We start from the raw sequence: 144,179 nt of genomic DNA, 5'->3' as shown, positions 1-144,179 counted from the left end.
TTGAAACATGAAAACCTCCAAGGTTTTATAAGCTGCTATAGAAATATATGTGTGCATCTTACATTCCTAGACATATGCTCATTTGGATTCAAAAATTTAAGATTATTTAATGTCTACAGAGCTTATGCTCTGAGAGTTTGAGAGTCAAAGTGACTGTGGATTTTTCTGCTTAGGTCAGCAAGGTATTTCAGAAGCTTATCACAAAATTCTTTATCAGATAAGAGTGTTTTCAGCAGTAAGCAACAGAAAACCCATCTGAGTCACTTAAACAAACAGAAGGGTATTTTTCTTACAAGACTAAGAAGTAGGTAGCCCAGTGCTGATGCAGCAATCAGTGATGTCAACAAGAAGTTAGGACCTGTTTTTTGTTCTCTCCTGACATCCCTACCCTGTGGCTTATTGCACTATGGCTACAGTATGGCTGCCTCTGCTCCAGGCATCAGGTCCACATTCAAGGCAGGAGGAAAGAAAGGGTAGCACTAGCCATGTCTCTATCAGGGAAGAAGATCTTGCTCACATCGCTTTGATCAGAACTGTGTCTTACAGCAATCTTGGGCTGCCAGGGAGGTTGGAAAAGTGACAATTTAGCTTTTCTGGCCTCCAGAGTGAAAAGACAAGGAGGAAAGAGGGTTAAGAATGCCAGTCAGCACTGACTGTCATATTTTGTATATCCATATGCCTAGTCCATTAGCTTCCCTGACATCAGAGAAAGTGTCTTAATACACCTCTCTGAATCCTGCAGGTTTTTTTAATGTCATCAATTTTATTAAAAATGGCAATAGCAGCTGCAACTATCATTTATTGACTACTTACATGTGCCAGGCATTGTGCTAGCAGATTCTTCTTTCTCACCTCTAATCCAGTTATTAATACAAGAATCTGCCCTGCAAGGTGAAAACCATTATTTCACAGATAAGTAAACAGCCTCTCTGAGACTCAGAGAAGGTAAATAGTTTGCCCAGGGATACATTCTAGGAACTGAAGGAGGTGGGATTTAAACTGCAGTCTCTATGGCTCCAAAGCGTATGCTCCTTCCCTGGGCAGGCAGGGCCTCTACACTTGGCTCAGAATTAGTCTTTAGTGATTCATACACACACACATACACACACAAAGAAATATAGATTTGTCATAATCACTACACATTTTTTTACAGCAGGCTCCATCTAGTACTCACATGGTGTCTCTTACAACTCCTTGAAGTCATTCAAGGAAACAAAGTCATCCTGATGTTAAAGATGTCTCCCAAGTGCTGTGGTCACTAGTCAGGGCAGCCAACTGCCTGGGACTCATCCTACTCTCCCTCCCTGTGGCCCCACATGTACTTTCCCTCTGCTCTTGCATTCTTGCTGCAGGAAGCCCCTCTTGGCAGCTTTGTGTTGCCAGTCTTTCCAGGAATTCAGCAAGGTCTCTGGGAAATGCTGGGACAAGCAATTTGAAGAGGAAGTGCTATGGCTGTGTTACTTTCTGGCATAGAAACAGATTTTGCACTGCCAAGGTCAAGTCATTATTCCTGGGGCAGACTCAACCCAGCAATGGTGCTTGGTGATGATGAGCAGAGTGCTCCACAAGACCATTCTGCAACCCTTGGGTCCCAGCCTCCAGGAGGCTGGACCAAGGAGTGGACCCACCTTAGGTAGAAGGCCCTTTCTTATTTAAGTCTGATTTACAGGAAATGTGACAAGATGCAGCAGAGAAACTGACCTCCAGACAGCTCCTTAGATTGAACTTTGGATATAAAGAGGAATCTTTGGATTTGTGAAGCTTTCCTTCAGCTCTAGATAACCTCAGAAACACTTCTTTGCCAGGTTAATAAAGCTAAGATTCTCAGGTCTTAGAAACCAGCTTCTGATCACAGTAAAATTCTCCAAAAGACATTTTTGAGGTCCCCGTTGTGTGGTCTCTTGAATAGTCAGAGGTAGGGTTAGAGAGAGAGTTCCTGAGGGATCTATTTCAAACCATGGAAGCCCAGGTAAGTATAATAACAACTTGTATTTGCTGGCTGCTGCTGCTGCTGCTAAGTCACGTCAGTCGTGTCCGACTCTGTGCGACCTCATAGACGGCAGCCCACAAGGATCCCCCATCCCTGGGATTCTCCAAGCAAGAACACTGGAGTGGGTTGCCATTTCCTTCTCCAATGCATGCAAGTGAAAAGTGAAAGTGAAGTTGCTCAGTCGTGTCTGACTCTTAGAGACCCCATGGACTGTAGCTTACGAGGCTCCTCCATCCATGGGATTTTCCAGGCAAGAGTACCGGAGTGCCTTCTCCGATTTGCTAGCTAGTCAGTGCTTAAAATTCTCTTGAGACTCAGAAGCGAATCAGAAAACATCTTCTTGATTTTGACTCTTGCAGATACTTAGTTTTGCTTGTGGTGGTGTGTTCACTGCTTACTCTGAGGAGGCAGGTGACCAAAGCTAACCCAGTCTCAAAGCCTCTTCTGTCTTCCAAGGAGCTCCTAGGAGCCTCTGACTCTTGGATTGGTGCAAGACAGACTCTGGACCTGCTTTTTCCGTGCCGATCATGGATGGTTTCTGCAGTCAGCCCCATATAAAGCCCCCGGGGCTGACAGCCCACATAAAGACTTATCCTTCTTTTGGTCGTGGCAAACTAGGACAATCTTTTGATTCTGCCATCTCTCTACCTTACCTTTGGCATCTTCATCCACATTTGAGGATCTCATTCTCTACTGCCTGCAAACACTGGTGCAGTGAGGGTGTGATGGGGGACAATCTATGTTCAATGGTCAGCCAGGAGCTCTGCTGTGACCTCACAGCGTGAGATGACCTACATTTTGGGTTTAAACTTGACTAGTGTCTTACATTCCTTGGTTTTCGTAATGGGGCTTGAGGCCTCTAAATTCGTAAATTTATAAATACTACCTGTCTCCTTTTCAAAGGCTGACAATTCACATGAGTCTATAAACATCTGAGGAGGGTCCTCTGAGCTAATCCTCCAGGCTCAAAATTCTCTCAGGCATTTCTTGCAAAGCAGCAGATGACTTGGGGTTTATAAAATTTTCCATTGCTATTTTTGGCTCCCTCAGTAGGAAATAACATGAGTGTCATGGTTTCTGCCATTCTATCATCCAGTATGTCCATGCCTTATTCCTTCCTGCTCCCTTAATTCTTTGTGACTTTTGCACTTTTGGGAAAATAATCCTGAGGGTAGAGATGATAATCAGGTCTGCTTATGCTAAAAATGGGCAACCTTTCCCAAGGAGGCAGAAACAAGCCCAACAGTTGGAGAAATGGTACATTATTTTCTGAGTCAGTTCACATTCAGCAAGGTTCTTGGTGATTTCACCATCTCTGTCCACTTGTCTCGGGCAACTTGGATAGCACAATGCCTTCCCGTAAATGTGGCAGGATCGGGGGACTGGTTTACCACAAACCTCCAGCAAGTGAGGTCACACGAACAACTCAACTGGATTGGGACTTTATTTTTTTAACCTCTAAAGTCAACACTGGTGCTCCAGTGGCACAAACAGAATGTTCCCAACTCTCTCCAGGGGCAGATCCATTTGGCCATGTCTTTCCGGCTCAAGATAATTCCCCCTCCTCTGGGAATGCCTTTCCCCCTCCCGTCTCATCCACAGGAGGGGCTTCCAGAAACGAGGCCTGCTTTTGCGACCCTGCCTTTCTGTCCTAGTGATTGGACAGGTGGACACCTGGTCTAAGCCGGATCCATTGGATTTCTCTTCTGTGGATTTAGCAGTGAGTTTCTGAGCCACGTTGTATGGTGATCAGAAATCTTTCTTCAAACCTTACTTTCCTCCTGGGGTCTTCTCTGACCCATGTTTAAAACTGTACCCAGGATGCCTTACCCCATGGGCCAGGTCCCCCACCTCCTGACTCTGCTTCGTTTTTCTTTCTCCATCTTCTCATCTAATGTGCTATATATAATATAGTCTCTGCTCATCGATTATGTTTGCATCCCTCTATTGCACTAGAATGTAAACTCCATGAAGGCAGGACTCCACTTTGTTCACTGAGGTGCCCTGAGCACTTAGGCCAGTGCCTGGTATATCCTATACCCGGTTGACTTGATGCATGAAAACTGGGGGGCCATATTTTGTTCTATGGTCTAGAGAAGCAGAAGAGTCAGGATGCGCATAGAGGCGAAAGAAGCAGATCTCCAAAGAGTGGAGCAAGAGCTGTCTCTTGGTCCCAGTTCCCTCCTTGAGTCCAGCCTTCCCTTTTGCCCATGGGTTTCATGAGTCCTTGGGATAAATGGCCTCCCTTCCCCCTTAAGCTGCAGTGGTTCCATGACTTGTGAGAAAAGATTTTCACTAATTATGTGAGCAGACAAAACCCCAGGCTTCCTAGATCTTGCATTCTAGTGGAGGGAGATAGACAAGGAAAGTGAGTGGAATACGTGGTGTGTCCGGAAGTGATCAAGGCTTGGGAGAGTCAATTCAGGAAGGAGGGAGCAGAGATTTCTAGAAGGAAATCGTCTAAAATCCTGACTAGGGACCCCAAATTCAAATGCTCTGGGAAAGCCCCACTGAAAATGTGATGTTTGAGCAGAAACCCAAAGCATGTGACAATGCAATCCAGGATGGTGTGTGGGGAAGAGCACTCCAGGCAGAGGGACCAGCAAGTGCCATGGCTCTGAGGCAAGTGTGAGAAAGACCGAGGAGGCAGGTGTGGCAGGAGCCCAGAAAGGTGGGGAGGAACGTAGGAGGACAGAGAGAGGCAGATGGGCGGGGATGGAAGGGCCCCGTGGACACTGTAAAAACTTTGGTCTTTAACCACAGTAAGGTTGAATGCAGCTTTGGAGCACTTTAACATTTTAAAAGGAGCCCACCAGCTGTTGTGGGGCTTCCCAGGTGGTGCACTGGCAGGAGACCCAAGAGACCCCGGTTCAACCCCTAGCTCTGGAAGATCTCCTGGAGAAGGGAATGGCAACCCATTCCAGTATTCCTACCTGCAGAATTCCATGGACAGAGGATCCTGGCAGGCTACGGTTCACAGGGTCTAGAAGAGTTGGACATGACAGAAGCGACTCAGCATGCACTAGCTGTTGTAGGCAATCATTGTGGGGGTGGTGGTGGTCAACAGAAAGCTGAAATCCCAGTGGGGAGCTCCTGCCATAATCCAGGGGAAGAAGGTGAGGCTGAAGGGGCAGCAGAGGAGGAGGTTGTGAGAAGTGGCCCAGTGCTGCGTCTAGAAGGCAGAGCTGCACCTCCGACAGGTGAAGACCCTGGAATGGTAGGAGTCTCCCCTAGGCTCCGTGAGAGTGGCTAGACTCTGAATTCCCTGTACCCCGCCCAGTCCCCTGATTCACGCTCTCCAGCCATGGCCTCTACTGGGTGAGGCTTAGCAGCCTCCACTAATCCTGGGGAGGCCGCACCCCTTTCCCACCTTGAGGCTTCTCAAAGGCTGTTTGCTGAAAGGAAAGCTTTTTCACACTTGTGGCTGTGGTGTGGGGTAAACAGACCAGGCCTGGTCAATGTGGGTCCAGTCCTGCGTTTGGCTGTGGCTCAGGCCTCAGTGAAACACGTTTGATTTGCACAATCTCAGGCTATCAGTTTGCAGGTTTGAGGATGCAGTGATTCTGTCATTGAACCCAGGTCAAAACCAAAGGCTTCATCTTAAGTCAAAAAATAAACAATACACCCCTTGGGCGGGAGGGGGTTCCTGGAGTAATGTAAGGGGCTTAGCACTGTCTCAGGCCCACAGCGACAAGTGGTAAAAGTGATCTGGGATGTATTACCAACTGGAAAGAAAACAGGTCACAAAACTGAATTCTTAAATTCCATTTCCATTGGAAACAAAGATGAATGAAACACACTATAGCGTCAGCAATGATTCTCTCTAGGAGGCAAAGTTATAGATTATTTTTCCCTGGAACTAGTCTATGTTTTCTGATTCTTTCAAGACCTTTTGATATAATTTAATCATGCATACGTATATAAATGTATATGCTTTCAGAAGTGTGGTCTTCATACTTCTTTCCCTATTTTGATTGGTCCCTTCCTCCCCACCTTTCCTGTCCCCATGGTCACTGTCTTGGCACATGGCCTCACAGCCCAGAAAGCCATTTATTTATCCAGTGAACACCAGTATTACCTCAGTGGTCACATAGCTGTCGATCATCCATCCATTCCTTTGGGAAAAAACAAGACTCCAAGGCACAGCCTGGACGCTCCCACCCACCATGGGCGTCATCTTGAAACTCTCACCTGTTTCTGATGAGCCAGAAAAAGGGGTGGGTAACAAAAAAAAGGGTTGAGAGAAAAGAGACCAGGAGACTTTTTCCTGAATGAGTGTCCTTAGGACTAATAGGACTGTTTGTAGGGTAATCAGTCAGCTTTGACAGCAGAATTGCTCTAGACTCTCCCACTATATTTGAACTCAGGGCAACTTTCCACTGGGGAGACAAGTTGCCAGCATGTGGTTCTTATAACAGGAGTGAGTGGGGAGGTTGCATGCATGGGACTGGACCAGTGGCATGGCAGGTCCTGAGCTAAACTGTCCTCTAACTTGATTCAGAAATTGCCGTTAAAAGCACCCCACTTGGCCATCCAGCCTAGAAAGCAAGGCTGTGGCAGAGGAGCCAGCCCAGCCAGGAACAGGATGTGTGATGGGCCCCCGAGACAGAGCAGGATGTTGACGGGTCACTTCCTGCCGAGAAGAGTCACCTGGTGAGGCTCAGAGCACTGAGCTCTGGGTGACCGTGGGCTTCCCTGAAACACATGGTTTTATAGATGCATATATTTACATATATGCGTCTGTGTATATTTTTTCCTTCTTCATTTTCACACCTCTGACTTAGATGGTGGTGTGAAGAAAGGCTGTGTGAATCAGAGTGTATGAACAATGCATGTGAGAGATGCCTGGTTCCTGGAGAAAGAAAGGGTTCCAGAGAGGGTCAGGACAGCTGGGGCAGACATACAGAAAATCATGGAATTCCACAGTCCAGACCCGGAGGAAGCAGAAACACAGATTATAGCCACGGTAGAGCCTGGAGGCTATTCATTCCTACCCACTCTCTCAGCAGGCGAGGAAACCAATGCCCAGAAACATTAAAGAGGAAGAATCTTGTTCTTTAGCAGTTCAGGGACAGCAGATCAGACCCAAGTTCATTCACCTGCCTAAGTCTCCAAGTGACAGATTTCAAGGCATATAGAGGCTCAGTTGGACACGACTGATCGACTAAGCACAGCACAGCACAGAGGTAGGAATATTTTATCCTTGTTTTGTCATAATAAAACAGATAGTTGTTGATTCCTCCAACGCAAACTCCAACTGGGAGGACTCTCTTTACGCTTTCTGAACTGAAGAGGTGTGTGTGTGTTCAGTCATGTCTGACTCTTTGCAACCCCATGGGCTATAGCCCGCCAGGTTCCTCTATCCATGGGATTTTCCAGGCAAGAATATTGGAGAAGGTTGCCATTTCCTCCTCCAGGAGATCTTCCTACACCAGGGATCAAACCTGCGTCTCTTGCATCTCCTGCACTGACAGGTGGATCCTTTACCACTGAGCCGCCAGGGAAGCTGCTTCTTTCGCTTTGTGTGGGAATGGTCGGCAGTGTTTGCCCACAGGCTATTTATGATAAATCGCCTGTGAATTTTATCCTTAAGGCCTTGGGGACGGACTTAGAACCTTGAATGTTTCATTTTTGGTGACTTTGCATTATTTTGGGAAACGCTGAGGGAGTGGATTGGCCTTAAGTACAATCTCTCAAAATGGCTTGGAGGACTGGTTTGGGGACGTCCAGGCCACAGAGCTGGGGCCTGCAGGATTATGTATACAACTGTGAGTGTCTATCCTTGAAGGTTATAAAATGCACCAGAGCATTTCTTCCTATTTTACAAGCCCACTGGGTCAAGAGCTTCTGTGTTGAAAATATATGTAAATATGGGACCCATATGTGTATATGGAAATCGTCTTAATTTGGGCTAATATCAAGGAAAATTGGCCTAAATTAGGAACAGAACTAATTGAAAGGAAGAGTTGAAATAGAAAGAATTTAAAAAACAAAACAAAACCCCACTACTCTGTTCTCTGTAGCTACCCTTTTGTTTTGGTTTGGCTTGTTCACACTGTAGCATATGCAAAAGTAGAAATACAGTGTTGTACACAAGAAATTTAATGTCATGTTATAAACCAATGTTATTACCTCAATAAAAAATAAAAAAACTTTGTAAGCGTGGTCTCTGCAAAGTGTAATAAAGCAAAGTACAACAAAACAAACAAAAGAGAATACCATATACATGTTCATACATTTTTTTAAAAGGCAGATGCCTAAATCTTGAAAGCCATATTCTCAACTCCCAGTGCACCTACTATTCAGCAGGGCTTCACCACGATATTGGTATTAGCTGTTTGAAGTACAGGTGTTCCGAAATGCTGAAAAGCCAGTGTTCTCAAATAGTGATAAAATACCCCTTCACTCTTGTTAATTAAAGGAGAAACTACCATTGCTACTGAGTGATTTTTATCTCTATAGATGGGCCTATGAAATAGAATATCACAAACTCCAGATCCTTCTCATGGTGTTGGAGAGGGTATGCACATGACCCCTTTGCTTCTCACATGACATAGGAAACATATCTCTTTTGTTTGTTTGTTTTAAAGGGAAAAACAACTTACAGATCCTCTTGGAACATAAATAATGGATGGAATAATAAAGGAAACCACACTTTTGAGCTAACCTTGGGTCTTAGTTTTTACCTAGATGTAGAAACACATTGAAGACAGTATGCTCCCATAAGGAGTCAGACTGAAAAATGGAAAATCTGGAAAGCGTCTAATGCAAAAATAACGCCTCGATTGTTGCATCAGCAAAGGAGAGTCACTGGATTTCTCCCGCCCTGCATGATCCTCCCACCTCCACTTCTGATTTCCCCTGTGACCCACGACATCCACCGACCGGAAGGAGAGCAGGTAGACCAGCACTGCTCAGCCTTCCTTATCTCAGCTGAATGTTCCTGGGAGGCATCATCTCCCCAGCGCTGTCTGCATCATTGGCTTTGTCTGAAACCTGTGTGTTTTGTTTGAATATTGTTTTAAAAATAGTTGGGTCTAGAAGAGATACTGGTCTTTTTAGAAAACTGCTTCTGGCATGAACCAGATATTCTGTGACTTTAAGCTCTTCGAGAAAGCTGTGTGTATTGGAAAGCCGGCAGCAAAAGCGATGGTTGCTAAGGGAACAATTGAATTGCTGACACAGAGACACATGGTGGGACTGAAAACTCTTTTTTTCTTCTCCTGCCACACAAAAAAGAAAGCACATGAGTCAGAGGGAACGGTGGACGGTCCTTTCTGCTTGTTAAGAAAGCTAAAAGGCTAAAATTGCCTATTATCTTAAAGGGAGAGAGTCTAGTGGTGGTTCAGGCTGAGAAAAGCTGAGAGCAGCTGGAAAGTTGGGGATAAGTCGGTGAAGGCAGAGGCTGAAACTGTGACTCAGAGCGAGCTGAAAAGAAAAAAGCCACCGACTAATGAGACTCACGTAAGGCTGTAGCTGATGACAGTGTGCAACGGAAGGAGCTTAATCATATGTAGATAGGTTTCTTTGAACACCAGCTCCTAAATACTTTGAAATGTTTTTTGATTGATTCATTCACTCCTGTACCCTTCAATTGCCATTTCTGAGAGTCTGTTGTTTGCTTAAACACCTTTTTTGAGGTATAAATCATATATCTTAAAACTCCACCATTGTGACTTTGTAGCTTAATGATTTTTTAGTAACTTTACAGAGTTCTGTAGTCATTCCTCCCATCCAGTTTTAGAATATTTCCATCTTGACATAAAGTTCCCTTTTGTCTCTTCAAAGTCAATCCAGCTCCCAGCCCCAGGCAACAACTGATCTGTTTTATATCTCTATAGATTTGTCTTTTCTAGAAATTTTATCTAAATGGAATTATGTGATCTGTGGTCTTTTGTGTCTGGCTTATTTTATGTGATGTTTTTGAGATTCATCCATGTTGTGCCATATATAAGCAGCTCATTCTTTTTCTAAAACACTGAACAATGTTCCACTGTATAACTATATTACATTTTGTTTATCTGTTCATCAGTAGGTGGACATTTGGGTTGTTTCTAATTTAGGGCAATTATGAATAAACCTACCATGAACATTCATGCACAAGTCTTTGTGTGGACATATGTTTTCATTTGTCTTGGGCACATACCTAGGAGAAGAATTATTAGATCATATGGTAAATACATGTTTAACCTCTTAAGAAACTGCCACATTCTTTTCCAAGTGGCGTTATCATTTTATGCTCTGATCAGCAGTATGTCAGGTTTCCAGTTTCTCCACATCCTCTGTCTCCATTTGGTACTGTCTTTTTGATTGCAGCCTTTCTAATGGGTGTGCTGCAGTATCTCATTGGGATTTTCCATTGCATTTCCCCAATGACTAATGGGGCTTCCCTGGTGACTCAGAGGTAAGGCGTTTGCCCTACAACACAGGAGACCTGAGTTCGATCCCTGGGTTGGAAAGGTCCCCTGGAGAAGGAATGGCAACCCACTCCAGCATTCTTGCCTAGGAAATCCCATGGACAGAAGAGCTTGGCAGGCTACAGTCCATGAGATCACACAGAGTCAGATATGACTTAGCAACTAAACCACCACCACCAATGACTAATGACCCTACATGTCTTTTCTTGTCCTAAGTGTTTGCCCATTAGGAAAAACATTGAAATGATAGAATTTTGAGTGGAAAATATGAAAACAAACAAAAAAACAATGAATTAAGGCACATGTTGGAATATGCTTCATCCCAGTTTATAGGACAGTGCTTCTTACTGCAAACTACTTGCATCAGAAGCACGCAGAATATTTGTTAAAAATGCACATGCCCCCTAGCCTGCAGAATTGATACTTGGGTAGGGGTTCCAGAGCCCACATTTTTAAAATTCCCCATTCCCAATGCTGGGTGATTTTTATGCACACTGGAGTTTGAGAGCCCCTACCCCGAACCTAAGGCACCTTTGCTCACCTGGTGACCATCATGAACTGCAGGTCCAGGAGTCAGTACTGCCTGAGGTCCCCAAGAAACAAGGAGCCCTGGAAGAGACCTTGGCCCCAAGTGTCATGCTGCTGCTGCTGCTAAGTTACATCTGTCGTGTCCGACTCTGTGCGACCCCATAGAAAGCAGCCCACCAGGCTCCCGTCCCTGGGATTCTCCAGGCAAGAGTACTGGAGTGGGTTGCCATTTCCTTCTCCAGTGCATGAAAGTGAAAAGTGAAAGTGAAGTTGCTCAGTTGTGTCCAACTCTTCGAGACCCCATGGACTATAGCCTACCAGGATCCTCCGTCCATGGGATTTTCTAGGCAAGAGTACTGGAGTGGGTTGCCATTGCCTTCTCCACAAGCGTCATGAACTCTGTGTAAACCTGCAGGAAAATCAGCCTTCTGACCCTAGATTTCTTCTGCTGGAAATGGAAAAATTAGAATTCATTACACACAGCATAATCCTTGTGTGTTATTACTAAGCAAGGAATTGCAAGAACCTGGTTCCCTCCTCCTTTACAAGGCAGATTGAAAGACCACAAGAACGTATGTGGGTTAAGTGCATAGAGTTAAATATGATAGCAGTCGCCCCCAAATTCATGAAAACCTTAGTTGTTTTTGACAAGGATAACTCTGTTTTAATGTCAGTTCCAAAAAAAAAGGCTTTAACTTAGTCATCAGGTCAACTGAAGACTTCTCAGCGGTTGGCTTGCATCCTTCCTCTCAGGATTGTGAGTCTAGTGGTCTAGGATGGATGCAAGTGTCTTTATCAATGATACTCACCTATTAAGGCTGACTTACCAAAAGGGCTTAAGTACCGCCCATGAACTCAGGGTTCATTACATCACTAGGTCATGCTCTAATGCATAATTTATAAACACCATTGCTTTTACCCCAAAAATAAGAACAAAAATCCAAAAGGCCATGGCCAGGCTTTGGGAGGATATTACCCTTGAGAAGGAAGATGTAAGACTCAAAGGGACACATTCTTTGTACACTATGAGGATGTCATTAAGCAGAAAATGTTAATAAAACCAGTTGAAAAGAGGTCAACATGGAGGTGGGGCTGATGGTCTGGAATCTTACCAAGAAGCTGCTTTTTCTTTCCGTAAAGGAAAGGCTAGAAAGGGACTCTTCCCACTTGAACTTCAAACTAGTTTTAAATATTTAGGGAAAAATATCTACACATACACCAAACTTCCCACTCAGACACCCTCCCACTGGCTGGTGATTCTCTCCGTATGACCCATGGGAGGCCCTGGGCTGTCAATACTCTCCGTGGTTTTGGGGACAGTCAGAATACACAAGTGTGACAGCAGGATGGGTCTTTGGGGGATCCTTTCCCTCCAAATGAGACCTAGAAGCATGGTGAAGTGGAATTGCTTTGTAAGAAACCAGTAATACAAACATTTATGGAATTACTAGGCACAAATTACTTGGCACTGCAAATTGGAACAATTAGCTAACCTTTGTGAGAAAGGAATGTTGAACGTGAAACAACTTGAGAATGGAATAAAAATGGACCTATTATTCTTTGACTCAATTAAGGGCACACAATATATTCAATATGCATTTGCCAAACCATACACTTATCTATGCTGTTTGAGGCCGAAGGTGGGGCTACCTCTAAGCAAGACTCATTCACATCAGCCCTGCCACTCACCCACCTTGGAACGGCAGGAAATAATGGCTCCTGTAAACGGATGAGAACTAGCCCGGTTACACAATATATTGAACAAAAATGATGCCAATAACACTGTTATTTTTCATAATAGGCACAGATTTTTATAGGAATTAGTGCTAGAGAAAGGGACCATCTGAAATAATGCCATTTAGTAATTTGACTCTTTTCCCTTCCAGATAAGCCCAAATTGTGGACATACCCTTCCCTGTATTCGCCCACATGGTAAACTAGATGTGTTGGTTGGAAGTGAGCTTTAAAACTGGCACATTAGGATTTCTGTTCTACTAAAATAAAAATATCAAGTGGCCCATCAATGTTAGTTTAATTTCAATAAACTAGAAATTCTTTTCTAGTTTGTCTATCCATATTATTTTAAAAATATAAAATATAATAACCCACATACGTGGGATTTCCCTGGTGGTTTAGTGCCTAAAACTCCATGGTCCTAATGCAAGAGGGCAGGGTTTGATCCCTGGTCAAGGGACTAGATCCCACATGCCGCAACTAAGACCTGGCACAGCCAAATGTATAAATAAAAGTAAATACTTTAAAACATGTAACCTGGATAGTTATTATTGATGACCATCCGCTGGGGAACGGGGGCTTCCCCTAGTGGTAAAGACCCCACCTGCTGATGCAGGAGACAGAAGAGATGTGGGTTTGATCCCTGGGTCGGGAAAATCCCCTGGGAGAAGGAAATGGCAACCCATTCCAGTATTCCTGCCTGGAGAATTCCATGGACAGAGGAGCCTAGTGGGCTACAGTCCATGGGGTCACAAAGAGTTGGACATGACTGAAGCCACGCAACGCACACTACTACTCTGGGGAACTAGTAAGCAGTGACTCAAAGCTGCCATCAGAAGGGACTGTGAAGAGACAGACACATAGCTCCCTGGCAGGTTGGGCAAAGTCTCATCTTCTGACTCCATCACTATTTATCAGCCATGTGCCAAAAACGACCTTGGCGAGCTGGGGTGGGCTGCACGGCTGTGCGAGCCCCACAGCAATAATTCCACAGGAACTTCTTTTTACAACTTTCTATCACCTGATACTCTATCTCTGCCTTTTTTTTCCCTTTGGAGAGTCATCTTTGCTGTAATGCACATACTTGCTTATAATCCACAAATAAACTTTTCTGATTCTTAGAGTACTCTAGTTGGCCATGTCCTGGCATTTATGTTTATAAAGTTGTTTCTGTTTCAAGTTTGAATGTCTTCCATGTTAGGACTCTTTTTTGGGGGGTAGGGGCAACTTTTACATTTTGAAATAATTTCAGAATTTCTAAAAAGCTGTAAGAACAATACAAAGAATTCCTATCTACCCTTTATCCAAATTCTCAATGATTAACATTTTCCCACATTTGCTTAATCACTTTCTCTCTGTGTAGATACATATTTATTAGTTTTTTTTTGTCTGAACTATTTGAGTGCAAGTTGTAGCGTGATGCCCCTTCATTCCTACATCATTCCATGTGCATCTTACTATGAAAAGTATCGCTTTTGATGCTGAAAAAGGAAAAAGCAGATAAGCAAAAAGAAGGAAATTAAAATCCATCTGGATTCTTGCTATCCAGAAATAAACATTTCACCATATATTCTTCCAGTTCTTTTCTATGCATATATTCAAATTTTTTACCCAAATGTGATGTTAAATATACCATGTGAAGCCCGGCTGTGGGATGCTACATAGCACAGAGGGCGAGCTCTGGTTCTGGAGTCAGCCTGGGTTCAAATCCTCTGTGTACTACTCTCTTCATCTTTATTCATTTCCTGTGGCTGCCATAACAATTTACCACAAACTGGGTGGCTTAAAACAACAGACATGTATTCTCTCATAGTTCAGGAGGCGAGAAGTCTGAAATCAAAGTGTCAGCAGGGCCGGTTGTTCCTGGAGCTCTCAGAGAGAATCTGCTCCATGTGTCTCTCTCTCCAAGCTCCAGGAGGCTGCCAGCAACCCTTGGCGTTCCTTGCCTTGTAGACACATCACTTCAGTCTCTGCCTCCACCCTCACGTAGACTTCTGTCTGTGTCTCTGTGGGACTCAAATCACTCTCTCTCTTCTCATGTTAAGGCTGCCAGTCAGAGATGGGCCCAGGGAGATTTTGTTTTTAGCAATTACCTCCGCAAAGATCCTATTTCTAAATAAGGTCATGTTCTCAGGTTCCAGGTGGCCATGAATTTGGTGGGGTGTTAGGGGGTTACTATTTATCTCACTGTATTAGTATCGTGCTCATGGATGAGGAATTTTACCTCTCTGAGTGTAAGTTCTTGGGTTTTTTTAAGTGTGATAACACCCATAAAGCTAATACATAACCTCCAGGACACAGTAACTATTCAACAAATGCTGGTTACAGATGATGACCAAAAAATATGATTATACCGTAATGTGATCGATCAATAACTTATTAGCCATTTAGGTTTTTTCCCATTTTTTGTTAGCATAGGTGAACTCCTAATAAATATCCCCGTACCTTTAGTTTTGAAAATGTTTTACATATTCATGTTTATTTCCTTAGCATAAATGAGTCGTGGTTCCCAAAATTCTAAGGCTTTTGAAGTCCCAGTTCCATTCTTGGACTTCACGGGGTTACAATTGATTTCCATCGTCTGTTTCGGGAAATCACAGTCTGAATTCTTTGGCACAGCAGTCTGGAGACCTGTCTCAGTTTTCCCCAAAGTACCATTCCTGGAAATATACACTGAAGATCTGACAGTGTGTTTTCTCATGCCTGTTTTCTCACGATTCTTCTCCGGATGGGAATGCAGTGGGGCCTAGGAGGAGATGCACCCTGGGGTTGTTGTCCCGGGGGGCCACCGGTGGGTGGGGAAGGAGCCGTACCCATCTGGAGCTCAGCCACTGGATTCTGCAAAGCAGTTTTGAACACTCAGGTAGACGGTGAACCACACCAACCGTGGCAGGAAAACAGCCCACCACAAATAAAAGCCTACAGCTCCAGCTGACACTTGGGTGCTCACGTCTTAATACGAAATTGCTCAGCAGTTCAAACGTCCTGGCTCAAAGCCCTCACCGCACGTTGAGGAGCCAAGGGGCCATCTTTCCGGGGCAACCCTCAGGCCCCAGGTGATCCCAGCCCCTGCTGTCTGCCTCCTCCTGGGCACAGAGGTGAGACCAGAGGAACAGGAAAAGGAAAAAGCCATGTGCACGGCCCCTGCTGCAGCCAGAGTACTTTGGTTTCCAATTTGAATTACGCTGTTTACAATGGCAGAACGCAGAGGGGGCTCTCACAGATGCACCCAAGAACTAGGTGAGAAATAACATGACGGAAGGCCATCCACTAAGGCCCTGACTTTTGACAGTTTCCCCCTGGAGCGAACACACAAATATTTAGTCAGCTTCTTTTGACCACAATTAGAAAATATTACCAGGGCAGGTGACCACAAATGGTATTTAAAAACAGCTTGATGGTTTTGCAGGGGGAGCTAAGTCAGAGAAATGCTCTCCCATCACACATACAAGCCCAGCCTCACCCTCCCTCCCCCGCGAAACTATTTTTCTTTAGATTGACATTCTTTTTTAAAATAAGGTTTGAAATAGTTCTCAAAAGTCATGAATTTGAAGGTGAGTGGGGTCCATCTGAAAAAAAAAAAATCTATATTTAGCTTCGCAACGGGCTTGTGAAAACTTGTTTTTATTTTGATTGTTGTGGGTTTGCACCCCTGGAGTTTCGTTTTGACTTTTTGGGTTAAATGAGTTTCAAAGTGAAACTCATCCAATTGTCACATTTTCCCCCTAGTTTTAATGTAAAAACTGGAGGCTTTCTTATTCCAGAGGTCCTGACTACTGGTGTTTCTCTGGAGTTCCTCTCCTCTCCCTGTAGCAAGCTGTCAACCCCAGCCCTCCGCGTGTTTAAAGCCTCTTTTAGAGCTGAGACTGGGGGAACGCCCTTGGTTGAGGTGTCAGAAGAGCTGAGTTCATATTCTTGCTCGTGGGCGGTGAAGCAACTTGGTCAGATCTGTGCTTGTTTCCTCCTTGGAGAAATGAGAGGCAAAGATCTCCTCCCTGTTTCTTAGGGTGCTGTGATGAAAAATCCAAGTTGAACCTGATTGTCAATTAAGGAACAATATTTGTCCTAAAGTAAAAGTTGTTATCTAGGGAAGGATTTATCATCAAAATGTTTCTCTCTTTTTTATATATATATAAGCATTTGGAGATTCAGAATCTGATGTTGGAAGCTGTAAAGTGAATTTCTGCTACCCCAGAAAGGTACAGCCTCAAAAAGATCCTCTGACTGGTAAACAGAAGAATGAATTATTAAGCCCACCTGTGAAGAGAACATCATTCTATACTGTCTCTATCATGATGATGTATTGGGGCTACTTTTTTAACGTCTGTTATACTTTATGTTGCTGTTGTTTAGTCATTCGGTTGGGTCCGACTCTTTTGCGACCCCATGGACTGTAGCCCACCATGCTCCTCTGTCCATGGGATAGCCATTTTCTTCTCCAGGGCATCTTCCTGGCCCAGGGATCGAACCCACATCTCCTGCACTGGCAGGCAGATTCTTTACCACTGAACCACCAGGGAAGCCTGTTATACTTTATACAAAATAGCTAATAAGTTATAACGATATTCGGTTTATATTCATGTCCTATTGCTGCTGTAACACATTACTGTAAATGGTGTGCCTTTCAACACAAATCCAAACTTCTTACCTGCCAGATCTGAAGATCAGAAGCCTGAAAGCAGTTTTCCAGAGCTAAATTCAAGGTGTTGTTACCAAGTCTAAGCTCACTCTGCTCACTGTACGATGGGTCAACGAATCCGCGAGGTGAGGGGGTGAGGCAAAGAGACTTTAAGTGGGGAGCCTGCTGACCAAGAAGATGGTAGGTTAGCACCTCAAAATAATCATCTTATTGGGGCCTGGTTGCCAGGTTCTTTTATAGATCAGAGAGGGGGAAGGTGAGGGAACAAAGTAAAAAGACCATTAATCTAGAAAACATCTCCTAAAATGGCAAGCCTCAGGCGGGGGATGTGTCAATTTCTCCCTTCCTGCTATCTACAGGTGGACAGGGTCCTGAACAAAGGCACGTTTAACAGTCAGACAGAGGGGCAGGATTCTCTGAGGCAGGCCATGCTGTGTTTTTATAATAACAAAAACAACGAAAAGCAAGTCAAAGAAACAGTTCCAATATGGAGTCAGAATTGGCGTCTTCTCTGCAACAGTGTCAGCAGGGCTGTGGTCTTTCTTGAGGATCCAGGGGAGAATCTGTTTCCCACCTTTTCCAGCTTCTCAAGGCCGCTTATATTCCTTGGCTTGTGGGCCTGCATCACTGTGACCTCTCATAAGAACCTTGGTAAGTCCATTGGGCCCACCTGGATAATCCAAGATCCTCTCTCCATCTCAGGATCCTTGACTTCGCCATGTCTGAAAATCCCTTTTTCCATGTTATGTCCATAACAACATACTTAAGGTTCCAGGGATTAGTATGCTGTCACTTTGGTGAGCCATTATTCAACCTGCCACAAGATACAAAAGTAGGGACCCAACTTCCCAGTCCACTGTTGATCCGGTACTTAGAATACACACACATCATAGCAAATAGCTGATTACTATGTATAAAGTGAATGCAAGAAATTATGCCTGCTTTTGGCAGCTCCACTCATCTGACACTTATTGAGCACCTACTATGAGCCAGAACTAAGGGGTGCAGAGCTGTCCTGGAGCACACAGACAGCTGATGAGAAGACTCAAAGGAGCACAAGTGAGCCCTGGGTATCCAGAGCCCAGGGAGGCAGGGCACCCATTTGTACCCTTGCACTTTCTTCCTGTAATTATTGACTGCTGCTATCTTATCTAAGAATTCTTTGAACACATCCTCTTGGCAAGTGTGATTAATTGCATTCAGATTTATTTCTTTATTTCTAGTTTTACCCCCCTGGATATTCTTCTGATGTGTTAAGGAGTTTCTCCTGAGAATTATTAAAAGAATCAATGATTAAGGCTCTGCAGAACCTCCCTCTCCCCCTCCCCACAGAGCGCCCCACTCAGAGAAAGCACAGGTGACCTAAAGAAGGTCGCAGCACAGCTCAGATGCAGAGAAAAACTGGATTTCCCAAGCCGGCCTGGGAACCTAAGCACTGTAGCTCATTGGTTTTATGTGTAAATGTATTTCGAATTTCAAATGGGACTAATATACGTGTATGTGCCTGTGTGCTCACTCACAAAGTCACGTCTGACTCTTTCTGACCCCCTCCAGGCTCCCCTGTCCTTGGGATTTTCCGAGCAAGAATATAGGAGTGGGTTGCCATTTCCTCCTCCAGGGGATCTTCCCAGCCCAGGGATCGAACCCAGGTTCTCTGCCTTGGCAGGTTGGATTCTTTATCAATGAGCCACCAGGGAAGCCCAAGATACACGTAACCTTTCAGAATACAGTCAGTTAGCAACTTAGAGACTATTGGCTTCTGCACTAGTGTCCAGAGCCTGAATTAGCTGACTCAGTTCAGGACCACTTGGGAGAGCCACAGAACACCATGTAGTTTAAGACTCTTCTACACAGTCTTCTGGGGTTGAGAAGGGGTTTTCAGGCCTTTTCAGGAAGCACCTCTGTCTCCCCTCTACCCTAGACATGGTTTCTTTGCATTTCTCCCTGTCCCCCTTTCACTCTCTCTAGCAGTATGAAAGGAGGATGAGCAGCCAGCTTGGAGGAGGGGGTTGGCAGGAGGCTGAAGATGCAGAAGCCCAGAGGCTGCAGCAACAGTGAAGGACAGAGGTGGGAAGTACCGGCTGCTAGTGGGAGCCATCTTCAAAGGTCAGGCTGCCTGCTATTTGCAAATCCATTCTCTGCTGTGCTCCCAGCTGCACCAGGCACTTGCAGAAATCTACACTCACCCATTTTGGAAAGGTTGAGGGGTCCTCCCAGAGTTGGAAGTGATACCTCTGTTATTCAAAGGGTATGAGTTACACCGTGAACACATTTGGTTCAAGTTTCGTCTTGAAACCTTCTTCTCTACACCATCTCACGTCCCATTAGCTGATTGCGCTCCTGAGCATGAACGATTCTGTGCGGCTGCCCTTTGGGTGGTGGATGTTGGAAAAAATACAGCGTGCTAATCCCACACACCTGCTTTCAATTCTGCCCACATGGATTTGGAGTAGGAGGTCTGTTCACTCTGCTTCTTTCAACACAGTTTTCAAAACCTGCATTTTTCCATGCTAACACATCTCTGCTTGTTGGCACCTGAGTTTACACACACACACACACACACACACACACCCCTTGTGTTCCCACACACTATTTATTTTCTCAGTCAGCGAGTGTGACAGAGGGTGACCACTAGATGGCAGTATATGAAATACTCCTAACTTGCTCAGGGGAGGAAAAGTTTGAGGACCACCCAGAGATGGAGTTCTAGATTTTATAATCTGTAACTTTTTTATAAAGAAGAAGAAAAGTGGAGTTCTCTGTAGGTATGCCAAGTTTTTATTTTTCCAGGGAACATAATTAAGATATAAATCAACTTCCATGTCTTCCTAAGAGAAACATTTTAACCATAAACAGGAAGGGCAGAATCTCAAAATTAGGGGTTATCTTCTCTGTAATAAATGTTGATTAAAAAAAAAAACTCACCACATTGTCCTTGAGTGCTCATTTTCATGCAAACCAATGAAAGAGTCATCATGATCAAGACTTTAGGAAATAAACCTAGAGGAAAACGTGCCATTTCTGAGTGAAATCAGGATTTTGCCCTGTCTTATCTCCAGACAGACACGCTAGGAAGCTCATGTACTTGCACCGGTGCTGGCTTAATCGCTGTTGAGCCATTTGCCTGATAGTCTAGACCACCTCTGTCTTTGCCTGTACCAGGCCAATCTCACCTTAGGGGTGGGCCTGTCCAGCTGAACCTCAGCTAAGCCAGGCCTGTGCGGACTTCCTGCCCATCCCAGCTGGTGGGCATCTTGGCGTCTTGCTCTACCTCCAAAGAATCTGCACTAGAACATGGGGGCTCATCTGTGAGTCCGCTTGTGTGACAGATGTGAAGTGAGACCCTATACATAGTTCAAGGACATGATAAGCACTCACATCTGTTTATTGTTGGTTGTTTAGTCGCTAAGTTGTGTACGACTCTTTTGCAACTCCATGGACTGCAGCCTGTCAGGTTCCTCTGTCCATGGGATTCTCCAGGCAAGAATACTAGAGTAGGTTGTCATTTCCTTCTCCAGGAGATCTTCCTGACCCAGGGATCAAACCCATAGCTCCTGCTGCTGCTGCTGCTGCTAAGTCACTTCAGTCGTGTCCGACTCTGTGACCCCATAGACGGCAGCCCACCAGGCTCCCCCGTCCCTGGGATTCTCCAGGCAAGAACATTGACCTCTGAGCTACCAGAGGTAGCTAACTACTACTTAGCTACTGCTAAGTCACTTCAGTCGTGTTCGACTCTGTGTGACCCCATAGATGGCAGCCCCCCAGGCTCCCCCGTCCCTGGGATTCTCCAGGCAAGAACACTGGAGTGGGTTGCCATTTCCTTCTCCAATGCATGAAAATGAAAAGTGAAAGTGAAGTCGCTCAGTCGTGTCCAACTCTTAGCGACCCCATGGACTGCAGCCTTCCAGGCTCCTCTGTCCATGGGATTTTCCAGGCAAGAGTACTGGCGTGGGGTGCCATTGCCTTCTCCCATATGCAGTAACTAATTTTTTTTTTTTAGATTTGATATGGACAATTTTTAAAGTCTTTACTGAATTTGTTACAATATTGCTTTTGTTTTATGTTTTGGTTTCTTGGACACCAGGCATGTGGGATCTTAGCTCCCCAACCAGGAATTGAACCTGAACTCCTTTCCTTGGAAGGCAAAGTCTTAACCACTGGAGCACCAGGGAAGTCCCTATTAACTAACATTAATAGCATAATTAATTTTTGTGCAGGATGCTCCTTTCTAGAAGCAGGCAGGCTGGGTCACCCCCCCCCCCCCAAAGATACCTTTCTTTGCAATGAGAATATTTACTGTATTTTGGGAGAAATAAGCTCAGCACCTCCGAATCTCCAATTTCCTATTATTAATGGCACTTACTCTGTAACCAGTCGCAACGGAAAGCGACCAAGATGCTACATAGCCTGAGAATTGGTTTCGGGACATAGAGAAGGAGACCTGGAATTTTCCTTCTAGGATCCTAGGCAGCCCTGCTTACTCAGAAGGATGACAATTACTTGGCATTCAAAGGGCGGACAGCCCCGTTAAGCATCTCCCTCATTCACTAATTCTACATAATTCAGTAGAAGGTCCCACAGCAGGTATCTCTACGCAAACAGAGCAGCCTCTGGTGAGACTGGAGAGCACAGAGAAAACTCCAGATAATCACACCCACTAAAACCGATACCACGACCCTAGAGCTGCGGAATGATTCACCCTAGACTGGCGTAGGAAACTTCGCTTGTCACCACCCTGGGTCGTCCATGGTAAGAAGGCCCTGGAAGGCTGTGCTTGCACTGCCACCTCGTGGTTATCAAAAGCAAGACAGTCTGGGAAGGAATAGGGACCTCACAGTCAGACAGACCCACCTGTGCCATGATTACCGAGACCCAACATCCTCCTCACAGAAATTTTATAATATGAACATTTTATTCACAGATTTACAACCTAGTTACATAATTCAGTTTGATTTGATTTGATCACTCCCCTAAAGCAATGAAATGCTGTGAGATTCACGGTAGGGACAAAAACCCCAGCCTAGGAGTCTAAAGGCTCGCTCGAGTCACTAGCTCACTGTTCCACTTAGGGGAAATGCCTAAAATCTCCCATTTTCTCTTGGAAAAATGGAAGCTAACAATATGCAGGGTTTAGGTGACTGAGGTTTGAGTATGAAGCTCTTTTATAAACTGTATGGTTTTCTTCCCTTTCTATTAATAGCATCTTGTTCTCTCTTCCCCAGGATTCTGCTTCTAGCCCTCAAAGCCCACGCTTGTTGTTCATTCGTTCAGTCCTATCAGACTCTTTGTGACCCCATGGACTGCAGAACGCCAGACTTCCCCGTCCTTCACCATCTGCCGGAGTTAGCTCAAACTCACGTCAGTCGAATCAATGATGCCATCCAACCATCTTCAAGTGTTTAGTGCTCATAGGGAATATTTAGAAATATGCAAATATGTTTTAAAAATCTAAGCTTGTTTGTAAACTTTCCATAATAGCTTGTTGTCTTTAACCAGTAGTCCAGGACAGTGAATTCTCACTCATTCCCTGGATAGTCCTTGCCTGAAGGTCACAGGCTAGATTTCACACCTATCTTATGTTTTGTGTTTCTGCAGCCCAGGTTCCATCCCTGTTTGCTGAATGGATTTTAGTAAAGAAGTTTAGTCTGTTCAAACATCTTTAATATGAATAGAAGGTCATTCCCCAGCAGCGCTAAGACATGTTTCCGGGTAATGTGTTTCTCATAGTTGGGCAGAAGATCTTTACTGATAGGCCGCAGGAGGAAGGAGCAAGTGTACCATGAGCCTCTGCCGGCAAAGGGTTCTGCAGACTCGTCCCTGCTTACCTGTTAGTATTTTAGCAGATGCTCACACCACACCAGCTCTGTGTATAGGAACTATCTACATAGGAACGTTTAACTGGCTTCCCTGGCCCAAACTCCACTGGCAATAGAGAAAGTCCCTTCTTACACAATCCTCCACCTTAAAAGCAAAGATTCATTCTGTATTTAATCTCTGGGAGCTTGTGGTTTTCCATGTGGCTGGATATAAGGGTTATTACTAGGTCCCATCTACTCCCCCATCTTTCTCACCACTCTACTACCATACAAGCTAGAGATTGCCAGGTTTAGATTTTATTTTATATAGAGCTTTAATGTGGAGAAGGCGATGGCACCCCACTCCAGCACTCTTGCCTGGAAAATCCCATGGACGGAGGAGCCTGGTAGGCTGCAGTCCATGGGGTCGCTAAGAGTCGGACACGACTGAGTGACTTCACTTTCGCTTTTCACTTTCATGCATTGGAGAAGGAAATGGCAACCCATTCCAGTGTCCTTGCCTGGAGAATCCCAGGGACGGGGGATCCTAGTGGGCTGCCGTCTGTGGGGTCGCACAGAGTTGGACACGACTGAATCGACTTAGCAGCAGTAGCAGCAGAGCTTTAATGATGGAACAGAATGAAGAGATCATTGACCTTCTTTGCCCAGCACAGCAGCCACTGGCCACATGTGGCTATCTAAATTGAAACTAATTAAAATTAAATAATAAATTTAAAAAGATCATTTCTCACAGGAACTAGCCATATTTCAAGGGCTTAATGGCCACTTTTCGAGCTTAGTTGCTCAGTCATGTCTGATTCTTGCAAGACCCTTGGGCTTTAGCCTGTCAGGCTTCTCTGTCCATGGGATTTTTCAGGCAAGAATACTGGAGTGGGTTGCCATTACCTCCTCCAGGGGATCTTCTTGATGGGATCAAACCCACATCTCCTGTGTCTGCTGCATTACCTAGAGGATTCTTTACCAGCTGAGGCATCGGGGAAGCCCTCCCAGGTGGTGCTACAAGTAAAGAAATTGCTTGCCAATGCAGAAGACACAGGAGATGTGGGTTTGATCCTTGGGTCAGGAAGATCTTCTGGAGAAGGAAATGGTAACCCACTCCAGTATTCTTGCCTGGAAAATTCCATGGACCGAGGAGGCTGGGGGGCTGCAGTCCATGGGACTGCAGTGAGTCGGACAGGACTGAGAGAACACATGAGCACACAATGGTCCCTTGTGGCTAATGGCTACCATGTTTAAAGCTCAGAAGTAGAAGTTTCCATTATCATAGAGTTTCTATCAGGTAGTGCTGATAGACAAAAGCACTGATTTTGAAGAAATTACACCCTTCACTCAAGGGCTGGATGAAACCCAGTTTTCTATACTCGAAAGCTGCTAGTCCTCTTTGGAAGAAACCAGGTCAGGCAGTGTGCAGAGCCAGGGAGGATGAGTCACAGGAGATGAGGCTCTATCATGACTCAGGGCACGGGTCAGGCAAGCCCAGAGGCGGGATGTGCGTCATCCTTGTCTGTATCTCCATGCCAGGACCAGAGACTTCATTGTGCCAAAGGAAATAAGAGGAGCCAGGGGTAGCCTGAGTAGCTGGGTATGAAGCTGAAGGACAATTAGGGAAGACCGAATAACTTGAATCAAGATCTCCAGTAAGAAGAGGGTGTCCCTTGCCAGCTTTGCACTCTGTGTCGTCCTAGCCCTCCAGACTGATGCTCTGCCTACTGAGATGTACAACACCATTCTGAAATTGTTAAACTTTGCCTTAGTTCATATCCTAGGAACCTAGGTAATGAATTTCAACCCACTGAGTAAACACAGGCAACCTATAGGTTAAAAGTTTACTTCAGTTTTGTTTTTAGTAGCTACAGAGCTGAGCCATGGAAGGAGTATAGGATGGGAACTCAGAAGCCCTGGGTTAACCTCCATCATTCCTTGATCCTGGAATGATCACTTAACCTCAGTACTCTCATCTGTAAAATGGGACAACAGCAAAGATCTCTTGTCAGGATTGTTGAAGCGATCAAAGGAGGTAATCAATATTCAAGACGATTCTGGGCAAAAACAGAATTGTACAGGTGGGGATTATTTATTATCTTTCTTATTGTTCCCTCATTTGGCACCTCTTTCACAGCAGTCATGGTTCTGAATTCTTGGTGGCCACATTACCTTAGTTTTACAGGATGTACGGATTTCCCTCCAAGACGTACCGTGTTTAAACCATCCATTGTTGTTTGGTCGCTCAGTTGTACCCGACTCTTTGCGATCCCAGGGACTGCAGCATGCCAGACTTCTGTGCTCTTCACCATCTCCTGGAGTTTGCTCAAACTCAAGTCTATTGAGTTGATGATGCCATCCAACCATCTCATCCTCTGTCGTCCCCTTCTCCTCCTTTCTTCAATCTTTTCCTGCATTAACAATCGATGGATCTAACTAATGTCCTTATTGGAAGATGATGCCGTCACAGCTATGTGGTTTTGTGATCCCGCAAAGAAGAGTTGAATGGTTCAATTAGCTCCTTGAGGAGATACATGGTGCTTGAGATATGCCAAATAAGCAGCAGGCGACCTCCGTGAGGAGAAGAGGAGTCGGTCGACTTCTCGCGAAGACACGGCTTCCTGCAGAGCCAGTTGCAGAGCGCGTTTTCCTCTTGCTCTTTCCCAACAGCAGTGCTCAGGGGGGATAAACTTTACTTAACCTAATTAATTTTAATCACAGCTTTCAAATCTCATACTGTGAAAAGAATTACAAATTGGAATACATTAATAGAAGCCATAGTTTATGCTGTAAGCTAATCATGAAATGTTCATTTACATTTTCTGCATGAGTTTGCAATTACCATTAAAATAAAATTCCGTATGTCCTTTTAAATTACCAAAATGTGAAGAGCAGATTGAGTCAGACCCATTTTTGTGCTAAATTACGAGAAGTATGTCTAAATTTCCAAGAATTAGACAGCTTCCTCCATGTGAGTTGCAGTGAGGAATGATTTCCAGTCATCTGCTCCAAGCTATTTCCATTTTTAAATAATAATCTTTTAAACGAATTGTGGAAACGTCTCACCTGCTTTAGTGAGTAGTCCTTTGAGTTTAGTACACGGGAAAAATCAAATATATATATATATATGCCTCTGTGTGTGTATATATTGGTGTACACACACACACACACACACACACATCTGTATACATACATTGTTGTTTAGTCACTAATTTGTGTCCGCCTCTTTTGCGACTCCAGGGACTGTAGCCTGCCAGTTTTCTCTGTCCATGAATTTTTGGAATTGATTGCCATTACCTCCTTGTAGGGATCTTCCCAATCCAGGGATCAAACCTGCGTCTCCTGCACTGCAGGCAGATTCTTTACCTCTGAGCCAACAAGAAATTCCTGTATATATGCATACATGTCTAAATATATATTTGGTGTATTTAGATCTATACATGGAAGTTTGCTTTTAGGTTCCATGTAGACTTTTATTTTATGGATGTATGAATGTAAGTGAATGCCGTCTGGTTCTTCAAAGGATGGAGGCAGTTTAGAGAAAACATAGAGGATATAAGAATAATAATAACATTAATAAAGAGAATAGAATAGAATGGCAAGACTTGGGCAGGGTAATATCAGGGCTTCTCTGCATGGAGGACAGCAGTCTTTACCTCCTTCCACTTGCTGCACCTGGCTTGGTCCCGAGGCAGGCAGCATAGATGCTCTTGTCTCCCTTCCCAAGGTGAGAAGACGGAGAGAGTGTCAGTGAGGAGCAGAGTGGTTCTTTAAACTCCAGTCTGAGGCTCTTTTTATAGGAAGGCTCCTGGCATTTAGAAATACAATTTTTGAACCATGATAGCCCAACCAGGAGGAACCAGTGGCTGTGAGCAGTGACCACGGGCAAGCAGCATTCTGATAACTAAATATTTGTGACTGTAAAATGTTGGAGCGGGGTGAATGCTTCTCCATCACGCTGTATGAAGCTTCAGCTCACTCATTTAGCAACCTGGCGGGACTCCCGTAGACTTTGGTTTCCTGAGAATGAAATATCTCATTATGCCCGAGCATGTTCCTAGTCTATCACTCACTGGTTCCATAGCAATGCACAGAAACAACACCCCAAAACAATAATAATAATAGCAACAGCAACTCCCAATTCCTGACTGCACGCTATGTTCAGACACTTTGTCAGATGGCAGTTCTTCCCATTTAGCACTCTGTCTTCTTTTTTCTCAGGTACGTATTCCATTTCTGCCAAGATTTCTACTCAAGATGGCTTTAAGGTGTCTACTAACCGGTGTGTCTACCTCTGCACCCACCAAGATGGCGAGGGCCGTGTTGGACACCTGGCTGGCCCACATGGAGGCAGATCTCCTTTAGGACCAAGAGGGCTGGGCCACTCTGTCCAAGAGCAGTCCCGTTCCTGATACCAGCTCTTCAGATGCTGGCTTCTCTTGACTGGCTTCCTCCTGGCCTGGCACTCATGGCTGACATCACTGGTTTTGGATTCAGATAATCGAAAGACCATACCCTGGGGCACAGAGCCTGGACCTCATTCATCATTAAAAGGACCCCGGACAGTGTATGGTCCCCAAAAGACTTGGGCTTTCAGATCCTGCACACTGGGGTGTGAACTGCGGCTCCCCTGTGCATCCGCTGGGAAGTTGAGTGATCCCCTGAACTGCTCTGCACTTTCCCAGCCTCATCTGTTAGCAGGGATTTACGGTCGGCTTTGCAATGGCTTTGGGTGAAGATGATTGTGATATCTGCATAGAGCAAAGAGCCACTGAGCAGATGGTCTGTGTGCAGTGTCTGAGGCTCTGCCTGGGCCCTTGCCTAAGCTCCTGCTTCCTTTACTTGTGCCCTTAGTGTCTTACTTAGCTCCTGTTAGGAGCTCTCTGGGCCTATTTTCTGAGCAAGTGCCAGTTCTAGCCCTCCGTTTCTGCCTCCTTCCTCCCAACTTTGACTTTTTGATTCTAGGTCTGTGGAGCCAGCAGCCCTTTTAGACCAGAGGGTCTGGACTCCTGCCAGATGGGGCCCTGTACCTGGTTGCAGTGAGGGACTGAACATAGTCCTCTGGAGATCTCTGCCCTGAGTTGACGTCAGTGGCTCCCCAGTGGAGTCTAGGTTGGCATCAAGACTGGGCAACAAGTGCATTTGATCTCGCTACTCAAAGTGTGCTCTGTGGACCTGCAGCACTGACATCACCTGGGAGCTGGTTAGAAATGCAGAATCCTGGGCCACTGAGTCAGAATCTGCATCTTGACAAGATCTCCAGGGATTCAAATGGACATCCAGGCTTGAGAAGCCCTGAACTGGATCCTCATGTCACCTCTACAGGAGAACTTGGGTTCTTCTTTCCAGGGTCACTGCTGGTGTCTGACTGATTTAGTCAGTCAAAATTAAAGTCAAATTTACCCATGCTGGAGTATTTTCATTCTTCTTTCCAGGATCTCTAAAGCAAATTTTTGATTCTCTTTCCCTGACACCCACAGATAATAAAGCGTGTGTTATTCACTCCGTCGTGTCTGGCTCTTTTGGGACCCATGGCCTGCCAGGCTCCTCTATCCATGGAATTCTCCAGGCAAGAATACTTGATTGGGTCTCCATTCCCTTTTCCAGGGAATTTTCCTAACCTAGGGATTAAACCCAGGTCACCTGCATTGCAGGCAGATTCTTTACTGTCTGAGTCACCAGGGAAGCTCCACAGATAATAGAAGATCCTGGCAACTTGCTTCAAGTTAACTTGCCTGTCCCCATGCCATCAGTGGAGTCTCTGGATGACACTCTAGGTCTTTCCTATTATGGAGACAATTGCACACACACAGAGAGAGGCATGCACACATACATAGGTGCATATATCTACACATACATGGACATATCTTGTCATGTACATACGTGCACGCACACCAGAGCCCATGTGATTTTCCACCCCTAGGCTTCTGCTATCTCTTCTGCCTCAGTTATCCTTCATGTCCTCTTTTGATTTCATTTCATTCATCCTTTAAGTTTCATTGAAAGTGTCAACTCAGCCAGGGCCACCATTTGGCTCCTACAAGGCCCTGCAGAAGATGACTACGTGATGCTGTTTCTACTGTCTCCCCATTGCATTACAAAGTTTGTTTGTGGCTTGCTCAGGTCCTGGAAACACTGAATGCAGTGAGGGCGAGGGCCAAATTGTATGTATTCATTTTTGTATTTCCAGCTCTCAGCACAACGTCAGGCACGTTGTAGATGCCCCCGAAATGCCTACCCAATAAATGAAGTGGAAAAAAAGCTTAGCTTGTTCTGGTGGCTTGGTGTTTTCTCCTTTGAAGTTTAATCAGAATGAAATAAAATTACTGCAGACTCCAAGCGTTTGGGGAAAATTCTGTAAAACCTTGCAACCCAAGTGGAAAAAAACAGATCAAAGGGAAATTAGACGGCAATTTGTTCTTTAAAAATTTTCTGTGGCGGCATTTTAATTAAAGAATATTCTTTCTCATTGAAATTAGGAAACTCCCAGGGAAATACTTGGGATGGTAGAAAGTCCCTTCTTGAGTTTTTCACCAGCTATTACAGGACCCGCTCAGCTGCCTTGGTGAGGGAAAGCTTCGAGGGTGCAGCCCCAGGACACTCGGCACTTACCCAGTTCTCTGCACTTCCCACAGATAAGCCTTTAGCCCCGACTCACGTGATGGTTGAGGAGACTCAGTATAAATGACATGGCCAAGGCCACACAACTTGACCATCCTGAGCAGTCGAGTTTTGCAACCTTCTCCCATGGCAAGCAGTTTTTTTCCCCCAACAACCTCAGAGTGTAATCCCTTTTGACAAATACTGTACCTCAAACTCAAAGACTCTTCAAAAGGCGACTGGATCAGTGTTTCCATTTGTCTTGGTGGCTCAGCAGTTAAGAATCTGCCTACCAATGCAGGGAACGCAGGTTCAGTCCCTGAGTTGGGAACACCCCCTGGAGGAGGAAATGACAACCCGCTCCAGTATTCTTGCCTGGAAAATCATATGGACAGAGGAGCCTGGTGGGCTTCAGTCTGTGGGGTCGCAAGAGTTGGACATAACTCGGCGACTAAGCAACACAAATCAGGCAAGTGACTGAAACTCAGTTTAGACTTGCCAGCTTTTTACTTTGCTACTTAGGAATGCTAAGAAAATCTATGATCTGAATAATGTTATAAATTTTGACATTTTTAGTTTTATTATTTGTAGCTATTTTTTGGCTTGTGGGATCATAGTTCCCCAACCAGGGACTGAACCTGTGTCATGGCAGCGAAAGCACGGAGTCCTAACCACTGGGCCAGCAAGGAACTCCCGATATTGACATTTTCATCACCTCTGAATAAAGCCTAGCTTTCAAAAAATTAAATCCATTTAGCTTCATGAAACACCCACCCCATGGTCATTTTTCTCATTTCACAGCAGACCAATGAAAACCAGTAACAGTTTGGAGTCATGTTTGGGAGACATGGGCTCTGCCAAACTTTATTTGCTAGATCCACGCATTTTCTCGAAACCCCAATGCCAAGTCAGGGTGGCAGAAAACTGAGTAAAAAGCCACCAGCTGGCTTTCCACACCAGGTCAGTCGTCACCTTAGATGAGTGTGACAGAAGGCACAGCTCACTCAGGACATTACTTTTCTGGAGTCAGTGTGTCTGCCTTATGCTCCTGGGAATGAAGATGGAAACCTTGAAAGCCCTGAAGTGATTTTCCCTGATAGCTGTCAGTAGGATTAGACAAGCAAGAACCTACCTGAGGTCTTAATTTCCTGGTGTACCCTCCTCTTATTTTTGCTTTGTCTACACAAGAAAAATAAAGATGATAATGTTTAGATGTGAATTTGGGGGATTATGTGGTAAGGGGAAATTTTAAAAAATAAACATAAACTCTATGTACATTATGAGAAAATTATGGAATAAAAAGTCTTTAAATGATTACTGTGATTGGTTGAAGAAGGGGAATTGCAGATAGTTTTTTTCTTTTATGTTTTCCAAGTTTTTTTGCTGTACTTATATCACTTTTAGAATTTAAAGTAATTTTGTAATTATAAAGAAATGAGAAAAACTGAAGAATTATGTCTTTACTGACTTAAAGGGATATCAATGAAATATCCTAAAAGCAAGCAGCAAACTAATCAATGTGCTATAACAGGTTGTATTTTCCAAAGGTTATATTGGCATCACCTCTCTGAAACCAGTTGCAGATAGCCAAGGACACTTTGATGTTCCATTGTAAATATGCCACATGCTATGCTCTCTTCTCTTGGAACGCTGCCCATAGAATTTAGCTGCCATGCTGTGAGGAAGCTCGAAGGCACAACCCATGTGGAGAGCCCACATGTAGATATTCTGGTCGACAGCCCAAGTAAGGATCCAACATCAACTGCCAGACAGTTAAGTGAAGAAGCTTCCTTCCAGATGATTCCTGCTCCAGGCTTCGAGTCTTCCCAGACGAGGCCTCAGACACCATGGAGATGAGTCAACTGTCCCTTCTCTTCCTAGGTAAAGTTCCTGACTCATAGATTCCCTAGTTCTAAGCATAGGTTTTTTTAAAGAATTTTTTTGGGGGCCACACTGCACATGGTGAAGGGGATCTCAGTTCCCTGACCAGGGATCAAATCCGCATGCACTGAGATATATGGTGACTTCCCTTCTCTGCCAGGGAAGTCTCATCTAAGCATAATTACATGGTTACTTTATACCAGTAAGGTTTGGGGTTTGTTTCATAAGGAGTAAGTGTGTAGTATAATTCTTTTAGTAAAAGCGAACAGTCAAGAGCAAAAACAAAATCTCTATACATCTATACATGCAAAACATCCATATATACAAAATACTCCTGTACATAAATATATATTGAACTAAAATTTTTTTGTGCTCAAATATGCATATTTGCATAAACATGCAAAAACATACCACTTTAGCATGTACATTTTCATGGCATTAAGTGTGTTCACATTGTTGTATAATCATCACCACCATGTATCTCTGGAACTTTTTTCTCTTCCCAAACTGAAATTTTGTACCCAGTTAACACTAACAGCTTCCCATGCCTGCCTCCTCTCAATCACCCTGCTATTAATACCTTCTCTTTTCATGAGGTAATCTAGGTACCTCATAGAAGTGGAATTATACATTATTATGGCTGGCTTCGATCACTTAGCATAATGTCTTAATTGTGTCACAGTTTCCTTCCTTTTTAAGGCCGAATAATATTCCATTGTATGTATATACCACACTGGTTTATCCATTCATCCTTTGATGGATATTACTGTTGCTTCCATCTTTTAGCTATTGTAAATACAGTTGCTATGAACACAGGTATGCAAACATCTTTTCAGGTCTGTTTCCAACTGTTTTGGGGATATACTCAGAAGTGGAATTGTTGGATCATGTGGTAATTCTGTTTGAGGAAGTATCATACTATCATTTTCATGATGGCTGCACCATCAGTGTTTAAAGTTCCCAATTTCTTCACATCTTCAGTAATACTAATTAAAAAAAAAAAATAATATCTATTCTTGACCTGAATTTCCCTAATGATTAGTGATGGTGAGCATCATTTCATGTGCTTATCATTTCATGTGGTCATTTGTATACATTTTTTTAGACAAATAGCTATTTAAGTCCTTTGCCCAATTTTTAGTTTCTTTTTGTTTGTATATATTGCTTGTATATATATGTATATATACAAACATATGAAGAGGCTAAAGGCAGAGAAAAGCAATCAATGGCCTGTTACTTCAATGGGTATTTGTTGCTGATAGAAGACCAGGAAAAGTGAGTCCTCTTTGCCTTTTATGTCATGTACTGAGGGTTTCACTTGTCATAGCACGTGTCACTATTTGAATAAAGAAAAAAAAGAAACTACCAATAAAATGTCATTTTGCCCAAATGTCTCAAAATCTCTGACTTAAGGTTTAATAGTACAGCCAAGAAAACAAGTCCTGAGCTGACCCTCCAAGCTTATTTCATTGGGAAGATTTTAATGAGAAGAAAACTTCCCTTCATTGTTCCAGTCGCAAATGCTTGGCCCGCATTTTCCCTCCCCTCCCACCTCCTCCCTTCTGGAACATGCTTAGATCAGGAGAGGAGGCCGTCTCTCTTTAAAGAGACTATTTGTTTCCATGGTAACTTGCCTTCTTCAATTTCAGAGTTGTAAACTGGGAAATTCTATTAAAGGCTTATCCAGGCAGTTGCTTTTGAAATGGTGTCTGATATTAGCTGTTTGCTTCATTCACCTTTGCTGCCCAGTAATCTTTTGAATTTGGTGATTCTATCAAATGGAGGAAGTAAAATGAAACAATATGAAGCTGATTATAATCGGTGTGACTGGCCCCGCTGTGCACACTCATCAGGACCTGTGAGCTGCCTGGGCATCTGGGGTCTGTGTGATCCAGGCACACCTCTGCACTGGTGTCCGGCATCGGAGCCTGGCACGCGAGAAGAGGTGCTGGAAGAGACCCCGTGAGGTCAGCTGAAGAAATGGGAAGCAGCTCTGTTATCAAAAATGACTTTGATTGTTAACTTCAAGTCTTATCTCTGAGATTCTGATATGGGCACGTGGAATTGATTATACCCCTTCTGTGAAAGCAGCTGCAGTTCAAATAGGTGCAATAAAGCAAGTAACCAAATTACCTGAGGCTGATGATTTAAATTTTTCCAGTAGCATCTATGCTTATAAAGCTTCATTTATTGTCTCTGGGAATAGAAGGTGTTTGGGTTTTGTTGACCAGTGTGATTGATATACATGAAATCTATATGGTTTTTAATCTCTTTAGCTACTCAAATAAATGACATTTAAAACAGTTTACAAGTATAGAAAATTCTTCAATAGCTCTTTCCCTTCTCAGGAAATCCAGCTATTTTACTCCTTTTGAAAGCAATTTCATTTGATTATAGGAAAAACAACATTCTATTGGTTTTACTTTGTTAAAAAGCTAATTGGTGATTAATAGTTTAGCTCTAGCTTTTGAACAAATTTGTTAGATAAAATATTAATATTAAAAATAATATTTAGATTGGGATGATGAAAAATCTTTGGAGATGGGTAATGGTGAGGTTGTATAATAATGTGAATAGACTGAATGGTACTGAACTATACATTTAGAAATGGTTAAAAATGGTAAACTTTGTAATGTATGTTTTACCCCAATGAAAATAATATTGAAAATTTCCAATTTTCAAAACTGGAAAATTTTCCAATTGGAAATATCTCTGTCATTGCTAAAGAAATGCACATTAAGCAAAACAATCATACCTCAGGATCCTAGCTTTCCCCCCCAACTTACTTAAAAAACACTAAAATTTGTATACATTTAAGGTATACCACTTGATGTCTTTTCCTATAGGAAAATAGGAAAAGGAAATACAAATTTTAGTTTTTTTTTAAGTAAGTTGGGGTTGGGGGGAAAGCTAGGATCCTGAGGTATGATTGTTTTGCTTAATGTGCACTTCTTTAGCAATTACAGAGATATTTCCAATTGGGAAATTTTCCAATTTTGAAAATTGGAAATTTTCAATATTATTTTCATTGTGGTAAAATATACATTACAAAGTTTGCCATTTTAAACCATTTCTAAGTGTACAGTTCAGTACCATTCAGTCTATTCACTTTATTATACAACCTCACCACTACCCATCTCCAAAGATTTTTCATCATCCTAATCTGTGGCAAATAGATGGAGAAACAGTGGAAACGGTGAGAGACTTTATTTGGGGGGGCTCCAAAATCACTGCAGATGGTGACTTCAGCCCTGAAATAAAAAGACGCTTAACTTGGAAGAAAAGTTATGCCCAACCTAGACAGCATATTAAAAAGCAGAGACATTACTTTGCCAACAAAGGTTCATCTAGTCAAGGCCATTGTTTTTCCAGTAGTCATGTATGGATGTGAGAGTTGGACTATAAAGAAAGCTGAGCGCCAAAGAATTGATGGTTTTGAACTGTGGTGTTGGAGAAGACTCTTGAGAGTCCTTTGGACTACAAGGAGATCCAACCAGTCCATCAGGAAATCAGTCCTGAATGTTCATTGGAAGGACTCATGTTGATGCTGAAACTCCAATACTTTGGCCACCTGATGCAAAGAGCTGACTCATTGGAAAAGACCCTGATGCTGAGAAAGACTGAAGGTGAGAGGAGGAGGGGACGACAGAGAAGGCAAGAGGAGAAGGGAACAACAGAGGATGAGATGGTTAGATGGCATCACCGACTCAATGGACATGAGTTTGAGTAAACTCCAGGAGTTGGTGATGGACAGGGAGGCCTGGTGTGCTGCAGTCCATGGGGTCACAAAGAGTGGGACACGACTGAGTGACTGAACTGAACTGAACTTGATTTCTTACTGTAAGTATATACTGTGAAATGATGATTATAATAAAGCTAACACATTCGTCACCTCACATAGTTACCGTTTTCTTTTTTCGTGGTGAGAACTCTTAAGATCTATCCTCTTAGTGAATTTCAAGTAGACAATACAATATTATTTATAGTCACCATTCTATACATGCCATCTTCATATCTTACTCATCTTAACCGGAAAGTCTGTATCCTTTGACCAACATCTCCTGATCCCCCTCCCAGCTTACCCTAAGGCCCTGGCAACCACCATCCTACCCTTGCTTCTATGAGTTTGACTATTTTATATTCCACATATAAGAGAGTATTTGTGGTATTTTCCTGTGTCTGGCTTATTTATGGGCTTCTCAGGTGGCTCAGATGTAAAGAATCCACCTGCAGTGCAGGAGACACAAGTTTGATTCCTGGGTTGGAAAGATCCCCTGGAGAAGGGAATGGCTACCCACTCCAGTATTCTTGCCTGGAGAATTCCATGGACAGTTGCTTAGTATAATGTCCTCTGGGTTCACCTAAGGTTCAACCTATCCATCCTAAAGGAGATCAGTCCTGGGTGTTCATTGGAAGGACTGATGCTAAAGCTGAAACTCCAATACTTTGGCCACCCCATGAGAGGAGCTGACTCATTGGAAAAAGACCCTAGTGCTGGGAGGGATTGGGGGCAGGAGGAGAAGGGGACGACAGAGGATGAGATGGCTGGATGGCATCACTGACTCGATGGACATGAGTTTGAGTAGACTCCAGGAGTTGGTGATGGACAGGGAGGCCTGGCGTGCTGTGATTCGTGGGGTCGCAAAGAGTTGGACACGACTGAACTGAACTGAACTGATGCTATTGCAAGTGGCAGAGTCTCTTTTTTTTCCAAGCCTGAATAATATTACCTTACACACACACACACACACACACACCCCTTATCCATTTGTTGATAGGTGCACACTTAGCTTGCTTCTGTGTTTTGGATACTGTGAATAATGCTGCCATGAACGTGTGAGTCTAAGTATCTTCTTGAGACTCAGGCTCCTCATTTCCTATGATTTCCTTCATCTTTAGACTACTGAGAAAATGCCAAATTTCACTCTATCATCTTCAGTTTTGAGGCATTTTGAATGCTTTCCTTTTCTCATGAAAGATAATTAAAGTACTATGTTTGGTAGCCCTTATCTCTAGAGATATTTTTTGATTTCTTTATTGCCAACTCTTGCCCTGGAAGAATTTGCTGTCTTGCCAGGGTCATCAAAGAACATGAACCACCCAGAATTATAAAGGATCTCTGCAGTCAACACATCTGTCCTACCAGAGCAGGCTTCCCTATCCCTCCATCTCAGGCAAGTGAACATTCAGTGTTGGCCTGATCACTCCCAGCGATGAGTGGCTTTTGACCCCAGGTTGCCCATTCCACATTTGTCAGTCTCACTTACTACACATTCAGTCAACAGTGTGTTCTCACTTTGTGCTGAGCACTGGGTATACCCAAGGAAACAACATGGACATGGTCCTGCTCTAGCTTACGTTAGAATGTTCTTTTAGGCTGAATCCTGTCCCCTCACCTTGGGCCCATTTGTTCTAGTTATGTCTGCAGAGTCACAAGGAGTGTTCTGGCATCACTTCCTGGGTGACTGCCATGGGCAGCCTGGTGCTAAGATCCCTGGCAGCTTTGTTTCTTTTAGCCATCAAAGGAATCCTTTGAGGCAGGAACCACTTTATCACTGAAGGAACTAAGACTTAAAAGGTTAAGTATCTTACCTAAGATCATGCAGCTATTATGTTTCTCCATTCAGATCCACTCATTCATTCATTCATCAAACACTGGTTAAGAATCTACTGTGCAACTGGCAATATGAAAAAAACCTGGAGGCTGTCCTTACAGAACTCAGCCCAGTGGGGGAAGATAAACAGACAGCTACAATGCAGCTGCTGGGCTGTGTGAGACAGCTGCGTGGGCTCCCGGGGTAATGTGAGCATGCAGCGAAGCATCTTACCTGGTCCACGGCTCCAGATGAACACAGCTCCTGTTGCTCTCTGCCACATCCTTCGCCCCTCTGATCCATCCACCACCTGCATCCACAGTGGTCTGTTTAAATTGTGAATCAGTTTTCTCACACTCACTCACTTCTTTGTTGTCAACAAGTATGTTTGAGGGCCTACTTCATTAGTATTTGGGGACACAGTGTGTAGTGATATGATCAGGACATTTACAGAGCTTGCATGATAGGTAAGAAACAGATACAAGGAGATGCATAGGATGATTTTTAAAAAACATGACTGCCAAGGAAAATACTTTTGATATTTCCTCAAAAAGTCAAGCAGAGAATTCCCAGATGAGCCAGCCATTCCACTCCAAGGTATACACCCCCAAAAGCTGAAAACAGGCAGTCAAACACTTATACATGAAAGTTCATAGCAGCATTATTTGCACTAGTCAAGAGGTAGGAACAACTCCAGTGCCCATCAATCGATGAACAGCAGTGTGTCACTCAGTTGAGTCTGACTCTTTGCGACCCCACTGATTGTAGCCCACTAGGTTCCTCTGTCCATGGGATTCTCCAGGTAAGAATACTGGAGTGGTTTGCCATTCCCTTCTCCAAGGGGTCTTCCTGACACAGGGATTGAAATTGGGTTTCCTGCGTTGCAGGTAGATTCTTTACCATCTGAGCTACAAGGAAGTCCTTAATAGATGAATGGAGAAACAAAATACAGGGTATCTATGACATCACATTATATATTTACTCATGTAAAAGAATGAAATGCTGATAGATGCTGCAACATGGGTGAAACTCAAAAACATGCAAAGCGAAAGAAGTGAGACACAAAAGGTTACATATTGTGATTCCTTTTATATGAAATATACAGATGTGTAAATCCATAGAGATAGAAAACAGATTGTGGTTGCCAGGGGCTGGGAGCAGGGAAGAACAGGAAGTGACTGCCTCATGGGTGCACGGCTCTTTTGAGGTGATGGAAATGTGTTGGAATTAGAGATGGCGATTGCACAACACTGTGAGTGCCACTGAATTGTAAAGCCAAGATGGTTAATTTTCATTATGTGAATCTCACTTCAAAAAAAAAAAAGAAGGCACAGCAAAGGAGTCTACTTTAGACTGAGACTAAGGATTCACCAAGGAAGTATGGGACATTCACTGCTGCTGTCCGGGGACTGTGATCTCAGGGTTGGTGGGGTAAACCGTCCAGGTAACTCCCATCCTCATCTCCATCATCCTGACGTGTGGGACCTCTAGCACAGTTTTCACATGATGCTTCCACGTTAGGTCCTCACACAGGGTCCTATGCAGGAAGGACGGAAGGAACAAAGGCTGCTTCCTTCCGAGCCTCTGTCTGGAAAAGAGAAAGCCTTTTCAGGAGCTCCTCAGCAGTCTCCCTGCCACTGCCCCTTGGTCTCAGGTAGGCCACTCAGCCACTCCAAGTGGTAAATGGAGCTTGAAATGCAAGTCTTGTGTTTCCAGCTTTTATGCAAAGAGACAGGCAAGGGAGAAGAACGGTGGAGACAGCGGTTGCTGCACATCTTTTTCATATATATTTCCTTTTTACATAAACCTTTTCCCCCTTTGCTTTTCCCTTAATTTGAGCAACATCCTAGAAGCCCTTTCCCTCTTCCTTCTCAGGTGTAACTTAAATTGCTTTGGCTCTTTTAGGAAAAAAAAAAAAATGGTATTGATGTTCTCAGAGGTCTACAGCTCACTCCTTTGAGATTGGCTAATCTGGACTCTTTTAAGGTCAGGTGTTTTGCCCATGAGCTGCATCACAACTCGTGGCGTGGATGGGCAAGTGGCAGCCTGACACAAGACTAACCTACATGCCCCTCCCCTTGTCTTGGAAAACTGTGAAGTCCTCAGAGGCCAAGGAGGGTCAATTTCAGGCAGTTGAGTTCTTTACTTATGCCTTCTCCCTCCTCTCCCCAATCCATGTTCTTGGACAGAAAAAGTCCAAGGATACAATAAAGAAGTATGTAACTACGGCAGGGAGAATTTTCTTATATGCTAGGGAGGAGGAGTCTGGAATGCTAAAAGGATAAGTTCTCCCTCCTACTCTAAAAGAGAGCTTCCTGGTGGCTCAGACAGTAGAGAATCCACCTCCAATGCAGGAGACTTGGGTTCAACCCCTGTGTCGAGAAGACCCCCTGGAGAAGGGAATGGCAACCCACTCCAGTACTCTGACCTGGAGAATACTATGGACAGAGGAGCCTGTGGGCTACAGTCCAATGGGGTAGCAAAGAGTCAGACACGACTGAGTGACTAACACAAAAACAGTAACACAAAAACAGTCTAAAATGGTCCAGAAAACAGCTGAGCAAGAGGGACATTTTAGAGTCCTCTGACCTGGAGGTCCTGTCTTCAGGGGATGCAGAAATATAGACCAGTGTGCACCTCGGGGCAAAATATAAGGGCCATTGGGCATTTTCAGCAACAAGTGTTGTATGTCAGTCGCTCAGCTGTGTCTGACTCTTTGTGACCGCGTGGACTATAGCCAGCCAGTCTCCTCTATCCATGGAATTCTCAAATCAAGAATACTGGAGTGGGTTGCCATTCTCTTCTCCAGGGGATCTTTCAGATCCAGTTTGTAGGATCAAACTGTCTCCTACATTGCAGGGAGATTTTTTTTTTTTTAAACCATCTGAGCCACCAGGGAAGCCCATCTTTCAGCCACATAATGAATCAAAAAGTTTGTTTCTGCCCTTTCTGAAGAAGCTATTGGATAACATACGTTAGCAAAATGAGGGTGTGAACCATAAAACAGACAGCCATGAAGTCCAGGAAAGTGATCTAGCCCAGTAAAGTAGTGACGGAGGGGACCAAGGATGACAGCTGAGCAGCAGCTTGGAGAGCACCAAGCCGGTCAGGAGCTGGTCCTGAACTCAGAGGGAGCCTGGTGGCTCTACAGGGGACATGGACCTGGCCACTGTGCTTGAGAATATGAAAGATTACTGATGGCTGACATACCTATTTGAACAGGTGACATACCTGTTCGAAGTATGTAAACGTGATAAACCTGTAAGGCAAAAGAAAAATAGTACTAGGAGAAACATGGTTTGCAGAGAAAGGCAACATAGTTATAGTCATACTTTACTTGGCTCAACAGTGAGTTCTAGTTACATGGTCACAATAATGTAATAGTGGCAGATTTAAAATTGAGATCGACTATTTTTGGAAGAAGTAGAGGAGACTGAGATGTGCCTGTGTTAGCTGAATCCCGGCTACTGTGAGATGAAGCCAGAATTTTGGAATGCAAATTTGATAAATCAAGAAATAGTAGTATATTACTTACAAATGTGGGGCAGAGAAAAGGGGTCGAGAGTGGGGGTGGGGCAGCAGCTGCTCATTTTGTAGAAGATAAATGTGATGTAAAGCTATGTGGACTTTCAAGGATTACATCAAAAAATAAAAAATTCATCTTTAAAAATGCATTTTAAAAGTCAGGCAAATGGTAGATTTACTTGCTGTGGTGCGTTCTGCTTCTTAGCTCTGAGGATTCTTGCCCTCTGACCTGTAGCCCTGACACCTCGGATGTGCTCTCCAGTAATGACCCTTAATGGGTAGAAGTAGAGGAGGTGTCAGCGTTTAAAGGACTGGCTTTGCCCGCTTGTTAAGCAGAGCAGTTCTGAGGAATTTTAATTAGGCTCAAATTGGGAAAGAAGGGGAGGGGTTGGGAGAAGAGACGAAAATCCATTCCTTGTTATAGCATCCTTCTCATATGTTACTACTTACAAAGGAGTGAGCTGCCCTACTCCGCTACCATGGGGGTAATTACCCTATGTAAATACAATCCTCGGATTACAAGAGGTCCCCAAATGCTCCCAGTGATTAGTGTTCAACTTCATTTTTAGGGATTAGTATTTATGCCAAGTTAATAACTGAAAGGATATTCTGTAAATGATTCATTTAGTCATAGTGTACATTTATGGTTTTACACAAATAATCACTACAATTTATGGTGACTAGAGTATTAAGTTCAATTTCCACTTATGTTCGGAGGCAGTTTTTTTTCCCTCAGCATCCCTCGGGTGTAATACAGCGAGACTTACAGTTGGTTGCACATTGTTATGTGGCAACGCTGCCTTGCCATTTGATCTGAGACTCTTCCTGTTGTGCTGAGCTTGCAAACACATCCTGAGAACAGAGCAGCAGTAATCTGCCCTCAGTCCAGGGTCTCCCTACAGTCCTGGAGATCTTCCACGTGGAATCTGACTTTTACTTTCGTTCCCAGGATGTGTTATTGCTGTTTAGTCGTTAAGTCAGTCATAGCTTAGTCGTGTCCGACTCTGTGACTCCACGGACTGTATCCCGCCAGGCTTCTCTGTCCATTGAATTTTCCAGGCAAGAATACTGGAGTGGGTTGCCATTTCCTTCTCCACGGGTCTTCCCGACCCAGGGATCAAACCTGCATCTCCTGCGTTGCAGGCGGGTTCTCTCCCACTGAGCCACCAGGGAAGCCCTCCCAGGATATTTAATGATTCCTAATCAAGGTAACATTTTTTTAAAGGACTGTGGAGAATTTATGGAAACAATGGTACAACTGTAAATGAGAGGATTTAGAATATTTTTCTGAAAGAAGGAATCCACAAATACACATTCAATTCCATTTCCCCCCCAACATTTGAGATCATTCTCTTATCAGCACCTGAGGTATATAATGTGATGGACGCTATGAATTTAGTCCTAGCAGAGAATGGGAAAGGTAATACTAAATACAGAGATGACAGGCATTTAGAATTGGACCCAGGCCATTCCTGTGTTTATGAATGAAGAAACTTGGGGCTCAGTCTCCTCTCTCCCAAGAGTCTCCCAACAGAAGGGTGGCCAGGACCAGAGGCAGTCTGCCTCCCAGGTCTCCGTCATCCCCTCCCAGTCAGCTACACCCCTCCCATTTTCAGGTTCCAAGGCAAAGCTCATTTGATGACTATAGTGCCTTTCCCTGAATCCAGAGGCAATCAGATGAATGCTGATAAAAGAGAAAGCAGAAATGCACTTATCATATCACACCATCTATAGCTGGCATGCCTATCTTGGAATTATGAATAACACAAACTGGAGATTATTATGTCAATAGTCTGATCTTGTCCCTGTTACTTCAGCTTTCTTTTTCCTCCTTTTCTTTACACACACACACACACACACACACACACACACACACACACAAAATAGATGGCTTGGGACTTCCCTGGAGGTCCAGTGGTTTAGACTCTCTGCTTCCAATGCAGGGAATACCGGTTCAATCCCTGGTTGGGTAACTAAGATTCCACATGTCATGCAGCACAGCCAAAACATTAAAAACAAAACAAAACAAAAAAACAGATGGCTAGTCACCAAGGAAAAGTAAAAAGAAGCATACCTACGTGCTTTTGAAGTCAGTTTGTAGAGGGCAGTCCTACGGGATGAGATGTTATTTTTAGACGATAATAAAATGTCTCTTCCCTAACAGCCAGCAGAATAAAAGAATTTGGGACAAGAGTGGTTAAGGAAATCTTTTAAGTAACAAGCAGCAGTCTGGCTATTTTTAAGTGTAAAACAAGACCTTTTCTTCCTTAAAGAGCCAAAGCAGTGTGTGTGCGGGGGAGGTGGGGGCACATTTGACTGTTCCGTGTTAGTGACCGTGCCTCTTGCTCTCATATGGAACAGTTTGCTGAGATGCAGCCTGCTCACACTGTAGACCAACCACCTCCACATCTGTCACAGGATGGCATTTAAGGGAAAGGCAGGTTTTTTGGATCCTAAAATGAAGTTCCAGGGGACAGTTACAGGAATGTGTAAACATTTCATGTGGCAAAACTGGCTCAGTTTGTCCAGTAAGAATGGAAAATAAATGCCGAATTCTTGTACTTTTTGATTTACAGATCTGGCCAAAGACTGCAGCATTTCCCCCTTACCCACAGTTTTGCTTTCTGGTTACCCAAAGTCAACCACGGCCCCAAAGAATTAAATAGGAAACTTTAGAAATAAACAATTCATTAGTTTTACACTTCAAGCTATTCTGAGTACTGTGAAGAAATTTTGTGATGTCGTGCCAGGGACTGGATCATCTACCCTTATGGTGTTCCCATGGTGACACTGGTCACTTAATAGTCAGAGCCTTTGTTGGACTGACAGTTGTGGTATCACAGTACTTGTGTTCAAGGAACCTTTATTTTACTTAATAATCGCCCCCACATGCAAGAATAGTGATGCTGGCAATTTGGATATGTCAAAGAGAAACTGTAAACTGCTTCTTTTAAGTGAAAGGGTGAAAGCTCTTGACTTAATAAGGAAAAATATATATGCTGAGATGGCTAAGATCTATGGAAGAAATAAATCTTCTACCTGTGAAACTATAAAGAAGGAAAAAAAGTTGAACTAGCATGGTAAAGTGCATAGTTAAGATGGAAGAGCAACAAATTTGTAAAATAAGGTGTTTTGAAAGAAACCACATTCAATGAACTTTTATTATTACAGTATATTGTAATAACTGTACTATTTTATTATTAGTGCCAATATTCTGTGTATTAACAGACAAAGTAAACTTTGTGAAAGGGTCCAGTACCATCTGCAGTTTCAGGCATCTACTGGGGAACTTGGAACATCCCCTGCACATGATCTCTTGGATTTTAATATAGTCACGGAAGTTAGTATCACGTAGTTTTAACTGTGATAGCTGGCATGGCCAATACTGGAAAATGCAGACTCATCTGAAGTCTTGGAAATGGGGAGACTATCCTGAAGGATCATTAAAACTAAGGGATCTCTCATGCTCATCATATTTTAAACTATTTTTGTAGGAAACATTGAAAGTCAGAAGGGGTCTAGTGTGTGTGTGACGAAGAAATATCACCATTTTCTCTTCAACCATAAAGTTATGTCCATTTCCAGGTTTCTTCAGTCTCTAATTTGGTCAATGTATCAACCAATGATTAATACAGCCATTCCTATAACTAAAGAAAAGTCAGGTATCCACAGAGAGAAAATAAGCAATAAATGTAACTTCATTCTGTGAACTGCTGTTGACTTCCAGAAGATAAATAGTCAGCATTTGCTCAGTAATTTCTGGTGCTTTCAAGGCAATTATCCTGCTGCCTTATGGCATCTATAAGATATTGCTGACCATTAAATTACAGGATGAAGAATGCTTTTCACTACTTGGAAATGTAAAAGCACCATGAAAATCAGATAACATTAATTGTTTCTCAGAAAAATTTCACTGAAAAAAGTGCCATGAAGGGACTTCCCTGGTGGTCCAGTGGCCAAGACTGTGCTCCCAGTGCAGGGGGCCTGGGTTCTATCCCTAGTGTGGGAACTAGATCCCACAGGCCACAACTGGAGATCTCATGTGCTCTAACTGACATTTGGCACAGTCAAACAATTAAACAAAAAAATATTTCAAAAAAAAAAACTGACATGAAGGGTAGCTCATTTAAACAGAAGTCTAAATTTCAGTGGGACCTCATGGCAGGGGCATAAGATGCTCTGAGAACCAAGGATTAGTCATCGATGAACAGAGTATAGGTCCTGCTGGTAAGCAGTTTACACTCTGCCAAAGCAACAGATAGGACGACTGATAGCACCTGTATGAGATATCATACCTAACAATTTTTAAAGAAGATTGTTTTGTTATTTAAAATGTTGTTCTTCATATTATTCTGCAGTGTAACCAACCTAGTCTTTCCTTTTTTGATCAAGAAAAAAGCAGCTACAATGTAAAAAAACCCAAAAATCTGAGAAGAAATTACATTTTTCAATCATATTTGCTGAAAATCACCAAGGACTGAATATTTACTGTTTCTCGCCATGACCATTCACATTTCTAACACCTGAAGTAATACAGATACAAATAAGCTTAAAACAAACAGATGCAAGGGATTTTGTGAGTTAAGTATTAAAGTTCTATAAAAATATAAAGTGATCCTAAATGTTTCAGAAGACGGTAACACTGTACAATCAAATAGGCCATACTGGACATACCTACAACCTCTTAAAACCTACATTTTCCCTCAAAAACTGATACTGAAAGGTTTTCAAGCATCACTAAAAATGATTAAAATCAGAAATTCCTCTCAAAGGAATAAAAACAACTCAAGAGGAGGAAAAAGCATAAAAAGAGTACATATTGAATCATTTCATGTATGTAAAATTCTAGAAAATGTTAAACTATTTTATATTGCTGGAGAGGAGAACACTGGGGCTTGGAGAGAAGGGAGGGATAGATTGTAAGAGATGAGAGAAGCTTTGCAGGGGATGGAAATGTTTGGGATCTTGGTTGCTGGCATGATTTTACAAGTGTATTTAGTTGCAAAGTCATGTCAGACTCTTTTAATGACCCCAGGGACTGTCGCCTGCCAGGTTCCTCTGTCCATGGGGTTTCCCAGGCAAGAATATTGCAGTGGGTTGCCATTTCCTTCTCCAGGGGATCTTCCTGACCTAGGGATTGAACCTGTGTCTCCTGCATTGCAGGTGGATTCTTTACCACTGAGCCACCTGGGATAGTCCCTTTACAAGTATGTACATATGTCAAAACTCAATAAATTGCACACTTTAAACAGATACAGTTTACTGTATTAAAAATTACACTCCTATTATTCTTTAATGAGACCCCCTGCCCCCGCCACAACTGAAGTGACTTAGCACACACCAAAAAGGGCAAAAAAGAAAACAAGAACAAACCCAAAGTGAAAAAACCCTGGGTAAAGTCTCATTGTTTTTGAAGAACGGAGGAGTCTAAAGACCAGGTCTTACAAGCCCATGGCCTGTTTTCCCATTTTTAGCACATTCTTCAGGTGTGGGGGTTGGGGATGGGGCAGAAGACTGAAGACACCGTACCCGTCAAATAAGTGAATGAAAAAGCTGCCGCATCTCTGTACTCAGCGAGCATTTTAAACTACAGCACAGCAAAGTGGTTTAGAACACAGACTTAGGCTTAAAAGAGATACACGTGGGTCTCAATGTTGGCACTGTTGCTATCTGTAGAGTGCTCACTAAGTCCCTGGGACTGCAAGTTCAAAGTTACCTCATTTTCCCTTCCTTGGTTTGCCATTCAATTTTCCTTCACATGGGCTGGCAGTGGCCACAATCTCCAGGCATGTGATTCTGCTGAAAACAGATGATGATGGAAAAGCAGACTCAGGCACCAGTCTTAACCTTTAGGAGCCTAATGTTCCGTCTGTGAAATGGGAATATCATCTGACTACCATGTGACTGAAATGGACATGTCACTTGGCAGTAGCCACAGCAGCTTGGCTTATCACAGGTGCCCAATAAATATTTGTTGAGGAATGGTGAATAAGCAGATGTATTTACTAAAGTGAAGGCAGAGTTTATAAGGATGTGTATGCATAGATGTGTAGGTTAGAAGGCTAACAGGTTAATAAAGAAATGAAATAATGTAATTTAGATAGACTACAAGAAATCAGGTTGCTAATGCACATAAGTGTAATGATGTACACTGTGTTATACTTCATATAAATCAGGGTTCATTGAAATTGTGAAGAGAATCCAATTAACCAAAAATCTGAATTCGAGGAAAGCTTCTCAAAAATCATTTAAAAATTTTACGATGGCATTAAGTATTAGGAGTCTGACTTTTCAGTTTTTATTCTATTTTGTATAAGCCAAACAGGCTGCTGGAGCTGAACACCTCATGACTCTTTTGCTGATATAAATCATTCACCAGTTTTATGACCAAGTTTAGAGTAACAATCTGAATTTTATTACAAACAAAAATAAATCTAAAAAGCTTCCTTCAATTACATAGTATGCACAAGGATTTCTGCATTACATCATTTTACATAAAATGTTCTGAATGACAGAAGTAGAACTTCCTACCATTTGAAGAGAGGAGCTGACCGCTGAAAACCACACACATTTACAGAAAGAAACAAGAGTTTCACAGGCAAGGCCTGTGATCTCTGGCTACAGGCAGGAGCTGAAACTAGGAACACAAAAGAAACTTGGAGAAACAGAAAAGACATTCAATGCTCTAAAATACTTCAGCAAAAATAGTCAAACATTTGTAAACAACTTTTAAACAGATCTCTCCAATATACTATGTGGCTATAAGGTAAATATTCTCAACTGATTTTTATTTGACTCAAAAAGTCTATTTTAACTGCTGAGGAGCATTTCCCTGTAAGTTATATAAATGCTTTGTTTTCTTCCCCTGGAGGCAAAAATAAAATGTAATTAGTGCTCATTCAAGGACTGCTTGAGAATTTTTCAGACTAGGACCTTTTAGATACTTCCATGTCTGTTAGCTATTTCCATCCCCCCAAAATACATGAGTTAGAAGAAATGGTAAAACCAGAATTAATAACAAATTTGGTTCCTTGTTAACATCTCTGAAGGGCTGACGGGTAAGAACACTGGTTAAACTGGCTACAGATTTTAACTAACCCTGCTATCTTTTTTTTCCCTTCATCAAGAATAATAAGGACTTAAAAACATGAGCTTGGCAATGCAAGAACTTAGAAACAAAGTAAGGCTGAATTGTACTCAGTGCGCAGGACAATTGCAGTACTGGAAACCCCAGGAACATACTGTGAATAGACACATGAGGGTTTAACAGCCTTTTCTGCATTTGGCACCATGACTTAAAACTACTATTTTCTTCCATTTACCCATTTGGGATATTTTTATGAAGTGACTGCATATGATAATAATAATAAACTTTCCCTTTAACTTTGTAATGTATAACAAAAACACATTAATGACCAGAAATAAAATCTGCAATCTGCTAAATGCTAATGGAAAAGTTCCATCTTAGCATCCACGCTTGGCTATCTCATGCTCTGAGATGATTAGAAAAGTCTCTAAACACTGGCTAGGTCCCTTTTGGTGGAGTGACAGATGTACAAACAAGTGCAATACTATGAAAGAGTGAAGCTTTTCCTTAAAGTTATTCTCCATGTCAATTTTATTTGACTACTGATACATTGAGCCTAGTATCACCTTTGGCTAGGTAATTAAATTATTTGGGAATGAAAACCTTCTGTTTATTTAAATGAAGTAATAGTCAATATTTATTGATATTTGCCAGAAACTTTTAAATAATAGATTCTGAAGAAGCTAAACATGACACAGTTAAGTACAAACTGTCCTTTACCTTTATTGCTTGTATACACAAGGAATACATTATAAAACTCAGTGGGAAGAGGAAAAAAACTCAGAGGAAAAAATAATGGAAGAAAAAGTTACCTGCTTTAGTATTTTTAAGAATAGTTTTGATAACTTCTTAGATCAACTTGCTTATCTGAAACAGAGCAAAACTACAATACAATCACAATATAATTCTAATAATCACAGCAATTTATGCTTTCATTTTTAATTTTCTCTTCATAAAACATTAATGCTATAAAAATGAGGTTGATGACATCCCTATTTAAAAGACACATTGTACTGGTATCAAAACGTAGTTTATTTTAATACCAACTGAAAAAATAGAGCTTATATAGTCTATTATTTCAACGAAATTTTATTATTACTTTTACTTTCAAAGTTGGTAGCAAAGTTACTGTTAACAATATAAATTTTTTCTTTATAAGTGAAATTCCTTTAAAAGTGTTGAAAGGCATTCTAGGATGGGCTTGCAAGGAAAATCAATCATTCCAATATGGATAAACAGGATACTTGATGAATTGAGACTTATTCCTTTAACTTCCTCACTAACTTGTCCTGATTTGTTAGGTTTTTTACTCATTTGGTATCATATAAGTAGTTTAGGCCTGAGCCTTTTAGCTGGAGCAATTATTTCCATCTTCCATGATTTCTCTTCAGTTTTTCAAATATACAATAAAACAATACAATAATCACTGCAGGAAGGAATGATCGGTTAAGTTGGATCATGTTCATTTACCTTTTAATTTCATTTAAAGGATATTAACATTAGAGTCATAAAAGCTTTATAGTTTCAGCACACATACACGCAATCACAGAATTAAAAATCTTTATACCTTTTAAAAAAAGGGTTCCACTTTGTTCAATGTATCATAGTCAAATTTAAGTCTAAAGAAATACACTTCTATTAAATACAGCGGCCATCACTTACCTTAAAGTTTATGGATAAAGTTCAGTACTGATCCAAGGATGCTGGCATCAAAGCCCTCCCTTTCAACTATCCCTAAAGTTTCTGCATTTCTATAATGTACCACCAATTATTCTAGATTTATAATACCCTGTCTTTAACTTGGTATATACCATCTTTTAGATAGAAGGATTACTGGTTGTTTGAGATGAGATACAAGAACAAAATCATTCTTGAGGTTCCACCTCGAAAAAAAGACGATGTTTGCTCATAGCAGCTAGTTTGACACCCCTGTTTTCCTCAGGCTAGCCTTCACACAACGAGCATGCATATACAGGCATGGTTCACTGCATCTGTTCTGAAGTTGCGAACTGCTGCTTATTCAAGTACAGATGCCCCCATGTGATGTAAGGAGACAGTTGAATTGCATGTCCACCATGAGAAAAGGAAACTAAACGATGAAACAAATGCAGCAAATATAGGCAGCTGGCATTCAGAACACGCCAAAAAGCTAACACGCATGAACTGTCATTATAAGGGTTTTTCTTTCCTTAAAAAAAAAAAAGTCTTTCTTTGCATATTTTGAAATTTAAGGGTCCCAGAGAATCATGAAGTGCCTTGTCGTTTTTGCTGCTGACTCCTGATGACCTCTAGCTGTTTTTTGCATTGCTGATAGTAAGTTGAAAGGCTTTTGTTTTCATCTAAAAGCTTTTTATGTTCCTGTACCAGACGAGATGTATTTTGCTGGTCCTTTTCATCCTGGTCCAGTTCTGCAACTAGTTCCTGCCTAAAAACAAATACCACACATTACATAGGATGGAAATATTCCTACCTTAACAGCTGGTGATGAAAGCTCTAATTAATTAGAACTTTGATTCTGGGTCTATCATTATACATCTTAGGTACACTGCTGCTGCTGCTACTACTAATGGAGAAGGCAATGGCACCCCACTCCAGTACTCCTGCCTGGAAAATCCCACGAATGGAGGTTAGGTACACTAGTCAGACACAATTATGATATAAACTATCATCTACTCTTCTAGCATACCCATACAAATATCATACTCCTTTTAATAAGCCTAACTGTACTGAGATAAGTAGTGAAAACAGATAAAGTGGTATAATAAAGTTCCAGAAAATTTCATTTGTTATCCCTTATATGTAGGAAGGAAAAAAAAAGTCTGGGAAGAGCTTACTCTGGCTACACTTGGAAGCAACCCTTGGAAGTTTTAATCATTCACATTTGACTTTCACATTCCCGTTTTCATATGCAAAGTTGAAGTCACAATTCTATTCAACTACAATGCAGTGGTAGCTAATAAAACATTGGCAAGATAATTAAAATAGGTGCTATCTAACTTAAATCTATTTCCTACTTTGAAAATAATGAAATGAATACAAAGTACCACACTTGCAATTATTTTTGAGAAAAACCAGAGTCTTTTACAGCCTGATAAACTTCTTTAAGTGCCTTTTATTTAAAGGATATTATATATTAGTTCCTAAAGGGGCCCTACTAGAAACAACTGAATAATTAATTAAAGGCTCTCCAACAAAAATTTACTAGTAACATTTCTGAAAGTACTTAAAATTAAAACTACCATGAGAAAATACTTGAGGAGATAATAGTTGAAAACTTCCCTAAAATGGGAAGGAAATAATCACCCAAGTCCAAGAAACCCAGCGAGTCCCAAACAGGATAAACCCAAGGCGAAACACCCCAAGACACATATTAATCAAATTAACAAAGATCAAACACAAAGAACAAATATTAAAAGCAGCAAAGGAAAAACAACAAATAACACACAAGCAGATTCCCATAAGGATAACAGCTGATCTTTCAATAGAAACTCTTCAGGCCAGGAGGGAATGGCAGGAGATACTTAAAGAGATGAAAGAAAATAACCTACAGCCCAGATTACTGTACCCAGCAAGGATCTCATTCAAATATGAAGGAGAAATCAAAAGCTTTACAGACAAGCAAAAGCTGAGAGAATTCAGCACCACCAAACCAACTCTCCAACAAATGCTAAAGGATATTCTCTAGACAGGAAACACAAAAAGGGTGTATAAACTCAAACCCAAAACAATAAAGTAAATGGCAATGGGATCATACTTATCAATAATTACCTTAAATGAAAATGGGCTGAATGCCCCAACCAAAAGACAAAGACTGGCTGAATGGATACAAAAATATATAGGTGTAGACACCTATATATGCTGTCTACAAGAGACCCACCTCAAAACAGGGGACACATACAGACTGAAAGTGAAGGGCTGGAAAAAGATATTCTGTGCAAACAGAGACCAAAAGAAAGCAGGAGTAGCAATACTCATATCAGATAAAATAGACTTTAAAACAAAGGTTGTGAAAAGAGACAAAGGAGGACACTACATAATGATCAAAGGATCAACCCAAGAAAAAGATATAACAAGTATAAATATATATGCACCCAACATAGGAGCACTGCAATATGTAAGACAAATGCTAACAAGTATGAAAGGGGAAATTAACAATAACACAATAATAGTGGGAGACTTTAATACCCCCCTCACAAGCATGGATAGATCAAATAAACAGAAAATTAACAAGGAAATGCAAACTTTAAATGATACAATAGACCAGTTAGACCTAACTGATATCTATAGACATTTCACCCCCAAACAATGAATTTCACCTTTTTCTCAAGCACACACAGAACCTTCTCCAGGATAGATCACATCCTGGGCCATAAATCTAGTCTTGGTAAATTCAAAAAAACTGAAATCATTCCAAGCATCTTTTCTGACCACAATGCAGTAAGATTAGATCTCAATTACAGGAGAAAAACTATTAAAAATTCGAACTTATGGAGGCTGAACAACACGCTTCTGAATAACCAACAAATCACAGAAGAAATCAAAAAAGAAATCAAAATATGCATAGAAATGAATGAAAATGAAAACACAACAACCCCAACCTGTGGGACACTGTAAAAGCTGTGCTAAGGGGAAAGTTCATAGCAATACAGGCATACCTCAAGAAACAAGAAAAAAGTCAAATAAATAACCTAACTCTACACCTAAAGCAACTAGAAAAAGAAATGAAGAACCCCAGGGTTAGTAGAAGGAAAGAAATCTTAAAAATTAGGGCACAAATAAATGCAAAAGAAACAAAAGAGACCATAGCAAAAATCAACAAAGCCAAAAGCTGGTTCTTTGAAAGGATAAATAAAATTGACAAATCATTAGCCAGACTCATCAAGAAACAAAGGGAGAAAAATCGAATCAATAAAATTAGAAATGAAAATGGAGAGACCACAACAGACAACACAGAAATACAAAGGATCATAAGAGACTACTATCAGCAATTATATGCCAATAAAATGGACAACTTGGAAGAAATGGACAAATTCTTAGAAAAGTACAATTTTCCAAAACTGAACCAGGAAGAAATAGAAAATCTTAACAGACCGATCACAAGCATGGAAATTGAAACTGTAATCAGAAATCTTCCAGCAAACAAAAGCCCAGGTCCAGTAGGCTTCACAGCTGAATTCTACCAAAAATTTCGAGAAGAGCTAACACCTATCCTACTCAAACTCTTCCAGAAAATTGTAGAGGAAGATAAACTTCCAAACTCATTCTATGAGGCCACCATCACCCTAATGCCAAAACCTGACAAAGATGCCACAAAAAAAGAGAACCACAGGCCAATATCACTGATGAACATAGATGCAAAAATCCTTAACAAAATTCTAGCAATCAGAATCCAGCAACACATTAAAAAGATCATACACCATGACCAAGTGGGCTTTATCCCAGGGATGCAAGGATTCTTCAATATCCTCAAATCGATCAATGTAATACACCACATTAACAAATTGAAAAATAAAAGCCATATGATTATCTCAATAGATGCAGAGAAAGCCTTTGACAAAATTCAACATCCATTTATGATAAAAACTCTCCAGAAAGCAGGAATAGAAGGAACATACCTCAACATAACAAAAGCTATATATGACAAACTCACAGTAAACATTATCCTCAATGGTGAAAAATTGAAAGCATTTCCCCTAAAGTCAGGAACAAGACAAGGGTGCCCACTTTCACCATTACTATTCAACATAGTTTTGGAAGTTTTGACCACAGCAATCAGAGCAGAAAAAGAAATAAAAGGAATCCAAATTGGAAAAGAAGAAGTAAAACTCTCACTGTTTGCAGATGACATGATCCTCTACATAGAAAACCCTAAAGACTCCACCAGAAAATTACTAGAGCTAATCAATGAATTCAGCAAAGTTGCAGGATATAATCAACACACAGAAATCCCTTGCATTCCTATACACTAATAATGAGAAAATAGAAAGAGAAATTAAGGAAACAACTCCATTCACCATTGCAACAAAAAGAATAAAATACTTAGGAATATATCTATAAAGAAACTAAAGACCTATATATAGAAAACTATAAAACACTGGTGAAAAAAATCAAAGAGGACACTAACAGATGGAGAAATATACCATGTTCATGGATCAGAAGAATCAATATAGTGAAAATGAGTATACTACCCAAAGCAATTTATAGATTCAATGCAATTCCTATGAAGCTACCAATAGTATTTTTCACAGAGCTAGAACAAATAATTTCACAATTTGTATGGAAATACAAAAAACCTTGAATAGCCAAAGCAATCTTGAGAAAGAAGAATGGAACTGGAGGAATCAACTTGCCTGACTTCAGGCTCTACTACAAAGCCACAGTCATCAAGACAGTAGGTACTGGCACGAAGACAGAAATTTAGATCAATGGAACAAAATACAAAGCCCAGAGGTAAATCCACGCACCTATGGACACCTTATCTTTGACAAAGGAGGCAAGAATATACAATGGATTAAAGACAATCTCTTTAACAAGTGGTGCTGGGAAAACTGGTCAACCACTTGTAAAAGAATGAAACTAGAACACTTTCTAACACCATACACAAAAATAAACTCAAAATGGATTAAAGATCTAAATGTAAGACCAGAAGCTATTAAAACTCCTAGAAGAGAACATAGGCAAAACACTCTCCAACATATATCACAGCAGGATCCTCTATGACCCACCTCCCAGAGTACTGGAAATAAAAGCAAAAATAAACAAATGGGACCTAGTTAAACTTAAAAGCTTCTGCACAACAAAGGAAACTATAAGCAAGGTGAAGAGACAGCCTTCAGAATGGGAGAAAATAATAGCAAATGAAGCAACTGACAAACAACTAATCTCAAAAATATACAAGCAACTCCAGCAGCTCAATTCCAGAAAAATAAATGACCCAATCAAAAAATGAGCCAAAGAACTAAATAGACATTTCTCCAAAGAAGACATACAGATGGCTAACAACACATGAAAAGATGCTCAACATCACTCATGATCAGAGAAATGCAAATCAAAACCACAATGAGGTACTATTTCAGGCCAGTCACAATGGCTGTGATCCAAAAGTCTACAAGCAATAAATGCTGGAGAGGGTGCGGAGAAAAGGGAACCCTCTTACACTGTTGGTGGGAATGCTAACTAGTACAGCCACTATGGAGAACAGTGTGGAGAGTCCTTAAAAAACTGGAAATAGAACTGCCTTATGACCCATCAATCCCACTGGTGGGCATACACACTGAGGAAACCAGAACTGAAAGAGACACATGTACCCCAGTGTCCATCGCAGCACTGTTTATAATAGCCAGGACATGGAAGCAACCTAGATGTCTATCAGCAGATGAATGGATAAGAAAGCTGTGGTACATATACACAATGGAGTATTACTCAGCCATTAATACATCTGAATCAGTTCTAATGAGGTGGATGAAACTGGAACCTATTATACAGAGTGAAGTAAGCCAGAAAGAACAACACCAATACAGTATACTAATGCACATATATGGAACTTGAAAGATGGTAATGATAACCCTGTATGCAGAAGAGACACAGATGTATAAACAGTCTTTTGGACTCTGTGGGAGAGGGAGAGGGTGGGATGATTTGGGAGAATGGCATTGAAACAGGTATAATATCATATATGAAATGAGTCGCCAGCCCAGGTTCAATGCATGATACTGGAGGCTTGGGGCTGGTGCACTGGGACGACCCAGAGGGATGGTATGGGGAGGGAGGAGGGAGGGGGGTTCAGGATGGGGAACATGTGCATACCTGTGGTGGATACATGTTGATGTATGGCAAAACCAATGCAATATTGTAAAGTGATTAACCTCCAATTAAAATAAATAAAAAAAAGATTAAAACTGCCATATTTTTTATAGTGCCCCTCAATTCATCCTGTTTTTTTTCTCCAGCATAGAATTCCTCTTTCAAATGATTAAAGTATGAAAACAGTACAGATTAAACATGTGACATAAGAAATAGCTTTTTTCCTTAACATAAAGTGTGACAAAATTCCATTATTCTACAGTTCACACAGTTTAATATTTAATCTATTTAGCTTTACCTTTAAAATGTTAAGTTGAATTCAAAATCATTGTATTAGAAAATTGTGAAAAAACCCTTTTTCTCCCTTCTTGAAAATACCACCATAAATCAGTGTCAAAGGAGTAAAATTTCATGGAGGTCATGTTTAAGAAAACGGAAACATTGTTTCTTAAGAATCTCTAGTAGAGAAGAATGGAAATGGGACTGTAATTCTTTAAAAGGGGAGAAAAGTAGTCTATTTCCCAGAGCAACCTGTGACTACTGAACTCCTCAGAAAAACAGTCAGAGATGAAATAAAGCGCTCTAATATAGTCATTCTACTCTCTGAAACATACACCTGGAGAGACTATATCTACCAAAATGTTTCTAAGATAAAGCACAACTAAACATTAGTAAATCAAATAATTTTACCTGTGTCCAAGGACAATAAATCCGTTTACCAATAAATCTAAATAGCTTTTAACTTTAAAATTCTGAGGACATAAAATATATGGTTAAGAGCACCTATTTATTTCCCTTATGTCTTGCTAATATAATAAAATTCAGTCAAGAGTTCAGTTGTACATGGAAAATTAGCCAGGGGTGTTTAAAAAACACAAACATAGAAGATTCTTTAAAAAACTAGGACTAAAACTACCATATGACCCAGCAATCCCACTCCTAGGCATATACCCTGAGGAAACCAAAACTGAAAAAGACACATGTATCCCATTCATTGCAGCACTATTTACAATAGCTAGAACATGGAAGCAACCTAGACGTCCATTGACGGATGAACAGATAAAGAAGTTGTGCTATATAAACACAATGGAATATTACTCAGCCATAAAAAGGAACGCATTTGAGTCAGTTCTGATGAGGTGGATGAACCCAGAACCTATTATACAGAGTGAAGTGAGTCAGAAAGAGAAACATAATATGGTATTCTAATGCATATATATATGGAATCTATAAAAATGGTACTGAAAAATTAGGGCAGCAATGGAGAAACAGACATAGAGAATAGACTTATGGACATGGGGAGAGGGGAGAAGAGGGTGAGATGTATGGAAAGAGTAACGTAGAAACTGACATTACCATATGTAAAACAGACAGCCAATGGGAATTTGCTGTGTGGCTCAGGAAACTCAAACAGGGGATCTGTATCAATCTAGAGGGGTGGGATGGGGAGGGAGATGGGAAGGAGGTTCAAAAGAGAGGGGATATATGTATACCTATGGCTGATTCATGGTGAGGTTTGACAGAAAGCAACAAAATTCTGTAAAGCAATTATCCGTTAACAAAAAAATAAAAAAGAAAAGAAAAAACATAGAGAAAAGCTCCACATGAGAAATATACTTCATGATTAATACTAAGAATTATGGTTTTCATGTCTTTAAACAATACTACTGCACCTTCAGTTCAGTTAGGTTCAGTCACTCAGTCGTGTCCAACTCTTTGCGACCCCATGAATCGCAGCACGCCAGGCCTCCCTGTCCACCACCAAACCCGGAGTTCACTCAGACTCACGTCCATCGAGTCAGTGATGCCATCCAGCCATCTCATCCTCTGTCGTCCCCTTCTCCTCCTGCCCCCAATCCCTCCCAGCAGCAGAGTCTTTCCCAATGAGTCAACTCTTCGCATGAGGTGGCCAAAGTACTAGAGTTACAGCTTTAGCATCATTCCTTCCAAAGAACACCCAGGGCTGATCTTCAGAATGGGCTGGTTGGATCTCCTTGCAGTCCAAGGGACTCTCAAGAGTCTTCTCCAACATCACAGTTCAAAAGCATCCAGGCCCTTTCTGCCATAAGGGTGGTGTCATCTGCATTATCTGAGGTTATTGATATTTCTCCCAGCAATCTTGATTCCAGGTTGTGCTTCAGCGTTTCTCATGATGTACTCTGCATATAAGTTAAATAAGCAGGGTGACAATATACAGCCTTAACGTACTCCTTTTCCTACTTGGAACCAGTCTGTTGTTCCATGTCCAGTTCTAACTGTTGCTTCCTGACCTGCATACAGATTTCTCAAGAGGCAGGTCAGGTGGTCTGGTATTCCCATCTCTTTCAGAATTTTCCACAGTTTATTGTGATCCACACAGTCAAAGGCTTTGGCATAGTCAATAGAGAAGAAATAGATGTTTTTCTGGAACTCTCTTGCTTTTTCCATGATCCAGCAGATGTTGGCAATTTGATCTCTGGTTCCTCTGCCTTTGCTAAAACCAGCTTGAACATCAGGAAGTTCATGGTTCACGTATTGCTGAAGCCTGGCTTGGAGAATTTTGAGCATTACTTGACTAGCATGTGAGATGAGTGCAATTGTGTGGTAGTTTGAGTATTCTTTGGCATTGCCTTTCTTTGGAACTGGAATGAAAACTGACCTTTTCCAGTCCTGTGGCCACTGCTGAGTTTTCCAAATTTGCTGGCATATTGAGTGCAGCACTTTCACAGCATCATCTTTCAGGATTTGAAACAGCTCAACTGGAATTCCATCACCTCCATTAGCTTTGTTCGTAGTGATGCTTTCTAAGGCCCACTTGACTTCACATTTCAGGATGTCTGGCTCTAGATTAGTGACCATACCATCATGATTATCTGGGTCATGAAGATCTTTTTTGTACAGTTTTTCTGTGTATTCTTTCCACCTCTTCTTAATATCTTCTGCTTCTGTTAGGTCCAGACCATTTCTGTCTTTTATCGAGCCCATCTTTGCATGAAATGTTCCCTTGGTATCTCTAATTTTCTTGAAGAGATCTCTAGTCTTTCCCATTTTGTTCCTCTATTTCTTTACATTGATCGCTGAAGAAGGCTTTCTCATCTCTTCTTGCTATTCTCTGGAACTCTGCATTCAGATGCTTATATGTTTCCTTTTCTCCTTTGCTTTTCACCTCTCTTCTTTTCATAGCTATTTGTAAGCCCTCCCCAGAGAGCCATTTTGCTTTTTTGCATTTCTTTTCCATGGGGATGGTCTTGATACCTGTCTTCTGTACAATGTCACGAACCTCATTCCATAGTTCATCAGGCACTCTATCTATCTATCTAGGCCCTTAAATCTATTTCTCACTTCTACTGCATAATCATAAGGGATTTGATTTAGGTCATACCTGAATGGTCTAGTAGTTTTCCCTACTTTCTTCAATTTAAGTCTGAATTTGGTAATAGTCAGGTCCATGAGTCAAGGCAAATTGGAAGTGGTCCAACAAGAGATGGCAAGAGTGAACGTCGACATTCTAGGAATCAGCGAACTAAAATGGACTGGAATGGGTGAATTTAACTCAGATGACCATTATATCTACTACTGCAGGCAGGAATCCCTCAGAAGAAATGGAGTAGCCATCATGGTCAACAAAACAGTCTGAAATGCAGTACCTGGATGCAATCTCAAAAACGACAGAATGATCTCTGTTTGTCTCCAAGGCAAACCATTCAATATCACAGTTATCCAAGTCTATGCCCCAACCGGTAATGCTGAAGAAGCTGAAGTTGAATGGTTTTATGAAGACCTACAAGACCTTTTAGAACTAACATCCAAAAAAGATGTCCTTTTCATTATAGGGGACTGGCATGCAAAAGTAGGAAGTCAAGAAACACCTGGAGTAACAGGCAAATTTGGCCTTGGAATGCTGAATGAAGCAGGGCAAAGACTAATAGAGTTTTGCCAAGAAAATGCACTGGTCATAGCAAACACCCTCTTCCAACAACACAAGAGAAGACTCTACACATGGACATCACCAGCTGGTCAACACCAAAATCAGATTGATTATATCCTTTGCAAACAAAGATGGAGAAGCTCTATACAGTCAACAAAAACAAGACCAGGAGCTGACTGTGGCTCAGATCATGAACTCCTTATTGCCAAATTCAGGTTTAAATTGAAGAAAGTAGGGAAAACCGCTAGACTATTCAGGTATGACCTAAATCAAATCCCTTATGATTATATTGCACCTTAGCAGATTTTAAACTCAAAATACCAATTATTTACTTTTATTCATAAAAGATACTTACTTTCTCTGTAATAACAATGCAATTTCTGTTTGGACTTTCATATATTCCTGTGCCATCTTACAATGCTGTTCAAACACTGCCATAGATTCTTTGGAGTTTGGGCATGGTGCTAGAGGCTGGAAATAAATCACAAATGTTAAAAACATAATTAAATCAAATCTCAATATCTATTTGAGTGTTAAGACGGAGACTGTAATAAGCCTTTTATAGCACTGAAGCAACGATCTTTTAAAAATAAGCGTTAAATAAACCAGGCCTAGAAAATCTCGGTGTCCTTTTGTCAGTGTTAACTCAGATCTTAAATTTATACTTGCTGTTTTCAAACTTTTGAACCATGACTACAGTACTCTTGACCTCTGGTTTTACATTTCAGTTGCCAAACTTTATTATACTGAAAGATGTTTACAGCTCTCACACTCAGGCAGAGAAGTGTATTACTTATATTTTAGTCACCATGAACATGCCAATGTATCACAAAATCTATTAAGAAGAAATGAGCTTTTATGAGTTTTAAATTTTAGTACACTAACAATGAAGAGCCAAGACCTATTCCTGGCAGCTGAACAAAGATATGAGTATTTTAAGGTGATTGTTGGATTAGAAACATATGATTCTGGCAATCTCACTGACTTAACTGAGAATCAATTATTTCAATTTGATTTTTAAAAGTTTAAGGAGGCCAACTGAAAGCATAAATAAATGCACACACTATGACAAATAAGAACACAACCACCAGCTTTAAAGACAAACTTCTCTAAAAAGGAAAAAGGAAACCGCTGAGAAAGGACTCCTTTACCTGTAGTTGGTGATCCAGTGTAAGATAAGCCATTGGGATGGAATTATCTGATCCATTGGTATCTGGAATTACAGCATGTGTTTTATTTATTTTCTGTCATAAATAATTAAAAACAAAAAGCAAGAAAGCAGATGATTGTTTTTCCTAGAGGAAAGTTATTGCTACTGGTAATGTTTTATTTCTAAAGGTAAACAGAGGACATCCAATTACAGATAATTAGAGTACAACCATACTCTCATGCTTACAATTTAAGGTGGCTATGAACTGAACATCATATATTAAAGCATGTAAGCCCTTGTTTAATTAAAATCAAAAACAGTCATATGGGACCTTTATATTTTAAATTCAGTCTTATGGACTCTACCTAACCAAGCCTCACATTCCTTCTCTCCTTGATCACGTTAAGTTTACTATAAGGCTGTGTCAACTCCAGCAATTATCAGTGTTCCTTCACAGGGAAAGGGGGAAAGCAAGAGGCACATTCTTTTCCAGTGGGTCATCCTCAATTAGCAAAGATTCTAACTGTCCATCCCAGTCCTGCCAATGAGAATCACTGCAGAGAACGAGAGGTGTTACTGATGGGAGTGTATTACACACATGGACAGCATGGAAAGTGTGATTTAATGTCATGTCAAAAAGCAATTAAATGGGTTAACTCAAACAACCAACCAGCCAATTTATCAAAATATCTGAACACACAAGTTTTGTTTGTATTTCAAAAAGAGGTAAAACTGCCACAACAACTTGCTGGAGAAGCATGGCTCACTCTCTTCCCAATATGAACATGTATGTACGTTTCCAGGAGCAGGAAGGATAACTGGGAGGTAATATAGACTTTCCTATTTCAGAAGTAGCTGCTTCCCCAGTATTAACAGAGAATAAGTGAGTTAAGCAAGTGAGCTATTCACTCTTTTTCTGCTAGAGACTCCAGGAAAGAGTGGTAGAGATGAAGGCAAGGTCAGGAAGACATCCAGGCACTTCCTCAAATACAATAAAAAACTAAGACAGTTAGATGGTTCAATAACCTCCTAAGTTACTGCTGACTGATATTCCAGTTTGTTTGTTTTTTTTAAAGCCACTGAGAATGTGTTTTCAAATAACTCCAAAAGCTAAGCTAATTCAGAGCAGATGAGATAACGTATTTAAGAAATACCATGCAGTGCTAGCTAGTCTCTGGGAAGGACTCAACACATGGCGCTGGTTCTTCTTTTTTAATTATTGTCTTTGATACTAGGCGAAGAATTGGGAAAACAGGGCAATTTAACATATTCAAGTTTACATTTCAGATTTAAAAAGTCATGTTAAACTGCTGCTGTTGTTTAGTTGCTAAGTTGTGTGCTGGAGTTCAATAAACAAGGAGTAACAGAGTATTGCCTTAGAGCTTTTACCCTAAAATCATATACTAATGCAAAGGCTTTTTTTTGAAGCAGCTAAATAAGAAATACATTTATTTCTCTGATGAAACCTCTCCCCACCCCCTACAATAGTTTCAAATAATGCCTCCACTGAATACTGCTTTTCACAAAATTAAACTTATTAAGTGATTTCCTCTGAACTTACCGGAAAAATTGTGTCTTCAAATTTCTTTAATATTTCCACTCTTATCACTCTTTCTTAAATCTTTGATACTTCATATATCATATTTAATCAGTCCCCTTTCCCCAATATGTATTTCAGAATTAAACATATCAATGTTTCACAGTACTGTTGGGGTTAAAAAAAAAAGTCCAAGGATTGTGCTATTTTCAAACAATTTTAAAGCCCTCTGATGGTGGGAATTAAGGTCCTTTACTAAATTTCATCTGTTCTCTGAATCCAAGAAGTGAGATTTCACCTTCTCACTTAAAATTGAAATTTAGCTTTCAGTTTCTGGTTACAAGGCTTTCCTGATAGCTCAGTTGGTAAAGAATCTGCCTGCAATGCAGGAGACCTGGGTTCGATCTTTGGGTTGGCAAGACCCGCTGGAGAAGGGAAAGGCTACCCACTCCAGTACTCTGGCCTAGAGAATTCCATGGACTGTACAGTCCATGGGGTCACAAAGAGTTGGACATGACTGAGCAACTTTTACTTTCTGGTTTTACAGCAAGGTTATTCCATGAAAGTTTGTCTTATAATGTTTTAACTGCTGATCAAATCTAACCTCTTTTCCTAAATATCAGAATTCATATCGAGTTGGTTAAGTTAGGTAAAACCTCTCGTCCAGTCTCTTAAACACGAAACTTATCACTATCTCATATTCTCTAAATATATGATCCCTTCAACTGGAATGCTATCTTCTCCTTTCTGCTTTATGACTAAATAATAAATCTCATTATTTTTTTAAAAAAAGTCATGGACTATGCCAGGTCTTATCGATAACTAGTAAAACACTCAGCTTATACTGTAAATGTAGCAGTCTGTTACATACCATGATGAGTTTACTTTTAATGTGTCAGTACCATGACTCTAATCAGAATATAAACAAATGGGGCATGATTTATGTTTCAATCTTTGCAAAGTACTAGGTCCAGGACCATCTCTTGAGCGAGTGTCCCCTCACCACTGTGGCACCCTCTACTGGATCCAAGTATCTCTCTTACTAGCTGCTCTTGGGTATGCCCAATATACCACAAGTAGAAACCCGTATTACAGGAGCACTATGCATTACAATTATTAATTATTTTGTTCTTTTCCTCTGAAAAACACAAAAAACTGCTGCCCTTTTAAATTAAAAAACCCAATTAACTAGGTTGTTTTAACTTAACATATGCACTTCTACATTTTTTTCTTGGTCAGTGGGCCTTGAAAGAAAAAGGTTTTACCTGTCTCTTCCCTACAATTTATTCTGTTAGCATCATTATCAATATTTTTCTTAGAAACAGTGCAAAGCTGAACTTTATTATTTACAAACTTAAACCAGATTCTCAATACCTAAAATTATATTCAAAATTATTTAAAAACAATATTTCACAGCAGAGATGAAATTTAGTTGATACTGCAACCTGGACTTATGTATGATGTCTAGCTATTGGTATTTTGTGGTATTTTAGGTTCCAGAAAAGGAACAAAAAGAGATGGAAGTTGGAAGTAGAAGAACACATGAAATGGAATCACGGCAGTTAAATGAGAGAGATGTAGGAGAACCTTGATTTTACCCTCATGAATTCGCTACCTGCCCCACTTTGGGATGTCTAGGTTAGTCCAGGCTGAAATGAGGAGACCCAGCAAATGCTGTGATGCCAGGGCAAGTACACCCTCATTGAAGGATGTGTCAATCAAAAAGAGCTACTACTACCTGAATGTTAACAGTCAAATCTGTCAAGATCATTTCCCTGTCCCTTTCTGAGGAGAAGCATGTCATGATAAACATGTGCTGAGTAGTGGCGAATGTTCTGGGCAATCGGAGGCTGGGCTGTGATGGTAGTGAAATTTAGGAGTTTTTGCCACCACTAAATTTAAACTTTCTAAAACTAGGGAGTACACCCAAGGCTAAATATAGTTCTATCTTACATGACACAGAGAAAAGCCACCCAGTTAATTTTTTTAAATTACATTATGAACTTGATGATACCATGTCAAATATCTAAAAATACTTATAAGCAGAATTTCAGTTTGTAAAGACAGAAAGCTGACTTTTTATTTTCAATTTAATCACCATTATTAATTCCATTGTTGATCTGATATAAAATCCCAAATGGTTTAGTTTTTCGAGGTCTAAGAGATCATCTGCCCTCTCTGACACAATAACATATAAATAATTTTCATAGAAGAATATTATGCATATTTATCAAGGTATCCTCTTAATGCTAAAGAAAAGTTAATTTTCTTATGGCACATAATTTCCTGGTTACCCATAATGAAATTATTTCATTACTACCTTCAGACAGATTATAATTCTTATATTCTGATTTTGATTAGTTAAGTTATTCATGTTGGGGAGTTTTAATAACTCTTACAGGCCTTTAAAAATCTATTTAACAGACTATTTATGTGACTGAAATGAGGTCTCCCTCTCAGTTAAAAATGATTCAAAAGGTCAAAGGTCAGAAAAAACCATTTTTTTTCTTACCGAGGTACACAATATCTTGTATTTTTAAAACAAAACACTGAGATGAAGATGATTACTTTGACCATCTTGTTTTTAGTTATTCAAAAGATGAGAGTTTACTACTATCATTACTACCAGAAAGATAGATTGTAATAAAAAATCAGATTGAAACATCAAGAAGAGAGTATCTTCCTACTTAAAAAATCCCCAAACAAACCATCTTCAAAATACAGGTTTAGTATGGGGGATGTAGGGGGAGAACCACATGAGGAAAAGTAGTTTCTGTCTTAGTAGTCAAAAAGATATTTTAAAATTTATTGCTAAATATTTTATTTTAGGATTTTATTAATAGGAAATATTTCATTAATATTTTAAGATTTTATTAATAGGAAAATCTAAACTACAGTATAATGCCAGTCTTTATAAACACTAGACTAATCACATGATTAAATGAACATAAACATGATAGATTCAACTTCATAATGAGGAAATAAACTGGTCACCTGTGGAATCATCAGGGGTCCATGGATGACTGCGAGCTGGCTTTTCTGAGGTTGGTCCTGAGGTAGTGATCATTCTGACGCTAGGACTGGATGACCTACTGCTCACCTGTAGGAAGAAATAACAGGAGGAACAAAGTGTGATTTTGATATAAAAACAAAAACAACAAGAGAAAATTTCCATTCTCAGGCAAAGGAAAGACTTCTATTTTTATCAGAAGAGGTTCTAAAACACTTGCAAACCAAATAGATCCTCTGGGAATATTATATTAATATATGTATGCTAACATTTTATATGCATTCACACATAATATCTCTTAGAAACCAATAAGCTTGCAAGAAAGTAAGGGAAAGGCTCTGAGACCAGAAATAAAGTCTAGCAAGTGCTTAAGCTGCTAGCCCTGAGCATTTCAGCTGAACCCCAATGGGCTGGAGCTTCTGTTCTGACTGCCTGCTATCCTCAGAGGAACAGGTGCAAAGTTTGGGGTCGTTGCACAATGGGAGTAGGACCGGAGAACCTCCCACTTAAAGCTAAACCCAAGCAGGCCTCATTCTCAGTGAACTAGAAAAACAAAGCAACAAAGCCTACCCTGCAAAAGCGGTTAACAAGTAAATCTGTCGACCTTAAGTGGCAGCTCTGGGTACAGGGTAGAAAATGTAGCTGCCATCAATCAATAAAAGATTTCCAAACTTGATGGAAGATATAACAAATTCCAACCACAATAAAGCCCAAGCAGAAAAACATAAGGAGAAAACCTACATTACAGAGTTAAACACAGGCCATATTACAGTCAAATTCTAGAAAACAAAGAAAATAGAAGACAGTAAAATGCAGCCAGAGTGAAAAGATCATCCATGAAGGAATACCAGTTAGATCCTCAGCAGCAACAAGGAAGACAGAAGCAGAATATGTTCAAACTGCTGAAAGAAAACAATTGTCACCCTAGATTTGTTCAGTCATCAAAAATGGCAAGAATGAGGTCAAAATAACATTCTCAGATGAACAAAACCTGAGGTTACCACCCACAGACTCTTATCAAAAGGATTTACCATCCTGATGAGATATTTTGATACTCTTGTGATATATAAAAGGGTCCAAAAACCAAACTATGCTCACAGTAAAAACCTGACCTTCATAAAAAGCAAGTCTGGTGTAAACATACTTGTGAACCCTATGCTTAAAAAGGGATTCCCAGGTGGCACAGTGGTAAGGAATCCGCCTATCAATGCAGGAGACATAAGAGATGCAGGTTCAATCTCTGGGTCAGGAAGATCCCTTGGAGGAGGATATGGCAGCCCACTCCAGTATTCTTGCCTGGAGAATCCCATGGACAGAGGAGCCTGGCAGGCTATAGTCCATAGGGTCGCAAAGAGTTGGACACAACTAAAGTGATTTAACACACACACACACACATGCTTAACAAAAGGGATTATGCATTCTTTTCAAGCACCCATGGAACACTTTTGCAAAATGATAAAAATGCTCACTAAGCAGCAGATAATTAGGTTGTTGTAACTATAAGATGGGAATATATGAGTAGACTTGTAGCACCTAACAATTCCTTTCCTAGTTCAAAATTACAGTTCTTTTACAAAACATAGACACTGACCAAGCCTGGTCACAAAGGTATTTTTCTCTTTGGGTGTATTTACAGGCTGTTCAGACATGAACTCCAACTTGGGCCTGAAATGCTTTATATTACTCTTAAAGTCTGTGATTCCTCAAAAACATGCAAATCTCCTAAGGGCATAGATCATGTGTATTTTTCTACTGGTCACTCCAGGATTAAGGAGATTGCTGAATACATCATATAATGAATAAAAACCACATACATGGTAAAGAACCATATAATAAAGACTCATTAAATAATAACACAAGCTTTTGGTATTCAGATGTAAGACTGGTGTTTAGGTTTATTTACCACTGATAGGAAGAAAAGTTCTGACCAACCTAGATAGCATATTCAAAAGCAGAGACATTACTTTGCCGACTAAGGTCCGTCTAGTCAAGGCTATGGTTTTTCCTGTGGTCATGTATGGATGTGAGAGTTGGACTGTGAAGAAGGCTGAGCGCTGAAGAATTGATGCTTTTGAACTGTGGTGTTGGAGAAGACTCTTGAGAGTCCCTTGGACTGCAAAGAGATCCAACCAGTCCATTCTGAAGGAGATCAACCCTGGGATTTCTTTGGAAGGAATGATGCTAAAGCTGAAACTCCAGTCCTTTGGCCACCTCATGCATTGGAAAAGACTCTGATGCTGGGAGGGATTGGGGGCAGGAGGAGAAGGGGACGACAGAGGATGAGATGGCTGGATGGCATCACTGACTCGATGGATGTGAATCTGAGTGAACTCCAGGAGATGGTGATGGACAGGGAGGCCTGGCGTGCTGCAATTCATGGGGTCGCAGAGTCGGACATGCCTGAGTGACTGAACTGAACTGAACCACTGATATATAATAAGAATGAAAATATACACCATAGAGAATGGTGATGAAATAATCAACTGTTATTTTTAGAATGCTGTTAACCTCTGTAAACAAATAGATATGACATTATTCCTCAGTCCTTTAACCTTCTTTGTCTGAAAGCCAAGTCTTGATTTAATAAGAGTACAGTGATATGACCACAGTTATAATTTCTACTGCAAATACAGAGCAATTTTTCTTCAGAGTGCTAGAAGAAGAGGGTTTCAGTCAGCCTAATTTTAAGTCAATATTTTAAATATAAATATTTGTGACATGTGAGAACCAGTATCAGTTGTGAGAAATTAAACAAGATAAAATACAAAGTATAAGAATGAATTCTGTACACTAAAAAAAAAGGGTCACTGAGTATGTGGTATTAAAACAAATAATCCCACTTGAACCTAGTACGAATTATTATATTCCTTAAACTTAAATCTTTTCCAAGAGAATTCTTTGCTACTTTATTTCTCTCATCTCATCTCATGCGCACACTCACTAGTTCTACTTCAGATTTCCCAGGAGTTATAAAACTAAGAAATAAGGCTAATATTTTTAGGTCATCTCAAAACTGGTCTTTCCTCAAGGCTATACGAAAAGCTACAACTTAAATTTAAATCCATAAATTAACTAAACCAGTCTTTATATTTCAAGGAATGAGCATCTCAACAAGTAACACAATATGCTAACATTTGTATTAAAAAAAAACAAACTAAAGAAATATTCAAAAGCAAACCATACCTTTATTTTTTGAATACCTGAAAAAATCCAAGGCATAAATCAGGACAGGTAATACTTTGATAATTTAAAAAAAGTATCAAACTGCTGGCAATTGAGTATGAAGGAAGTCTTATTTTTATAGTAGCTGTTTAAAAAAAAAAATCACTGATGGCCATAAATGCTCTGAAACTACTAAAACTCATTTAGGTTGCTCCTTCCTTCAAGACATTTATAATTCCTTTCTTCTCAAAGGAACGGAAAAGTTCAATAAGAAATATAGAGAAACTTGACTTACCACAAGGACTGGCTATGAAAGTGGTTATGAGGGTTCAGAAATGCCACACAGCAATTTAAGGAAGCAAAAGAATACTAAGCCAAATTTAAACTGCAGGGCGAGTGACCATCAGTAGAGACGAACCCAAACTGGACTTGGACCAAAACTTTATAAAAAGGAATTGGGAGTTATTTACAAACAAAAATAAAGCTTTGCTTTTTATGTTTCACCTGAAAGACTGGGAAAATATTTTCACAAATCAAGAATCTACGGCCAGGGTTACTATTAGACTGACATCTGAAAGCTATTTAAAACCCTCAGGAATCATCTTAGTTGCTAAAATTATAGGAGCAGGAAACACAGAGATTAAATGTTGATTTATATGATATTTTTGTGAAGTAACATCTGAAGAGCATTAAATATTCAAAAGAAATGGATATCAGTAGGTAATGTGGATTTACAAGAGTACTTACTCCATCACGATAATCACTAATTAATTAAATCTAAAATATTCTTTTTAATCCAAAATTATGGGCTCAATCTAATTCTGGCTTCACCACAGTTTATTACAAGACAAATTTTAGAATTTTATTTTTCTTATATGGTCTTTAAATTCTCCAATAGGAAGGTACACTATGAATTAGGAATTTTTAGGAAATATAATTATGTAGGCTTCTGATTTAGAGCTTGAACAGAACATTATTATAGACAAAAGAAATAGTATGAAAAATTGTATTCTGTAACTAAATAATGACAATGTATGATAGTACATCTCTAGGTATGTGACAGAAGGCCTTTAAAGCAGACACTTTCTATAGTCTCTGTACAGAAGCTTCCCTTATGATACAGAAAGAAACGAATGCCAACGGATTTTACATCTTTTCAAGTAGTAGTTCTGCTTTATTTTTCTATAGTACTATAGTGAGAATATGTGGTAAGAGAGCTGGAAGGCACAAGATGGGGGCAGGCATACAAGCATGTACCAAGCATCTACTGGTGTGTCTGGTACTTTCACATGTTGTAAGAACCCTGGGGGGTGGACATTATTGACCCCACTGGTAGATAATGTTGAAGCTCAGGGAACTGAAGGACTTGCTCAAAGCCACGTATCAGGTCAGTGAAGGTAGATTCTTGAGTTCACATAAAAATTAGTATGTCTGGTTCTCTGAATAATCACAATCGTATCATACTGCAGCTGTAATTTGTCACTGACTGCAGCACCCTCCAAGAGAAATCTTGAAAACAGATCTAGAAATTTTTTATCACGGAGGATTAGCCTTGCTTAAAAATACGGTAAAAACTGATAAACAGTATTGAAATAATTAGTGATGATGCAGACCAAATGAAGCCAAGAAACTTGAAAGTGAAGGGGTCTAGGATTACTTTACCATGCACTGCATTCAGTTTTATATGCAAGACAGAACGATAGAGTGTAGAGTTTGTGTGCTTCTGGAAGCAGATCTGGATTTAAAACTTGATTATAGCAAATACTAGCCAGTGCCAAGGGAAGTAAGACTTAGGTAAGTTTCTCTAAGGCTCAGTTTATCTATCTGCAAAATGGGGAAAATAAAAAGTACCAAACTTTCAGGTTAAAATGTCAATAACATATATTAAAGGCCTGGCAGTAAAGGCACAAAATGGGTGCACAGTAAATAAAAGGCAGTTGTTATTACTGAAGTTCTCCAGTTGATCTGGGTGTAAGTCTGATCTGCCCAAACAAGCTCCTGGGAGTCTGGGCCTTCTTGGTCTGTCAATGTACCCTCGTCAAAGCCTACCACGAATGCACCTACCTGTAGTGGAATGAGTTGGGTTTAGTATCTGTTGCTGCTGCTGAGTCGCTTCTGTCGTGTCCGACTCTGTGTGACCCCGCAGATGGCAGCCCACCAGGCTCCCCTGTCCCTGGGATTTTCCAGGCAAGAACACTGGAGTGGGTTGCCATTTCCTTCTCCAAAGCATGAAAGTGAAAAGTGAAAATGAAGTTGGTCAGTCGTGTCTGACTCTTTGTGACCCCATAGACTGCAGCCTACCAGGCTCCTCCACCCATGGGATTTTCCAGGCAAGACTACTGGAGTGGGTTGCCATTGCCTTCTCCGTTAGTATCTGTTGCAGTAAAGCAAAGCACTCTCCCCAAGGCACTTTGGGGGTGTTTCTGTGATGGCATCCCACTCCAGTACTCTTGCCTGGAAAATCCCATGGACAGAGGAGCCTGGTAGGCTGCGGTCCACGGGGTTGCTAAGAGTCAGACACGACTGAGCAACTTCCCTTTCACTTTTCACTTTCATGCATTGGAGAAGGAAATGGCACCCCACTCCCGTGTTCTTGCCTGGAGAATCCCAGGGACGGGGGAGTCTGGTGGGCTGCCATCTATGGGGTCGCATAGAGTCAGACACGACTGAAGTGACTTAGCAGCAGCAGACGGTAAAGCGTCTGTCTACAATGCGGGAGACCTGGGTTTGATCCCTGGGTCAGGAAGATTCTCTGGAGAAGGAAATGGCAACCCACTCCAGTACTCTTGCCTAGAAAATCCCATGGACAGAGGAGCCTGGTGTCCATGGGGTTGCAAAGAGTCGGACATGACTGAGTGACTTTACTTTCACTTACTAGAGGGTCTAGGCTTTCGGTGAGTGATTTGAAGGAGGCCACAAGGAAGAAGGGGTTCACTCTAGATTGGCTACTGTCAGAAAGTAGTGGCAGTTCTACCGGGAGGGCAGAGCAGAGTGAGGGTAAAGCTGGTAACTAGTAGAGCAGCAGCAGGCACTCATATCCGCTGAGAGAGGGCAGTGTTTGGTTTTCTGTGGGTGGCACAGTGATCTTGTTTTCCATCTGTGCTTAGACAACACTGTAAAATGGCCCTGTTTTGTCTCATTTTTCACGGTCTCAGAGTCACTTTGTCTACTGGTGTTCTGAGATACTGTTTATTTCGAGCTTCTAACAACACCAAGGCTTTAGTATGAGATCAGTTCCTCGACCAGGTGTGGCTTTTTTCTCAAATGGAGGCCAGATCCATCACATATGCTTAATGAGCTTCCTGTATTAATAAAAACCTCAGTTAATTTAAAACTGAGATGTATGCTGTGTGATTCAATCTTTTACATGAACATTACACAAGCACTTTTAATTAAGAAGCTTGCTATGTTCACCATTCCTCCTCTCCACAGAAATGGCAGTATAAAAACTGCCGATTTTAGTTGACAGATGAAAAGTTTAAATGATTTTATTAAGATCAATCTTGAATCAAGAGTCAAAGTAGAAACACCTATCTGATCAGTTTCCTCTATGAGATATAATATTGAACTTCATCAGGAAACTCTCTTGTCCTCTGATGACTATACTGACTGGGCAAATACTTTTATGTTCTTTATCAATTTCCATGGCCAAAACAAACCAAAAAAACCCCTATGCATCTGTTTAAGCACTGCCTAGCCAGACTTAAAAAAAAAACTATACCTTCAATTTTGAAAATCCAGATTTGCATACTTTTCCTCTCCAAATAATGTTGTTTTCATGAGTAACCAGAAAGATTTAATGGTCATTTATCATAAATAACATTTTCAAGGGAAAACGTTTTCATAGTATATTAAGACTACTATTTGTCACTCTCATCCCTAACTGGATATTAGGCATTTTAAGGTTGTCCTACGTAAGTAATTCTGAATGAGTGGATCAATTTTAACACTGGCTAGGCAATGGTTGTACAGAACCTGTTTCACAACGAATTTTACCACTGTATCAAATACCCCTTATTCTAAACCTCTGAAGTATTCAGTGACAATGCATGCAAGTCTGCCTCAGTTCCAGAGTTCTACTATCTCATGTACACATAAATATACACGCAAATGGTAATGATCAAAGTCTCAGGTCATACAGGATTTGTGAGCAAATAAGTAAGGCTTGGTATGGTCAGGTCAGTCCTGAAATACAGCGATGCCTTTATCCTAGAACATAGAGAAAAAGCACTGGCAGATGCTCCTGAGCTGTCTTAGAGCAAGCCTCTCATTCTTAATCAAAGGGAGAATACTTTGCTAGAGTTTTTCATAACTGGAATGGCAATGGCAATAGTAAACAGCATTAAAAAGGCTGAGTTCATCAAACCTTTAAGGAATCAAAGCGAGTATCAGATGTCAAGCTATCTATTACTAAATGCCCTGATTAATGCTTGAAGTATTTGAGGGGGAGAGTGGGAAATTTCATTTAAAAGTTCTGAGATCTCACAAAAGCAGATATACTGAAAAAGATGCTATTAAATTAATAAAATTAAGATTTAGGATAACTTAATATCATAATAAATTAGTATTACACACATATATTTATGCATCTATGTGTGTATATGCTTATATACATGCTTATGTGTGCATATGCACACAGCTGTGCATATATGAATCTGAAGGTGTGTGTGGGCATTATGAGAAATATTTCCAGATATAAGTGAAGATCAAAGATACTTATTATTTAAATATCTCAAGTAGTTTCTGTTAGTTAAGCTAGTTGATGGCTAGAAAAGGCTTTCAAATTTTTATTAACAACTACAAAGAATCTCTAAAATTTCAAGCATGCTATAAAAAAGAATAATAAAACATCTTTTAAGATGAAAAGTACTAACACATTTTACCAGAAATTAAATCACATTGGTTATAACACATAATCCTGTTATTTTTTATGTGGTATTTTTATCACTTCAGATGCATGCTACAGTATTAAAATTTATTTCGGCACAACTGAAAGCAAATCAATAACAAAACCTCATAATTAGTTCTCACTTCATTTTAAGAATATGATATAAATTATATATGTTAAGTATTGATGTAAATAATAAAAAGGCAATGATTGCCACTTTTATATACTTGGTTGGTTAAACTCTGCACCTGTTCAATAATGGCTTAAACTGCAGCTCTGTCTGGGACATCTTCAAAGAGGTAAGGGGAGTTTAGAAGAACATCCAGAAATATAAAGATGAAGAATAAAACCCATAACAACTGGGATAGAAGCCCTGCTAGAGTTTATCCATCTGCTTAGTAAATACTGTCTTAAGGATGTTTAAAAATGTATATCTAGAGTCGGACATGACTGAAGCGACTAAGCAGCAGCAGCAGCAGATATGACAAATTAAAAGGTTAGTTAGAGTCCACCATGTATGGCAGTGCCTGTGACCCCAGAGAAGTGACATCTTTACTGGGGGAATACTTAATCTCTTTAGTAAAAAGGAGGTTAACACTAATGATATATTTTGGAGGACCGTGTTAATGACAAATTGTCCTAAGTACAAAACCGAATACTTCTGTATTAAAGCATATATGAAAACCACATAACACACACATAGCACTACTGAATTAACCAATCTCTTCTTAGATTCAAGGTAATAATGGCATCTATACTTTTTTCCCCTTACATATTTAAGTTGATGATAATGAATTTCTCCATTATCATTTTAGGTCAACTTATAAAGCTTATTTTGCAGAGGATACATACTCCAGTTAATTTTTGATTTGTGCCCATCACTCATCTTCAAAGACAGAGAATTCGAATATTAAGTCTTACCTGACCAGGATCTGTTCCAGTAACAGTCAAGTCTTGGATGGATCTACGTCTTGGCTGCCCATTGCCTTTAAAAAAAAAAAAAAAGAAAATTAAAATACTGAAATCTATTCAGAGACAAGAAGGGTTTAACTGCTACAGTAGGAAGTTGGAATTTGTTGCTCCTTGGATCTACACAGAATGTGAGAAAAAAACAAGTGTGTTCATTGTTAAAAAAAAAAGAGAAAGAAAGATGTAAGTAAAGAAAGAAACAGCTATAGTATTTTAACTCAAAAGTTGCTGGCTTACAATAAAGTGTGTCCTAATACAATAACCATTCCTACCACACGAAGAGCTGCTGAATTCTCTTCCACCATCTTCTGTCATGTGTTTAAACAGATGAATGCTTGGGGGCTGAGGCTGATGACGGCATCTATTTCAAGGGCCTTACGTTACAGTTTCTACAGCAAGACAGCTAGCAAGTTGTGAGCCATGACTGGCTTTAACCAACAGCAGTACCTTGTTCGTTTCAGAGCTTAAAAGGATGCTTAGGCTTGAATTTATTGCACTGAGTCACACTTACCTAATCCCATTAGTCTTTGTCAGAATCTAGCAATTTATTATTTGTGAACAACAACTCTTAATTCCTAGTGGAGATGAATGACTCTCATTCCGTTCTCAGATATACAGGTTGTTGAAATGGGCTAGTGTGTTAACTCTGCTTCAGGAACTTCCATGCTAAGCATAACTGACTTAAAAATCAGTTTATGAAAGAAGTAGACAAATCTAAGTCTTCAGCAACATGGGGTGAACTGAACAATAGCTTCACTCAGCACTTCTATTTGGGAATAGGGCTGTTTACACAGTTATTTTCTAAGATGAGAGATCAGCTGTCTAAAAGGAAACACCAAAATACTATGAGTAACAGCTGACACAATAGTCAAAATTCTTTTGACTCTGAAGACTGTATTATGTAATAGTGGGCAGCGCTCAGACCACGTACTCTAATAGTTGTGGCCTGATCAGCCAACAAAATTCATTTTTAAAATTTTATATCTCCATAACCTTCATTATCTTATTTTAAACCAACCAGCAACATATCCTAGCATCTTAATCAAGGTGAACCTACTATTTTGTACATACACTAAAAGGACCTTACAACAGAAGAATAATATTTAATGCAATAGTACGTTCAATGAATATAAAAACTCAAATTTATAGCTATCCTCAAAAGTATAACTCCAGTATTTAAAGCTATGTTTTAGAATTCTTTGCATAATCTTAAAGTTATTTCACATTTCATTTTATTCCAAGCTCCAACTTTCAATTACAAATTGACATAATAACAAACTGCACATTTATGGAATCGGGCACACTAAGATATTTCTCTGAAAACTTTTAATTATCCCCACTTTCCTGAGAACAAAAAGGATCCCCACTACCATGACTAATGAGCAATTTCAGGCACATTTCATTCAACACAATCATTCTAAAATTAGCTGAGATGAGACAGGCTTGTAAAAGTGTCTGGAATTCTCTTTTCAGATTAGCAACATTTGTGAATCTGGGGAACCACCCAGCACATGTGTCTGAAAATCATTACATCACCATTGCAATAACAACAAAGACAAGCTCTAAGGGGAGAGGGGGAGGAAGGGGAGGAAAGGGGAATAAAAAGTTTTAAGTAGGGGAAAGGAGAACTGACAGTTAACAGATGCCATAAAATGAGAAATCTTTAAGCTACAGCATGAGTCAAAAGCAAGCAATACTAGGCAATGCATTTTCATTAGCATAACCATGGCAGAAACCATCTGGCATATAGTTCAGACGAAGCAAAAAAGGACTGCAATCAACAAATACTTGTTGCTCCAATATTAAGTTTCAAGCCATAATTTAGAAATATGAATGTAAAAAACATCAAGCTCCTATTATCACAAATGAAAATTACTGAGTGTGTGCTCAGTAAATTTAGACTGACTCTGAATTTTTTGGTAACTAAACACCAATTTAGAAACTCATTTACTTTACATTTTTTCATGATTCTTTAATATGTGTATACCTGTATTAAACACAGCAGTATAAAGGAAAAAAGTAGAAATAAGGGACAATATGATATCATATTGTCAATGCTTAATCAAAAAATATGGAATTTATAAATGATGTCTTGAGTTTTTTAATCTGTAATGAATTTTGAAATGTTCAGGACTTCTGACAGGGAACAAAAGATATTTTAAAAAATAACTTTTCTAAGAGCAACAAAAGGAATATACTATATCCCTAAGCCCGCCTTCTTCCCCGCCCCTAAAAGGGTGGTTGGAACAGCAGCTAATAGGGCAATTGCTTTTACACACAAACAAAATCCATCTCTCCAAAAAGCTGTTCTTTTTAAGTACAACTGATTTTCTGAGCTGGTATTTGAAAGTCATCAGAGTCCTTCCAGAGACCGCTGGCTTAGGTCCCAGAGGGTCATTCCTGTGGTTTTTCTTATCAGTTTCCTTACCTAAACTACTTACATTTTTCTAGGTTCCAACTTTCTGAAGACAAGATTCATGTAAAAATCAACACATTTTCTTGGAGACATCTCTTAATCAAAATGTTGGAAATTTTGATATTTGTTAAGTTTTGAATATTAAAAATTATGGGACACTTATCCTTTTTATATTTTAAAAAGTGATCTTGGTAGACTACAATAAGCTGGAAAGAGACTACCAAAATATTTCCTGTAAAGTTATATGCACTTTCCTATTTAATTAGTCACAAATACAGAATTTTATTGAAGGAGCAGTGTCTGCACCTGGCAGAAGCAGATGTAATACATCTTAGAAGAGCTCTCCTTGGACCCCTGTGTCCCTAAACAAAGGCAGGTGTTAATGACACTATCTGTGCAAGGTAAGAACTTGAGATCTAGAAAAGCTCAATTAATGGTGCTGCACTGTTTATCACTCAGCACTTTTCATATTTTAATTAACTACTTATCACACTTTTGGTAAATAACCAATATACAATAGAGCTCAGTGTACCTGACTGAAATTTAAAGTGAATGAATAGTCATTAAATTTTTCTCAGTTAAGAGATCTAAATACAGCTGAAACCATAAGGACTCCCTCAAGTTTCTTTTCAGTTTCAAGAATATTATTAACAACAAATATCAATTAAATTCAGAGACCTGGACAAAAATATTTTATGTGTATTAAGACTGACTCAACAAAACACTTGCATATTTAGCCTTCTCGAGCAAATCCTTAAGACAGTACATAATGCTTTTCGGTCAAAGCGTTCTATCAGTTTAAAATGTTATACCATCTTATTCCAGGCTTAGAAATAACAAAAGGTACACTAGAGTCTCACTGTTAAGTTTCTCAAACAGAAGTGCATGAAGGCAATGCTAATCTGTAGAATAGAGGAGAAAAATTTCAAGTGTTTAAAATGAAGCCAAGTATTGTAATTTAGTCTGAACTTAAGAACCACTGAGTACGATATTATAGTAGTATTAACAAAAACTGTTTAAATATATTCTATAAAACCTTACAATTTAGCTTATTTTAAAAAGTTATCTTTTATAATATAATTAACAAGTTATCAATATCAGTATTTGGAAAAATTTACTTTTGCAAATCATATGTTGGAAATTTATTTCATTTCATAATAGCAATCAAACTGGTATAAACTATGTATGAGGATTTTTTAACAACAGAAAGGGAGAAAGTACAGAAGACTTATGTTTCAATTAAGTCTTTTGCAGGTGGTATGTGTATATGTATCTGACAGTACTTTCATCCAGTGGATTTCAAAATACATTATAATCACAGTTGACTTTCTTAAGTACTCTAACTCTTCACACAAGGACTCCAGAGCAGGACTGCTGATACCCCTTGATAACAGACACCAGAGCCATGAACAAAATATCTTTTAACTATTCAGTCTCTTGTCTAGTTGCTAAGTTAAGTTGGACTCTTCTGCAGCTCCATGGACTGTAGCCCGCCAGGCCCCCCTGTCCATGGATTTCCCAGGCAAGAATACTGGGCTGAGTTACCATCTCCTTCTCCAGGGGATCTTCCCAATCCAGGAATTGAATCCACGTCGCCTACATTGGCAGGTGGATTCTTTACCACTAAGCTACCAGGGAAGCCGACTCAGTCTCTTACTCTACGAAACTGGAAAAGGTTGTTACTCTTGTTGGGTAACTTTTTGACATTTTACCTGTTTAACTTTGACACGTGAAATTTTAAAAGAAATGTAAAATTTAGGTATTCTTCTAACACCAGATCAAATGTTACTATCAAATGTATTATAGTTTCCCAATTCATAATCCCTATCTCATTTGAGTATTTGAAATGAAGATGGGGGAAAATAGACCCTTGGAAGCTCAGGAAATAACAAAAGCAAAATGTGGGAAAGTCAAGAAAATCCAAGTAAAAGAACCAAATAAACAAAAATCCATGTTTTTATCAAAACCTTAAAGGAAAAAACTTTAGAAAAATTTAAAGCAATCCAATAATCTGCCACCCACTCTCTTTTCTTCCAATAAAAGTAACATAAAACGGATTAGAAAACTATAGATCAGATAGTTTCAATTATGAGCAAGAGATGTCTGCATTTACATTAACTTTGCTTAGGTTGCACAGTTATTTGGCAGGACATTCTCTACAAATGAAGAGTTAGCAAAATGTCATACTGTACTGGCAATTACTCTTATTATGTGTCTTGCTTGCTAAAAAGAAGCCAGATAGATTTACAGCCACTCTGTGGGCAGGGGAAAGCAGAAAGAAGACTTAACCAGAACAAAGTTGCCAATACCTCTTTCAGAGCCAGGCCTAAAGTAGCAAGGGTCCAAAAAAATGTGTAGTTTGATCCACAGAAGTCCTGAGGCATTAAAGGTCCATTTTTGCATGACCTGAGAGACTGTTAAACTGATGAATGCTGGTGTTAGCCACAGATTGCTTGTTCCTCATTTGTGGATGGCAGGGTATTTAACAGTGTTGAAGAGCAAGCAAAAAACAAGATTTAAATTTGTTGACCCATGACCAGGTTAGGCATTTTAGTCATTAAAAAGACTGTATTAAAAAATTTTTTTTAGAGTAATAGTGCCTATTTAAACACTTTTAAAACTTGGTAAAATTTTTTTTAAATGCAAGAAGCAACACTTCAAAAATGATACATTTGTACACTGCTAATATATACACATTAAAAACTTACTTGATGCTTAAAGGAGCACTCCTAATAAAAAGAGGCAGTTTATCCCAAGAGGTACATTAAACTCAGTATACGGCACTTGGTCAAAGGAAAATATTACTGAAAATACTTATCCATAACAGATGAAAAATAGAGCTTATATTTTAAAAATACTTACAACTGGGATGCAATGCTAATTAATGCCAGTTTGGATATATCAAGAAGTATCTGATAATATAACCACAGAGTTTGTAGGCAATCAACCTCAAGTAAAAAAGTTCTAAAAGGTATTAAGAAATTTAGGGAATTAAATTTCATCCTTCTTTACAATTAAAATGGCCATGTAAGATAGCTGAGATATTCCCAAAGCACAGATTATATCTTTTATGTTTAATTTAAAAATATAACCTAAGAATAAATTAATTTTTGACTTTTATGTCCAATTATTTCAATTCCAGTGGTTGCATCCTTTATTAAAAAAAGCGAAACTACTAGGTTAATGTTTGAATATCTGGGGAAAAAAAACCCAACAAGAATATTTAACAAAATGTATTACTGAATACTATTTCCACTTAACAAGCATTGGTACTCTGGCAATTAGCAGCAGAATTAAGCTTTCCTGACCCCATAAGGATCCAATGTCATTAAAAAGTATCTCCTGGATGAACAGCTCAGTTAAATTTAATACAAACCCTAAGTAGGAGCAGCACAGAATTACTCTAACTTCTGTGACTCAAACAAAACAAAACAAAAAAGGGTATAATCTGGTGTCAGAAGACCCACGATGGGATCCTGGCTGTGTAACTCTGGGAAAACCATTCAACTTCATTGGATCTTTTTCATCTGTAAAATGGCTATTAAGCTGATGTGCTTTAAACTACCTTACAGGCCACACAGCACATCTAACTAGGGTTTTTCAGCCCTGGCACTGCTGACACTTCAGAATGGGTAATTCTTGGCTGTGGGAGGCTGCCTGAGACACTCCAGACTGTTTAGCAGCAATGCGGCTTCTGTCTAACATGTCAGTAGCACCTATTAGTTTTGACAATCATAAATATTTCCAGAGAGTGCCAAATGTCCCCTGGTAGGGTGTGGTGTGGTGCACACATTCACCCTGTCCCAGAACCTCTTGCGACCATTTTTCTCCTCTTTTCCCTTACTCATTATCACATACATCACTGGCTATTTCGCTATGTGTGGGTGTATCTGTTCTTAATGTTTACCCATAAGACCCAGATTAAGATTAGTGTGCCATTTGGCTAAATTTTTCTGATACTCTCAAACATTTAAGATAATCATAGCTCAGCAATATGAATATTTAAACATTGCTGCTTCTTCAGTTAGAGTATTATTCCCTTAAACTTGGTATCTTTCAGGGCAGAAGTAAAATGATCCTAAGTACTTTACTAATTTTGAAAGCAGCCCATGACTCAATAAAAATATGCAAGGAATATATTAACTGTATTCTCTGAAGGGCAACAATGAAAATGTAAAATAAACCACTTGAACAACCAGAATAACAAAGAACTACTCTAGAAATAAAGTGGTTTTGTATATGGAATGGGCCCTAAGAACTGTTTAAAATATTTTATATACATCTGTAATTTACAGATTTTACATGTATACTAGTTCTGACCCACTGGGAGCTCAATAATGGGTCATTTTCATAACCAGCACATATTTATTAAACACTATGTGTGAGGTCTTGAGCCAGACACGGCTGATGCCATCAATAATAAGTAACAAAGACACAGTCTCTATCCTCAGGTTTCAGTTTACTGGAGAAGACAAGAACTACTAGGCATGGTGATTTAGATTAATCTATGAGATCATCACCATAAGAAATGAAAGCAATTTAACCATATGAGACTTGTGGGAGTTAGGTATAAAAACATAATTTGCAAGAAGACCCTCCTAATAATACATAGGAATCTGAAGTGACCATAATTATTTGGCAAGATACCAAGCAAAACAGAAAATCTCATTTAGTTTTTATTTTGTTTCTGTTTTCTAGGTTAAGGCGAAATAGTATTCAGTTACTCTTTTCTCAACTTTGTATTTTACTTGCTACCAACAGAAAGAGGCTGGGACAGAATGCCAAGAGGGAGCCGCCAAGTTGCAATGAAGGAAGAAAAGGAGCCAAGGACAACAAGTATTTTTTAAAGGATTGTTTCCTTTCTGCTAGGTGAAAAAAAGGTCTGGGTTCAGCTATTCCGCTCATTTAAAAGATGAGAGGAAGTTGGCAGAATTCTGGGCTGGTATGCCTCCTTCCACGAAAAGGCTTATTACTTTACCTTGTAGTTCATCCTCAATTTTGGAGATGTGAGGTTTCTGGCCAAGCTGGCTTCAGTGCAGATAAATGTGTACAGTTTTTAATCTGTCTCCCTAAGGACTGCATGCAAGGTATCTATTTTCACATTCTATCAAATTGGAGCAAGAAGCATTTTATAAGTACTAGGGATCATTATTCCAGTTTTACAGCTATTAGACCAACCCAGGTGGTCCATGATACCTGCTATGACGGTCTCAGGGACATCCAGAATGTTGCCAAATGAAGCGGTTTTACGGTGGCCCCGTTTAGGCTTGGAAAAGGCTGCAAAAATACACACATACAGTATACATGCAAACAACCACAAATAGTAACACAGAAAACGGTGAACAAAAACAGAATACTTTTCATATAGTTATGTTAATAACACTTCATGCAGGATGGCATGCAGAACTATCAAACCCCTTGTCCATGCTTACACAAGGCGTGATTAAGGAGCAAACAACTATCAATACAAGATGTTTCACATACTGGCTTTAATTAGCAGGAAAAAAAAAAAAAAGGACAGAGACAAACAAAGCTGCAGGGTAATGAGAAAGCTAGATTTCCAACACGTTCATAGAAATAATCTAAATGCAACCACTGATGTGCAGTGCGGGTCTACGATGAAAATGGGAAGAAAAGAGGAGTTAAAAAGAACTAAGCTGTCATATTTGTTTTAATTAAACAAACACAGGAATATGTGTTCAATGAAGTGTTTCTTGAAGTGTGCTACAAAGTACAGTTCAGTGATTACACAATAACTATTGAATCAAAGTATGAAATGTGTACGCTTTTATAATTATAAATATTTAAACATACTTCTGATAAACTGAGTATTTATTGTAGTTTCCAAAGTTTAGGGTCTATTCCTGCTAAACTGGAATATTTCTGAAAGGCTGGAGAATATGAACCTGTCAAAGTAAGACAATTCACCAACAAATGTTCAGCCCATCTGTTTTATTCACATTTAGGCAGAGAAAGGATACAGTTATTTAAATATATGTGGTTACCTTTAATCTGGTGAAATATCACTTATGTGAAGATTAATTATAAACCAGTACCTGACTAAAAAATTGACACTAGGAGATATAAAATTATTACTATTACATTACAGAACACTTCCTGTTTTAAGGTAGCAATCACTATTTGGCAGCTCTAACTTGAAAGATATTCCTGAAAGGAAAAGGACTCCCAAAGTGTTAGGCTGCATTTCTGTATACACTGTTCATCAGACATTGTACTGTAACATCCCCACTGCACACAGAAACACTTGTGACTCAAGTGACCTCCCTCCACTCCACTTGACTGTTTCTGAAGATTCCATCTATGTGGCAGAGACCAGCCAATCTCTACTTTTCCCTTTTTTCTTAGCCACAGAACCTCAACTGACCTCAGGACAGCAATGTTCCCAGATAAAAGACTGCAGATGCCCTCTTCCCTTGAGTCCAAAGGGAGCCATCTGACCCTATTGCTACGGCCAATGACATAAACGTGGAAGTTGTTAGGAGGGACTTCTGTGAAAGCTTTTTTAAAAAGTAGCCCTTGCCCTAACTCCTGCTTCCTGATGCTGGGACTGTGGATGTGATGACTGGAACTATAACAGCCATTATGGAGCACAAAGTCACCTTCAGGATGAAAGCCACACAACAGGGATTGTAACACAGAGAGACAGAAGAAACCCAGGCACCAAAGATCGAGGAGCCTACCTCCAGATTTGTGTATGAAAACAAGTTTTGTGTTAAAGACACTGTTATTTTGGATATTCTATAATATCTAACTGATTCTAATGCTAACTGATAAATAAGTGACCAAGATTAGTTGAAGACAAGAAGAGTTAGGATGGTCCTCTGGACAACTTCTTTCTTAAAAGAACTTCACACAAAATGAAAACATTCTTTTTAGAAAGATCTTAAAACAAAACAAAACAAAATCCCACAAAACCTGGTTAGCTAAGTTAAAAAAAATGCTAATACATTAGGGAATATACTTGTATATACATACGTAGTTTAAAAGATTAGAGGTAATACACAAAAATGCTGTGTTTATTTTTTAGTGGGACAATTATGGAAGACTGGGTTTTTTAGATTTATATTTCTACATTTTCCACAACAGAAATGTATTTATAATCAGTGCCTCTCCACCTCTAGGGAAATCAGAAAGAAAACAATTTAACCCACCATTACTAAATGAACCTGGTTAGAAAAGAAGGTTAGAAGTTCACTAAGGTAACAAAACATGTAATTATTTTTGTGCTGACCAGTCTTTCCACAATTAATCATTTAAGTACTGACAAAATGGAAGAGAAATGCTAGCTTTTTCCAGATCAAATTACTATGATCTTTTATTTTACAATTAAAAGAATTAATCACAAATGTAGCTACTTTTGCCACTGAAAGGAGCAGCAGCAGACAGTAAGGCCAAATCGTATTTTGATCTGGAGCACATTTTTCTGCTAAATTCAAAACAAAACATTTGCTATTACTTGAGTTCAGCACAAAACTAGTAGAATCACTCAAAATCCTCCTAAAACATCCTAGTATTGGCTAAATTTCAATTTCTCATTTAGATTTTCAGTTCATATTGAGCTGAATTATATTTGATAAAAATCTATAATAAGAAATTAAACTTTATAATGCAAATAATTTTACAAATCATGCATGCTTGGTTTATCTGGAATTTGAGATGCTTTCTGCTAGAAGCATAGGAAGTATATTATAAATCAACTTCCTGCTTTAAAAAAATTTAGGACACTGACAAAAAGCCCCTGACATTCCCATGACTGAAACAACTGAAACTACCATCTTTGTTCCTCTTCAGACTTTTACTTCCTTTTTACCTGTGGTTGCAGCAATCCTGGCTTCTATTTCAGACATATCGGCACTCATCCTCTTGCCTTCAGAGGTTGGGGGCAAGCTCTCCACGCTGCTCCCACGAGAAGCTCCCAAGCTCAAACGCCCAGATTCACTCTGTTAGAAACATAGGTCAATTTGAATGACTGAAGCTCTTTATATTTAAAAATCCTTGGCAGCTAGAAGAAGGGAGATACCAACTGGGATTTTTATGGGTTCTGTTCTGAAAGAAATGGCAAGTTTTCAGGGAAAGGGAGCTGTAGGAGTGAGGAAGAACAAGCTACAGACACTGGCCTTTAGGAAAAGGTGATCACTAGAGCTAGGAGTTAAATGTCCCAATTATTAGTTATCCTAAATGCCTCAAGGAAGACGAATAAAATCACTCCTTAAAATATTTAAAAAACAGTAACAGCAAAAGTATAATAAATCTGGAAACATGAAATGATGGATCTAGAAGAACTCCTTTAACCAGGTAGTACAGCCAAGAAATCTCCATCTTATACTTGTAACCATCAACTGTTCAAGTTAGGGATCATCGTAAGGAAGATACGCACAAATGTCAAAGGCAGTAATCATCAGATGGGAGAACAATTAATTATAAAGAATTTCAGGAGAATCTCATTACACACATCTACTCTTAAGCCTATCTGTCTGCTTCAGGAACAAGATTCAGGACTTGTATAGTCGAAGAAGGCAAACAATACTTGTTAGTATAATGTTTAGGACTTCATGACTACTGGTAAGGTTACCAAAAGATTTTACTTTTAATAACAAAACAAACCTGTTGTTTTGCCTGGTTTTTCAACAATTTTGATTCTAAGCGTTTAATTGTATCGTTTGTGGCAGGAACTTGTTCCATGTTAGTGTCACTTTTATTACTGGTGTTTGTAGAAGCGATGTCCATGAAGGAGCCTAGGAAAGCAAAAATATTTATGACAATAGGCTGGGAATAACACAAATGCTTCATTCAATAAAATGTAACTTAAATTCTTTTCTAAACTAGCAAGATACGAATAGAAATAAGACTTTTCAAGCTAATGAAGATACCCAAACAAACCCATTTTAAATGATATTTCAGGATAGCACAAAAAGGGAATCGAAATGCCTAAACGGTTTTCTAATAGTCAAGAATGACTAATTCTTAGCTTGAGAGAAAGAAATGGCTATTAATCAAGATGGGAAAGACTGTGGAAGGACTGACTCAGAAGGGAGCTCAGTTAGGAAAATGGTAATTTTGAGCTCATAGCAGATATCAATCAAGTAGCTGGATATGTGGGTATGGAGTTCGAATTTGGGATGGAACAAAAATATTGGCAAATACATGGTATACATGCATACTGGATGAGATTACTAAGGAAATGAGTTTAGACAAACAAAGAGGTCAAAGGACTAAGCCCTGGGCACTCCTTCGTTTACAGGTTGGGAAGATGAAGAATGACCAGCACAGGAAAGCATGAAAGTAAGTGATCGGAGATGTAAGATGAAGCCCAGGCTAGCATGGTGCCCTGGAGACCAACTCAAAGTGCTGAAAATAGCAGACAGCAACAAACTGTGTCAAAGGCTACTGAGAATCAAAAAAGATGTGATCTGAAAACCTTTCATTTCAATTTAGTAATGTGAAGATAACTGGTGACCTTGACAAGAGCAATTCTAGAGTAGTGGTATAATAAAAGCTTGAACGGAGTGAGCACAAGAGAGAATGGCAAGAGAGAAGCTAGAGAAATGCAAATACAGACTTTAACAGTCCCCGCCTTATCCACAGGGGATACATTCTAAGACCTCCAGTGGATGCCTGCTGCCTCAGATAGTACAGAGCCCTTGTATACTGTGTTTTTTCTTACACATATATACCTATGATAAACTTTAATTTATAAATTAGGCACAGTAAGGGATTAACAAGAGTAACTAAAAATAAAACAGAACTGTAACAATATACTGTAATAAAAGTTACACCAATAATGTGGTCTCTCTCTCTCAACATACCTTACTGTATAAATTTAATACCTTTTTCTAACTAAGCACTTATCCTGCACTATGGCTGTTAACTTTTGCAGTTTGAAGCATGACAGCAAAACAAGCACAGATTTCTTTTTCCTTCTTCATGATTTCATGGATAGAAGTTCTTAATGCAGATCTTAGCAACTTCAGCCAGCACAGGATTATTTTCCCCCCTAATTAAAGTTGAGAATTTTCACCTTTTCAGTTAGAGGGAGCACTTTCCAGCTTCTCTTTGGCATATCAGAATTGCCAGCATCACTACTCGTGTGCTTTGGGGCCATTACTAAATAAAATTAGGGTCTCACGAACACAAGCACTGTGATACCTTGACAGGTGATTGTGACAACCAACAGGGCTACCAAGTGACAAATGGATAGGATACACTGAATAAAAGGATGATCCATAGGACGGAGTGAGATTTCACCATGCTGCTCAAGATAGCTGCAATCTAAAACTTATGAATTGTTTCATTCTGGAATTTTTCATTTAGTATTTCTGGATCACAGTTGACCACAGTTACTGAAACTGCAGAAAGTAAAACTGTGGACAAGGGGGGACGACTGTATATATACTCAGGGAATGATCCCAGCACAAAGGCTAAAACTGATGATGCAAGAGACAGGAAGAATTGCTAGGAGAGATGGGATCTGATGCACAAGGGGACAGTTCAGCATGGGAACAGAACAGAGTGCAGAGCAGAGAGGCAGACACAGGCAGGTGGGCACATGGAGAGGGGGAATTTGTGGCAGCTGTCTTTTGATCACAGAGAAATGGTAAAGAAGGTCAGCTGAGAGTAAGGAGTGGCAGGCAAATGTTTTTAGAGAAATTCACTTTAGAATTCAGAGCATCTCAGAAAGACTTTCAGTAAAATTGGAACCAGTTTAAATATAATTTTTTTGGAGGTAGGGGAATTAGACCAGTAAAAATAAAATTTTAAGAATGCATTAAGTATATGTGTACACACACACCTATGCCTTTTAGTTTTAATCAAACTAATAATGAAATGTTCATAATACCATATATTTTGAGAAGTAAAATTTTTGTAAGTTAGAGTATTACTTTTACTGGGTTTGTTTTTGATGACCACAAACTATGGAACTGAGGAACTCTGAACTAAAACACAGCTTCTTAAATGAATGTCTGTATGGATTCTTCTACAAAGATCAAGAAGTAGGGTGCTCATAATATAGGAAATATACTGTTTTATATATATATTTATAATAATTTTTGATACTATTTGAGCTAACTGTATCTGTGTAAGAATTATTTTTCAAGTAAAGAATGGCATCCACAGAAATCTAATATCCAGTCTTTTTAGATACAATTGTGTAAGAATTTCAAAACTTGGAAGTGGGTTTTCAATTGACTAACCCTGGGTACTTGCATGAAGAATGATGCACCTGGAAATTCAAACTGCAATCATATTAAAGGAATAAATTAAAATGCAAAAAGGGACATCATTCATTGCTTCTTGATTATCACTTCATAGGAACAGAGACACAAAAATTCAGCTTATTACATTCCAATTATTTACCTGTACTGGTAGCGGAGTTGCTCTGTCCTTCATCTGAATACTGACAAGGGTATTGTAACGGCTCATCTGCTCCTGGAAAGTACTATATATAAAAAGTAAATAACAATTTAAACTTTCTTTAATACAAATTAAATCGTGTGAAAATTAACTTACAGAGTAAGTATGTTTGAATTACTTCCTTGCTGAGATCTGAATGCAGCAAAGATGCTGCTTTATTTTCACTAAGGCATACATGGAAATTTGTAGATACAAAGACAACAATGTGCTAACTCTTCTAAATTTCAATTGTTATCAGTGCCATATATCTACCTACATATAGCCTAGATAATCTTGAAGAAAACAGCCAATATTCTTCTAGAGGAACATATGAAATACAGTAGTATCATTCCTCATAATTACATGAAACATTATTCATGTTCTCATAGCAGTGATGCAAATCTCTAAAGTGTTGAAATGACCGAGTCTGACAACTGAGATGGTATGCCACAGAATAATTTGTTAGACATTTTAAATATCAAGGATAGATTATGAATGTCATTCTATGAATCAGAGGTAAAATATTGGATATATCTGCTGGATAAAAATTAGAATTTAGGGAGAAAAAAGAGAAATGTTTTCTTCTCAAATTAGACAAAGCACATATACACACAATCAAAATCTGAATACTTTATATAATCCAAAATTCTAAGGTATCTGATTATGGAGACCAAGCTGTTTTCTATACTTTTTAATTTAAATTTTTACTGAGTTGTTTTCTTATGAGTGTATCTTTAGGTCCCAGGATTCTACATATAGCTCTTCTCCAAATATGAAATTAAGCTTTAATAAGATGAGTTTAAGCTGCTGTGCCTAACTTATTTTCAATAGAATGAACAAATTAATTATATGGCCATTTAGGAAATCACTTAATCTATATTCAAAGAGATTGAAAGATTCTTCTACTTAGCAAATTGTTCTGAAATTCAGGCACTTTAGCAAGTGCATAAACATTTCCAAGTCAAGGTACTACTTGATAAGATTTGTTAGTGCATCAAAAACCAGAGGCCTAGAATGATTCAAATAATTCTAACAAAAGTGATTTAGACTGGGAAATTCTAATAGTCATTTAAAATAATTCTTCTAAATTCTAAAATTCTACAGATCCTAGAAAAAAGTTTAACTTTTTAATGGCAAGTGGAAAGCTGAAAATATACAATGAAAAACCAAAAGGTAAAAATCACTTAAATAAAAGTGTCTGGGAATGTAGCCTCTCTAGTGTGCTACATAAATGACTGCTTGATGAAGATATGTACTAAAGAAAATTTATAACTCAGCAACAATTAGAGTCATAAAGTACCCAAGTCCTGTAAAGGCTTTAGCAATCATCTAATTCAACTTCTTTCACATTACAGATAAGGCAACAGGCCCAGTAACAAATATATCTACTAAGTTAAGCAGAAGCAAAAAAGCATGTTCAGAGACCTAGTCTAGCCATCTTTCCATTATAAAGAACTAGATTTTTTTTTCCAAAATAATGTTTTCTCCTCTGATTATGTGAGTAATGAATACCCATTCTAAAGTAGAAAATACAAAAATGTATTAAACAAACAAAAAAATGATACCCATTTACTTTAAAATCTCATTAAAACTCAGTATATATAAAAGTCCCTTAATCCCAAAGCCCCTCAAAAGAAGGATTATACCCGCATCAAGTGAGTCATTATTTTCACAATTTCCTCCATTGAAGGGCGCTGAGAAGGATCTTTAGACCAACAACGAGTCATCAGGCTCTCAATGGGCTTAGGTAAATTTTTGATCAGTGGTGGTCGAGTACCTAACAATTAAAAGTTACAGGAGGGGAGAAAAGAATGTATTTACTCAAAGAATAGTATAAGTTTCTAACATGGTATTTATTTTCTAAATCAAGATTTTTTTTAGGAGGAATAAAAGTACATTTATTTTGTCCTTTAGGTTAACATTACATTTTCATAAAGGGGAATCTACACCTTTTGAGAAACCAAATTAAAATTTTCACATGCATTATGACTGAGTTAACAATTGTTCATTTATTATAAACACTCTTTTAACAAATGGTTAACAGCTTAACATGTGAATGGTAACTCAAGGTCATCTTATCTGACCTGTATTTTCAGATTTATCATAAAAATTTCAATGTTTGACACATCATCTTCCATATATCAAGTCATCTACCACAGTTGATATATTATATAGTATTACACTCACTGACTTCTAAACAGTTCTTTTGTGGGAGGCAGGCCTTACAGTAGCTGTGAGTCAGTCATTTCACAAGCCGAAAACGGCCAACTTTTGTATAGCAAGGTCCCTAACTTAAAAGAAGGGCTCAATATAATGAAATCTTTGTAAATTTATCAATTAATAAGTTAGTTCTTTTATTTCTTACTTCACTGACATTCAATTTTACTGACACATGATAGAAGAAGAAAACAAACTGTCCTGGTCAATGCTCTAGCATTCTCCATAACGACAAAAAAGGTAACACAATGAACCGGAAACCGGTAAACACACAAGATTACTCCAATGACTCCTTGACAGGTCTACGAATGACCAAAACAGTGGGGCAGATATTTGTTCTATCACATGTAGAACAGTGTGTCAAAAATGCCATTAGTCAGAGTAATTATAATCAAGAGACAGAAATTAAACAACAGAGAAGGATAGCAAAAGTTAAAAGATTCAGCAATTTCCTTTCAAGAAGTTTATTTTCCCAAAGGAACTGCAAAGTAAATTGATCAATGAAGGAGATGTATTCTAGTATCATGAGTGGTTAGAAACATTGTAATTAGAGGTATAAAGGGAATAGGCGGGATGCAAGGACATTGTGTCCATAAATGAATATAACTTAAAAATATGGACATCTGAGTCAGAAACATCCAGATCTAATCTTAGCAACACCACTTACTAAACCTGTGACCCCAGGAAAATTACTTAGCTTCTCTAGGTCCTAGCTTCCTAATAAGGAAAGCTGTAAAATGGGGCAATAACAGCACTCACATCATTAAGATGAATGAGAAGCTAAAAAGCAAGACTACATGATGCACTTCACGTTTTGCCTTTATGAATAGCTTTAGTAACAACTCTTATTCAATATGTTTTGCTTTCTCTCCTCAGTGAGACACTGTTTCTTCAAGAGAAAAAAGCAATAGCTCCCTAGTTATCTTAACCATGTGAGAAATTTTTTTTTCCCCACAGCGTCCAGTCCAACGTGTTCCTGTCTGCTGGAGAGAGGCAACGAGGCAGCTGGCTCTGGCTGTCTACTGATGGCCTCTTCCGCACGGGTACAGCCAGCAGACCTTCTCAGCTTTGTCCAGAGCCAGGACTGCCCCAGCTCTGCTCGATCAGTGTCAGGCAGGTAGGGCTTGAGGCTGGTTACAGGAAATCGTATACTTTAATACTGGGGATAATTTAGGGGAGAAACAATTTCCAAATAAGAAATATACAAAATATACTGACGAAAAACTTCACAAACCGTTATGAACAGCCCACATGATACGGAAAGCCGGGCCACCAATTTCATCAAAGGGTTTCCGACGTGTTATCACTTCCCAAAGGATAATACCCCAACTGAAGACATCACATTTTTCACTGTAATTGCTACCTAGAAAAAAAGGTAGTAAAATTTCAAGACTTTTCCCCACATGACTTACAGAAGTAGTGGCTTTCATAAATTTTAAGAATAAGCATTATGTACAAAACCAAGAGAATGCCACAGGCAGGGCTGAGAAACTCTTTCTGAAGACCTCAAGTCTTTGCAATAAATATACTTTTAAAATGAGTTAAGTATTAATAATGTACTCAAAAACTTACTCTATCATGTATAAAATAGATAACTAGCAGGAAGCTGCTGTATAACACAGGGATCCCAGCCTGGCACTCTGTGATGATCTGGACTCGGAGTAGGGGGTAGGGGAGGGAGGCTCAGAAGGAAGGTGGGACGCATACATACACACAGATATATATGTATAGTTATGACTGATTTGCACTGATGTACAGCAGAGACCACCACACTGTAAAGCAATTATCATCCAATAAAGAGAAAAAAAAACAAAACCCACTTTAGAAAGTTAGTTATTTTCTACCTTCTTGTCAAGAAATGTAGACCTTATCTTTTATTTAAACATATTTTCTCTGGGGCAGAGAATTAAAACAACTTATACATTCCTTTCTGTAATTTCTTATTCCTTTCTGTAATTTCTTAATCTTAAAATTTTCTTCTCCCATTCTCTTGATGGAAAACACTATCAAAGCAGAAGAAATTTCTAATCTAGTGTGAAGATTTTTTTTCCAAAATAATCTGATGAGATAAATTATTAACTTGAAAACTTAAAAGTAAGTTGCAAGCAGGAAAACTACAAATACCAAATTACAGTAAGCAGATATATGCAGGGAAATGTACATAATTATAAGTTGGTTGGTCAATCAGCTAATAAACAAACAAACAAAACCCTAAAACCCATGAACAACCCACTATGAGAATGACCAATTATTACAACGGTAGCTACAGACCTACTTCGCATGTGCCAGAGGCACTGGGCACTATAAACCGGACAATGACATTCCAGTCTGATTTGAAGCATAGGTGCTGACATCTTTCAGAAATGAAGAAATCTACATAACCTAATAGTCTGAGTTTTGTTGCTCTAAACAATTACAAGTAACTTTCTGGGTTCTTCTGCAAAAACAAATCTTTCTGCTCTGCACACTATGGTAATAACTGTACTATTTTAACTCAAAGAAAGTCACATTAAATAAACAATTTCAAAACAATGCCAATTATGTGTATTCTACATACAAACTTAAAGCAAGTGGCATTATTTAACCTTATATAATTGAACACTGGCTTTTCCACAAACTTTTTAACTGAACCTTGTGGCAAAATAGCTCCACTCAAGGGACCAGCTGCAGAACAAATTTCTTTCTCTTGGTGGCTAAAAACAAAGAACAAAAACCTTTAAATTCATCAAAAATAAAAGTTAAGATCAGAATTCAATTATTGAATGTTTCTGAATTTCATGGGCTTTCATACCTTCTAATGTAAAGATCTTCACGACCTAGATAATCATGATGGTGTGATCACTAATCTAGAGCCAGACATCCTGGAATGTGAAGTCAAGTGGGCCTTAGAAAACATCACTACGAAAAAAGCTAGTGGAGGTGATGGAATTCCAGTTGAGCTGTTTCAAATCCTGAAAGATGATGCTGTGAAAGTGCTGCACTCAATATGCCAGCACATTTGGAAAACTCAGCAGTGGCCACAGGACTGGAAAAGGTCAGTTTTCATTCCAATTCCAAAGAAAGGCAATGCCAATGAATGCTCAAACTACTGCACAATTGCACTCATCTCACACGCTAGTAAAGTAATGCTCAAAAATCTCCAAGCCAGGCTTCAATAGTACATGAACCGTGAACTTCCAGATGTTCAAGATGGATTTAGAAAAGGCAGAGGAACCAGAGATCAAATTGCCAACATCCGCTGGATCATGGAAAAAGCAGGAGAGTTCCAGAAAAACATCTATTTCTGCTTTACTGACTATGCCAAAGCCTTTGACTGTGTGGAACACAATAAACTGTGGAAAATTCTGAAAGAGATGGGAATACCAGACCACCTGACCTGCCTCTTGAGAAATCTGTATGCAGGTCAGGAAGCAACAGTTAGAACTGGACATGGAACAACAGACTGGTTCCAAGTAGGAAAAGGAGTACGTTAAGGCTGTATATTGTCACCCTGCTTATTTAACTTATATGCAGAGTATATCATGAGAAATGCTGGACTGGAAGAAACACAAGCTGGAATCAAGATTGCTGGGAGAAATATGAATAACCCCAGATATGCAGATGACACCACCCTTATGGCAGAAGGTGAAGAGGAACTCAAAAGCCTCTTGATGAAAGAGGAGAGTGAAAAAGTTGGCTTAAAGCTCAATATTCAGAAAATGAAGATCATGGCATCCAGTCCCATCACTTCATGGGAAACAGATGGGAAACAGTGAAAACAGTGTCAGACTTTATTTTTCTGGGCTCCAAAATCACTGCAGATGGTGATTGCAGCCATGGAATTAAAAGATGCTTACTCCTTGGAAGAAAAGTTATGACCAACCTAGACAGCATATTCAAAAGCAGAGACATTACTTTGCTGACTAAGGTCCGTCTAGTCAAGGCTATGGTTTTTCCAGTGGTCATGTATGGATGTGAGTTGGACTGTGAAGAAGGCTGAGTGCTGAAGAATTGATGCTTTTGAACTGTGGTGTTGGAGAAGACTCTTGAGGGTCCCTTGGACTGCACGGAGATCCAACCTGTCCATTCTGAAGGAGATCAACCCTGGGATTTCTTTGGAGGGCATCATGCTGAAGCTGAAACTCCAGGACTTTGGCCACCTCATGCGAAGAGTTGACTCACTGGAAAAGACTCTGATGCTGGGAGGGATTGGGGGCAGGAGTAGAAGGGGACAACAGAGGATGAGATGGCTGGATGGCATCACTGACTCGATGGACGTGAATCTGAGTGAACTCCGGGAGTTGATGATGGACAGGGAGGCCTGGCGTGCTGTGATTCATGGGGTCGCAAAGAGTCGGACACGACTGAGCGACTGAACTGAAGTGTACTGAACTGAAGGCATGAATCACATGTCTGCAGTTCAAATTTTCTCTATTGTATAAAAGATAATTGATGTTCTTATATAGAAACCTCATATGCAACTTATGGATCACTCTTTTAAAACTTGAGTTAAGACATACAGATGTAAAAGTAAGCATAAGGTATCCCTTACTTGTTGTCCTTAGCATCACAAGTCTGTCCAGTTACTTGCATTCTTCCTAAGGCATGCTCATTTAAGCTTTGAACGGCCAATTTTTAATCACTAGGAAACCAGCACAAAGTACACTCAGTTCTCATTATGCCCTGTAATGTCTTATAAAGTTTGCAGTGAACAGGACTGGAAAAGGTCAGTTTTCATTCCAATCCCTAAGAAAGGCATGGAGAAGGCAATGGCACCACATTGCCTGGAAAATTCCAAGGACGGAGGAGCCTGGTGGGGTGCAGTCCATGGGGTCACTAAGAGTCGGACACAACTGAAGCGACTTAGCAGCAGCAGCAGCAGCAAAAAAGGCAATGCCAAAGAATGCTCAAACTACCACACAATTGCACTCATCTCACACGCTAGTAAAGTAATGCTCAAAATTCTCCAAGCCAGGCTTCAATAGTACATGAACCGTGAACTTCCAGCTGTTCAAGATGGATTTAGAAAAGGCAGAGGAACCAGAAATCAAATTGCCAACATCCAAAGGATCATAGAAAAAGTAAGAGAGTTCCAGAAAAACATCTACTTCTGCTTTATTGACTATGCCAAACTTTTGACTGTGTGGACCACGATAAACTCTAGAAATTCTTAAAGAGATGGGACTACCAGACCACCTGACCTGCGTCCTGAGAAATCTGTATGCAGGTCAGGAAGCAGCAGCTAGAACTGGACACGGAAGACACTGGTTCCAAATAGGGAAAAGAGTACGTAAAGGCTGAATACTGTCACTCTGCTTATTTAACTTATATGCAGAGTACATCATGAGAAAAGCTGGGCTGGATGAAGCACAAGCTGGAATCAAGATGCTGGGAGAAATATCAAAAAGCTCAGATATGCAGATGACACCACCCTTAAGGCAGAAGTGAAGAAATAAAGAGCTTCTTGAGGAAAGTGAAAGAGGAGAGTGAAAAAGTTGGCTTAAAACTCAACATTCAGAAAACTAAGGTCATGGCATCCGGTCCCATCACTTCATGGCAAATAGATGGGGAAACAATGCAAACAGTGAGAGACTTTATTTTGGGGGGCTCCCAAAAATCACTGCAGATGGTGACTGCAGCCATGAAATTAAAAGACATTTGCTCCTTGGAAGAAAAGTTATGACCAACCTAGACAGCTTACTAAAAAGCAGAGATATTACTTTGCCAACAAAGGTCCATCTAGTCAAAGCTATGGTTTTTCCAGTAGTCATGTATGGATGTGAGAGTTGGACTATAAAGAAAGCTGAGCACCGAAGAATTGATGCTTTTGAACTGTGGTGTTTTTGTGTGCGTGCGCGTGAACTGTGGTGTTGGAGAAGACTCTTGAGAGTCCCTTGGACTGCAAGGAGATCCAACCAGTCCATCCTAAAGGAGATCAGTCCTGAATATTCATTAGAAGGACTGATGCTGAAGCTGAAACTCCAATACTCTGACCATCTGATGTGAAGAACTGACTCATCTGAAAAGACCCTGATGCTGGGAAAGACTGAAAGCAGGAGAAGGGGACAACAGAGGATGAGATGGTTGGATGGCATCACCAACTTAATGGACATGAGTTTGACTAAGCTCCAGGAATTGGCAATGGACAGGGAAACCTGGTGTGCTGCAGTCCATGGGGTCTCAAAGAGTCGGACACGACTGAGCGACTAAACTGAACTGTTAAAATTTGTAAACAATGAATCATTTCCTCCAGGAGGAAATACATGATTGGGTTCCTGTGAGCCTCTTCACAATGTTTTTGTCAACTTATCAATATATTAACCTTGTGTTATGTGTTTCTGTTTAAAACACTCTTTAATATAAATCGTTGATTCATTAATATTAAACTCATGGCCAAAAGCACTGTTAACTCATGCCTGAATGCAGATTAGCTGGCAAGTGTATTTTCTCTGTAAGACACATCACAGCCTTCTGATACTTAGGAACACTAGAAAACACTTCAATATTACTCGTAGAGGCTGTTTTAAACTGTGAAATCATCAACACAAAGCACAAAAAAGGGAAAAAAATGAGGCACTCGATAGATCACAGAAGTGATACAGTATGAGAACTGACACAAGAGGGCAGAGCAGTGCCTTGTTTGACCTCAGCAGGGAATGTGTGTGTTGGGCCACTCAAAATTTTTTCCTGCTCTGTGCATACCTGTGAGTAACTTATGCAAAGAATTATGAGTACTGATTTTAGGGGTCACATAGGCAAGTTTGCAGTTATGGAATCTGAGCATGAGGATCAACTGTACATATGCCTGAACTTCAGACAACCGAAATCTTGCTATGAGATTCCAGATCTAAGGCTGTATTTCTGCAGTACTTCCTTAGACTTTAGGAAGTATCTTGTGTAAACGACATGTAGAAATAAAATCATGTAAATAGGGGAAAGCCATAAACACACTGGATTTACATGGGGTAATAAGGCAGATTATCAGTCACATCACGCTTTTGCTATTTTACCTTCAAAAACTTCAGGTGCCATCCAAGCAGCACTCCCCTTATTGTTGGTCATGTGCGTCTGAATGTCACAGGCTGTACCAAAATCACAGATTTTTAAAACTGTCCCCCCTGCAACCAGCAGCAAGCTGTTTAAAAAACAAACAAGACAAAAAATAAGCCAAAAAATGAATTAAAGGTTATAAGATCAGTATTTGATTCTACAATAAAAGAGACATTTGAGGAAATAGAAAAGGTTAATAAGCAAAATGTCACCATTCAACTTCTGTAAAATGTGAACCAGTCACCTGTAATAGCTTAATAATACAGAGAAATATTGGCAAAAGTTAACTTTAAGCCAGTTCTTAGGGTGACTGCTAGACTCGAATTTTGATGTCTTCATCTCTATCTCCATAATCTTTCTTGATTATGCTTCTCTCTGGGCCAAAATATGGGGTTTTAAAAAACATCTAGTAAGTGAACATTAAGGTTTTCTGAAATGGGAGTGGATGGGTATCAATACCTTCATTAACTGTTGGCTCCTGTACTTTACCTGCCTACCCCAGTGTCTTTTAAGGTGCACGTAGAAACCTAGTCATAAAATCTAAATCATAAAAATTCTAGATCACATATCTGGGGACCTAGATTGCAAAACAACCCAGAAGATTATGACAGCATTAAAAATAATAGAAAGTATCAAAGCATATCACAACTACTGAGATTAAATATTGTTTCAGGAAAGCTCAGTTTCAGGCCTACACACATGATTATGTACACACGACAGGCAGTACTTCCTACTGTGGATCATGGTGCCAGAAGTTTCCAAACCTTCTCTGCTCTGATTAGCCTTACTGTGAACAGAAATGAGTCTTCAGTTAGCCTAACGTAGGTTCACTGACCCTATTTCCTTTCCTTTTTGGGTACATTTCTCAGCCTTCTGAGCAATTAGGTATGGTTATTATGACCATTCTAGCCAGTACAATGTGATGTACTTCACCTTCAAGCCTGATCCATAAAAATCTCCTACATATATATATATATATATATATATACACACACACACACACTCCTGTTCCTTTCCCTATATGTCACTGAATGCAGAGGATTCTGACCTATAAGACAGATGGAGTCTGGGACATGAAACAGGAATGTTCACTTTGAACTTTAGGAGCAAAACTCATAAATCACCGAACCCATTTAGGGTTCAGTTCTCTATCTTTTGGCTTAATGATGCCCTTATCTTCTTGTAAGATCACCTATGCATGTAAAGGACGTTTGCGGTTATATGCAGCACCTCTGGGTTTGTTGCTGGATGTTTTTGCAGTTTACCCAGTTTGCCATATTGCTGGAGGACCAAAATTCTTCTCATGTGAGTTTAAGAGTCAAAGCCACGTTACTATATGAGCACTGTGAGCACTGTCAAGAGCAGTATATGGGGATCTGAGCATGTACAGGTTACACTATACATAATGTTGCTTTATCCCCTTCCCGGGGTATTTTTTTATATCATTATATACAGATATTTACATAAAGTTATAAATTCTTTGTATATAATTCTGTTCTAAAATTCTAACTGGACAGATTATTTAGAATATTAGTTTTTTTTTTAGTCCATCATGACCAAAATAAGCCAGATAAACTACTATTCATATCTCTATAATGCCACAAATACTGTGATAATTTAAGTAGAAAGAATGGTAAGTGCAAATTACCTTTATATACACTTCAACAAACAAAAAAATTTTCCTTGTTTCACTGTTGCTAAGTTCTTACTACTTTTTATCCAAGAGAAGAATTCTGTAACTGACTTCCTGGTTTCATCCTAGTATATTCAAAATATCACAGTATTTTTTCTGAATGACTTTTATATTATTACTATTTACAATGAATACCCCTTTATTCATAAGATTCTGAATGAACTAACAAAAAGGTAACTAAAAGTAGGGGCACAAGCTGATACTGTATGAAACACCTAATTGTATCATCAGGTGCCTTCTTTCTGTACCATTTTAAAAAATTCCTCCTGACTGAAGACTCCACAGGTTTTCCAGGGACAATAAGATAGGGCACATGTGTCTGTATATACAATTATATATGAAAGTACAGCCATTCCAAAGAATTTCCTTTTCCCCAGTACCTTCTAAAAAATAAATTCAATGATAAAGCCCAATTTGTATACAGGGTGCCCCACAGGCAATTTTCAACACTACACTATGAGTCCAACTGTAAGAATGACTGAGAGGAATGAATGACCTAGACTATATCTCTTGTAAATATGTTAATGGTATTTATTAGCAAAACAAGAGTCCCTAGCTGCAGATGACGTTGGTAAGACATATCTGGTCTAAATAGGTTGGTTAAATAAACCTGAAATTTATGGATTTTACAGGGTGTGATTGAATGGAGAATGGAAATAGATGTTTAAGCTGTGTAATTATGGAATCTAAAAAATGTTAAAAAAACATCTCTTGTGAGATTATTTTAAAGTACATTGTTTAATAACTCATTAGTTATTTCAAAGCCAAATATGCCCCAGTGCAGACAGGTGTTGCATCTAATGGGTTCTGGCTCCTCTAGGAAAAAGATGCTTCATGCCTCATACTTGCATCATGAAGGCATAATACCTTCACACCTCATTGTTCCTGGGTAAGAGCTATATTTTCACAAATTTGCTTTGCTAATTCAACTCTGTTAATCTGGGGAGGGGGGGAAAGGAGAACATAATCTCCCAAAACAGGGACCAAAAAAGCTGCTTTCTTCTTTACTAGCCAAGATAGGTAGCTACAACAACAATCTTGGGAGTCAAGTTAAAAAGAAGTATCATAAACCTGGGACTTAAACATTATTTGACCAAGGACCCAGGGAATGAGAAATCAGTTTAAGCCTGGAGGTGGAAATAAGGTACACTCGTAAGAATGGAGATTCCAAGAGTTGAAACCTATGTAGAGTGCATCAGATTAGAAAGGAGAGTGAGAAGTTCTACCTGGAAGGGACACTTTGATGCTTTAAATCACTGTCAAGAGAATGGAATACTTCTGACTGGTTTCCTAGGGGAAACCTCTTATCTGAGAACCCATGTGATGGCTAGCAGTAGAAGAGAAAGGGCACAGGGGGAATTTTTGTCACAGGTGGATAGAAAAAAGGAAAATTAGAGAGAAATGGGGACAGAAATATGTATGTTTTCTTTAACTCGAGTACCCCTGGGGCGAGGGGAATCTCTGAAGTTTTAGCCTTTAAAAATACTTATTTAAGGAATTTTGAAGTTTTTTCAAAGTCCCAGGATCCACAATATAAAGAAATCCAGAGTATTTTCAGTTTCTACTCAGATGTGCCAGCAATGCCTTTTGCCTTTTTCTGAAAATGCCAATAATAACCACCCTGTGTAGTTTGGTGGAATGTTGACTATGTGTGGACATTGTGCTTATTAGGGATACAATGGGCAACAAGACAGGCTTGTCTCTGCCCTCATGAAACTGTTCAGGGAAACCAATATATACTGTGGGCACAAAACAGGACGCACAGACTAACAGATTCTAGAAGTATGCTCATCTAAGGCAGAAGTTATTAAAAATAAAAATGCCACTAAAATAAAAATGCCACTGAAGACAACGTTCTAAAATGCAAGTTTAGATGGCTAAATGATGGAGGTGTGTTAAAAATAAACAATGTTAAAAGAAAAAAAATAAACATTCTTCAGCAAGCTAAAAGGGAAGAGAAAAGAAAAACTGATGTGCAATGACCAGCTTAAATTCAGGAATGGGTGGGGGGTGCTGAGAGAGAGACCACATGATTAAAACTTACTTTGGTGGTTTCAGGTCCCTGTGAATTAGAGCTTTGGGCTGCATGCTGTGAAGATAGGCCACTCCTTGGGAACACTGTAAACACCAGCTCATTGCGTGGGCAGCGGTGTAATATGGCAATGGCTCGGCACCATGCAGCACTGCAAGAGAAAGGCACAAACTAAAAAGAACTTTATTGCATATAACAAGACACAAGGTGAATACCAGCACTGTCAGAACACATGACCGGGTATTCTCCTACACAGGCTCCCATTGCTCCTGCTTTTCCTTCTTTTCTAAATAAAAAGATAGAAACAGCTAATGATTTCAAATGGGTAACTACCACATAAGTACCTAACATTTAATAGGACATCTATTAAATGTTATACGTACATTCAAATACAATTAATATACATTACCACATTTTTTAATCTCAATAGATGCAGTCTTGCACGCAATAATATAAATTACAAGCATCTGATAGCATACTGTACTTTTAGAGAGCTACAAACAAACAGTATAGAAGAAAACAAAATGATGTGCATTGAAATGTTTACAATTATGCTTTCTATAATAGCTAAAAACTAGAAGTAATTCAAAATAAAACACAGAAGTATTAGACAGCCATTAACAATGACAAACACATGAGCAGGAGACACAGCTAAATAAAACGCTACATATTATGAAAATGGTGTGACAAGAGACTATATATATGGTTGGTGTTTCTTAGAGTGAAACAGCTCTGTTCTACACAGCTAACTAAATGGATTAGCTCTGTTCTATAAAGGGAACTAAATAATACAGGTTCCTTTCATTGTTACTAAAATGTTCCATAAGTGAACATTTTCACAAATTTACTTTTTTGGGGGAAAAAAAAGCAAAATAAAGCAGAATAAGGATGTGTAGCTAAAAAGTTCTAAAATGAGGAGACTGAAAGCTAAGACATGGCAAAAAGAAAAGGTTGTTAAATATGAAGATACTTTAAAATCTATTTAAAAAGCAAGTAATGCTTTTAACATTATGAAGAGTACCATCAATTTAAAAGATTACTATACTTAGACATCTAAATTTCACATACTAATGTTGTAGCCTCTTGTCTTTAGCAGATTTTTAATCTTTGGCAGATTTCTTAACTATCTCCTTTTGGGACTCTGAGGATAAATTGTGAAGAACATTAAGTAACTTACAGTTTGTATTAAAAGCTTTTCAATTATTTTACTCTAATAAAGACAGGTCTAATGACACTCACCATTATACAAGGAGCCCCCTTCAGCATATTCCATTACAAGACACACCTGAAGGAAACATATGTCAGAATAACCACAGAGCTACAGCATCCTAGGGAACTTGAGAGACAACTTAGATCGAGCTTTGATTTTATAAATGCATTTAAAAATCATTCTTTTGGTCCCCAGTATCTGATTAGCACTAGAGGAAAAAAAAAGGTATCTGTGATCTAAGACCTTGTCTTCTAGAGGCCCACTGTCTAAGAGTGAAGATGTATATAAAAACATAATCACAAGGTCTTTGCGGATTTTTTCCAGTGCAAATGAACAGAGGCTATCACAGGTTTATATTGAATCTCCAAAGAAGATGAGGTTACTGGATAAGACCACCCAAGATAACTCTTCCCTTATACTGTGTTGCTAATAGATTAGAAGCACACACAGTATGATTTTTTTTGTTGTTTTAGAAATAATACGCCAGATCAAAACAGCTTCATACACTACACAGCTGCATGTATTTGCCATGTCTTTTCTCACAGACAGAGTAAAATGAAAAAATGACAAACTTACTGGATTCAAGCAGGCTCCATATAGCTTTACGATGTTAGGATGGTTCACACGCGATAACTGTCGAAGCTGTAACAAAAAAAGGTTTCTTTCGAAAAGTGCTAACTTTTGAGGAAGTGATCTCACAGTATCATTCAAGTCTTAAGGCTGTAGAAAACATTAGTTTAATCATTCAGCAGTCACTGTTTCCTAAGTAGCAGGCACCCTGATCATAAGCACCTGCCTACAATGGTACAGAATCCCTGCCCTGGAGTTCTCACAGTTTAGTCGTGGGAGAGATACATACACTAATAATTAAAGCAACATGCAAAGTGCTATAACAGGAGTTATGAACAAGGCGTGAGTACAATAAGAAGCAATTAAGTTTGCCAAGAAATGTTAGAAGGCCATCCCTGAGATGGCACTGAGCTGAGTTATCCAAACCAGAGGAAGCCGTTATCATCAGCACCTTCATCTTCATACTATAGTTGAAGGAATACTCTACCTACTCTATGCTGGGCACTGGGAGGCACTTCACAGATACTGTATAATCCTCACAACTTTGCAAGGCAGGTATTATCACTTTCATTTTAAAGATGAGGTACCCTGAAGATAAGGCTCAGAGTAGGTTAAATGAGTTGCTAAATACCCTAGAGCTAGGAAGTAGTAGAACCAGAGTTTGAATTTTGGTCTGTCTGACTTAAAATCTGCACTCTTGCATTCTTTTCCCTCCACCTCCTATCTCTGAGTTAATTCCCTCTTCTCAGTTCCCATTACAACTGCCTTTGCCTTAGCAATTCCAATCTGAACCAATGTAGTAATTATACAGCCTTCTTCTAACTGGTCTCCGTACTTTCAGTTTTATCCAATCAAATCCAATCCAATGAGTCATAGTGAGATCCGTGAGTGGTTTGGCTGTACTCATTTCTCTTGCTCTTTATCTCAAATTAATATTAACATATCCCCCCTAACTGCTCCCTACTCTTTCTTCTCCCCCTTTTCTGCTTCTTCCCCTTTCTTCTTCCTCTCCTTCTCTTGCTAAGTCACTTCAGTCTGACTCTGTGCAACACCACAGACGGCAGCCCATCAGGCTCCCCTGTCCCTGGGATTCTCCAGGCAAGAACACTGGAGTGGGTTGCCATTTCCTTCTCTAGTGCATGAAAGTGAAAAGTAAAAGTGAAGTCGTTCAGTCGTGTCCGACTCTTAGCGACCCCATGGACTGCAGCCCACCAGGCTCCTCCGTCCATGGGATTTTCCAGGCAAGAGTACTGGAGTGGGGTGCCATTGCCTTCTCCGTCTCCTTCTCTATTATCTACATAATACTGCTGGCTCATATGAAGCCCAAAGGTAAACCTTTTTGCCACATGCTACTAGAAAGCTGTACTTTTCTACAGCCAACATTTCTAGATTTTTAATCCTATGAGACTTAATATCACTATTTATTATATTTCACCTTGTTAAGATTCTGAAGTACTGAGCTTCAGATAGCAGATTGTTCAAGCATTTACTCTTGCTCCCCCATCAAATACTACCAAAAGAGGAAAGGTACTTTTTTTCAAGACAAACTCAGAAAGATGAAGAAAACGGGATAAGAGAAAACAGCACACATTTTTGGAAGCTGGAAAGCAAATGAGTAGCAATAACTGACACTGCAGATTTAAAAGCAAATGAGAAAAAGTGAGAAGCAACCAGATTTAACTCTAAAACCTCCAAAAGGTTGGGGAGTGGTGACAGTACCAGGTAGCTATTCACATAAACGATTACTAATAAAAGGGCAGAGAAATTGCTTAAAATTAGGCCAAAGATTCCCTCCTTCCCTGTCTTCAAACAGCTAGTGAAAGCCTCTTTATTGTCCCAAAGATCAGAGGTTAAGCATTAAATGCTGGAGAGGATGTGGAGAAAAGGGAACCCTCTTACACTGTTGGTGGGAATGCAAACTAGTACAGCCACTATGGAAAACAGTGTGAAGACTCCTTAAAAAACTGAAAATAGAACTTCCATTCGACCCAGCAATCCCACTGCTGGGCATACACACCAAGGAAACCAGAACTGAGAGAGACATGTGTACCCCAATGTTCACTGCAGCACTGTTTATAATAGCCAGGACATGGAAGCAACCTAGATGTCCATCAGCAGACGAATGGATAAGAAAGCTGTGGTACATATACACAATGGAGTATTACTCAGCCATTAAAAAGAATACATTGGAATCAGTTCTAATGAGGTGGATGAAACTGGAGCCAATTATACAGAGTGAAGTAAGCCAGAAAGAAAAACACCAATACAGTATATATACGGAATTTAGAAAGATGGTAACAATAACCCTGTATGCAAGATAGCAAAAGAGACACAGATGTATAGAACAGTCTTTTGGACTCTGTGGGAGAGAGAGAGGGTGGGATGATTTCGGGGAATGGCATTGAAACAGGTGTAATATCATATATGAAATGAATCGCCAGTCCAGGTTCGATGTATGATACAGGATGCTTGGTGCTGGTGCACTGGGATGACCCAGAGGGATGGTATGGGGAGGGAGGTGGGAGGGGGTTTCAGGATGGGGAACATGTGTACACCCGTGGAGGATTCATGTTGATGTATGGCAAAACCAATACAATATTGTAAAGTTAAAAAAAAAAAAAAGATTAGAAGTTGATTCTTTAGAGAAGGTATAATAATATCTTCTCTAAATATAGATATATATTTAATGCAGAGATAAATACAGAGATAGAAATATAGAGAAGGTGTGAGTCTGGATTGAGGGACATCAAACAAAATTAAGGATGAGCTCAACATAGTTGCTTCTGAGAAGGAGAAAACTTGATGGGAGGAGATACACGGGAGTTTTAATAAAAATACATGGAGAACCATTCAACAATTTAAATTATGTGTATCTATAACTTTGATGTAAAATTTTTTCTCCAAGCTATTATCATCTTTTTGACTGGATTCCTAGACTTTAATACATATGATTTTATCTAGTTTTAGGAAACTGCCAATACAACAGTATCTGATCAATATCCTCATTTAAACCATAAACAAAAACTGAATAAGGCAAGATAAAGCCAGATTGCTGGACTACAGATCATTTTTCCTCATGATGACATCAAACCATTCATCAGTATCTCTCAAATCATTCAACTAATTTACAAAAATCTACTTCATCATATCACAACTAATTTCTCATTTCCTCATGTTATGCATTTAAAAAATCAGAAAGTATATTTTGACATTATAATTAAATAAAATCACAGATAAAAATTCAGAAAGTTTATAAGGTAAAGACCACTTCTGTTGGCCAATGAAGTTAAAAAGTTATAAAATCACTGATTTATTCAAATACTGTAATCTAATATACAAAACAGCATAAAAGAATGAACCTGATAATAAATAATCTCATGCTTATTGAATTCTCCATCATCAAATCTGTAAGAGAACAGCTATAAATTTTCATGCTAAATGAGAAAAGCCAATTTGACATAATTTTTCCTTAAAATAATCTCATTCGAATTCCTTAAAACATTCAGTCAAAAATGAATGCATAAAATTTCCCTTCTTAACTTTAGATAATGGGAGAGATTACCATTTCTTTTCTATTTTAAAATTTAAATTCTATGCCTTGAAATAGATCTGAATTACATGGAAGAGACTATTTTAATTCAGGGATGAATTCATTTATGCAGCTAAATCTTCTAATTTTTAATCAGAACTAAGAGTATGAATGAAAATATGTTCCTATGGCATTCCCTTTAGTTCAACTAAATTGCTGATGCTTAAGAACACAGAGAAATGACAATTGAGAAACACTTTGTTTTTCACAAATATCAAATTCACAGAGTATCTTAGGTAAAGAACTACACAACAGAAATGACATTTCAACTTACCTCTACAATAAAAGCTTTCCTCTCAGATTCACTTTCTATTTGTTTAATGGCAACATCTTTTGCTCTCCACTTGGCTTTGCATACTACTCCAAAAGCTCCTCTTCCAACAACCTGAGTTAAAAGCAAACAAAAAAAAAAAACCCATGAGAATCAGAAACAAATAGATCCAGCCCACATATAATGCTGAAGCAAACCTGAAAGGTTAAAGATTTCAGAAATCATCACGATCTGGATTTGCCACAGAGCCAGTATGAATTTTCGTTAAAACAAGGAGACAATGAAAGGCACTGTCTCTGTCTTTGAAAGTTTATGCTCTAGACACCTCTTCATTCTCAAAACCAAAACTAAAAAAAAGGACTCTTAAAGACAGAAAACAAATTAAAACAGGCAAGATGAATGAGAAGATACAGAGAAGATGGTTTGGAAAAACAAAAATAGAAAGCAGAAACGTAATCAATGTTTTAAGCTCTTATATTTATGAAATTAAAAATAGCTTTTAAATAGTTCAGTGGGGTAGGGAGTAGAGGGGAAAGGATAAAAATATAGATGATAAAAGACTGGCCAATGTGAAGGACGGACAAAACATGGCATATTATACACTGGAATGTTATTCGTCAAGAAAAAGGAACAAACTACTGATACATACTACGACACGGATGAACCTTACTAAGCGCAAATGACAGACACAAGAGACCACACGCTGTATGACTCCAGTTATATGAAATGTCTGTAAAAGGCAACATTTAGGGGTAAAAAGTAGATCAGTCATTGTTTGGGGCTGAGAGTGGAAACTGGGAGTAACTGTAAATGGGTAGGAGGAATCCTACCAAGGCGATGAAAATGTTTGCAAACAGATTTCCGGTGATGTCTGCCCAACTTAGTAAATTGTAAAAATCACTGTACACTTTAAATGGCTAAATTTTGTGATATGTAAAATATATCTCATTAAAGTTACTTTTTTAAGTTACAAAATAAAAACCGACTATATGTTGTATTATTGTTGAAGCTGACAGGTAGCTCTCGAGTTCATTCCTCTCTCAAGCTACTCTGCTTTTACTGATGTTTGAAATTCGCCATTATATTAAAACAACAACAAAAGAATAGCTTTTAATACTTATTAGAATAAAATCAGTCTTTTATCACTGAAAATGACCTTAGTTATGTGCCACTTACTTCAATCTTTCAAATTCCAAAGGATTTAAGTACTTCCTTAAGGGAAAAATCTACAGCTCTCACCAATGATGTACTTTCTATGTAGTAAGCACTGAGCTGAGAAGGAAATGGCTACCCACTCCAGTATTCTTGCCTGGAGAATCCCATGGACAGAGAAGCCAGGCAGGTCATGAGGTCACGAACAGTAAGCTACAACTGAAGCGACTGCGCATGCACGCATACAAATCTGTATCATGCATCAGAAAGGAGCAGTTACATCTCTTGGAGGAAGTCTTCACTTCAGGCAAACTTACATGAACAGGTACTCTTTCCAGACTGAGAAACAGGTGCTAGTAAATACCAGGATAGTTAGTTGTAAGCTGAAATGGATGCCATAACTCAAATTCCACTTCAAACATTACACAAAGCAGTATGGACATCTCTCATGCTGCTTAATGTATAAAACTACCCAAATAGTTAACATTCAGTGAATGCCTACCATGTGCCAAGTACTAGTCTACGTGCTTTAGTGCATTAACATATTTAATCCTCCTCCATTTTAAAAGTAAGTAAACTGAGTCACACAGTTGCCAAGTTGCCCAAGATCACAGAGTCAGAGAAGCCAGGATTTGAAACACAGAGTATATATATTATAAACAATTCACTTTATATTCAATCTTTGATGTCATTGTTGTTTAGGCCGTCAGTTGTGTCTGACTTGTCTGTGACCCTGTGGACTGGTGCCCACCAGGCTCCTCTGTTCATGGGATTTTCCAGGCAAGCCTGGAGTGGGTTGCCATGACCTCCTCCAGGGGATCTTCTCAACCCAGGGATCAAACCTGCATTCCTGCTTGGCAGGTGAATTCTTTACCACCGAGCCACCTGGGAAGCCTGTATGCCATCAGCCTAAAGGAAACTGAGTTGTCTTGATTCTGGCGACTTTTCTTTTTCCATTCCTGGCTCAGGGACCCCCTGCTAATTAGGCTCTGGCCCTCCTCCGTACCTCTCATAGGGAAAGGAGTCAATGTCACTTATTTGAACTTTGCATCCAGTTACTTTAACATGAACAGTGATTGGCTAAACCTGGTACCACTGGAATAATGGCAAGAGCACACCTAGAATCTGAAACCCAACAGACTTGTGTTTAAATATAGACTCTGTCTGCCTGCTAGCTACCAATACTGGGCAAATTAATGTCTTTGAGATTCTGTTTTCTCAACAGTAAAAGGGAGATGTTTACATTTTCTTCAGCATATTATCTATAGGGTTCATAAGTCAAAATCAGACTTTTTTTAATACACCACAAAAGAATAATAAATGCTTGGAGTTGGGTGTGAGTAAGTTTGAGGAGTTATACTACTTATTTCTTTCAAATTAACCACAATAAACAGCACACCTAAAATGAATTTCAACATTATGACAATATCAGGTGAAGAAAGAAAGGATGGAAAGACCAGTCTATCTGTTAACGGTACTATGAATAATGATTGGGAAGTAATTTAATACATTCTCCAACTATGTATTTATAAATGGTGGCTCAGGTCTGACTCGCAAAGAGTTGGACACGACTGAGCAACTGAACTGATACTGATACTGGTGGCTCAGACAGTAAAGAATCTGCCTCCAATGCAGGAGACGTGGGTTCAATCCCTGGGTCAGGAAAATTCCTGAAGGAATGGCTTCATAAGAGAATAGCTAACCAATCAAGTATTCTTGCCTGGAGAATTCCAGGGACAGAGCAGCCTGGCAGGCAACAGTCCATGGGGTCACAAAAGAGTCAGACAGGACTTAGTGGATAGTAATTTCACTTTTCTTTCCCTTTTCATGTATTTACAGATACCTCAAAGCAACTGGTACTCAGCAGGTCTCTTGTTTCATTTTGCTATTCTCAAGAATGCCCACACAGGGATTTCAAACATTACATCTGTGTATCATGCATCTGTTGCAAAAACTGTGTACGGTGTGCATGACTCACTGTGATGCTCAAGTGCCACCTAGTGCTGAGATGATGGCCAACCTGAGCCTGCAACTTAAAACCGTGAGAACACAATGTGGGCAACTAAGGACATGATAAACTTTCTCCCTCTCATTTACAAAAGCAATTTTTTGGAAACACTCTGAAATATAAAACAGGCATTTCATGTAAGATAAAAGAGTCCATGAACTTATTAAGAAGCCTCTGCGTGCATCAGGGCCATGTGATATTTCGTGTGTATGGTGAAACAACAGATCTAAAATGATTAAATAAAGTCCAAGATGCCTGAGGTTGTACAGGTAAACTGAAATACATAACAGAAAAAATAACTGTAATAATTCAAAGGTCAGAGGCACAGCTGCTGCTGCTGCTGCTGCTAAGTCGCTTCAGTCGTGTCTAACTCTGTGCGACCCCACAGACGGCAGCCCACCAGGCTCCGCCGTCCCTGAGATTCTCCAGGCAAGAACACTGGAGTGGGTTGCCATTTCCTTCTCCAAAGCATGAAAGTGAAAAGTGAAAGGGAAGTCACTCAGTAAGTGTCCGACTCTTAGCGACCCCATGGACTACAGCCTACCAGGCTCCTCCATCCATAGGATTCTCCAGGCAAGAGTACTGGAGTGGGGTGCCATCGCCTTCTCCTTCAGAGGCACAGAATCAGTGCTTAATGAATTATATTTCTGTGTATGTAATGATTCTGATTACTAAATTCCAGTGTGTGGAGGGGGATTTCCCCACACTTTCAAGTACTCCTCAGATACCAGCTGGACAGCCTACCACTGAGTTCAATTCTGACATCATCCACCTGGAGAGAGCATCAGATCCCACAGGTTAAGGGCTCAGTTCTGCGAGACTGTGTTGTACCCTCCCTCTCTCCCACCAAAGGCTTCTATGCCCTCTCTGTGCCCATGTGTTCACCAACCTGGAAGCTCTCTGAAACCTGTCCTTCTGGGTTTACGTGGAGCTTCATTAAATGGACATGAATGATTAAGCTGCTGGCCACTGCTGATTTATTAAACCTCCAGCCCTTCTCCCTCCCTAGAGGTCAGAGGGGTGGGGTTGAAAGTTCCAACCCCCTAATCACATAGTCAGTTCTTCTGGCAAGCGGCCCTGTTCTTAGGTGTGGTCCAAAATTAACCTCAGGTCATCTTTATCTCTCAGCACTTACAAAATTCAGAGGGTTTTGGGAGCTGTGAGCCAGAAACTGCAGACAAAGACCAAATATATTTAAGAAATATTTTGGTCATCTGAATGACCAAGTACATGTGTGTTGAGTCTCTCAGTCATGTCCAGCTCTGTGACCCCATGGGCTGCGGCCTGCCAGGCTCCTCTGTCCATGGGGATTCTCTAGGCAGGAATACTGGAGTGGGTTCCCATGCCCTCCTCCAGGGCATCTTCCCAACCCAGGGCTGCCGCATGGCAGATGGGTTCTTTACCGTCTGAGCCATCAGAAAAGCCCAAGAATACTGGAGTGGGTAGCCTATCCCTTCTCCAGGGCAACTTCCCGACCCAGGAAGCAAACCAGGGTTTCTGGCATTGCAGGTGGATTCTTTTCATATTTCTTGTAAATCACCATATCACAGAATCAAAATGTGACTTCCCATCTTTTCAAATGGCATAAATATTAGGGGTAAAAGAAAAAATATATAAAGAACTGATCCCTGCCTTTAAGGGTTGAAAGTGAGGTAGAGAAGAAATTCAAGACAAAACAATAACACACACACACACACAAACACTTCCCAGCTGAAAACGGCCAGAGATGAGAGTCTATGATGGTGGCTTTCAGGACAGACTTAGGGATTCAAGGGTAGAGAAGACTTATTTCCATGCCCCCTCCCCCTCAACTTCTCACTGAGATCTGTAGGAGAAAGCAGCCTCACAGGACAGGCTCTGCCAACACGGGAAGCTGCAAATAAGTTAAGTGTGGTAAAGGAGACATTCAGAGGGAGGCCCCCCATTCTTTCAGCCTTGACAGAACAGAAAAACTCCTGCCAAGAGAAAAACAGGATAACTGAACACTGAAGTGTCTTCTGACTGCAGAAGGAGGCTGTTGGATGGCAGACTGCTCAAAATACAGGAAGCTAAATGCAGAGCTCAGCTCCATCTCAGGATCAATGAAAGCCAAAGGGGAGGGTCCAGTTAGCAGGTGGGGAGAAATGGGTAAGGTCTCCTGCTTTCAAAAGGTGAAGTGAGGCTAAAGCCAACAGAACAATGAACTGCATTTATTCCTTAAACCAATATTTCTTGAATGTCTACTATATTCAGCTACCATCTGGGATACAAGAGATAAACCATAAATAAGACAAAGGCCTAGATCCACATTAAATGTACTTTCAATTTAAGTGGGGGATAGGGAGAGGAAAGAAAAGACAGTCAATAGACAAAAAGATGGGGCTTCCCATGTGGCTCAAGTGGCAAAGAATCTGCCTGAAAATGAAGAAGCCGCAGGAGATGCAGGTTTGATCCCTGGGTCAGGAAGATCCCCTAGAGGAGGAAATGGCAACCCACTCTGGTATTCTTGCCTGCAGAACCCATGGAAAGAGGAGCCTGGTGGGCTACAGCCTACTCTTTGGGTTGCAAAGAGTCAGACATGACTGAGCTCGCAAGCTTGTGAGATAAAAAGACGAATAAGATAAGTAACAGCTTATAAATAACTGCCATGGATAAAAAGAAAAAGTTGAATAATGGGACAAACTTATGTGGAAATTCATGGCTGGATAGTATAAAAGGCATCTGAGGAGGCTGCTGCTGCTGCTGCTGCTAAGTTGCTTCAGTCGTGTCTGACTCCATGTGACCCCAGAGACGGCAGATTCTCCAGGCAAGAACACTGGAGTGGGTTGCCATTTCCTTCTGGGATGCATGAAAGTGAAGTCACTGAGTTGTGTCCAACTCTCAGCGACCCCATGGACTAATTTCATATTTGAATGACACAAGGAATGAACCAAAGAAACTACTAATGTAAAGACCCTAAAGGGGGAAAAAAACCCTACAATCTCTATTCAACATTTGAACCCCAGCTATAGTTTAGGCATTATCCTACATATTCCAGATATAGAAGTAAACAAGTTAAACCGAACTCCTTGTTCTAACTACTTATATTCTCTGTGTGCAGGGAGACAAAGAGGAAGCAAAATGTGTGTATACATAGGTTTATATGTATATATAAAAGACAGAATGTTTCAAGAAAATGATAAATGCACTAAAAAGAAAAGAAACGTAATTGCATGTGTATGTGTGTACACATTCATGCACTCCTCCCACTCCAATTTTAAATTAGGCCTTACTGAGAAAGGTGACATTTCAATGATGACCTAGAGAAACACTTGGAGGGTTTGGTGAAAGCAGGACATAGTGGGAAAAGGGAAGAGTGAGGAAGGAGAAAGCCAGAGAGACAGACGAAGTCTGGATCCTGGAGGGTTCTTGGCACAATGAAAAGGAGTCTGAATCTCAGTCTAAGTGTGATGGGAAGCAATTAGAGGAATTTAAGGAGGAATGTGATAGGATTTTACATTAAAAAAAAATCATTCTGGCTCTGTGTGAAGAATGAACTGTAAGGAAGCTAGCTTATATATAGAGAGAGATCAGGCAGAAGGCTGTAAAAGCAGCCCAAGCAAGAGAGAAGTGCTTTGAGAACAAGGCTGATGGTAGTACAGAGAAATGAGCAGAACTGGGATATGTTTTAGCTTGTTTTTGTGCTCCTGTGCTCAGTCATGTCCGACTCTGTGACTCCATGGACTGTAGTCCACCAGGATCCTTTGTCCAAGGGATTTCCCAGGCAAGAACACTGGAGTGGGTTACCATTTATTACTCCAGGGGGTCTTCCCTACCCAGGGATCTAACCTGAGTCTCCTGCCACTCCTGAATTGCTGGCAGATTCTTTACCTGCTGAGTCATCAGGGAAGCAGGGGAATATGTTTTAGTTGTTGTTCAGTAGCTAAGTCGTGTCCAACTCTTTGCAACCCCATGGACTGCAGCATGCCAGGCTTTCCTGTCCTTCACTATCTCCTGGAACTTGTTCAAACTTATGTCCACTGAGTCGGTGATGCCATCCAACCGTCTCATAAACCATATGTTTTAGAGGTAAAGTCAAAAGAGCTTGCTGATGATCTGCATGCAGGCAGGACAGGTGGACAGGAAAAGACATGAGTCAATTATAATGTCTAGATTCAGAAACAGTTTAATAAAGGATAAGAAAGGATGAAGCAAGCAGATTTTTTTTTTAATAGCACAGAGTTCTGATTTACTCATATAAAGCCTAAGATGCCTATTTAGTTATCTGAGTAGAGATATCAAGAAAGAGAAACATGAGTCAAGAAGCCAGGCAGAATATTAAAAACTTGGGAGAGTCACTAGCATTTAGTTGGTACTTCGAATCAATCCCTTGGGTGTGGTGACCAAAAAATAGCATGTGAACACTGGGGTTCCAGATCTGAGCTTTGAAGCACTTCAACATTTAGAACACAAGGGAAGAAGAAACCAGCAAAAAGAAAGCAAATATAAAAACAGCAAGAGCATTAAGTCAATGGCTCTCTAAGTGTAATCTCTGGGTCAGAAGTACTTGCATCACCTGGAAATTTGTGAAAATGTAATTCTCAGTTTTCCACCTAGAATTACTGAGTCTGAGGGTCGGGTCCAGCATTCTGTGTTTTAACAAGCCCTTCAGGTGATTCTGACATTTGAGAATGACTGTATCAGGTTATACTAAAACCATGACTAACAGTAAGACAAAATACCTCATTGGAAACCATCACACAGACCAGAGAGCCTTCGGTTACTGCTGATACGGTCTATGGAAGTTTTCCAGACCACTGGCATGATATCTTCAGCAGGAAGAAAGGAAAAGGGGAATTCTTGAGAGCAATGCACTGTTGTTCTTGACACATGGTAGATCAGAAGGAGAGAGTGGCACAGATGGCACACTGAGACACAATGGCAACTGAGGTAAATAATAAAAGAAACCAATATTTAAACTACAAAACAATGACAGGAAGTCACTCTTTACTTACTACCAAATTTCTAATTCAAGTTCACAATCAAATATGCTTTTTTGATTGTACTCATATCTGAGTAAGCTTCTCTGACATATTATTATTAACAATTATTGTGAATGGACAGCTCTCCCCAAAGATCAGTTTTCACCAAGAGTGTAAAAAATGGCACATGTCCAAATTACAAGTATCTCCCCCAATGCAGACATCCATCCAAAATGGTGAACCCAGAAATAAATATTTCAGGTATTTTTCACAATCCCTCATCTATAAAAACAGAAAAACAAAGGAATGCAGCGAGAACTTTGGTTTTAAAAGGGAAGTCAAATCGAAATATTTCCTTCTGAACATATGACTGTTTTCTAAATTAAAATGTTTTCAGATTAATTCCCTTATTATATGTACCTCTCCCTCCGTGGTTTAGCCCTCATGGTTTGGGATCCACAATTTTAGTCTCATGTAGGAAAGCAGATTTAAATTTAATTTCTGAATACAAAAAAGTGCAGCAGCAGAATATGAAATGACAGAAAAAAAATATTTCCATGCAATTAATATTAAAAGGCAAAAATGCCAAAATCAAAATTTGGTGTATGTGTTCAAAGAAAGCAACTCCTTTAAAAACTAATTTCTTTAAGATGGACAAACACTCCATTCCTTTGTCAAGTCAGGTTTTTAAAAACAAAAAAACCTAACTAAAGGAAAACTAAATGGAAAAGGGTGTGCACCCTTGCACTCTTAATTTACTATGAAATAATTCTTAATTGTGTCCAATTCATGTTATTTTTAGTTCAATGACTGTAGCTGTCATTTTGCTTTGGCCCTGACCTGTGATCTATGTGAATGGACCCTGGCTGTGCCGCCATTGCTCTGGCTAGAAATTTGGGACATGACAGAACAAGCATAGATCTGAACATTTATTAGTTAGAACTTGGAGCCTCCAACTATTTCAGAACTTCAATATCTATTAATTAACTGTGGCAGAGTAGAACTGCCACCTGCTGACAAGACAGACTTTATAACACAGAAGTAAAGTTGATTATTCAGACTTTTTAAAACCAGCCATAAGACATCTGACCCCTTAAACAGGCCTTTCTTTCAAATAATATGCTCATGCCATCTTTTAAGTTACAAAGGCACACTATAAATGTTATCACTGTGGCTACCTCTTCACTGTGATAATAATTACAGGTTTCTCCTGAAACCAACAATCAAGATTCACATGGAAGCACTTATTAATAATTCTGAATATTCTTAATATTAATACTAATAACAAATCTATAGACAGTTTATTCAGGCCACTATAAGTTAGGTTCTATTATCAGTTGCCCACACATTTAACATAAAAAAATCACAAAATGTACAACACTGCCAAAGCTCTTTCTGTATTTCAATTTAAAACAAAACCTCTGCATGTCTCTAAGAACATATAAAGTATCCAATTATTATATGCGCATTGCAGATATGCTATTCTTAATGTCAACACTGTGGATCTCCCCTTTAAAAAGTGACCATGCCAAACAGGGTCTTTTTAGCATTTTAGTAAAGGCCCACTAATACATGGCTTGTACTGTTATAGCACCTGACCCTCTGCAGAATCTTTTACCCCTGGTTAAACCAAACTATTTGCTAGGTATAATTAATTGCAATGAAATCAACATTTGCAAAGAGAATCAGATTTTATTTTTAGTGTAAATACTGTGTTAGTCAAATCACTAACTTATCTTAACCTCTGGTTTAATCACATAAAAGAACCAGCTCACATAAAGAGAACCAGATGGACACTAGAATTCTCATGATTATGCTGCAGTAACTTCATTTACTCATTCAGCAACTATTTATAGAAAACCTTTAGATGCTAGGCACTGGAGTTTAAAGTGTGAATAAGGATAAACTTTGCTGAGGGATACCTACTTTCAGTGACAGCTAAGTATCATGAAGGCTATTAAAACTGACAAAGATCTAGGTTGCTCAGGGAAAGCTTTTCGAAGTAAGTAACACTGGAGAAGGAAATGGCAACCTACTCCAGTATTCTTGCCTGGAGAGTCCCACGGACAGAGGAGCCTGGCAGGCTACAGTCCCTGTGTCGCAAGAGGTGGACACGATTTAACGAATATACCACCACCAGCACCACCATTTGAATGGGACTTGAATGGTGAGAACAGTTCAATGAAATTCTAGGGTAAAGAGCATTAGAGGCAGAGGAACAACTACAAAGAGTTCATTTTAGTATCTTTCCCAATCTGTGATGCTTACTTTATTCAAAATCTAGTTTCAAAATCTTTCCCACGAAATGGAGCCTTCTGTGATAAACTCTACTTTCAAATTATTGCTTAAGTGTATAATTTACATTACATTCATAGTTTTAATTTATGGTTCTGAAAATCTAGTCTCAGGATAAGTCAAAGTTTTTAAGGAGAGAACCTTAGGATTCTTCACTCATCTTTTATAATTTTAGCACAGAAAAGAATGTTCATTAGGTGCTGGAGACCAGCTATTATAAATGAAATTGGTATTTTGTTTCCCATTCTTACAATAAGGTTTGGCTACAAACTAACTTCAGAAAGAACCAAAGGTACCTTATAAATCCAAGAGGAAAGAGCAAATGACTCAGGAGTGTGAAATCTCAAACTCAATTCCCTGCTCTACCATGTACTTAGATATAAGGCTTCTGGCAAATCAAACTCTATGACTAGTTGTCAATATCTGTAAACCGGGAGTATTGTTTGCCCTATTTAATTAGGATTAACAACTTCACTTTCACTTTTCACTTTCATGCATTGGAGAAGGAAATGGCAACCCACTCCAGTGTTCTTGCCTGGAGAATCCCAGGGACGGGGGAGCCTGGTGGGCTGCCATCTATGGGGTTGCAGAGTTGGACACAACTGAAGCGACTTAGCAGCAGCAGCAGTCATAAACTACATTTCATCATGATCACTGTCCTTAAAGCTGACTGTAGAAACAGAGCATAAATGCTAGAAAAAGTGTGAAACAGTAAGTGTGATTTCATTTTAGAACTGGAAGAAACCTTAAATTATCTTGTTCAATCTCTCTTTTTACGTGAGAAATCAAGAAGCTCAGAAAAATCATGTTACTTGCTCAAAGTTATTGAAATACATGATGGCAGAATCAGTATGGCATCTACATTTTCTAAATACCCAGCCCAGTACACTTTTATTTTAACCACACCACACTGCCTCTATCACTTCTTGCAACCTAGTCCCCAATGGACTGATACATAACTCATGATTCAGTCAGATCCAGAATGATAAAAGCTAAATGACTTAAAAAATTTAAGAAATACCTACATAGGTTTCTAATGCTGTGACCTGACATAATTTGATATCAAAACTGAATTTAGAAAGTTTCACACTGACTATTACTGAGTCATGGTATAAGAAATGTAAGGATTAAAATCAGCTGATGCCTTAAAAATATGCATCTGTGAAATGAGTGCATATTTGGCCTATGGTCAGAGTATTTTTCTTTATACAGTTTCTAACTGAATCAGTATAATGCTGATTCAATTACACTGTTATTTGAGAAACAATATGATTTTCTTCATTTGTAGGCAATATACTGGTACCATATGAAATAATGAAAGCAATATAAAATACTTCTTGTTTCTAGTCATCTTTCTCTTATTCATGATTTTAAGCTGAGAGGAGAATCTAAGTTGAGAAATAATGAGTGCCCATGGTGCTTCCTAGATTATATAGTAATACTGCTTTAATGTAAAAATAAAGAATATGATGAAAATTATGTAATGGTTTTAACATTAGAAAGGTCTAAGTTCAAATCTTTAACATGAAAATAAACTGAGTAATAAAAACTGAAAAGAACAAAATTAGAAGACTACCTAACCTAAGAAAATTTCATCTAGAAACAAAAATTTATTCCTTAGGAATGTCCTAAATCTACTAAAGAATAGTTGAAACATCATCTAAACTAAAAGAAGGGTCTTTGGAAACAGAACCCAAACAGGAAGTTAAATAGCTTTGGGGGAAGAGTAGTTAAAGGACAGTCTCATAACCAAGAATGTAAAATGCTTCAGAAAGCAGTGCGGGAAAACTAAGGTTGTAAAAATCAGATGATGTAAGTCTCTGAAAACATTTGGTAGACCACGAAGTACAAGTTATTATTATATAACAATTTGTAGTCTACAAGCATAGCAAGCAGTTCGCCACAGAGTAGACGTAAATGCTTATTTAAAAACTGCAATTCTTTTATACTGACTCACCGAATTTTTATTCTTAAAAAAGAAAGAATGTTAGCCATGAAAGCGGGATCAACTATCCAATTCTGAAAAAAGAATTTATCATAGTCTCAATAGAAAAACACACACACACACAAAGACACACATAAAACTCCCCCCCTTCCAAAATATGGGTCCTTCTTTTAGGCATATGACCTTAAAGCAGGTCACAGTTCCTTTCTGGAACTCAGTTTCCTAATAATGTGTGTCAGGCACTGAGTTGGGTGTTTTGCATGTACTGCCTAATAAAGTCTCATACAAATAAAATGAAGTAGAAATTATAATTATTTTATAGTTAAGGAAACTAAAGCTCAAAAAGGTTAGTCAGGAAACTTGCTCCAGATCACGCAGCTAATAAATGGCATAGCTGATACACTGAACCTTCATCTAACTCCGAAGGTTTTGCTCTTCCCACTTACACTATCTTGTAAAATGAGGCTGTTTTCAGCGATCTTTAAGATTATTTTAAGCAAGTAAAAATAAAGTAATCCATTATTCTTCCAAAACATGCATAGAAAAAAAAAATTATTCGTCGAAGGATAATTATCTACTTTTAGCTTACCACTGTCTAAAAGTAACTTAAAATTTTTCAAGTAGAGATAATTCTTTGAGAACATGCAGGATTCTCGTGGGTGTATGTAATGCAGGGTACTTAGTAAATTTCTTAAATGATAAACAAACGGTAAATAATAAATACTATTTCCAACCAAAGCTTTAATACTTTCTAAAGTGTCTTTAAAATATACATAGCTTTCAGTTTTCTAAATTTTATGGTCTATACAACCAACCTCTGTGCACTGAAAAGAAGCAACGTGCTAAAGGCACATTGTTACCTTGCTCCAAAATAATTTTAAATATTGGAGAATAAAGGATGTATTCGGGTTCTATAACAGCGATTTCTGGTTTGATCTCACATTCTAGTTGTCACTGAAATCAATCGTTATTTCTTCAGAATATGCTACTCGAAACATTTTTTCATCCTAAACCAGTCTACATTACTACTGGTGAAATTAGCCTAAATTAGTCTAATTGAAGGCTATTAAATAACATTTAATATGACTACTGCTCTATGGAATCGGCGAAACAGCTATTCGGTACTTGGAAAAACTATTAGACTTGTGGATGTATTAATTTACGAAGCATCCATAGAGCACCCACTGCGTGCCAGATGCTGAGCCAGAAGTCGAACATAATATAATCCTTGACCCTTAAGAACACCATGTTTTGGAGAACTAAAACTCCAAAACGGCAATGGTCTTTGATATATTTTACTACTTACAGATTCTAGAACTGGTGGACCAGACGATCGCACCAGTTTATCCTTTTCCGTTTGAGATGACCCAAACTCCAAGCACCGGAGTATTAAATCCAAACTCCAGAGTGCTACAGGGAGAAAAAAAGAGAGCTACCCCGGAGCAGCTGAACGCGGAGAGCCCCTTTATACCGGTCTCTGTGGGGTGTGGGGACTCCCGGGTGGGTCTCAAGAAATAGAAAGGTTGGGGAGGCGCCTTAAGAGTCAGGACCAGGCAGAGACCGGGACAGGCCAGGGCTCGAGCCTCCGTGCCGGGCCTCGCTCACCTCTTCCACCTCGATCTCCTTGTAGTCTATCTCTTCAAAGTTGAGGACTTGGGAGGGGGCTTCGATCATCTCACCGGCGGAAGACGAGGAGGAGGAAGAAGCGGCGGAGGCTGTAGACATGATCCCTCGCGGAGCCCGGGGGGCCCGGGAAGGCTGCCGCCCGGACAGTCCGGGGGAGACCCGCGCCCACCCGCCTCCGGACCGACCTTCAACCTGGAGCCACGGCGATCCGTGGCGGGGACAGGGACAGCGGCCACAGCCGAGTCCCGGCTCCGGCTCAGCTGCGTTTTCCGCCGCCCGTCCCCGCCCACCAAACTTCCGGTTCCGGCCAGAAATCGGAAACAAGAGGAGGGCCTTGAGATCAAGGGAGGGGAGGGGAGAATTCGGTGACTGAGACAGAGAAAGGAAGGACAGGTTGGGGGTGGGGTGGGGGAGGGGTGGAGTGGGGGAGGGTGAGAGGCTAGTTTGGACCTGAGGGACAAATTTCGCGAGACCTTTATTAAGGGCCTTCAGCAAAGTGATGATACCGCGAGAGCTGACGTGTGACGTAATTAAAACGCGCGAACGGAAGTGGCGCAGAGCGCGATGGAATCTCGGTACGGTTGGTCCTTTAGGAACCAGCGGGAAAGATAAAAGCTACAGTTTCAGCCTTGCTGGGTGAAGTATGTTTTGACCCCGCTCCCTTTTCTGTCAGAGACCTGCAGATGGACGGGGTAGTATTGGATTGAGTTTTTGTGATGAAGCTTACTATGCAGTTTCACTCCTAAGCTAAACTGCACTATTTCTTAAAAAGCCTAGGAAAATGTATTTTGTGTTTGGAGGGAAGCGATTGCTACTGTTACTTTGAGCCAGTCCTTGATGCTATCAGAGATTCTAGAGAAAATAATACACAGCGAGCCAGCGTATGTAACCTGAATAGTACAATATAGGCTCACGAACAGAAGTTAATTTTAGGTAAGGTAGATATTTATGATTTGGCATAATTTGTCGTTCATTTGAACATATAGGATGTATTGGTACATGTCGGAGTGCAGTGCTTTGTGCTGGATGCTTTACATTTATGTATCCCTATTTTATCATTAACAGTAGCCTTGCAAATTAAATATTTTTGTTGCCATTTTCAGGACAGGAGTAGACAGGCTCGGGAGTAAATCAATTATGATTCTCACAAGCACCTAGCTCAGTATATTTCCAAGGTGAAAAGTATTTCCTGTGTTGTACTGTCAACACAATTTTTAATTTTAAACTATCTGTTAAACATCAGTCAGTTTGACCTAAAGGCTAATTGGGAAAATTGGAGTTAGAGATGAAGGTTTAGGATGAAACGTTGTGAAGGTCAAGTTCTATCTCAGTAGGAGACCAAAAAGGGAACAGTCAGAAAGGAGAAAGTGAGGGGAATGGTGATGGCAATATCAGTGGAGGAGAGTTTTTCAAGTAAGGAATAGCTAACCAACATTGGGATTGTGAATAGGTCATTGAATTTGGCAGTTAAGAAGTTATGACCTCCTGGAAGACAGGGTGTTGTTTTTTTATTTGTAGTGTTAATAACTGATAATTTGGTGAATGGGTAAGAGAATGGAAGAATAATTTCTTTCACAGAGCAATCTCTGGGTGATCTTACCCAGGGTATTGACCACTTTTATGATAACTCACAATCTCTCCCAGTTTTCAAATTTTTCCTGAATTCTGGACCTACTGGACATCTCTGTTTAGACGTAACTTAGCACATGAACTTTAAGATTCCAAAAGCAAATTCAGAAGTTATCACCCACTACATATATATTCTTTGTGTGCATTTTCTGTCTCCATGAAGGATCCCATTGTTTACTCAGTTGTCCAAGTGAGAAATCAGAGCTTTATTTCTATGTGTATTACAACAAAATGATGCTTAATTAGTGCACTAATAACCAAATAGAATGGAGAAGGAAATGGCAACCCACTCCAGTATTCTTGCCTGGGAAGTCCCATGGGCAGAGGAGTCTGGAAGGCTACAACCTATGGGATTTCCCAGGCAAGAATACTGGAGTGGGTTGCCATTTCCTTCTCCATTCCTTCTCCAGTCGGACACGACTGAGCAACTAAACAAAAAACCACCACCAAATGGAAACATATTAAATTAATGGGATAACCATTTTTACCTGTCATTTCTTTACTCAAATTCCCAAACTAGAATGGTCAACTTTTAACCTTGTCATTTCACTCACAGGTCATATTTACTTTTTCTTTAACACTTTGATCTTAAAACAGTGGACGCTACCAAGTGGGAATTGAAGAGATAATTCTTTTATGTTTTGGCTGAATGAATACTTTTACCAGTCCTAACTTTCATGGAGTGTGTGATCTGTTTTCTGTACCTTCAGTTTAGAACTAAAATAAGGCAGACAAGGGATTAGTCACCATAATCATGATGGTGTTCTGCTTTGTTTTTTTTTCCCAAAAAATTTTGTTATAAAAAATATTGAAATACAGAAAAGTTGAATGAATTTCACAGTAAACCCCTACATACTTGCTGGTAGGATGCTATCATTAACATTTTACTATACTTGTTTTTATCCCATATCTGTCTATGCATCCTCTCATGCGTACATCTTTCTTATTTCGTTGGATGCATTTCAAAGTGAATCTCCTTCATGATCTTAAACATCTACCTTAATACTTCTGCTTCTATATTTTATGCACAGATTCGGACTTCTGATGTTGATAGTAATCTAAAATCAATCCTTATGCTATTTGCTTGCAGTTTTTCTTTCTTGTTTTTTTTTTTTTAAAGTCCCCTCTCTCAGCAGTGCTTATGACTCTGGATCTTATCATCCTTAAGGTCCAGTGTACCTCTCTCATTCTGTGATTTGATTTTATGAGCTGGTACAGTTCAGTTCAGTAGCTCAGTCATGTCCGACTCTTTGCGACCCCATGAATCGCAGCACACCAGGCCTCCCTGTCCATCACCACCTCCCTGAGTTTACCCAAACTCATGTCCATCGAGTTGGTCATGCCATGCAGCCATCTCATCCTCTGTCATCCCCTTCTCCTCCTGCCCCCAATCACTCCCAGCATCAGGGTCTTTTCCAATGAGTCAACTCTTTGCATGAAGTGGCCAAAGTATTAGAGTTTCAGCTTCAACATCAGTACTTCCAAAGAACACCCAGGACTGAACACCCAGGATGGACTGGTTGGATCTCCTTGCAGTCCAAGGGACTCTCAAGAGTCTTCTCCAACACCACAGTTCAAAAGCATCAATTCTTTGGTGCTCAGCTTTCTTCACAGTCCAACTCTCACATCCATACATGACCACTGGGAAAACCATAGCCGTGACTAGACAGACCTTTATTGGCAAAGTAATGTCTCTGCTTTTGAATATGCTATCTAGGTTGGTCATAACTTTCCTTCCAAGGAGTAAGCGTCTTTTAATTTCATGAGCTGGTACATTCCCATTTTTTCATTTAAGCTAAGTTGTATTTTTGTTATTTGCGATCAAAGAATCAAATAATATAGTTTGAATCTAGAGAATTGAGGGAGGGGAATTTTGTCTCAGTTCACCTGAATTTTGACTTCATATTCCTTTTAACTTTTTTAACTTTCATGAGTTAAGGATGGAAGCTTAGACCTCACAATGTCATGTGAACTTCAGTCACTTGTCTATAGCATCTCCACAAATTTCCAGAGATCCAGATAATCACGATGATGTGATCACTCACCTAGAGCCAGACATCCTGGAATGTGAAGTCAAGAGGGCCTTGGGAATCATCACTATGAACAAAGCTAGTGGAAGTGATGGAATTCCAGTTGAGCTATTTCAAATCCTAAAGATGACGCTGTGAAAGTGCTGCACTCAGTATGCCAGCAAATTTGTGAAAAACTCAGCAGTGGCCGCAGGACTGGGAAAGATCAGTTTTCATTCCAATCCCTAAGAAAGGCAATGCCAAAAAATGCTCAAACTACTACACAATTGCACTCATCTCACACGCTAGTAAAGTAATGCTCAAAAATCTCCAAGCCAGGCTTCAGCAATACACCAACTGTGAATTTCCAGATGTTCAAGCTGGCTCTAGAAAAGGCGGAGGAACCAGAGATCAAATTGCCAACATCTGCTGGACCATCAAAAAAGCAAGAGAGTTCCAGAAAAACATCTATTTCTTTTTTATTTGACTATGTCAAAGCCTTTGACTCTGTGGATCACAATAAACTGGAAAATTCTTCAAGAGATGAGAATACCAGACCACCTGACCTGCCTCTTGAGAAATCTGTATGCAGGTCAAGAAGCAACAGTTAGAACTGGACATGGAACAACAGGCTGGTTCCACATTGGGAAAGGAGTATGTCAAGGCTGTATATTGTCACCCTGCTTATTTAACTTCTGTGCGGAGTACATCATGAGAAATGCTGGGCTGGATAAAGCACAAGCTGGAATCAAGATTGCTGGGAGAAATATCAATAACCTCAGATATGCAGATGACACCACCTTTATGGCAGAAGGTGAAGATGAACTAAAGAGCCTCTTGAAAGTGAAAGAGGACAGTGAAAAAGTTGGCTTAAAGTTCATCATTCAGAAAACTAAGGTCATGGCATCTGTTCCCATCACTTCATGGCAAATAGATGGAGAAACAGTGGCAGACTTTATTTTTGGGGGCTCCGAAATCACTGCAGATGGTGATTGCAGCCATGAAGTTAAAAGACGCTTACTCCTTGGGAGAAAAGCTATGACCAACCTAGACAGCATATTAAAAAGCAGAGACATTACTTTGCCAACAGAGGTCTGTCTAGTCAAGGCTATGGTTTTTCAGTAGTCATGTATGGATGTGAGAGTTGGACTGTGAAGAAAGCTGAGCACCGAAGAATTGATGCTTTTGAACTGTGGTGTTGGAGAAGACTTTTGAGAGTCCCTTGGACTGCAAGGAGGTCCAACCAGTCCATCCTAAAGGAAATCAGTCCTGAATGTTCATTGGAAGGTCTGATGTTGAAGCTGAAACTCCAATACTTTGGCCACCTGATGCGAAGAACTGACTCATCTGAAAAGACCCTGATGCCGGGAAAGATGGAAGGCGAGAGGAAAAGAAGATGACAGAGGATGAGATGGTTGGATGGCATCACTGACATGAGTTTAAGTAAACTCCGGGAGTTGGTGATGGACTGGGAGGCCCAGCGTGCTGCAGTCCATGTGGTCGCGAAGAGTTGGACACAACTGAGTGACTGAAGTGAACTGAATATCAAGCTATTAAATTGGACTTGAAGTCCCTCCCAGTTTGAGCACTCTGTACCACCCATCCTCAATGTCAATACTTAACAGAACAAGTTCTGTATTTTACCTGTTAGTGTGACTTTGTTATGAGTAACAGACAACTCAAGACAACATTGCTTAAACAATAAAGGGGATTTATTAGCTTAGTTAAGTTGAAAGCTAAGAGCTAGAACAGATTTAGAGTGTCATTTGAATCATAAAGTTAATGTTAACATCAGTAATTGAGTTTCTATTGTTGTCATCTGCTTTTTGTGATATTTGCCATTATTCTAGAACAGAGTTTCTCACTTTTTTCCCATTGTTAATCCCTTAGTTCAGTTCAGTTCAGTCGCTCAGCCGTGTCCGACTGTTTGCAACCCCATGAATCACGCCAGGCCTCCCTGTCCATCACCAACTCCCGGAGTTCACTCAGACTCGCGTCCATCGAGTCAGTGATGCCATCCAGCCATCTCATCCTTGGTCGTCCCCTTCTCCTCCTGCCCCCAGTCCCTCCCAGCATCAAAGTCTCTTCCAACGAGTCAGCTCTTTGCATGAGGTGGCCAAAGTACTGGAGCTTCAGCTTTAGCATCATTCCCTCCAAAGAAATCCCAGGGCTGATCTCCTTCAGAATGGACTGGTTGAATCTCCTTGCAGTCCAAGGGACTCTCAAGAGTCTTCTCCAACACCACAGTTCAAAAGCATCAATTCTTCAGCGCTCAGCCTTCTTCACAGTCCAACTCTCACATCCATACATGACCTCTGGAAAAACCATACCCTTGACTAGACAGACCTTAGTCGACAAAGTAATGTCTCTGCTTTTCAGTATGCTACCTAGGTTGGTCATAACTTTTCTTCCAAGGAGTAAGCGTCTTTTAATTTCATGGCTGCAATCATCATGGAACCTTTTAAGACTTTTTCTTAATAGCCCCTAGAGTTTTTACTACTACATATATACTTAGTAATCTGTTTATGTACTGTATGCATATTTTTGCTTTATATGTAAAGACAGTAAAATTTTTTTCCCTTCCAATTTCACCCACTGGGAGATGATATCACCCCCAGGAAGAATGCATGCTGTAGCAGTTTCATTTTTCATGTGACATATCACATTGTCTAGTACAATGACAGCATCTCTTTTGATAGCTGCTTCAGAAGAACAGGGAACTTTAAACTTCGGCAACTATACCCTTGACTGAAGAATGGAGATGGGGTTTGAAGTTATGAATGTCTTTATCTTAGATCTAGGACTCACCGAGTTGTGAGCTTTGAGAAGAAGGAGCTGCTAACCAGAAGAAAGATCTAGAGACTTTTAAGAAAGCAAAGCACTGAATGGTTCCTGGGAATGCAGCCAACAAATGTTCATTATTTATATGTCTATTCAGGTTGTGCTCTATACTTAGAAAGTGTATCTTTACTGTGTGCCAGAACCAAACTAGCCCACCAGTCAAATATTCTTTATAGAAAGTTCAGAAGTAGTTTTCCATTGTATTCAAAACTGCAGTTTTCTCACAGAAAAGAGCCAATCCCTTAGCAATTTTGTTAAAGTGCTGGAGAGTGGCTCCCCAAATTCATGCATTTCTTTGATATTTGGGTTTCTTTATTCCATATACTCCCCACGTCTTCATTCTAGGTCTTTGGGCTCCTGGGAGGGTTTGTGTTCCAGGTGTCCACAATGTGACTGGTCAGAGTGGACCTGCAAAAGTGGAGTAAAGGTGCAGCTCCAAGATGTTCTCTGACATTATACAAAGCTAGCATTTCTGTTTGCAGCTGATGTTCTTTTTTGTCCCCATCAATTGTGTTAGTGGCAAGGCAACTGCTTTGATGGTGCCTATGTGTCCTGCAGATAAAATTTGCATCTTTGTTTTTGAAATTCTTGATGTGAAACAATGTAGCTGGTTTCAAAATCTATTCATATTATCCCAAGGAGTTTGAACATTGTATCTGCCATTTAAATAAGAGGAAGAATTGTTTAGAGAGTTTTAAATTACTATTTCAGCTGTTGTAGATTTTTAAATGGTTGTGAAAATATTTAAACATTTTCATTTTCTTGTATGAATATATGTTCTCTTTGATAATGACTATCAAGAATTTGAAGAGTTCATTTTTAAAAAGTCTTGATTAGGATTGTTAGTAGGTATTTCAAGTACAATATAAAATCATATTAAAAAGTTATATTTATGAAGGAAAGCTTATAAAAATTCCTCTTAAAATTTTGAAAAAAACGCATTTGATGTTTACAAGGACTCTTTTGATGTTGTAATGCTTTATTTTTTAAAATAACCGAATGTGGGAAAAGCAGGTTTTTTTTTTTTTAATTAAGCCCAAATAGTTTCTTTACAATGTTTTCCAGTTTATCCCAGAATATTTTGCAATATTATCATCTTTAACCTTTACCATGACATGAAAATTTTGAGATGCTAGGAGAGTGTTGCAGTAGTAATAGAAGTATTAGTGATTTGAACAATACAGATCGTGGCCACAGGAGTTATGGATAAATGGATTTGAGAGATACTCAGGAAACAGAATTGGTGGGATGTTGGGGAAGGAGACAAAGGAAAGGGCAAAAGTTATAAAGGATGATTCCCAGATTTCTCACTTGTGCAACTCAGTTGGGAAGGGTGCTATTTTCAGAAGCAGAGAGGACTGGAACAAGATTGGGAGAGAGGAGAATAAAGAGCAGTTCAAGACACTGAGCTCGAGATGCCTGAGAGAGTTCCAAGTGTATTTATCAAGTAGGCAACTAATCTTAGGGAAAAAGGCAGTGCTGGAGAAACAGATACTGGCCTATTGATGGTAATTTCAGTCATGGAAATGAACAAGATTACCTAGTGAAGATGTATAAAATGAGAAAGAAGAGGAATTAAAACCTTATGGGATAAAATCTTTAAGGTAGGAGGAGAGGCAGAGGAACTCCCAAAGAAATTTGTGGAAAACTGAAAACTGTAATGTTGTGGAAATCAATATAAAAGGATATTTCAGTGTTACTTTTCAAGAAGCTAAACATGAGAAAAACTCAGAGTGCCCATTGGATTTGGGTCTTGTCTCCTGAAGGTTAGCCAAGGCAGATCTCTATGTAGGGAGGGTGTGGGAATGGGCTCCAGTGGGTAGGTTGGAGTGTCCACTTGTGGGTGGTGTAAGGTTCCTTGCAGTGTAAAATTAGGTCTAGCATAGGAGGAGTGGGGATAGGTCAGGGGCTCATACCACTTGCATGCTGGTGCAAGATGGAATTTGTTCCCTTTACCAGTTATTTTGAGTTAGAAGTTACAAATATTTTGACTTACATATGTGAGCCTCTGTTTGTACTCTTGCTCTGGGCCCTACAAATGTTAGGAGAAGGCCTGCTTTTATATGAGTTAGATTTCTTTTCTCATGTACTAGTGGTCTACATGGAGAAGGCAATGGCACTCTACTCCAGTACTCTTGCCTGGAAAATTCCATGGACGAAGGAGCCTGGTAGGCTGCAGTCCATGGGGTTGCAAAGAGTCGGACACGACTGAGCGACTTCACTGTCACTTTTCACTTTCATGCATTAGAAAAGGAAATGGCAACCCACTCCAGTGTTCTTGCCTGGAGAATCCCAGGAATGGGGGAGTCTGGTGGGCTTCCCGTCTGTGGGGTCGCACAGAGTCGGACACGACTGAAGCGACTTAGCAGCAGCAGCAGCAGTGGTCTACAGGTTGCTGTTTTTGTTCTTCAGTTGCTAAGTCGTGTCTAACTCTTTGCAACCCTATGGACTACAGCATACCAGGCTTCCCTGTACTTCATCATCTCCTGGAGTCTGCTCAAACTCTTCTCCATTGAGTTAGTGATGCCATCCAACCATCTCATCCTCTGTCGTCCCCTTCTGCCATCAGTCTTTCCCCACATCTGGGTCTTTTCCAAGGAGTTGGCTCTTTGTGTAAGATGGCCAGAGTATTGGAACTTCAGCTTCAGTATCAGTCCTTCCAATGAATATTCAGCCAGATCCCCCAGAATTCTGACTGCTTCCTTCAGTTTCTTTTTGTGTTTTATGGGACATTGTTTGAAGTGTTATTTCTTAATATCCTTCTGTTCAACTTCACTGTTCAGAGTCTTCTCCAACACCACAGTCCAAAAGCATCAATTCTTCAATGCTCAGCCTTCTTCATTATCCAACTCTCACATCCAACTACTGGAAAAACCATAGTTTTGACTATAGGGACCTTTGTAGGCAAAGTGACATCTCTGCTTTTTAATATGCTGTCTAGGTTTGTCATAAATTTTCTTCCAAGGGGCAGGCATCTTGGATGCAGGTCTACAGGTAGGTAGATTTGCAATTCCCAACTCCGGTTTGCAATTTCTCTAATTTCCCACTGATGTCTCTATCTTATCATTTAGATCTTGGCTCAGTTACCTCCACCTCAGCTTCCTACCGCTTCACTTTTTATCCATTACTCAGTTTTATTTCTCTCCCTTTACCTATTTGACATTATCTTATTTACTTTTATTGCCTTGTTTATTTTCTGTCCTCCCACCCTCTCCCCACTCCAGGGGATGTCAGTTCCACTGGGACAGGGATTGATTGTAAGCATTGTGTTCACCACTGTTGTCTCTGGATTTAGAACTGCACCCGAAATGTAGACACTTAATAATCTTCTAAAACTTAAGTGAGTATCCACATTTCTAAGTAAATGCTGTTTATTTCAGGTGTAAGGAATAGATTAACTAAATATTTCCTATAACAAGTAGCATACCTAATTTATCACAGATTTCTTAAGTATTTGAGAATTTTGAAGGTGCTTTGTTCTATCAGTCTATTTATACCTCTCTTTAATGTTAAAATGACTAATGGTTAGATAATTCACCTTGTATGTTTTGCAAGGGTAAACTTTTGTTCTTCTTCTTCCCCAATACTCACTACTATTTAATCCATTTGAATTGTTTGTTGAAATTTAGTAATAAGGTGTTATTGTGGCATTGATGATTGCTTTCGGACGTAACTTGTATTTTAACTAAAACAGATGCAAAATCAGACAGGATAGACGTTTTTATTTTCTGAATGTCTGAGGCAAGCTTAAACATTCTGTTGTACCTCAGCATCAGTTTTTAAAAGCAGAAATTTAATCAGATAACAACATACTTCAGAAATAAAAATGGTCTTCATAGAAATAGTGCTTTTCACTACAAAAGGGCATTCATTAAATGTTTTCTTTCACAGACCAATATGTCAGATCAGTGTTCCTAGATGGCCTTTTTCAGAAGAAATTCCAGAAACAATTTGGCTTCATTTACGGGAATGAATAAGGGTGTTTCATTTCACACAGCCTCAGGGAATCACAAATTAAAACTTTCCACTAAAATGGATGCCATCTACTATTCATTATTTCAGCAAATAAACCACTCTTCTCTGCTGAAGTTGCAATCAGGGTAAGGGATAGATAGTACTTGAAACTTGCTAGGCTGAGAGGGTCTACTTTGCATTCTTATTTGTAAGCTGCCCCTTTAACATTTTCCTGTGAGTTCCCCAGCACCCTACAGAGCTCTTCTCAGGGGCTCAAAGCTCCAATAAGTAAATAGAGGCTCCGTATTTGGAAGCCATCTCTGGGAATTCAGAGTGTTTTGAGGGGGAAATTGGTACTATCAAGATTAAGGTATTAATGAAAAGTTCTGTTAAATTTCTGTTGGGATGCTAATTAATCTTCTAAAAATTGTTAATCAGTTATGTAACACACTTAAACTTTAACACATGGTACAGGAAAAGTAACAGGGTCTTATCAGCTATGCCCAGAGCCATCCAGAAAGTTAAGGGAAATAGTGTAGACAAAAAAATCACTTCCTAAATGTGATTGTATTAAATAGTTTGATCTTTAATATTTACTTGTTCTATCACATTTGATAGGTTTGGGAAATCAGTAGTGCTCAGATATTTGAAGAAATATTAAAAGTATTAGAAGACACTCAAGAAGTGGTTTTTGACAACTATTCCTTAATGGAATCTCTAACTGAAGTACAGAAATTTTTGCATGGATTATTAAACCCATGTTAGAAGTGTTAGCTTGAATTGTTAAATAAAGAAGTAATCTGGTAAGTCTTTAATATTTAAAGATTGACTTAGCCGTGCTGTCAGTATTGAGCTAAATGAATATGCTGTAGTCTTATCAATATTAAAATATTTTGTTTCTGTTAATAAGAATATGAATCATATTGATGTTACATATTAAAATATATCATTCTATCTCTAAATCTTAATGTATTCCAAATGGTATGTGAAAGTATATAGTACAGTGCCTAGAACCTATGTGGTGTCCAAAGATGTTAATATGAGTGAAATGCTGTGTAAAGGCATAGAGAGACATGACATGATGTGTCCATAAAAGTTAGCCGCAGCCTACAGATTAGTCAGTGAATTTTACTTCTGGAGATTCTGATCCAGCAGGTCTCAGCTGTGACTGAGGCAGCCTGAGTTTCTATTTCACAGCCCAGTTGTAGAGTTGTGAACCATTAGGGTAACATATAGGCAGCAGCATATATTTTAAGAAATAAATTTAATAATTCATTTTTGAAGAACTGAAAATTACTGATAACATTTTAATCTTGGGCCCATTTTCCTGTTGTTTTAAAAAATAAAGTTGATGTTAGTGATTCTATTCTTATTTTGTAATACATTTAACTAAAGTTCAGGACTTTCCAGTAGGGTGCTTGGAACAGCAGTTCACCTTAGTGAGAGGAGATATTGGTCTTGGATGTAATCTCTGGTTTTGTAAATTCAATAACTCAGTTTTAGTGGTTTGCTTTAAGAACAATTAGATTTTTGATTCTTCCTTTCCAAAACCACTCGTGGCCATGTGAACTAAAAACCCAATACTGTATACTAGTCCTTTTGAGGATAAGGCTGGAGAAAGGGAGTATAGTTAAGCAGGGACAATTATAATACTATAGATTAACAAAAGGAGGCTGGAGGAGTGGTATATTTAAAGAGATTGCTACAGTTGTAATGAACTTACTAGTGTCTTATATATTTTATCAACCAGAGTACTGCTTAAAAAGACAACTAGCTTGCAACCCTAAGAAGACATCTTTTTTAACGAGTTCTAGAGGTTGACTTCCCCAGTGGCTCAGATGGTAAAGCATCTGCCTACAATGCTGGAGACCAGAGTTCAATCCCTGGGTTGGGAAGATCTCCTGGAGAAGGAAATGGCAACCCACTCCAGTATTCTTGCCTGGAAAATCCCATGGACAGAGGAACCTAGTAGGCTACAGTCCGTGGGATTGCAAAGAGTCGGACATGACTGAGTGACTTGACCTCACTTCAGAGGTTCCTTGTAAAGTCACCAAAGCCTTTTTCCCTGAAATTGTGGAGTTAGATTACTAGTTCTAGGCTTCTGTTGAGCTATTAGATGATTAAATTACTTTGGAGTATATTGGGTTTCCTTAAGACAGATGATTAATTATAATCTTATTTGTTTGAAGAATATGGGCCTTCCTTGAAAAAATAATATGGGGCCTTTCCTACTCATTTATTTGATTGATAATTATACCTTAGGATTACATCACTATGATTTTCCTAATAGTATTCTCTTTTCTTATCTGATCATTTACTACTCATTTAAGGCCAGCTTAAACTTGGACTTCCCTGGTGGCTCAGAATCTGCCTGCAGTGTAGGAGATGTGGGTTTGATCCCTGGGTTGGGAAGATCCCCTGGAGGAGAACATGGCAACCCACTCCCGTATTCTTGCCTGGAGAATCCCATGGACAGAAGAGCTTTGTGGGCTAAGTCCATAGGGCTGCAAAGAGTTGGACATGACTGAAGTGACTTAGCATGTATGCACATGCTTAAACTTGTGCCTGGTGTGGTGAGATTCTGTGGTTTCAGGAAGAGGAAATTGAAGTTGAAATTTAAGTAGAGTGAAATATTTTAAAGAGTGAAAGGTCACTTAGTCCTTAGGAATGAATCTTCAAGGATGTTTAGGAATGTGGTCATATTATAATGAATGTATCAAATATACTATATGCCTTTGAATAGAAATTGATAATTTTGGGGAGAATGAAAAATAGCAAATATTGTCATTTCAGTTTTTGTTAAGGTTTTAAATCTCTAAATTTCTGTAAGTTTTCTAGTAATTACTTCCAGTTTCCTTGATAAATGGCAATTGCTTAAGTATGTCATTATCCTAATCCAAACTGGATGCAATTCACTGCCTGAAGGGGAATTTTATTCTGAGATCAAATTAAGCAATTCTTGATCAATCTAAATGAGAGCAACTTTTACACCTCTTCATATATGCAGGCAATTCAAGAGTTTATTAATCAATATAAGCCATCTTCATTAGAAGAAAAACAATAGCATATTTGAATTGACATATGGTGGTTATTAAACAAAAGTGGAGTCATCTTTGGTTTCCGTTTCATGTAATATTGCTTACCTTAACTTTCCTGCTCAGAATTGATTTCTACTTTTTTCTAAGGGACTCATTATCAACTTTGATAAATCTCAGATTGATCCCCTTTGGGAAACAAAGAATACATTATTTCCTGTGTCTCTAGCTTAATTTATTTAAAAAAAGGTATAATCAGAATTGATAATTCACCTCCGATTGAAGCATATTGATATTGAACTGGCATACATACAAATGATTTCTGAAAGCAATAAATTTTATCTGTAGAACTAAGATGTGAAATCTGGATTAAAAAATTAGACTTTAAAAGTCATTAGAGCTTGAGAATGTAAGCTTAAGATTTACAAGGTTTAGGATATATAGAGAACAAGAAGTTAAATGACTTTATTTCTTTCAAGATGCTTTTTGACTTTAGATTTTTGATTGTATAATCATGTTCATATAGGGAAAGTGGTTAGGGTTTAATCTGTTGTTTTTATTTTTGATACTTTATGACTAAAACAGAGTATGTAACTTGTACAGAATAAAAAGTTCTACATAAAAGCTATCCTCTCTTAGCTAGGTTGTCAAAAGTGAAATTTAGAAAATAAATATTCAAAGCTCAGTGTAACTGAGCTGCTATGACTGTGAAATTCTGGTATATCTGTTTCTGAATAGTTCAGTCCTAAATCATTGGTTCACTCCCTCATCAACAACAGTGGTTTATTGAACACAGATAGTGGTAGCTACTGTACTTTAGTGCCTTTAAAGGCTATTTAACCTAATACTAAAAAATTACAATTATATTTTATTTTCATATCCTATCTTTATTCTAGGATCTCTTCCCATTTATATACATATTGCCATTACTTGCCTGGTGTAGCAGACACTGTGAGTGCTCTACCCACATCCCCTCAGATTCTATTACTCTCCCATGCGTGCCAGCCTGACTTTCAGGGGCCAGCAACTGCATCTTTGTTGGACTAGCCTTGGGTTGCCAAAACCCCTTTGTGTACATGCTTGGGTAGGCTGAAAGGGAATAAGAACTGTCTCCCTCAGGTGATGGCCCTTAACCCAGTGGAGCTGTGATGTAGAGGTATAAATTCCCAGGCTCTCCACTCCTTTGCTGGAATAATTCTAAAGCTTCCCTGTGATGTCCACTGGGTTAGTTGGCTTAATAATACACCCTCTAATGGCTGCCTTTCCTTTTCTCTATCATTTTCATATTTCCTCGTCAGAGTCAACTGTTCTAAAAAGCTGTGTACGTTCAGTTCTTGTCTCAGGATTTGCTTCTAGAAGCCAAGCTAAGAACTTGTTCTGCAACCAATCCAGGTAGAATCTTGGTTGTGGCACTGCAGGTCTACAAGACACAAATAATGGGTAGAATTTTTATATCTTTTTCCAATCTGAAACTTACATACCCCAGCATATGACTGGTAGAGTCTTTCTGGGTTTATTTGATTATAGATTCACAGTCACATAAATGCTGTATTGGATTAACTGGTTTCATTTTGAGATCACAAAATGGCCCACCAAACTGTTTACTTGAAATAACTGGATGGAATGATTATATGTGTCATTCTTCAACTGAACAAAGTTTATTGAACATTCTTTATGTGCCAGATGAAAGTCACTCAGTCATGTCTGACTCTTTTGCGACCCCATGGATTATCCAGTCCATGGAATTTTCCAGGCCAGAATACTGGAGTGAGTAGCCTTTCCCTTCTCCAGGGGATCTTCCCAACCCAAGGATCGAACCTAGGTCTCCTGCATTGTACCAGCTGAGCCACATTCTTTACCAGCTGAGCCACAAGGGAAGCCCATTTAAAGATCTATCAGTGAATAAGATGAATGATTACTTAGTCTTACCTCTCTGCCCTCACAAAAGCTTAAAGTTGAGCTTATATTGTTGTTTCCAGGTCTATTTATATGCTATTGTTACAAATGTGTGCGGTGCTTGCAAATTTTGATAGTTTTTAATAGAAGATTATTGGTTTTGCTCAGTGTGTTTAATTTTTCTTGTAGTACTTAGGTTGCACGACTTAGAGTTGTAATGCATTTCCTCTGTAATACTTTTTTATATCGATCACAACTTACTGATTTTGCATATCTCATCCGTCTACTTAATTCTTTTCTTCTTCCTTTTCAGTTATCATTTCCTTTCAAGAACTCTCTTCCAGTGACTTTTCATTATTGTAGAATTTTGTTTGTTTTAAGGAATATAGTATTATTTCATTAATCTCATTGAGCTTTTCATTTTTCAGTATTCTTGTATTTGGTTTAGCCTTTTTTGTTTTTCCTACACTACATGGCTTATGGGATCTCAGTTCCTGGACCAGGGATTGAACCTGGGCCATGGCAATGAAAGTCTAGAATCCCAACCACTTGACCACCTGGGAACTCCCAGGTAAGCCATATTTTGTAGTTAAGATTTTTGAAGTTTTTGATTAAGTATAAAAATGCTCAAAATTGTATACATTTTTGATCAAGTAAGTAAGTGGTCCAAAATACAAGTAATACCATAATGAATAGTGTATTATCAGTTTGAAATAATTGCCACATTTAGCTTTCCACATTGTGGCAGTTTTCAGCTTAGCTTAAAAATATATCAAGTTAAATCTTTGTTTGAGGTGCATAAAATTCTTGTAAATGGTTACTGCCTTCCTGTCACATGTCAGGGTAAACATATATAAATTAAAAGCTATGCTTGTTTTAAAAAAATGTGCATGCATTGATTGGATTGTTCATCTGAAACTTGCACTCAGCCAAAACTTGAGGAAACATTACAGAAAGTTTATGTGTATAGTCTCTTATTTGAATGTTTGTAATATAATCTGTGCATTCCTTAAAAAAAAAAAAAAAGCAATTTCTAGCCATTCTCTGCCTTTACTTTTCTTTGTACATAGAAATAATTCTTAACACTTGGTAGTTGCTTTTTATTTGTCCCCCAGTCACTTCCCTAAAATTCTTCTGGCATTAGCATCTTCATTTTTCTTTGGAGAATGACCATTTTCTCTACTTTGGTTTAAGGTGAGGTTGACTACTCACTCCCCCTTTCAGTGGTAAGAACACCATCTTGGTATGGCCATGAAGAGTTGTATACCCCTGCAGCCATGGTGATTGGTTCAAGAAAGGATGTGTAAACCAAGTCAGACCAATAAGAGCCAATAGACTTTGGCTAAAACCATGGGAAAGAGGCATTCTCTTTCTGCTTGTTTTGTTAGACTCTTAGTCAGTATACCTGAAGCTCCTAGTAGGTATCTTTGTGGAACAAGTTTGCTTGAGAACAAGTTTGCTTGTGAACCGAAATTGGAGTGTGGGTGGAAAGAGACTCCTGAGGACAATGCCAGAGCATTTGGGTTCAGTGGTACCTAGGGATCTACCCTGAATGTTGCTTATGTGAACCGTTATGTTCCAACTGTTCCACCAACGCTTTCCTGCAGCTTCTTCACAGTTTTTTTTTTGCCCTCACTTTCCACGGTAAGTTTCCTAATATCTGCTATATGAACCATATGAAACCACTTTTCTCCCTCCCTCAACAACTCTTTTGGATCAAAACACCAAATAAATAGACTTCTATTTTAAAAACATTTTGACTCTTGGAGTATGTGCTAGAGAGTTAAGCTTTTCTTTGCTGTGAAGCAGTAAAAAGTGGCTATGATGTTGAAACGATAGTTGCCTAAAGGAGAGCAGAGCCATTGAAACAAAATCTACAGTCATAAGGAAGACCTGTTGTTCTTAGAGACACCCTGTTGATTCAACAAATGTTTCCCAAGTTCCTGCTATTTAAGGCATGGAACAGAGCAGTGAGCAACACAGATAAGAATCCCTGACCTCTTGGAGCTGACATTGTTTTATTATCCCAGAATATTGGTCCACAGAACTGGAGTGATTTCTGGGGTAGGTGGCACTCAGGAAGACTTCATTAGAACCTCTGACTTGAACCCAGGGTCTCCCATTGTACTTCAGTAAAATCCAAAGCCTTGGCACATTTATCAGAACTGCTCAAATCTGGTCCGTGCTCACTAGTCTGAAACCTCATCCAAGAGCTTATACCCCCTTACTCATGCTGCTCTAGTTTAAACAGGCCTTCTTCCCTTTCCTCTAATTTTGCTGTGTCTCACAGACTTTCACATCTCCTTTCTATCTTGACTGTCTCTGCTTTCTGATACTTCATATGGTCACAACATAAATGACATTTCCTCAGTGTTTTCTCCCCACTTAGTCTAAAGTAGATCTCCTTAATAATCCATCAGAGAACCCTACTTTTCATAGTATGTGTAATAAATTCTAAAGGATATATGTATAGGTATTTGATTTTTAGTGCTTATTTACTGTTTCTCCCACTAATGTAAGCTTTGTAAGGTCAGAGACTATATTTTGTTCACCACCGAATTACTCAGTGCCTGGCATATCGCCTAGCACATTGTAGGGACTTAAATAAATTTGTTGCATAACTGGCTTGACCGGGGCTCTTGAGATGTCGCTTCTACTGCCTCAACCCTTTTCTGAGCCTCATGCCTTCCCAGTGAAGGGCCCGTTGTAGTCCTTTCCTTTAGCTGTCTATTCTCGGGGTCACTGTGGCACAGCAGTCATCATCTATTTATGTGATAGGCTGGGCCTCAGGAGCCAAACTGGGAGAGTGATCACAGAAAGCTGGTGAGATAACAGAAACCAAGACAGAAACCCCGCCCTTATTACTAGAGCTTCCTAGAGTTGAAATTGAAAGGGGTAGGGTAATCCCAGAAGCCCATGGGTCATCACGGGGGCACTAAATCATAAGCCTGACTGGGCAGAAGAGGCTCAGGCAGCAACATGGAAGCCAGTGTTGAGCCTGGGAATATGGGCAAGTGTGTCAGCTTCTAAGCTCGTTTTTTGGAGTAAGATGTATGTATGGTTTGAGGTGGGAAGTGTTATATAATAGACAGCTGTATCTGTTTTTATACTGACTGCCTAACGCATAGAATGTCTGGGTTACCAGGAAAAAAATTGGAGAATCAATATAACCTGAGGTGCTGGCAGGGGTGGCCAGTGGGGGGGGGAGGGGGGCGTGGGGGGGGAGGGGGGCGTGGCGTGGTGCTTGGGGAGTCAGAGGCAGGGAAAATAGAAGCTGACAGACTGATCTTGCTTGTTCCTGTCCCATTGTGGTTCTTTGTTTGTTTTTAAATGCAGTATAGATAGATAGTATCTTACTCTACTTTGGTCCCTTTTAGACTTTAGACCTTCTTGGATGCAAGGAAGTAACTTTTCCCTCAAACATTTTATTGTGAAAAGTTTCAAACATACAGCAAACTTAAAATAATTTTATTGTGAATACGTGTAATTTACCACTTAGGTTTTATCAACATTTTACTTGTATTGTTTTATCACATCTCTGTCCATGTATTTAGTACTTTATCCACACATTAGTATATCTTAATTTTTGATGTATTCATTGATGAAAGTAAATTGCAGACATTGGTACATTTTCTCATAAATACTTCAGCATTCATATCACTAATGAGCTCAGTATTTTTTACATTTCTTTCTCTTGAGGTGAATGTTCCATATGATAAATGCATATGTCTTTAGTGTACATTTGTTGAGTTTTGACAAATGAATACATCTATATAATCTAAATCCTATCAAGATATGAAACATTACCACATCCCAGTAAGTTCCCTCATGCCCTTTCCCAGTTGATTTCTGCCCAGCCAATAGAGGCCAGGGCTGTTGTGTTTTGTTTTTTAAAGTAATAGTTTCAAAATATTGATTTGTACCAGTTAATATCATTAATGAGCTCTCAAATAATCTTTCTTCAGTTTCCTGTTCTCATGATTCAAATAGAAAAGAACTCTGCTTCCAAGATTTGCAGTCAACCAAAACTGGAGGGAAAAAAGAAAGAGAGAAGCTGGCACAGCGTCAGCTTTGTAATGACTTCTTGCAGTTGGGCCTTAGTGTTATGTGATCTAACTCATCTTTCCTTGGGGTGAGGAGATGGCAGAATAAAAATAGGGTCAAAGGTCACACTTGCAGAAACGGTACAGTATTTCTCTGTTTAACATCTCGCCTCCATTCTCCCCGGTCAATTCCAAGGTCATTCTGGCCTCTTAAATTTTTATCAGTGCTTTCAAGCAGTCCCCACATGTCACATAAGTTTCCTAACATGACCCAAATCGTCCCCTTTTTTGTTGACACTAACTTACCACATTTACTTGGTTCAAACTGATACTCCTAAAGTCTCTGCTAACCTAAAGATGAATTACTTTCCAGAAGCATTCTTGGTCTCTTTCAGAAAGAGACCCTTGATGGCCAAATCTCATTTGTGCTCTAGATATACTCACACGTGGCTGAATTTCCTGTGGATTCATGGGCTCAGCTTCACCTTGGTAGCTGTTGCTGTTATCACAAATGACATCCTTCAAAACTAAACCATAGCTAAGGGCCATACCTTTTTTCCAGCCTTTACTCCTCCAGTACAATGGGAAACACTTTATTTTTTATGTTGGCGTTTAGCTCTCATACATTCCTTTTCATGAAGTGCAGACTTTCATACCTTAAACATTAACAAACCCACACCTACCTTCTGTGCACTGAATTTGGACTCTTCTAAGCCACCTTATCAGCAATGGTTTTGAAATAGAATGGGCTTGGCACTGTCAGCCAAAAATTTAATTTCGCCTATTTTCTTGACCTTATCCAAGCAGCAGTATTTATTTAATATTTGAATATTCTATTTTATCCTTATTTGAAAAATGAATTCACAATAGAAAAATGAAAGCGCTGGTAAGAAACAAAGGCCTATGTATCTTAATAATAAATTTGGGATAAAGATGAAAATTATTAAATGATTTGAAAGCAGTGATTTGTCAATATCAGATGCTCATTCAACTTCAGTTGCTTGTCTGTAGGTTCAGGTGTATTTTTTCAAAAAGAACATATTGGGATGCTTAGAAATATACCATCAAAGATTGGGTCAAAAAAGGTAAGTGTAATAGAGATTTTATAACAATTTTGTAGCTCTTTAAGAAGAAAACTCAATATTAAAGTGGTTTACTATAATGTGATATTCCTTACTATTTATCACAATTTATAAATGATAAACATACTATGTAATTATTTATATAATGAGGATTTATCCCAGTACACTAATCTCTCTGAGTTTTTCTTCTTTTAACCATACTTCCAGAAGAACCTAATAAAATGACCTACACTTAGATAGGTTCAGTAATTGTATTGAATGAATTAGTGAATTTGTGTGAATATGCCTTTAGAAAGCTACTCTGGTGCTGGATTGAAGGATATACACATTTTTAATATTGATAGATACAACCAAATTGCTCTCCAAAAAGTATAAATTCCATTCTTGAGGAATTGGGAAAATCTAAAAAGGGTATAGATTTTTTTTTTCTTATGAAGAAATTAATAGGCTTTAAAAAAAACCCATTTTATTGTGTTTAAAATGTTGGGGTAAAGAATTACATTGTATTAAGAAATTATGTTTTAAAATTTTGAAATTGTGGCTTCTTCCAGGTTGATAGTGTGGTTACTCTGGGGTCTAGATGTTGGCCAGGTGGAGAGTAGGAAATGTATTTTAGATAGAAGGAAGAGCAAGTACAAATATACAAGGTAAGAACAAAAATCCAAATATTTGACTATTAATAGAGATTAGATAACTTGTATACATCCATTCTTTGAATAATGAATGAGGTGGTTCTGTGGCTACTGACACAGAGAGAGATATTATTGAGGGACAAAATGCAGGTGATATGATTTTGTGTTCTTGAAATCCTCAGTATGGATGTGTGTCAGCCCACTCGTGCTTGTACCTGTGCCCACAGGGAAAAATTGAATGTGTGCAAACCAAAATGATAGCTGTGTTATTCCTGGGAAGTGAGTGGTTTAGGACTGAGATATAAAGATTTTCAATTTAATATATTTCAGTTTTAACTTTTTTTAACAGTCAATTTTGTATGTATTTTGTAATGAACTATTTTTCTAAAGAAAGAAAATACGGTATGTGTAATCACAGTGGGCTGCTCTTAAGGTGCATTTTTTAACAAATGTGCAAGAAGCATCAGAACATTTCTCACAGCAATTATTTACTAGACTTAAGACAAAATAGATTAGACTAGTGGTTTTCTAACATTTCTAGAGATGTGGAGCCTGTTGTTTAACCTCAATCCTAGGCAGAATTCCTGTATGTGAAAGCGATGAAAGCAGAGTCAGTTGGTAGAAGCTGAGAGTGAGGGGCTTCTCTCAGTGTTCCCCTCCCCTTATAATCTTTTGACAGCCCCTAGGGCTCTGCTGAACACAGTTTGAAATACACTGGTCTCTTCCCAGGATGCTTTTGATTTAGTCCTTCCTGAAGGTCAGAGGGATATACCAGCTCTGTGATTCTAAAGCATAGAGAATAAAGAATGCCTACAGGTAACCCCGGAATTCTCTCTTGCTTTACAGAAAACACGTTTAGAGCAGGGAACATTTGTGTCATGTAAGATATTTCCAGATGTACAATAGAAGAGAAACAGTTTTTATTTTGCATTTCTCGGCTTTGGAGTCTTATAATCTTACTTCTTAAATTCCAAGTTTTATGATCTATGCCCTTTTTATATTCTCAAAGTGACTAAAACAGCTTTGTTAAACCAACTCATATAGGTTCTAAAAATATCTGACTGTTCTGCCAATCTTAAATGTAATGAGACAAAAAACTTAAAAAAAATAAAACATTACTTTGTATTTATCTAAGTGGCTTTTCCAGGTCCAAACAACTGAACAAAGAACTAACTACATGTTAAAAACCCACGAATAGTATTTTATACTGAAATGTAAAACAATTTTTTAAAGAATTATTCTTCTTTTAGAATGTATATATAATTTTATATTTACCATTGCATGCCAAACATTTGATTTCTGAAATTATTTGTACTACTAGAAGCACAATTTCTTAATATTATACATATGTTATATTTAATTTAATGTAAATGTTATGTTATTTTGATATAAACATGCTGGTGTGTTTAAAATAATAGTGAAAGTATATTATATTTTATTCACATAGACCCAAGTTTTTATTAATGGCTTTATTTTTATTTTAAAAACGTGTGTGTGACTATATAGTGGAAGGAAATAAAACAACTGTAATGGAGAAGATGGAAAAAAAAAATCTCTCTTCCCCACAAGGTGGTACTGTGGTTCTTTTACTCTTTCAGAAATCTCAGCATAGAATTGATATTTCTCCACTTCTCTTTCTTCCCCCAACATTTTACAGGTGATCTTCAATTAGATTCTAATAAAAATGAGAAATAATTTCAAAGGAAACTTGATACTCTTAGGTTTGAAGTAACTGAGAAGTAATTAAAAATTCTCTATTTAGCCTTAGCTTTTTGCTTCTTTGTAAATACGAACTTTGGTTATAGTTTATGATGCTTATATGCTAAAGAGTGGAATTTTGTTACAAAGAAATAATATATTTTCAGGTATCTTTAAAATGTTTCAATAAATGAATATAAAGGCAGCTCATTTTTAGGCAATTCAAGTTTTAGGCAATTCAAGTTTTAGGCAGTCCAGTTTTCTCTCTCTAACCACTCCCAATAAATAACTTGATCTAAATCTCGGTTTTATAGGTAAAAATCACAGAACATGCTTAAAAAGCACGAGTGTATCTTGTGCTTTTTAAAAGCTGTACCTTTGAGCTTGTTTGAAGATTAAAAAATATGTTTCTGTGTAAGTATGGACCATCATATATGAATTTGCTTTTTCTCTTAGTAAGAAACCAAGACTAGTAATTCAAGACTGGGTTCCAGTTTCAGCTTCCCAGTACCGTTCGCAGGCGCTTGGGGACGTTTGATGAGCCCTTGCATAGATTTCTGGGCCTGGCGGCGTCTAGGACGTTATGACAAGGCACGTTGGTGCTTTTAGGTGTCCCAGAGATCAGAAATTTAGTGGTTGGGAGTAGGACGAAGGGATTTATGTCTTGAGACCGTATTTACACAATAAGCAGAGTTCTTCCTTGACTGCCCGATTATTTGGGTGACCCAGGGAGGGG

The 144,179-nt window shown here is 39.4% G+C and overlaps 1 protein-coding gene across 2 annotated transcripts; it reads right to left on the bottom strand.

Annotated features, from left to right (window-relative positions):
* Window positions 1-47,175: 47,175 nt before the first annotated feature.
* MAP3K7 (mitogen-activated protein kinase kinase kinase 7) lies at window positions 47,176-120,723 on the bottom strand. Of its 2 annotated transcripts, XM_068984813.1 has the most exons (17): window positions 120,604-120,723; window positions 106,662-106,772; window positions 102,805-102,870; window positions 102,258-102,303; window positions 101,031-101,169; window positions 97,254-97,378; window positions 91,499-91,627; window positions 89,694-89,824; window positions 88,012-88,093; window positions 85,261-85,391; window positions 84,467-84,596; window positions 81,832-81,912; window positions 74,172-74,236; window positions 65,185-65,290; window positions 60,655-60,716; window positions 59,859-59,974; window positions 47,176-50,218 (listed from the first exon to the last, which is right to left on the bottom strand). In XM_068984813.1, the coding sequence occupies exons 1-17, from the start codon at window positions 120,721-120,723 to the stop codon at window positions 50,038-50,040; spliced, it is 1,821 nt and encodes a 606-aa protein (XP_068840914.1). In that variant the 3' UTR covers window positions 47,176-50,037. The 2 variants fall into 2 exon arrangements, with proteins under 2 accessions (XP_068840914.1, XP_068840915.1); XM_068984814.1 differs by lacking the exon at window positions 81,832-81,912.
* Window positions 120,724-144,179: the final 23,456 nt, after the last annotated feature.

The sequence above is a fragment of the Capricornis sumatraensis genome, chromosome 13 (genome assembly GCF_032405125.1).
Source record: "Capricornis sumatraensis isolate serow.1 chromosome 13, serow.2, whole genome shotgun sequence".
In the NCBI taxonomy this organism is placed as follows: Eukaryota; Metazoa; Chordata; class Mammalia; order Artiodactyla; family Bovidae; genus Capricornis; species Capricornis sumatraensis.
The sequence above is the reverse complement of the archived record's forward strand: the minus strand, read 5'-3'. Positions and strand labels throughout refer to the sequence as shown.

Coding starts and splice junctions, on each gene's coding strand:
- MAP3K7 (XM_068984813.1), bottom strand. CDS start 120,723: ATGTCTACAGCCTCCGCCGCTTCTTCCTCCTCCTCGTCTTCCGCCGGT. Junction 97,379..101,030: donor AGGGACCTGAAACCACCAAA/GTAAGTTTTAAT, acceptor TTTTTTAAACAG/CTTGCTGCTGGTTGCAGGGG. Junction 74,237..81,831: donor CCCTGAGACCGTCATAGCAG/GTATCATGGACC, acceptor TTTTTTTTAAAG/GCAATGGGCAGCCAAGACGT.